Source organism: Vanessa cardui, chromosome 14 (assembly GCF_905220365.1).
Source record: "Vanessa cardui chromosome 14, ilVanCard2.1, whole genome shotgun sequence".
NCBI lineage: Eukaryota > Metazoa > Arthropoda > Insecta > Lepidoptera > Nymphalidae > Vanessa > Vanessa cardui.
In genome coordinates, this window is record NC_061136.1 from 4,678,640 (window position 1) to 4,822,818 (window position 144,179).

General features: G+C 32.2%; 5 protein-coding genes and 1 non-coding gene across 9 annotated transcripts; 1 reads left to right on the top strand and 5 right to left on the bottom strand.

Annotated features, from left to right (window-relative positions):
* Nucleotides 1-1,408: 1,408 nt before the first annotated feature.
* On the bottom strand, nt 1,409-90,136 carry LOC124535294. Its single transcript, XM_047111470.1, has 12 exons — nt 89,976-90,136; nt 72,566-72,708; nt 63,914-63,989; nt 31,924-32,071; nt 29,274-29,372; nt 20,808-20,984; nt 19,063-19,185; nt 4,892-5,000; nt 4,513-4,737; nt 4,188-4,398; nt 3,716-3,997; nt 1,409-3,303 (listed from the first exon to the last, which is right to left on the bottom strand). Exons 2-12 carry the CDS (start codon nt 72,607-72,609, stop codon nt 3,067-3,069), a joined length of 1,731 nt encoding a protein of 576 aa, XP_046967426.1. The 5' UTR covers nt 72,610-72,708; nt 89,976-90,136; the 3' UTR covers nt 1,409-3,066.
* A 7,309-nt stretch (nt 90,137-97,445) lies between these two features.
* On the bottom strand, nt 97,446-98,958 carry LOC124535167 (DNA-directed RNA polymerase I subunit RPA12). The gene is made up of 3 exons (XM_047111265.1): nt 98,659-98,958; nt 98,192-98,402; nt 97,446-97,522 (listed from the first exon to the last, which is right to left on the bottom strand). Exons 1-3 carry the CDS (start codon nt 98,783-98,785, stop codon nt 97,498-97,500), a joined length of 363 nt encoding a protein of 120 aa, XP_046967221.1. The 5' UTR covers nt 98,786-98,958; the 3' UTR covers nt 97,446-97,497.
* Nucleotides 98,959-99,877: 919 nt separating this feature from the next.
* LOC124535136 (chromobox protein homolog 1-like) lies at nt 99,878-103,993 on the top strand. 2 transcript variants are annotated; one of them, XM_047111218.1, is made up of 6 exons: nt 99,878-100,309; nt 101,430-101,610; nt 102,428-102,525; nt 103,003-103,144; nt 103,475-103,559; nt 103,755-103,993. In XM_047111218.1, exons 1-6 carry the CDS (start codon nt 100,074-100,076, stop codon nt 103,841-103,843), a joined length of 831 nt encoding a protein of 276 aa, XP_046967174.1. In that variant the 5' UTR covers nt 99,878-100,073; the 3' UTR covers nt 103,844-103,993. The 2 variants fall into 2 exon arrangements, with proteins under 2 accessions (XP_046967174.1, XP_046967175.1); XM_047111219.1 differs by having other exon boundaries at nt 99,882-100,309; nt 101,439-101,610; nt 103,755-103,990.
* A 1,139-nt stretch (nt 103,994-105,132) lies between these two features.
* On the bottom strand, nt 105,133-110,798 carry LOC124535442 (eclosion hormone-like). 3 transcript variants are annotated; one of them, XM_047111657.1, is made up of 3 exons: nt 110,583-110,798; nt 109,941-110,042; nt 105,133-105,616 (listed from the first exon to the last, which is right to left on the bottom strand). In XM_047111657.1, exons 2-3 carry the CDS (start codon nt 110,029-110,031, stop codon nt 105,441-105,443), a joined length of 267 nt encoding a protein of 88 aa, XP_046967613.1. In that variant the 5' UTR covers nt 110,032-110,042; nt 110,583-110,798; the 3' UTR covers nt 105,133-105,440. The 3 variants fall into 3 exon arrangements, with proteins under 3 accessions (XP_046967613.1, XP_046967612.1, XP_046967614.1); XM_047111656.1 differs by having other exon boundaries at nt 110,609-110,796; XM_047111658.1 differs by lacking the exon at nt 110,583-110,798 and adding an exon at nt 110,337-110,556.
* An 11,804-nt stretch (nt 110,799-122,602) lies between these two features.
* On the bottom strand, nt 122,603-136,527 carry LOC124535285 (tektin-2-like). Its single transcript, XM_047111457.1, has 7 exons — nt 136,390-136,527; nt 132,804-132,928; nt 130,139-130,355; nt 128,670-128,884; nt 127,991-128,213; nt 127,267-127,490; nt 122,603-122,826 (listed from the first exon to the last, which is right to left on the bottom strand). Exons 1-7 carry the CDS (start codon nt 136,468-136,470, stop codon nt 122,634-122,636), a joined length of 1,278 nt encoding a protein of 425 aa, XP_046967413.1. The 5' UTR covers nt 136,471-136,527; the 3' UTR covers nt 122,603-122,633.
* On the bottom strand, nt 128,521-128,593 carry Trnar-acg. The gene has a single exon. It is a non-coding gene; the product is annotated as a tRNA-Arg (tRNA).
* Nucleotides 136,528-144,179: the final 7,652 nt, after the last annotated feature.

Here is a 144,179-nt window from a genome sequence, read left to right on the forward strand (position 1 = left end):
CATGGTTTGTTTACTAAAATTCCAGATCGAATGTGGCTGGAGTATAGGTCCGTAGGTGTTCAATGTTTTTATACCAACAATCACTGTGAAGTTTACCTTCTTGCAGATGATTTGAAACTTATTAAGCCGATTAAAAGTCATATAGCCTTACAGGAGTGGTGCGAAACGAACAAAGTAATTAACATATTAGATCTAATAAAATAATGCAAAAATAAAACACGTCATCAAAAATAATGCTATACAATGTAAATGTATGAAGTATCATATCATGTCAGGTACATGCAATATGGTCTACAAAAGAGTGTTCATATTATAAAACGTTAACTGCATATACAAGTCAATAAATCCTTTAACTTTTAGATAAAATCATGAAATAAAATATTGTTGTTGTGAAGCCATTTTCTGCTGTAATTAAACTATGGTTTACTTTTCAACATTAAACACATTGAATTATAATATATTTGTTGTAAATTGTTAAAATAAATACATCAGATTTTTTAGTTTAGTTTCGAAAAAAAACCGATTATTATATATACATAGACATGAAAAGTAAAAAAGGCGCGGACATCTAAGGGCATTTTTTATGGATATAATAATGGATGAGTATATAGGCCACCTGATGGTAAGTGGTCACCATCACCCATAGACAATGACGCTGTAAGAAATATTAACTATTCCTTACATCGTCAATGTGCCACCAACCTTGGGAACTAAGATGTTATGGCCCTTGTGCCTGTAGTTACACTGGCTCACTCGCCCTTCAAACCGGAACACAACAATACTGAGTGCTGTTCTTTGGCAGTAGAATAACTGATGAGTGGGTGGTATCAATTCAGTCGGGCTTGCACAAGGCCCTGCCACCAAGAAAGTGTTTAATTTCAACGAAATTCTGCCAAATGTGCATTCCCCCAACCCACATCGGAAGGGCGTGGTGGAATATGTTCCAAACCTTCTCCTTAATGGAATAGGAGGCCTTATCCCAGCAGTGGGGAATTTACTGGCTGTTACTTTACTTTTTTTTACTTTACTGCTAGAATGAAGTTTAATAGATTAACGCGTTGCAGTTTATTTATCTGGCTAATCCAGTTTCCTTCAAGATGTTTTCCTTCACAGATTAATTATAAAAATATTATGTTAAATGAAAATTGGAACAACAGTTACTATAGCTTGCGCTTTTTAACATTATTAGGTTAAGATTCACTTGTTCTAACAACATGTCTATATCGGCTTGGCTTACTTCTTTCTACCTGGCTTATCTTATTACCTTCATAACCTAATAAAAAAAGAAAAAAATCAAATTGTATTTTCAACATAACTTTAATTTCATTAAATATTAACAAGTGCGTTCGTCACATTCATACATAAACAAATATAAACAAATTGTTTACAATAAATATATTCTTAACATCCCGTTATAAAAGTATAAATGAAATAATAAGTATAATATAGAAACCAAAACCATGTTGAAGATAATTAAAAGTAAACAAAGTTACACTGGATACAACGTACTTAAATATATGTTAAAATTGCACTTAGACGAATGTTTCTCACAAAACTATGTAACTAAGGAAATAATAGTTTTAATAAATGCAAGATTTTTGGGTGGCAATCGTATGATAACAAACTTTATCATATCTAATTTTACAATAACGATTGAAAGACCTGTCAAAATTATTAAACAATTATTATCAGAAAAATAATATAAACGCATATTTTTTTCTATTATAACAATGTTTCAATTTATACATTTCATTACGTATAAGCAGATACTTTCACTAGTCTCTTAAGCGTCTTTCAAAGTCTACGTGATTGATAAATTGATTATCAACGGCCTTTCAATCAATTAATTAAATAAAACTTATATAATTAATACAACTAAATTTGATCTTAAAATAAATCTAATAAAGATTAATAATTTTAAAGTTATTCTTGAGCAAAATCAATAAGGATACGATAACAGAAAATAATATGTTTCATAAATGCGGAATAAATGCAAAATCATTTAAAACGATGAGTATAATAATATAAATTATATAATTATTGTATTCATTGGTGTTTGATCGTATTTTACAATAATATTAGCTTCTTGAAACCTTAACTAAATTAATCTATTAATGTACAAACAACGTTAATAGTTGTCATAGAGAATTGGACGGAATAGTATTTGTGTATTGCGAAATAGCTACAATTGAAGAATTAAAAAAAAATTGTCAAAAGACAGTTGAAAGTTATAGAAGGGGTCGTAATACAAAGCCTTTGCTTTTATACGCTTCTGTTCCTCTTGTTAACCCCACTTTTTCGCGTAAACATAAAAAATAATATTTCAAATAAAACTAACGTAACAGCTAAATTAAATTCAATTTCAAAAATTTATTTATATTTACTTTCATCAATATCGAAACATCAAAATTGAAATAATTTCACTTTATTGACAAATTGAAAAAATCCATCCCGTTGAACTGTTTATAATTTACAACATGATATTTTATATAATAATTCAATTATTAAACAACATTCAAAGGGCATTGAAAATATACTTTATCTAAACTAATCCTAATGGCATGACTCGACGTTTATCCTTAATCGCTAAGTATGAAAGATACTGATATTATTATAAATAAGGACACGATAAGAAGGAATCTGTACAAAACTTAACGTATATATAATTATGTATAGTTTTCACAACATATTGAATATTATAGAGTTAAATAATATGCGTAGCACTTTTTAGCACCATCGGTTTTATCGAGGCATTCAGAATTAGAACCATTGATTTCATACAACTAGCTTATTCTTAATAATGACGTAATGAAGTTAAGTGTACGAAATAATAAATAACATTCAACTGACCGATATGATTTAAAATTCGAATCTAAAAGACCTTACTTTGTAAGTAATTTACATCGAAACAAAGTTTCATTCCAATTTTAAAATAAGTTAACAGAATTTTCGAATTCAGAAAATTGATTCAAATAAAAGAAATTTTATAGTTTTATGAAAATTACTGGACGGTTTGGCCTTATTTAAAATTAGAACACAAAACAGTCTTGAGATTCGTTCGTATTATCAACCTTCTCTCGAAAGGTGGGGATGAGGTGGGGATCCTAAAAGCCTTAAGGCCATCCAAGCGGCGAGTGAATGTGAAGCTGGCGCTGGTGACATAGGTGGTGCCTGTACGGCCATTCTGGAGCGAAGTTTTTGGAGTAATACCGCAGCAGCCAGAGCCGCTCCGGCAGCTGCGCCAGCCGCTGAGGCAAATAACGCTCCAAAGCTTATCGCACCCATACATATACCGTATACAACCTGAAAAATAAACAATTATTATGAAACACCACAACAACGTCATAACATAATTCAAGTTTACGAATCGCTAAAAGTTTTTAATAAATCTTGTAATAATCCAAAGCATATCCATTACAGATTTTTAAAAGTAACATTTATTCGTACAAGTTATGTCAGTTAAGCATATAAATCTGGCTGAGGCCGATGTTTTCGGATTTGTTGTTAATTAAATTTATAGTAAATGAGAAGGTATAAGCAAACGGCCGCATCCACATCATAATAAACTATTATTCCTTATTAGCAAAGATAATAAAAGAGAAGAAACAACATTGCAAATCGATTTATCGAGTGGCTTAATTAGCCAGTCAATAAATCGATAAGATAATTTTGTTTTCTTTAATACTAAAATGTTTATTACAACAAAAAATATTACCTCTTCACGTATCCTTCCACTAAAAACAGTGACAGGCTCTCTAGAAGGTCCAAATGCAAGATCAGCTTCGGAGACCACATCATAAATTCCAGAAACACCAACATCTGCGGATCTAGCATCCCGAACTGTGCGTCGTTTACGCAATGATCTGGGACCAGCGACCGCTGGACCTGGAAGTTTAGCGGGGACTACTCCATCTCCTGAAGGTTCTGGTTTGATTGGGCCAAGGTTGCGTGGACCGTGAGGGAAGCGTTCGCGGTCACTTAAATCAGTTGGGCGATCCTGAAACATATGATTTTTTTGTAACTATACTGAACAATTAGAATTACTTATCGTAAATAGACGTTTTGTATATCACGTGTTATATTAATTACAAATTAGTTGATTTATTTCTAAAATATGAAGAACAAAAGCAAAGAAACAATAAGATGATCTGATGATGATTCTTTTAAAACACTTATATAACACTCACAGTAAACGGTCGAGCCAAAGCCTCTACTAGTTCTTCCACGGCAGACATACGATCAGCATCGTCCTCTACTACCGGAGCTGGAGCACGTTGGGGCAGAGGAGCGGGAGCTGGTACTGCATCACCAGATACTTCATCGCCAAATGCTTCTTCTAATGAAAGGTGATGATGATCTTCAGCCAGACTTAAATCTGATTCTTCAACAGACGAGTCGCTGTAATTTATGAAAGTTTATTTAAATAAATTATGCTTCGAAAAGTATTTTTTCATTATTATTATTTTTTATAATGTGTGTACTTCATTTCAATTAATCACATATAATAATTACCCGATATCATTGTGATCTTGGTGTGTTCTATCATCCTTCCTATCCAGTGCCCCATGTCTTTGTGGTGCAATGCCAGCCAGCTGGCAATGGTCTAAGCAGCCATGACGACAGATTTCCACCTTACACCTGATGTGCACGCTCAGAGCGTCAGGAAATTTGAACGCATGGAAGAACGCATAAGTTATTACTGTTGCACGCTCATCAACCGCTTTCGCTTTGAGGAATCTGGAATTTTAATAGCAAGTATTGAGTTTATATTTATTTTATTTCATTTTATAGCATCGAATAAATTTTATACACACATTCAGGAAAGTATTCTAATGTTTCGTTAAATGTTCATTATAAATTTATTTGAAGGACTGAAATGATATAAACGAACCTCGATATCATTTTAGGTCGCAACACACAGCCGTACTCGTCAGACAGCTGTATTATGTGTCCGGAACCATCGGACGCGGCGCATGACTTCACTCGCATGTCAAATTCACCTAGAAGACAAAATACTTATTTGCAAAAAGTCAATTACAGCATTATTTTGATATGTCACTTATTACAAAAGGTTATGGAAATACAGATTCAGAGTAGAAAAAAAATATAATCGTAGTGTTATCGATAGAAGAAAACATAAATGTGTGTATGTGTTTGTGTGTGTGTGTGTCATACAGAGGGAGATAGATATGAACGATCAGAAGACGAATATTAGAAATAGAGGAAAGAAAAGACACTATGAAGATTACAAATAGATTGGAACACAGGCAGAGAAAAGTATCGTACTGATACTTTCACAAAATCCATACATTTAAATAAATATTCATAAGCTATAATTACAATAAAAAAAAAATAGTTTTGGAGTAAAAATTTCAAAAATGGAACGAACTTCTTATATGAGAAGAAAGAGACAGAACAATTTATTTTAAATTCCAGTACATAAACAAACGTCATATCTCTCGTAGAATTACGTTTTGCGGTAAAAACATTGTTTATATTTGAGTCACGTATTTCGTTACCACAACGGCGCTGAACTTAATGGGTATAACGCAAAACGCTCACTAAAACAGCCTAGTGCCTACCCAGTTGAGCGTTAAGTGAAATGTAATTAAAAGAAAATGCGCAAACCGCATCGTACCGTGAACACGGAAATGCATAAACAAATAATAATCTATTAAACAAGCCGGAATTGTTTTAACATTTACTTAAGAGAAACTTGGAAATATCATTTGTTGTACAAATAATAAAGGAACGAATATTTTTATTAACCAAACGAGTACCAAAGGTTGAAGCGAATATTATGCGAAGATAATCACAATGGCCTATTTAAGGAAATATGTGAGTCTTAAACGAAGATAAACAACAGATTAAAACCGGCTAAGCACTAAGAAGTTTTCAATTGTCTAATTTGTTCTTACAGACAAATCAATATTTACGTGTACACTGATGATGTATTATTTTTTATATTAATAAATTATTTAATACTTGTTGTCAGCCGCGGTTATGAGCGATGATTCCGCGGATTCGCTTGCGTTAAGTAAGCCAAAAAAGCAAGCAAAAAATTTTCATCAAATTCGCTTCGTTGGTTTAGTTGCGAAAGAGCGACACACAAACAGACAGACAAAGTTACTTTCACATTTATAATATTAGTATATATAAAAAATAGTTCAAATCGTAAATAATCTTTGAAGTATATGGAAACTACAGAACAATTTCTAATTAAAAGCATTGTAGCATGAAAAGTAAATAGGCGCCTACAATTAATCTTAATTCGCCTTTATGGCACACGTGAGAAATACGTCAGCTCGCTTTCGATCAATCGATTCGATCGTTTAATAATTTAATTGAGGTGTGGGAACAAATTTTTCTTTGTAAGTTCAATACTCTTTGTGATTTTATTAAGTTCATTAAACACTGTCAGAATTAAATTATGATTAATAATAATTTTATTTGTAAGTGATTAAATTATTTTTTATATATTTCACGTAACATTCACTCGTATTGTTGATATTTTTTATGTTAAATATATCATTAACTCGAAATAAAAAAAAAAACAGAACAAAAATCTCTTTGGATCGAGTGTATGGTAATCTTTTGTTTTTCTTTAAAAGTAATATAACGAAAAGCGACTTTTCAAAGTCTAAATAATTATGTTTATCAATGATTTAAAAAGTATTTGAATAGCTGCAATTTTATTTTGTTACAAAAAAAACTAAAATTTTATAAATATTTAAATTGATAACATCCCTTTTAACAAACGATATTATTACCTTAATTTATATATAAAATATTTAGGTTAATTTTAAAAATAAAAGACAATGTAAAAGTTTGTGGAGTATGGAATACAGAAACATTGATACATCACAAACGATATGACAAAACAGCTATTTAGGTATTTTGTTGCAGGCATTACAGTAGTGTAATACGTCATAATGACTACGTATTTTATTTGAGTATATTATTAACTATCATTCATTTCAAAACAGCCATTGTTACATTAAAAATTATTTTCATAATTTTAACTTTTTTTTATAATTATATAAAACGTCAAAAAAGTGTCAATTCGCTAAATTCCGTGCCATTGACCCATTTCCCACTTAATTTATGTCGGTGTTGCTAGTATAACGCTTCAACTTGGCTTTTTCTAAAATTTTACTTAATAAAATAAATTACATTTATTTTAAAGGTGCATTAAAACAATTATTAAAATAAGATTTTAATCATCTAATTCGTTTGTTGAATTTTATTAGAGGTCATTTCACATCGTTTCAGATTGATTTAATAGCTGTCTTCCAGTTTAAAGGTTAGTTCTTCGATGTAGGTGTCGGAGTCTAGTTATGATTAATTTACTTTGCCTCATATTTGGCTTTTCTTAATTTTAATAATTATTCCATAATTATTTCCTTGATTTAATTATGGATATAATTCCTTTTTCATTAAGGGTATTTTGGTAGTGATACTGGTCACACTCGCTAACCTTTCAAAGGTTCGTGAACTTTCGATTTCGTTCTTTTTGAATTTTGGAACTATCGGCTTCACACCGAATCCAAATTCTAATTCGATATACTGAATATATCGGTGAGTTTTCTTAATAATTGAGTTTCTTAATTTGTGGTTGTTTAGTATTCAGTGCTTTAATAGCAGTTATCTTTTCAGAATTTATATTAACAATGAAGTTTTGAAGTTTGACAGAACTTTGTATCATGTTTGCCGACTCGTAAAAAATTGTAAGTCTTTATTCTTGTTTTTGATTAAATACATTGGTTTACAATTCGAAAAGTCGTAGTCATGTGTAAATTGTGGTTTCCAGTGACCCTTTGAAATGGTTCTCCGGAGTTGAGATCGTCAATTTGTGTAAGCAGGACTTTGAACCTCCAGAAGGTAAATTCGTGCTTACATCTCTCGTTAAAGGTATTTATAATTTTCTTATTAGCTTATCTTATTGAACCTGTATATTTCGTATTACAGGAGGTTTTTTTTTTAATCGGATTTACCCACCACGTGGACTTCTTGAATGGAAATATTAAGAGTGAACGGCTCCAGGTTCCTGGTTGAGTGTGCCCAGATAGCGGCTGGTGCAACTCCAAGGACGGCAGGCCTGTTCCCTAAGCCGTTGTCGGTATCCACGTGTAGCTGGAAACTTTGGTGATGTACCCCCTTTTAATTATATCATAAATTTTGTTTACCCCGGTCTGGCGAACGGTGTATTCTTTCAAACCACAACAACTAATTTAATCGTCAGTGGCGCCTAATTTTCAACCTTAAATTTTAGATTAGTAACATTGAATTTTCAAGCTTGCCTTTTATCCCAAGTGACCCACGCTGAGTCTAGCTGGCATAATTTTATTTAATAGTCATTATAAGAAGTAACATAAGTAACTAGTAAATTAAGTAATTGGTTGTTTATAATACTATGTTACTGTGCATTAAAAATTTTATAACCTAATATTGTTTCTTTACACCCACACCACCAGAAAGGTAACAGTGGCGCCCAACGTGGGGCGTGACTTGGGATAGTCAGTATGTCTGTATTTGCTATATTGAAATAAGGCGTTTGAAAATCAATGTTTAATATTGTTATTGTATAAAAACTATTATAAAGATTTAACAAGTACTATTTTAATAATTATGTCCTTTATTATGTGTTTCAAATTAACTTTACAACATTTCATATTGCATTGGTAGTAAATTTTAAGTAAATTATCATACTGTGATATTACTTTAATTATATAATAATTATTACTTTAAGAGGATTAATTTAAATTATTGATGCAATTATGATTTAAACAGGTTTAGTATTAAGTGACTTACATATTATTATATTGTGAAGCCAGCTCGACTTAACTTTTTATTATCAGCATTTAATATGACAATTAATTTTACTTGCACTTTGGACTTTTGCACATTTAGTTTTATTTGAACTTTGATTTAAATTTATTTGTTTTTGAACTTTATTCATATCGTTTGTGTGGTTCTTTAGTATTACAACTTTTAGGGTTCTGCAAATTTTTATACTGGTTCAATACAATTTTTTTTACTGAACTTTTTTTTCAAATAGTTTTTTTAATTTTGTTTTATATCTATATAAAACCAGTTTTCACATTCATAACTTACACTTAGAATATTTTTTTTTGGGAAATATTTTTTTTTTACATCATGGAAAGGCCTATAGCTTATCACTTACTTAGGAAGGATGAACTTATTTATGAAGTTGAGATAAGGGATGCTAAACCTAAAGGTTCAGTTGAAGAGTTGAGGATTCAGATTCGGGACTTAGTGAATTCAATTCCTGCTGATGAGATTTTAGAAACATCTTTGGATCCAGCCAGCGAGTTTGAAATTATTGATTCTAAACTGGATGAAGTCTTACTCACCTTGTCATCTAAGCCTCAATTTAAAAGTTTTAACCGGTTAAGAGCTATAGCACATCACCTTTTCCATCGATTTAGTAGGATTGAAGTGGATGTTAATTTATTTTATAAAAAGGAAGAATTGAATGTGAAACTTAAGGATTGTCTTTCGAAAGTGGATAGTTTGTTTCAATCTTTTAGGAAAACTTTTAAAGAAGCTGCTAACGATCAATCTATTGATCATTCACCTGCTTTGATTAATCCTTTACCTATTTCTAAAATTTCTTGTTCGTCTGATAAGTCTATTGCTCGTTTAAATTTAAAATTTAATGGCAAATCATGTGTCCGTTTCTTTATTCTTAGGCTTGAAGAACTTTGTCTAGCTCGAGGTATTTCTGATGACATTTTATTTCAGTCAGCTGTTGAACTTTTTTCGGATGAAGTTTTAACATGGTACCGCAGTGTTCGTTCGGAAGTCGCAGACTGGCAGAGTTTAAAGAAGAGGCTGATTGAAGATTTTTCACCTTTGGACTATGATGAGCAGCTGTTATCTGAGATTCGTCGTCGAACGCAGGGTCAGTCAGAATCTTGTTTAATTTTTATTGCGGTCATGATTAATTATTTTTCGAGACTTTCATATTCACTGCCAGAAAGGGATAAATTAAAGATTATACGTAAAAACCTACGTCCGTGTTTTACGCAAGCGCTAGCGCTGGAGAATATTGAGAACTTGCAGCAACTTCGGGATAAATGTAAAATTTTAGAATTTACTTTTAAACGAGTAAAAGATTTTAAGGATCCACCAAAGATTGATGCTGATACTTTAGCTCCAGATTTATGTTTCAAATATAGTAAATCTTTTAAAGTCGAGATGGTTCGCGGCAAGAGTAAACCTGGTTTGTTTTGTTTTCGTTGTAGGGTTAAGGGACATGATTTGGGTACTTGTAAGTCTAAGGATATAGTCTGTTTTCGTTGTGGTACTAAGGGCATCACCGTTAAGTCCTGTCTTAGTTGTAAATCAGCTGATCCATAAAACGGATAAGCCTTCCGTCAAGTCGTTCCGCTAACTTTGATCCTGACGATTGGCGGAAGTATTTAAAACGAATCTCACTTTTCTTTACTCATAGTGTAGCGGCTATGCAACGTCCTCCGGATGACATTCGTCCTTATTTGTCGGTTTCTATTTTTGATGAACAGTTTTGTGGTTTATTAGATTCCGGTTCATCTATATCTATCGTAGGGTCAAATTTAGGTCAATATTTTGTCGGTCAGGGTGTTCAGCTGTATGACACATCTGATATTTCTACGGCTAATGATGCACGATCCCGTGTGTCAGGTTATTTATTTTTACCGATTACACTGAAGTCTAAGACTAAAGTAATCAAATTTTATGTTGTCCCTAGTGTGACAACACCCTTAATTTTTGGGGTTAATTTTGGTGTAGGTTTGGTTTAGCACCAAACTTATTTTTTTTGATGTAAGCTTTGATTCATCCGAAACGAATGTAGTTTCGGGAGTGAAGTTCTTACATCCCCTTACATCCCCTTGAGGATTTATCTTCTTCGCAAAGCGTAATTGCGAAGGAGGTGTTTGGTAAGTTTGAGGAGGTTTCCTTCGAAAGGAAGGACTTAAGTCGAACGGATGTTATAACACATTCGATCGATACGGGTGATACGGCACCCATTAAGCAACGTTATTATTGCTTGTCTCCTGAACGTCCGGACAGCAGAGAGGAGAGGGGTATGTAACATCAGTCCTGACAGTTGGTTTATTAAGGTATGATAGTGTCGTTAGGTATTGCTAAGTGTGAACGTCCGGACAGCAGAGAGCAGAGGGGTGTGAAACATCAGTCCTGACAGTTGGTTTATTAAGGTATGATAGTGTCGTTAGGTATTGCAAAGTGTGAACGTCCGGACAGCAGAGAGGAGAGGTATGAAACATCAGTCCTGACAGTTGGTTTATTATGGTATGGATAGCAGTGTCTTTAGGTTTCGTTTGTGTTCGTTAGGCATCCTTTTATCCCTTTTCCTCATCCTATTATCCTTATGGAGCGGTTGGTAACTCCTTAAATAAGCCTTAATACTCAGAGCGGATTGTAACTCTGTCAAAATAAGCCTCACGACTCAGAGCGGTTGGTGACTCTGTAAAAATAAGCCTTAAAACTATTCCTTCACGTTTGGTGACCGTCCAGTATCAACTTTATGATGGTGTTGTATCTGTTTGGCATCCTTTATTCCTTTTCCTCACCCTAAAATCCTTATGGAGCGGTTGGTAACTCCTTAAATAAGCCTAAATACTCAGAGCGGATTGTAACTCTGTAAAAATAAGCCTTACGACTCAGAGCGGATTGTAACTCTGTAAAAATAAGCCTTAAAACTATTCCTTCACGTTTGGTGACCGTCCAGTATCAACTTTGTGATAGTGTTGTATCTGTTTGGCATCCTTTTATTCCTTTTCCTCACCCTAAAATCCTTATGGAGCGGTTGGTAACTCCTTAAATAAGCCGTAATACTCAGAGCGGATTGTAACTCTGTAAAAAATAAGCCTTACGACTCGGAGCGGTTTGTGACTCTGTAAAAATAAGCCTTAAAACTATTCCTTCACGCTTGGTGACCGTCCAGTATCAACTTTGTAATGGTGTTGTATCTGTTTGGCATCCTTTTATTCCTTTTCCTCACCCTAAAATCCTTATGGAGCGGTTGGTAACTCCTTAAATAAGCCTTACGACTCAGAGCGGATTGTAACTCTGTAAAAATAAGCCTTACGACTCAGAGCGGATTGTAACTCTGTAAAAATAAGCCTTACGACTCAGAGCGGTTTGTGACTCTGTAAAAATAAGCCTTAATACTATTCCTTGACATTTTGTCACCTTCCAGTGTCCACTTCTGTGTTCGCGTGGTATCTGTTTGGTTTCCTAATATTCCTTTCCCATCCCATATTACCTAACAAGTGTTGTTGTTCGTCTGGTCAGTAGAGAGTCTTATGTGTGAGTACCATCAGTCCTGACGGTTGGTTTTATTAAGGTTTGTTATGTCTGTTGGTTTGTATATTTTTTGTGTAGTGTGTTAAGGTTAAGACTGTTAACTTCTCGTGGGTTCGAATAGTTAATTAGTTATATTGTTTTCGCGAATTTTGGTGTCGTGATACTATTTTATAGAGGTTAATTATATTCTCTATTTAGTGGCATAGACTACTAGTAAATTTTTTTAAGATTGCTTATGAGAAGCATTATTATTATATTATCTGTGTTGGGCAGATATTAGTTTTGTTCATGCGTCTGGTTATGCATGCAGCGAAGCTTTTGTTGAGCTTAAGCTTGGGTGGAGTTTGTCCTGCACATATTGTGGGAGCTCTGTTTGTTTTATTTGGTTGTAGCCGAATAAATGAGTTGTGGTGAGTCTACTACTCACTCACTTTTCTTAAGTTGGATTTTCCACTTTTTTTGTCATTTTATATTTCACATTTGAAATGTTATTTAAATTAATTATTTGTGTTGTTCGAGGTTCTGAGCTGGAGGGCCAGCTCGAATTTTTCTCGTTTATCCTCGCAAAATTCTTCCGGGAGGGGAGGTACTGTTACATTAAAAATTATTTTCATAATTTTAACTTTTTTTTATAATTATATAAAACGTCAAAAAAGTGTCAATTCGCTAAATTCCGTGCCATTGACCCATTTCCCACTTAATTTATGTCGGTGTTGCTAGTATAACGCTTCAACTTGGCTTTTTCTAAAATTTTACTTAATAAAATAAATTACATTTATTTTAAAGGTGCATTAAAACAATTATTAAAATAAGATTTTAATCATCTAATTCGTTTGTTGAATTTTATTAGAGGTCATTTCACATCGTTTCAGATTGATTTAATAGCTGTCTTCCAGTTTAAAGGTTAGTTCTTCGATGTAGGTGTCGGAGTCTAGTTATGATTAATTTACTTTGCCTCATATTTGGCTTTTCTTAATTTTAATAATTATTCCATAATTATTTCCTTGATTTAATTATGGATATAATTCCTTTTTCATTAAGGGTATTTTGGTAGTGATACTGGTCACACTCGCTAACCTTTCAAAGGTTCGTGAACTTTCGATTTCGTTCTTTTTGAATTTTGGAACTATCGGCTTCACACCGAATCCAAATTCTAATTCGATATACTGAATATATCGGTGAGTTTTCTTAATAATTGAGTTTCTTAATTTGTGGTTGTTTAGTATTCAGTGCTTTAATAGCAGTTATCTTTTCAGAATTTATATTAACAATGAAGTTTTGAAGTTTGACAGAACTTTGTATCATGTTTGCCGACTCGTAAAAAATTGTAAGTCTTTATTCTTGTTTTTGATTAAATACATTGGTTTACAATTCGAAAAGTCGTAGTCATGTGTAAATTGTGGTTTCCAGTGACCCTTTGAAATGGTTCTCCGGAGTTGAGATCGTCAATTTGTGTAAGCAGGACTTTGAACCTCCAGAAGGTAAATTCGTGCTTACATCTCTCGTTAAAGGTATTTATAATTTTCTTATTAGCTTATCTTATTGAACCTGTATATTTCGTATTACAGGAGGTTTTTTTTTTAATCGGATTTACCCACCACGTGGACTTCTTGAATGGAAATATTAAGAGTGAACGGCTCCAGGTTCCTGGTTGAGTGTGCCCAGATAGCGGCTGGTGCAACTCCAAGGACGGCAGGCCTGTTCCCTAAGCCGTTGTCGGTATCCACGTGTAGCTGGAAACTTTGGTGATGTACCCCCTTTTAATTATATCATAAATTTTGTTTACCCCGGTCTGGCGAACGGTGTATTCTTTCAAACCACAACAACTAATTTAATCGTCAGTGGCGCCTAATTTTCAACCTTAAATTTTAGATTAGTAACATTGAATTTTCAAGCTTGCCTTTTATCCCAAGTGACCCACGCTGAGTCTAGCTGGCATAATTTTATTTAATAGTCATTATAAGAAGTAACATAAGTAACTAGTAAATTAAGTAATTGGTTGTTTATAATACTATGTTACTGTGCATTAAAAATTTTATAACCTAATATTGTTTCTTTACACCCACACCACCAGAAAGGTAACACCATAGTTGAAACAGTTTCATGAATATAAAACAGCATAAGAATTAATGAAAGCATTTGAATTTGACTTAAAAAAAATTAAACGAAAAATAGAAATTAATTTAGCGAAACCATAATTAGCAACAATTACACGCAAGTGAACGGCCTTACCATTCGACACAATAATTCTGTATAAGGTTAATAAAACAATTGCCAACGCCCTATTAATTATGTCAGACTCTTCATAAAACTTCTTTCTTGTAAATATTGGATTAAAACTCGATTCTAGCTAGTTGCGATCCGCGTTTCCAGTCCTTCCACAGTCCCTAGGGTTGTCAAACCCAAAAACATAATCTTAAAATAGGTATTAACTGAAAATCGGAGGTAAAAATGCTAGTGTGAGTACTTTTTACATTGTATTTTTAATTTGCACTTATAAGTCATTTAGAACTCATAAAACATAATTCATCATTACATACGTTCAATAATAACTAAACACATCTAATCATCATTCAATTAACAAAAGTTGTTGTATTGTGGAAACGGGTCACTCCAATATCAAAGAAGAAAGGTAACGTCAATAAATAATTTAAATTATGCAGTTTAAAATACATAAATATATTTTGAATATTGCGAATATTTTATTGGTATATACTTCTATATAAAACACCGATTTTATTGTCAGTCGACAACCCTAGCCGAAGTCTCGACCCGTTAAGCAAACTCATTCGTACGTATTTGTCCAGTTTACTTTTTACCATTCTTTGTACCGTTAGCGTATGTTTGCACACTATTATTACCCTGTTAGAGACAGTTTTACGAGGTGTCACTGACGATTCGACGGCCGATCGCGTTTGCGTATCGAAATCTACATGATTGAATACAATTAATAACAAATTACATATGTAGTTTTAACAAAATAATTACATATTTATTCAATAACATTATATATATTTAATATTTCTTTTCCGCAGGCAGTGTTTATCACTTACAACAGAACTAAATACTGTAATTTTATTATCTATTACATGACTCTTTAATAGAGCTTATTTAGATGCTAAATGTGATTTGCATACAATCTACAGAAACCAATGTACTTACTATAAGATTTATTTTACTTCGAGACTTGACAATTATTTTTATAGACGTATTGTTTCTAAAGTCTAGGAAGTTATCTCATTAACACATTTCCAAGTTATAAACGTATAGTTAATACGTACAGTCAGAGTAAGAAAACCTAAGTCAGTTTTCAAATTAATTCTTTTATCAAGTCTCAAGCTTTTAGTAACTTTCGAATCTAAACATCAAATCATTGCAACGGAATATGTCATTCTCGATCGGTAAAGCAGATTATCGCTCATAATGAGCACACGAAATTAGATCTTAAGGTGACGAACCTTTTCTTACCACGACTGAACATATTACGTCAATTTTAAAATATAGAATTAGAAAAAGCGGTTCATGCCTCTTGAGAAGGTTTAAGAGCAAGGAGTATTTAAGCAAACTGGTATGGAATTAATAAATATTATTAACAAAATTTGACCGGTAGTTATCGCATATAAATGTGGACACTTGATAATAATTTGCCTTCTAATTATTCACACGAATATATCATTTTCTATCCACTAGATAATTTAAAGCAGTTATAAACTTAATGTTTTTAGCTTGATAACGAATCAATGTGAATTGAACTTTATTACCTGAGAATTAAAGAACATAATTTAATAACACGAAAGTAATAACAGATTATTAGCCGTTATGTTGTAAAAAAAAATTTTTTTGACTGCTCATCAGTCATGGTATTGTGAAAAGTTTATTATTGAGATTATTTTTTTTTAATTTATCCCATACATTCACAGATTTACTTCTTTTCTATCATACTATTATTAAATAAAGAAAAACTTTGTTTGTTAGATTGTGCTTTTATGTATTGATGCCAAAATTAATAATATTTAAGTTTATAGTTATTATTTTAGCAAGACAAAAGATTATACACACAAGCAATGAACTATGTTTTTTTTAAATATATATGTCATAATATCATGCTATTTGGAAAGAAAATTGACAGTTTCTAAGCCAAATAATAGTTGTGTTGTTTTTCTTGCATAGTTTTCTACTATTAATATTTAATAAAGTTATCCATATATCCTAATATCTTCGCTTATTTAATCATTATTAATAATCTCAATAACAATGAATGTTTCACATATAAGCTATTCTCCTTTCCACTAATTATCAGATATATAAAATAAGGGCGTTCAATGGCCATCGTTATTTTAATGTACGTGTAAATTAGACGTTTACTTTATCGTATATAGGAGAGTGCTAATGACTAATGACATTTGTATTATAGTAATATTAACCGCTCGAGAGCCGAGATGGCCCAGTGGTTAGAACGCGTGCAACTTAACCGATGATTGCGGGTTCAAACCCAGGCAAGCTCCACTGAATTTTCGTGTGCTATATTTGTGTTTATAATTCTCGAGCTCGGCGGTGAAGGAAAACATCTTGAGGAATTTTGCATGTATCTAATTTCAACGAAATTCTGCCACATTTGGATCCACTAATCCGCATTGGAGCAGCGTGGTGGAATATGCTCCTAACCTTCTCCTCAAAGGGAGAGGAGGCGTTTGACCAGCAGTGTGTAATTTACTGGCTGTTATAATTATTTGTTATAGTAGCTCGCTATAGTGGCAAGCTTGTGGACATTAATATCCTGGGATTAAACCCTGATAATAGTGTGCAAGATTCTAGAATTTTCTCTGCTAAACAGAAGGTATTTTGTTTTTTGTTATTGGGATAAATTTAACCCCTTTTTACTTTCATGAAAAGTATTACAATATATAACAGTAAAGTTTTATACAAGGTAAACATTTAATGTAATGCTAATATTCGTGAATTTAAAAAGTACATATATATAATGCAATAAATATATGTATATCTAAGCGTGGTGCTATAACCAATACACAGATGTACATTTTACACAGATATGTAGCTAAAGGAAAACAAGTTTTTAATTGGAGGTTCAGAATGGTTATCGAAACTTGATTGGTCAGTTTAATAAACGTATTCTTAAATTAGATCAATAAAATTTTAGAAATCTACAGTTTTTATATGACAAATTGCTAAGTTGTATGAGTGCAAAAAAGGCGTATCTATGTTTAATTAAATACGTTTGTATAACTAATAGAGCTGTCTTTGAAATATCTGAATGTTACAAATATTTTTAATGCGTTATTTATATGATCAAATTAATTTTTATAAAGTTTGGTATAGAAGATTATTAAGTCTTAGAATAGTCCGCAGACATTTTTTATTTAAAAAAAAACGGATTTTTTCATTTCACACATTGACGAAAAACTTTTAACTGTTACTCAACAAACATAAATAGCTGCAAAGGCTTTAAAGATAAAAGTATAGGTTATTTGACTGTTGAATGACAGCGCTTGAGCGCTACCAAGTCTATGACATCTTAGCTGATTATTAGCTTCAATTTGTAATAAAATACTAACTTGTAATTAATTCTGTGGACAAATCTCTATTGAGAACGAATGAATGATATGAATGAATCTTCAGTCAATTTAGTATCAGATATATATAATGCACCAACCACATCTATGCGACTACAAAGTACTTTGTTCTTTTTGAGTGTCATTATGTAGAATTTTATCAATTTATGTTGACGATGCTTTCGACGACTAATCTCTGCGGCAGCCACACACACGACATTGATACAATTATATAATTATTCTAATACGTATAAATTACAGTTCATCACAGACACATGTTTTTTTAAGAACTATCTCTAGTTTTCGTGTTAACAGTAAATAACTACGTATTTTCTGTTCTTAATTACGTACTATATCTTTGAAGCCATTATTTACTTAGGAATGGGTTGTTTAACGGGTTTACTTTCGATATGCATTGAAAATGCTTTAAGGTTATCAGAGAGGTTAGAGAAGAGCTCGCTTACATCTCCGTTTAAATACTTATAAATATCGTTCTTAATTGTATGCAAATAAGAGTCAATATCCTTAAGCAGACATTACTAGGTTAGGGTCATGATATATGACTTTTAAGATACGGTAATGGTGTTCATGTATTATTTGTGACATTAACAATAGAACTCTAAAATCTTTACGATTAAACATCGATAAATGAAACCTTATCTAAATAAACAGTTATCTAAGGCTCCTTGATTTCGTTTTCTTAATGTTCGGTTTTGACTCTCTATTTCGATGTTTCATTTACATTTATACATAAAGATATAAACTATTATCCTGTAAATATCTCATAAAGTAGTAAAAATGACGCTCCTTGGGTCATAATCCGGAATCATTATCACTATTATAGTGTGTATGTGACGTATTTGTATGTATGTGACATATTAAAACAAAAACGACTCCAATTTCAAACTAAGATTTAAATCGAAGCCGTTTATAAGTTTCCTTACCCAAGCCTTAGTACAATCGTTGAGCTCATTTATATTATGTATTATTTCTGTACTAACACCCAAAAACGTAAACTTACAAAGTTTTAATCAATACTACCTTTAAAAGCAGTTTAACTTCTAGATTTATTTACATACTGACGTTATTAGTTCCACATGAATTATGCTAGTATGCCTGACGAAATATTAGATACATAATGATATAAATAGGTACATACCTCGATAGTCGTTGATTGCAACCACCAGGGTGAGCGTTGATCCCAGGGGTACGATGCCGGACACTGGCGGCGCCCACGGACCCTTGCCAGCTTGTATTTCCATCCAGCAGTCAACGTTGTCCCCTATTGGACAATTGTTAATTAAAAAAAACATCTATGGCTAATCATAAAGACGTACAACTTAGCTTTATTGAACGGGTTGAATGAAGCTCTATATAAAACGTTCGTATGACAATGAAAGACAATATACAAAGAAAATATATTGCATTAAATAATTTATTACATTGAAACTATTGGATAAATTAAACTCACTGCAAGTCTCATACTCTAATCGGATTGCAATTTGACATGTAAGAGTACATTTTTAGTCACAAGACATTTTCGTACTTTTCTGAGGCACAGGAGTATACTGAGTACTGTTAACGTAGTAACTATTGCTAATGAAATTTTTTTGACTAAAACGCAATAACGATTTGACTGACCGTCTAGAGATCGTAGCTTTGAGATCTAAGTAACAAATCTGCATACTACACCATCGAGGTCAAGTTAAAAATACTTAATGTTTTGTATCATATGGCAAATCTTAAGGCAGACTACACAGCACTTATTATGGCCTATATACGGTCCGATATATAGGCCATAATAAGTGTATGTTATGTATGTGTATGTATATAATCCGATGAAACAGCAAAACCGATACGAGTGCATAGAGTTCAGGTGCAGAACCAACGACTTTATATAAATTTCAAGGCACGGGACTGCAAATTTACTCTTCCAGACTCCCAACTACCATAGAGAATGGTTTGACAGCAAAAACCAATAACTACCTATTTAGCAGACTGACTGATCTGACAGGTAACTAAGGTAGGAACTGCCTTTTGGCAGTCAAAATATTATGAGACTTAAATACTCATAAAAATACGAAAAGATTAATTACCGTTTTTTATTTATATTATAACGGCATAGCTACGTATTTAAAAATAAGTAGGTTTATATCACGTATGCAATCTATTTGAGTATTATTTTTATAGTTACAGTACCTCCTTCGTGTTTCTCATCAGCCTAAAGATTGAGAAGCAAAGACTGCTTTCCGTTATTATGTTCGTCTTTTATACGAATCGACATTTAATACAAGAAACATTTATGACTTAACTCTGAAGCTTACGTCAAATTTGTTTTTAAGATTACAATTATGTATTTTCAAGTTTAAATCGTGTACAGTTACTTTATACAAATATTATCTACGTTATTTAAGTATGATTGATGTGTGTGTGAATAAAATTATTATTTTCATAATTAGTTTCTTACTTAAATTTTATGTATGTTGTATTTTTTTTTCAGTTAAAGTATCACAAATACATCTCAAATAAGATTTTTTCTAGAGTTTTCTTTGAACACATCAACGATCGTTCAATTATTGTATCCTGCAATATTTGTGCATAAAAAATACTCTTATTACATATCACACAATATACGATAAAACAATTTTACTTCCCGCCGTTTGTAAGCTTCGGGATATTAAACTAATCAACCGTTAATAATGCGGTTTTCATTAATGAAAAAAAATGAATCAAAAGAACGGTCAAGGGTGTATTACGTATATTATAGGAAAGAAAAGTCGAAATTCTCAACTTCCCAAGATGGAAAAACGATAATTATTCTTTAATCTAAGTTGTCTATCAAACATTATTGTACTCGATCGAAGCAAGTAAGTTTATAACAAATCATAATATCCGATGTCTTACCTCTAAAATCTAGTTGCACAACGTCCAAATCAGCAATAACCATGGGCGGTTTGGACGCTGTCTTCTCGTAATCGTTAAACCATTCGCATCTCAGCCTTTTCGCTTCATCCCACACTTCAAGTAGGTCCTTATCATATTGCACTACCACCGTGTTCTCATAGAACTGCCCGTGGAGATCTGGAAAAGAAGAGTTACACAGTAAATAAAGGAAAACCGCACACACAATATATGTCTCTAATTTATCTAATACATATATCCTTTTTTATGGTATAGGTTGGCGGACGAACATACGGGCCACCTGATGGTAAGTGGTCACCATTACCCGTAGACAATGACGCTGTAAGAAATATTAATTATTCCTTAAATCGTCAATGCGCCACTAACCTTGGGAACTAAGATATTATGTCCGTTGCGCCTGTAGTTACACTGGCTCACTCACCCTTCAAACCTGAACATAACAATACTGAGTACTGTTGTTTAATGGTAGAATAACTGATGAGTGAGTGTTACCTACCCAGACGGGCTTTCATAAAGCCCGACCACCAAGTAACATATCCTTCAAAATATGGTGCTTATTAACGACTGGTTCACTTAAAATATAAACACACTACAAATTTACGATTATTTGTGTAAAAATTACGATTTTTTGTATTTATATAGGGTCACTCTCATTCTTCAATAGATCTTAAAAAACATGGTTTACAATTAACCGAAATATCGAGAAATATGAACTGACCATATGACAAATTAAATTACTATATTTATCACAATTTTGTTTTTAAATTAGGAATTGACAATCACGCCTACGCTTGTAATTTAAGTAATATAATCCATTGAACAAAAAATTAATATCATAATCGGATAAGCTTTCAGGGAATATTCGTTAAGACGTAATTAATAATCTTGGTAGCTAAAATTACCGGTACTTCGATATTTTTTTTAATCCGAAATATTTATATCACCTAAGTGATTTATTTAGATAGAAATATAAAAATGAATTACATGAAAAATGACAGCGTATTTCCCCACTAAATAATACACAGAATTTTTCTCAAATTTAAATGCTTGCACATTTTTCTATTTTAAGACACAATATTAATATTTTACATTTCGCCATAAAATATTATCTGTCAATATGAATGATATTAAACGGTAAAATTTATATTACGCGATAAAAGCTTTTTAAACACTATCAAGGCTTATTAAAACATATTAATAGCCCATAAAATATTAAATTAATCCTATACATCTACGTGGGACATAAAACGTATGTACTTCCACGGATCATATTAAATGTTCTTATGATGAAACAATATTTAAACTTTATCACCACTTACAGTGAAGGGTTTCAAAGAAGGTTTAATTTTTAAATCCTTATTATTGCTAGCGCTATACGCGGATGAACTCACGCAAAAAGTGGAAGTCGTCCAAAGAACGCGGATCGAGCCAGAAGGCATACCACTACTGGATCCGCGCAAGCCATTCTGATCCTTAAGCCCCGCAAACTACAACACATTTACACTTACAATTCATTAGGCGCTCAAAGTCGATACTTCACGCATAACCATCACAACTAAACTCTATACCCGAGGCCATAAAATTGAATTTACATTGTCGTCAATCGTTCAGATTCGCGAAATGTACTTAGAGTCGTAAATAGTTAGATATATCGGGAAGGAAATACGCTTGAAGTTAGTGGATTCAGGATAGGCGTCTCCATGCCGGGCTGTTACGGGAATATGGGCCCTGAGTGCTGTGCTATGCGGTGTGGCGGGTGGCGTTTCTTAGAAACAATGCTCACACCGCGTTCGAAGAAGGAGCGGGTCGCATGTCGTCCGTTACTCCACACTAACCATAGAGGACGCAACTAGGAATCGGAACGAGAAAAACGCTACTTTACTTTGTTAAAATGAGACCGACGTACCGTGGAACTTGATCAGGTGATTTATTGCAAAATGGTTACGAATGGACGATAATAACTGTCACTGTTAACAATTAAATAATTTAATTAATGCCTACATACAATTAAGTGAATATATTGCATCATTTATAATTAAATTCGAGGGAAACCTTTACGCTCGTCTTTTAATTTGTAACCTTGCGATGAAAGTATTAGAATTTATTTAACGCTGGGGAAAAGTAATAAAAAACATTAATAAAAATTTCGTTACTTGTTTTGTAACGTTAAAAATATTCACTAACAAAGATAATATGTTAACGAATTTTATAAGAGAAGTAACGTTATTCATAACATTAATTTATTTTCAAGATTTTATTAAATATTTTCCAATCACCCATTTTTTTGCATAAATAATCAATTTATTATAATAATTTTTTTCATACATAAATGGTATGTTATCTTGTCCCAAATGACAATTAAATATCGCGTACTCTATGACCATATATCACATAGGTATTTGCATAAATCATTAAATTGAATTTTTATTATCAACTGCGTTACATGTGAGATTATCAACACAATTAAATTGTAAATAAAAATGAATATAAACTAGGAAACATTCATTTAACTATCATATTAGACAATCGCAAGACATATAACTATAATGCACATGGAAATATGCTGATCCTCTTCTTATATTAGTCGATAAGTAAGTAGTAGATACATTGTAAGTGTGCTGTTAAATCTTTCTCAGCGAAAACTTCGTTGGCGGTATTCATGGCTATTATAACGACGTTAACGTCTATTAATTATTATCAATATAACTATTAAATGATACAAGTTGATATTGATATATTTTTTATTAGTTTTTCGGTTCCGTTCAATTTAAAAAAACGCATATTGATCGAAGAACGAACAATATGTCATCGTTTAAATTGACTTTAAAAAATATGTATACAAATGTGTTCGATAAACAAAATAAAAAAAAAAAGTTTAAAAAAATAATTTTGGTTGTAATTGTTTTAATTAATTTATCTCATTTTTTATTTTTTTTAATCTGTTATATTAAAAAAAAACAATGATTTGAATTTATAAATGTTCGAAGTTTAAATGAATAATATATGATCGGGGTATTTGTTACGGGCGTGTTAGAGTTCAACTCAACGAGTCATCCGTCGTAAGCGAGTTGCTAAAGGAAGAGTCTGACATATTGCCGGTATATTTATTATCAAGTGGCTTGTTACTCTGAAGCTTATATTAACTAGCTAACCGCCCTGACTTTACTATTAGTTAAGATTTTAGTATGGGATAGTGTTTCACGAACACAGACAAATATGTTAAGAATATTTTAGCTGAATTTAAAATGATGTAAAAATTACATTTTTTTTTTCTTTTCAAAAAATGTTGAATGACAGTGGAAGTATGGTCTAAGTACTAACGGATTATTCGATCGAAATTGTATTATACAGTTTTAAAAACATGGTTATTATTTTAAAAAGGTCCTCATGACGTTTAAAATGGAACTTACTACTAGTAATACTACTATTACTGGAACTCTTATAACGATGACGATGATTTTATAAAATCAGGGTGTAAATAATATCTTTTTTTTGTTAAATGTTCGATTACGATGTTTTCAAAATTGGGAATTAATTTTATTAATAGTAAATTTTAAAGTAATTGAGCATCTTAATTGTATTTGAACTGAATGAATACATAACGAAATAAATTAAATACATTTGTAAGATATATATGTATATGTATTTCCCAAAAGATAAATAGAAATAGGCTCAAGTCGATCGATTTTATTAATTTGTTCATTAATACGATGATTGTTGCTTATCAAAAGATTATTAAGTCAACTTATTTATAGACTAATTAAATTAAAATCATTGATTCAAAAATGTATTACGTTTGAGACAATTCGGTTACATATTATTCTTTTGTATAATTATATACAAATAACAATAAATATGATTGAAATTAATATTATCCGATTGTTACCATGTGTTTAGTTTCAAATGAACACAATAAAACATACGTTGAACCCTACAACGGAAACGGCGTTAGGGAATGCGGTCTTGCTTGCGACTTCTATACGTTTGTCTCGTAAATTATACAGACGGCTTGTATTCTTGTTACACACTACATAAAGTAACAGCCTGTAAGTCCTACTGTTAGGGAAAAGTGCACTTCTCTTTCGAATTAGTTCTGGAAGTGTGACGACATTAAATTTGAAAATAGCTTAACAATATTTTCCGTCAACAACAAGCGATAATTATGAAAACAAAATCAATACAAGAAAATTTTAAAACAAAGATACATCATACATCTATAGGTACATGGATATAAAAGCAAAATGCCACTCATTGTTTTATCAAGATATCTCAAAAACTATAACACCTATAAACTTTAATTTTATCAGGTAGGTTCCTTAAAGGGTTTAGACACCCGCTTTATTTTTTTATTTTTTTTTATTTTATGGTATAGATTGGCAGACGAGTATATGGGCCACGTGATGGTAAGTGGTCACCATAACCCATAGACAATGACGCTGTAAGAAATATTAACTATTCCTTACATCGTCAATGTGCCACCAACCTTGGGAACTAAGATGTTATGTCCCTTGTGCCTGTAGTTACACTGGCTCACTCACCCTTCAAACCGGAACACAACAATACTAAGTACTGTTATTTGGCGGTAGAATAACTGATGAGTGGGTGGTACCTACCCAGACGGGCTTGCACAAAGCCCTACCACCAAGAATATTAGAGCTTAGAACGATCCCATTTTTCGAAACACCACCCTTAAGGGAATAAAACGGGGTCTGGAAGTTTGTGTTTTATAAACGCACTGATAAAGCGGGAATTACATATTTATTAAATGTGTTGTCCTTTTCATTTAAATGTCAAATAACTGAAGATGGAAGGAGATCTTCGTTTACATATTCGTCCGCGATGAATAGTTTATTAGTAAAGTCGTTAAGTAAAGTGTAATATCATTAGGTTATATCTCATAACAATGTTTGTGGAGATGAGATTTGCTTTGAAAATATTCGTATCATATTTACACATTTCCACAAGTACCACAATTACAAATGTTAAACAATATATATCCAAACAAATTTGACAACAATGCTATTACCATAACGACTATATTTCCTTGAGACTTTTTATGATTTATTTACAGCAATCTGATGTAGTTATGATTACTGGTTGGTGCGGTAATTTGTCACTACGCCGGTGGAAAAAAATATTTGTTAATTTGAATTTACACGTCGTAATACATCATAGTCAAAACAAATTGAGATATCTATGTGTGCGTGGGTAATGTTCTTTTTTTGAATTAAGAATAATGAAGTGTGAAATATTTTCTCACTGCTCTTTGTAACACATTTTAATCATCGAAGAGCAATCTCTTCGGTGATTAAACGAGATGACGTGACGTTGATAGGCAAAGGTTGATGATGTGACGTTGATAAGCAAAGGTTGAATAGAAATTTACGAATGTGGGGGTGCTAGATGTTTCTTTGATTTGGCTATTTTACCTTTGTAGTGCTTTGGTAGTGCTTTGTATAAGTTTGAAGTCCTTCAGACATTCTACCGCCCAAACAGCAATATTTGTGTTTCGGATTGAAGAATGCGCCTGTATAACTGCAGATACAAGGGATCATCTTACATACAAACACACACATCGCAGCTATAAGGTTTGATAAGGAATGGTTAATATAATTTTTTATTAAGCTATCCGGTCCAATGGTCCACCTAACTATTACATGAAAAAACTATACGGTTAGTTCGCTAAAACAATATATATATATATATATAAAGTAGAGTTTTTAGACATTTTCTTAAAAATCTGAGTCCTGATACACAAGGTATGGTTCATGTCCTAATGTCCATGAATTATACTGTAAAGTATAGTAAAAACATGACGTACTGCTTTTTTTTTGTTTTTACATTTTTAAAATATTTCTTTCATATCTGTTTTGTTGTTAAAAATGCCAAAACAAATAACCCTTACTTTTGGTAATGAAGAAATGATAGTTTAAAATAACATATAATTTTGAGCGTAAACTTGTTGGTATTAATAATAATAGCATAACGTTAACCCTTTTAGTACCAAACCCAGTGGTCTGGTACTTGTAGGTACCAGCGGTTCAAGTTAGAATAAGAAAATTATAATAATATGACGGCTAAACCAAACAGCCAACAAATCATTAGTTCTCAAAGAATTAAAATAAATATCCTATTTACATAAAAAATATCAATACTATTAAAAAAACGTCGGAAGCATGACAGAAGAAAAACTTAGCGTATATTAATGTCAAGACTTAATATTGTCATAAAAAATAACTGTTAGTGAATTAAATAAACAGTCACATTAATTTTCGTACACAAAATTATGCGTCAAATTAGTTTGTAAATGTCTGGCTTGTTTACCTTTTCGGTATTCGTCGTAAAGAGCGTTCTATCGTGTTCATACATGAAAGATTGTTATTCAGCGCAAACTAGCAATATTTTCCTTTATCGCTGTGTTCGATATGAATTTTAATTCGATGTATATCATACATCACAACGTACATATAACATATTATATGTTTGAATGTCTAATTCTAATTTGCACTATAAATGTCAACAATTACGAAATTAATAGAAAATAACAAAATTTGTTATTGCTATTAATATAAATCATCGATTTTAAATATCGAATGTTATAAAATATTACCTTTAAAAATTGCATATAAAACCTTATTTAATAATAACGCACAAAAAACAATAATAAGATATTATTCATTGCGCGATTCAAAAATTAGCTCCATACAAGCGTGGAACACCCGCTGAGCGATGACAAATTAGTCCATTTATATGAAATACCTCATAATAAACGGGCAAATTGATGTTAGTCAGTGGTATTTACTTATATACATTATTGTATAGTATTATACAAATAAAATTTGTTAAATATCTTAATTCCAAAATTCGAAATTTAAAATAAAATGACGTCCTTAATTATTTTTTGGGTACAATTAGTACTTTTTCACAGTAACAGCCTGTAAATTTCTCACTACTGGGATAAGGTCTCTTTTTGAGGAGAAGGTTTTTGGAGCATATTCCAGCACTATACTCAAATGCGGTATAGTGCATACACCTACACATAATTTCGTTGAAATTAATCACGTGCAGTTTTTCTCATGATATTTTCCTTCCTCATCGAACGCAGGATGTATTATAAACACAAATTAGGCAAATAAAAATTCACTTATTTCATTCAAATTGTCGGTTACGATGCCCGCGTTCTAACCACTAGGCCATCTCATTTATTTTTTATGAATGAAAAATCCCTTTAACTTTAAATGATGTCTATAGTAAGCGAACTGATACTGACACCAAAGAAACATGCTTCTCGATTTATTTTGCTATTCAATGAGCGTAAAATTGCAGTCGTTTGAGTATTTACTATCCATTAATAGATCATCAAAGTTTGTTTGCTAACAGTATTTAGACATTATCGCATTGTTTATCCACACCCACACAAACATCAAACATACAACTAACACACGCACACACACATTTACACACACACATACACACACACACATAATTTGTTTAAGTTCTCATATGTATAATTTAGCTTTAAGAAGTAAATAATGGAAGAGTGGTTCGTTGTGGCACAGGATTTTGCTTATCACAAACATACAAATCGCTGCCAAATATTTATATTACCATCAAGTACCTATTAGATAAATGTTATATGGTTTCAGCCAGTTAAGAATAAAGCTATTATATATAGTAGCCCTGTACAATTATATATTTGATGTCGTGGGACCTGACAGATACGTTATTTTGTGCTAGGCAAATCTATTATGCCGGGAGCATCAGAATTTAGATGCGAAACTTAATCCTCTGCTATTATAAAGTCAAATATATTGCCAATTCTAATGCGTTCCAACTTCGATAGAACTGTGGGTGAATCGATTACGATTAGTTAGTAGAATTTGACCTGAGACACAAAAAAATTACAAAACTTCCTTCTTACAGTTAATAGAAAAAAAAACTATTTGGTGAACTATAAGGTGAAAAGATTATTGTAGCAAACATTTTTTCAAATATATATTAGTTATATTGCTTACGGTATAAAGATATCATAAATCAAATGAATAAATCGTGTCATATCTCAGCAGTATTTAATTTGGCACTTTATGGAAAACCTTTTTGGTAGCATTAAAGTTGTTAATTTTTTATACAGCTAAGATTACCGGACATGTAACATCGTAAAGATATTGCCGTATAGTAAGAAATATTAACCATTCTTTACATCGCTAATGCACTACCAACCTTGGAATATGTTCCAAACCTTCTCCTTAATGGGAGAAGAGGCCTTAGTCCAACAGTGGGAAATTTACAGGTTGTTGTTGTTGTTATTGATAGAATATCTCTTGATAGGATAACCTTCCCAGACAAGCCTCTATCTCATCTACCACTTAGTAAAGACAACTACACACATACATACATATACAAAGGACTCGCTTATTCAAAGATATAATAGTACAGAGTATAACTTACCAGGTTTTGTACCACATTTAGCGTATGCGATCCGGAATGAAAAGTAAGTTTGTCCAGTAGATGGAGGCACGTACACGCACCGAGGATCGCCGTGTTGACCTGTAAGGAAGAGTCCATTTTACATTTGTACTACTTCACAAAGACAAAACAAAGTGCTGTCAAACATGTCATTAAACCTGAATCCTAAACCTGAATACAGAATTTTTCATGATATTTTCTTACATCATAATATAGGAGATTTATAAACATCAATGCAAGCCTTAATAGCGCTATGGCTTAAAACCTAATGTCAAAAGTCATAGGATCAAACCTGACCTCTTAGACTATTGTCGTTCCTACTCTTAACACAAGTTTAACCTTAAATGGAGGGATCAAATCGGAATATTAGTAGCTGTAAGTAGGACATTGATAATATTTTTTAAAAACTAAACACATTTTGAACCCAAAATATTTACATCAAATTGTATCCGCTGTTTCAACGCGGTTCACTTGTAAAGACGCTAAGAATAAATGACTGTTTAAAATTAGAGCCCTAACACACTAACATAGTAAGTATAAATATATGTAGATACGATAAAATAGGAAAACTACACCAAAGTGACTATTCGGTCCATTTGTCTTGCAGGTGTGGCAGCTTTACAAATGATTACGCGCGAAGTCGCTTTCGTTTCGCTTGATCGCGTATGTGTGTACAATCCTTTAACGCATAGTTTTGCTAGAAACCTATATACAACTGTAAAAATATAGTTTTTATTGAATGTATCCCTAGTAATTGAATAATCTGTATCTACTTGAAACGATAGCTTAATAAGAGCTAGTAAAAAAATACGTATTAACAAGAAACATTAACATCGAAAAATCAAAAATATTGTGTTCAAATTTGACATTTCATCTACAAAATGATAATTAATATTTCGAGGCTAATATGAAAAGGAACTAACTAAAGAATTTACTTGATAGTTCCGTACATATAACCAAATACCAAACCAAACTACCCTTCGCTTGGAATGTCTCTATCATTCTATGGATTCTATTTCAAGACTTAAATGTAGTCTATACATATAACAAAATTGGAGTGACTGTTTGTCATATTAAAATAGCCCTTTTTTACTGCAATTTTTGCCTGTCTGTCTGTCTGTTTGTTCCGGCTAATCTCTGAAACGGCTGGACCGATTTTGACGGGCCTTTCAATGGCAAATAACTGATACAATAAGGAGTAACTTAAGCTACATTTTTTTGTTACATCAAAAGTGGCACGGTCACGATAGGTCGCGAGCACAGCTAGTTTTATTAATAAAATAAGAAAAATATAATTCGATTTTTTACTTTGAAAGTTTTTAAAGGTAAATTATTATATTATTTTTACATTACGATCTCAATGAAATGAAAACGTATCAAATCTAACTTAGATTAATAAATAAAAATAATCCGATTTATCGGTCCATATACAAATGAAAGTAAGTGATAGTTTGGACCGACATCCATGATGAACGATGCTTAGGAATTAATATTAATTTATAATCTTTGTATATTATATTATGATTTCATTTTATATTCAACGATTAGAAAAAAAGTAAAGCATTTTCCTATGATAACGACGAGGTTTGAGACTGAGAAGAGTTAAATAAACAGTAATTAAGGTAATTTTCCGGAATTTAAAACCTCCGTTTGAAGAGAATATTTACGGCTCATATAATGTAGCCTAATTTTAAATAAGGAAAACGTATTCTTACAAAATCGAATAATAAGAAACCGTAAAACTTTCAATTAATTAGAAATCACATACAGTTGGATTTACCGGTCCCTTATGATTTTTAATTTCTTATTAACGCCCCACATAGCTCGTTATATTCGCTCATTAATTACAACGTAATTACACTGCAATAAAACTGACCACACAAGATATATTTCGTCGGAGGACAAAGTTTTACAAAACCTCCTTGGTCGCATGTAAAATAAACATAATTTAAGAATAACACTTAATATAAAGAGTACTAAAAACACCTCGATAAGATTTATCGATTTAGAAAAAAGGATTCGTTATTTAACGCTGAATTTGCGTGTTAAAATCCATAAAAAACACTCATCAGATTAGTCTGTTCGAAATTCAAATTTTATTATTATTTAAAAAGTCTGAATAAAAAAAAAACTTTCACATGCACAAAAAGTTCCGTTAAATAGGCAATAAAATTATATACAATCTATTTGGATCTAAACTCAAACAAACAGTATGAACAGTTAGTGTGACCAAAACGTGGCCCATTTCAAGAGTCAACTAGGGCAGTATATTAATGATTCAGTTTTCCGTCATAATTGTGAGCGAAACTGCAATTAGAGGCAACAATTAGAGGCGCTCTGATTACGTGTGTGACGGCTCAGATGTGATTGTGTAGCGTATTGAATTTCTTTACGTACATTTTAAATTATAGGTGAGTTCTTAACACATATAATGCATACTATAATTTACATTAATATACAGTTGAAGTACTTCACAAATTGGAGAAAAAGCTTGCCAAATTATTGGTCGTTTAGCACGTATATAGTTTCTACAAGTTTAGTATTTTTGTTCTTTTCACAATAATTTGTTTAAAATATTGTAATAACTTTTAAAAATTTAAAGAAATATATTAAGATGTGGGTGAAGGCTCACCTTTTGAAGAAACAATGCCTTCGAAGGGATGCGAGAAGGTCAGGTGTACGTCCATATGATCCTTCCCACACATGACTTCCAACGACTGTATGACTGGCATTCCTTCCGGTCGCTCCATTGGCCACAGCTCGCCCGCTTTCACCCTCGTCTGGAAACGAGATTTTTAATCAAAAAAGGTTCAAACTAATCTTAAGCATTTTAATTAAAATATAATATACACATTATGAATATTAGACACAATGTTTAGAATGCGTTCGAATTAAAAAAAAAAGAAAAGATTTTTTTTAATTAATTATATCGACTTTGTATAATTGTATAGAATTTTTAAAATATACTACCAATATATTATCTCACATAAAGACACACGCACAAATAAAATTTTTAATACTTTCATAATTTCAATATTTCTTCATAGAATTTGATAACTAAGACATCAAGAAATCTTGTCGATTTTAACATAATAAAGTAAAGTAACAGCCTATAAATTTCTCACTGCTGGGCTAAGGCCTCCTCTCCCATTAAGGTGAGGGTTTGGTACATGTTCCACCACGCTGTTTTAATGCGGGCTGGTGGAATGCACATGGCAGAATATCGATGAAATTAGACAAATTCAGGTTCCCTCACGATGTTTTCCTTCACCACCGAGCACGAGATGAATCATAAACACAAATTAAGCACATATATATATATATATAGTGGTGCTTGCCTGGGTTTGAACCCGAAATCATCGGTTAAGATGCTCGCGTTCTAGCCACTGGGCCATCTCAGCTCTTTAACATAATAACTTTTATATTGCTAGAGTTGATATTAATTATAACAGTCTGTAGAGTCACTCTATTGTGAACGTATAGTTTTTATTCCTGAAAGCTTTGATATATAGACTATTAGAATAATTACTATTAATTTATGATTGGTAGATAGTATAATATTACAAAAATTGAAGATTTAAAGTGTTTAGTGCAAACAAATTTAAAATAATTTAAAAGATTTAAAAAAGGAATCGTTGGCATTTTAAAACATTATCGCAGTCATCATCACATAACATTACAGCACTATTTATTTAAGTCTAATTAAGCAAAAATGTTAACATAAGGTTGTAGATTAATTTAAACGGGCCTTCTCTTATCAGTGGATCTTTGTCTGAACGAAAGCGATTTGATAAATCGCAAGCGCACGTTCCAGGAAAAACGCGGGCGCATTTCGTTCCCACGAGCCTTCGATGCATAAGCCAGCGAGATGGATATAGAAAATTTGACGTAATAAAAAGAGACAGATATAATGCAATCCTTGTCCAGTCGGTCTTTTTATTTCAGAAAAGTATCTAAACATTTATCATACTTTCCTTAAATACGATTTATGTATTATTTGTATTATATCAAAAAAAATATTTAATATAGGTATGCTGATACTAGTTGTCGCCTGCGGATTCGCTTGAGTTTTAGGGGATCGTTATTATGTGTTAGGCAAAAAAAAGTAGCCAATATCCTTTGTTGGAGTGTATAACCGTGTATAAATACATATGCATTGAGTAAAAAAGGGCTATTTTAATATTACAAACAGACACAACAATTTTATTGTATGTAGAGCTTATTACTTCGTATCGTGATTTATTCAATAAATTACAGTAAACATTTTCCAAAAAAAATCTTGCATATAATATATTACAAAAGCTTGAATACAAAATAAATCATTGTGAACAATAACATAGCGCTATCGTTTATTGATTGAGTAAGGAATTACGATTACACGGTCGATATTACTTTACTTCAGTGGCAGCGAAAGTGGTAACGATATTACTCTAAGACACGAAATTGTACGAGTATGTATGACTAAAATGTCCATCAACGAAGGAAAGATCTTATATTATGTCCTCATGCCCACACAAGGTTTCTAAATTTTGTTGATTTATTATGCTTTTGTTTCATTACCTAATTAATCGAATGATATGTGTTTTATTTGTAACACACACACACACACACACACACACACACACACACACACACACACACACACACACACACACACACAATATAGTGTTTGTATGTTATTGGAATAGAAAAAGTATCCTTGGTAATTAAAAAAATCAAAACAACTGAATATATTTAAAAAAATAAACGAACATATGGCAGTTTAAAGTATTACCTTTTTTGATTAATCAGCACTAAAAAAAAACTATTGTATTATTTCTTTCATTTTTGAAATTAGAAAAGCATTAACAAGCAATTCTCTATTAATTATAAGTTCAGAAACTTTCTTTTTAAATAAGTATGTACTCGAACATATTACATTAAAAAAATAATACTTTCCTTAAAAACGAACATTTCAATTAATCGATATTTTTTTCAAACTTTCTAAATCATAAGAACTCACACATACATCCATAAATGATATTAGCAAACAAAAAAAGTGCGATTCCTAATTTGAATTCGAATCCAATTTAACGATCATGAATATTCGCGATCGAAATAATCGGTATGAAAGTTTATCGATTCAGATAGAAATCGCTCGATAATGTTCAGCGGTTAAGTTGTTAGCACGCAAGCGCGGTAGTGTTTGGAGAAACAATATTACAGTACTACAGAGCTAATAGGATAACGAGCTAATAAAGAATGTTGTTGTAACAATAAATACTAACAGCAATTGTTTTGCTATTATTTCTCGGGTTTTATAAGCCCCTATGGTGTATTCATACTGTTACAAGGATTTTAAAACATTATTTAATAATTTAAAGTTATTGTTACTTTTAACAACTCTTAAGGGCAAAATGGCCCAGTGGTTTGCGGTTTCAAATCCAGGCTAACACCACTGAATTTTCATGTGCGTTTATAATTAGTGTCCGACGGTGAAGAAAAACATCGTCACAAAACCTGCATGTGTCTAATTTCACGAAATTCATGTGTATCGAACAACCTGCAATGGAGCTTGGTGGAATATGATCCAAACCATTCCCTCAAAGGGCGTAACTTTAACCCATCAGTGGGAAACATCCAGGCTTTTAAACTTGTAATGTTGTTACTCTTAATACGTTTAGTAGACATTATTAGACATAGAAAACCTTGAATTAGTATAGAGATTAGTATAGAAAAAAAACGTTTTTTTTTTTTGTTTAATCGAATTTAATTATTAATATGATCAGTAGGGCACAAAAAATATACTATAAATGTGTATAGTTTTTACACAAAAACTAAAACATAATCATTAAATCAAATAAAAATATACCTAAATTTAAACTACAAATAAAATAATTTGGAACGAATTTCTAAACGCTACGTGGCTGTCTTGATCGCATAAAATTGCAGGCTCACTTGTTCATCTAGACTAACATTTGATGCATTCGTTTCGATTCGACTCTTAGAAACGCGTGTGATTTACAAACACAAATATGTATTTTATAAAACAGCCTGGTTTATAGCATAAACGTACTTTTAATAACCTATCATTGATATGCGCAACCAAGCAATTTTATACGGTAATTAAAAATGTGCATGATTAAGTATAGAGCCTTGCATTCAAGACTATTATTAAGGTTATATATTTGGTTTTATGATTGGAATATGCCCTAATTGTTGTATTTATTGACACAGAACTTATTTACTAAAAATACGTTCCATTTAAAGCAGTGCGTTTATAGGTACGTTCTAATTTTAAATTTATATATATTTTAAACCGACATAGGTAACATTTAAGTTTCATATAAATTTGTGTTATACTAAAATCTTACATTGCAAAATATGTTATATCAAATATGTCATTATTCTATTTTCAGTTATTAAATAAATATTATTACAAAAAACACAAAATAAAGCTCTTAAAATTTTAAGGTTGATTTGAACCCGTAATCACCGTTGACATTCTCGTGCCTCAACCACTGGGTAATCTCGGCATAAAAAGAAACTTTACTCAAACAAAAATTAGAGTAATTATAGTAATAAATTATTAAGTAAAGTTAAACAGTAAAACTAATGTTATAACACAGTTATTTAGTTTAGCAGCACTAACGAATCATTTCGTGCGCAGCGCGTGCCAGTGACTATTACCGTAATGACGCACTCCTCACTTCACTGTATAGAAAATATACAGTAATCAGCAACTGTTTCTATTATAAGCGGTTATTACCCGAGATCGCGAAACCGGGAGATGTGCGGCTTATTATATGATTTCTACCAGTTTCACATGTCACCTGGATTCTGTGGACGATTTCAGCGTTTCTTATTGGTTGCTTAATGTTTCAATTTAATAAATCGTAGGTTATATATACTAGGCCAAGTTATATCATTGTAATTATAGCTTGATGGAGAGCCGAATGTATGGGATAATTTCTTGAGTAATTCATGGTGTTTTGTAAAACAAAGCGTTGTGCGCGTGAACCAATCGTCGTGGACAGTATTCCAACCGTAACAGGAAAAAACCATATAAATAACATTTGACAGCAAAGTGAGTAGTGAAGATATAATTGATTGAGAGCATCATCTCTATCATCATCTGAATTTTGGAAGTAAAATTAAAGTGGAAATAATTAGTTAAGTGTATTATATATAAGTAAAGTTCTATTGATCATAAACTCTTAGTAACGCACAATATGGTCGAGTTGTAGCGCAAATCGCATAAAACATATAAATATATCTTCTTTCCTACTTTCATTGGAATAGGCTTAGGATGTGTACATAAGTTAGGGAATAATAAATAAAAACGTATTAGATTTAATAATATATAATCGTTATCAGACATGATGATATATTTCTTTCGATATTCTTTTAAATATGCCTTTTTTCGCTGTGATGTGTTCTACGTCACTCACGTCGCCAGTACGTGCGTTAAATAATAAATAAATCTTAATTAAACTTTTTGACGCTTCGACATACACATATATGTATTATAATAATAAACTTATAAATACAAATAAAATTAGAAATGACATTTGTGTGTGCGTATCGTGTATTGCAGTAGCAATTTTATTTTATTTTATTGTAACTATTTGAGCCGAGATGGTCCATTGATTACGCATCTTAAGTGATGATTGCGGGTTCAAAGTCATGCAAGCGCACCACTGAATTTTCATGTGCTTAATTTATGTTTATAATATTACTCGTGTTAGATGGTTTCGTTAGGAAACCTGCATATGCCTAATCATAATAAAGTTCTGCCACGTTATCCATTAAACTACCTTGGAGTAGCGAAATGGAAGATCCGAACCTCCTCCAAGTAGAGAAGGCCTTAAGCCCAGCAATAATACATTTACAGAGTGTGTTTTATTTGATTTTTACTTCTATATTAATTATGTATGTTGCGTATGTGTTATGAAGGAGATGTTATTTTCTATTGATTATATATATATATATATATCGGTATACATCTGGCTTTCGTAAGGAACACTTATAACACGTACCAGATTTTCTCAATATTTTCCTTTTATATATTTTGTATGACTTTCTATTTTCCCTTTAATTGTATCAAACTAATCTTATATCATTGAGATGATAAACATTGGCAGTGCGAGTTAACTATTCCTTACCCAACCAAGGCGCCGTCAACCATGAGACCAAAAATGTAGGTCATAAAATTGAAGCCGAGCCTGCATTTATTCAAGCCCACTGGCTATTCAAGCCAAAACAATACAAAATACTGTGGTTTGGTGGTCGAATTATGAAGGACTGGGTACTTTCAACGGTATGTTTAGGTTGACTGGCAAATGTGTCACCAGATGAGTAGATAAGTAGTCACCACCGCCTATAGAATTTACCATTGTTAGATATATTAACCATTCCTGATATAACCAATCCGCCACCAATCCTGGGAACTAAGATATTATGTCCCTTGTACGTGCGTATAAATAAGTATTCTAAATATCCATATCATTTAATTTTAGTCAAACTAAAACTAAGTGGTACCTCAAAATTATCCCTACAATGCTTCATGCTATACTTGACTATTTACATTTAAAATTTGTACACGATTTTATTAATATAAATATGGACTGATAAAGGAAACATAATTGCTGTGATTTTAGTAAAATATAGATAGGTAACCTCTATTCACTTCCTAAAATCCATACGATTAAATTTTATTTATCTGTAAAATTATGTAAGATATATAATATCGATCGGCTGTGAAATCAGCATTTGATTACCGAGACAGTTGTTATACAGAAAGTAGACGAAGTGACAAAAAATTGTATGCATACAATAAAAAATGTATAATTATGCGAATGCAAAACATCAATTAATAATCATTTTCCCACACACATGAACGTGTAGATCGGGGATTAAACAAATCTCAGTATTTGTGAGATAACGAAATACTTGCATTACATTACTTACATAGCAAAAATTGGACCGAACTTGCTTTATTCTGTGATAGGACTTTTTGGTAATTTATCAAATGTTCTAGTAATGTAGTTGTATATAGGTTGGTATTGTTGTTTTCCGCTTTATATGAAAACCAAGTGAGTGAAAACTTAAACGGTATAAGAAATGGTTAACATTTATGTCAGTGTCATAATTTATGGGTGACCTCTTGACGATGCAAAAGTGTTTTTCAAAGCCGACCCTGAATAAAGGAGATATATTTTAGGCACTAAAATTTTATTATTTATTTTTCCGTAAATAATCTCACTTACTATATTGTAACTATTTTTTAGAAAACCTATCGGAAAAAATTGCTACCAACCCACATCAGAGTAGCCAAACGAATTATTATTACAATTATCAAATATTGGATATTTACCATGTTTTTTTTTATTTTTATTCGGTGGTGCTCTATATTTCGATATTATTTACGAATATCTTGTACACGAGACAAGTGAATTATGCCCCAAATAAAAGAAGAAGCCTTAACCCTGCACTGAAACGTTTACAAGCTGGTATTTTACTATTTTTACATTTATAGTATATTAATATTTCACATCTAATCAAAACACGTAATATATTTATGATACCATCTACATCATTGCGAATTACCAGTACAAGTATAAAAGTACACTTCATGTCATGAAATCGACCTTATGTATCTATTAATAAATGTTTACAGGAATGCATATTTCATTTCGCTGGATAATACTTGACAGGGAGTTTATTACTTATGCAAATGCATCTTGATTTCCATATCTGCATTCTTAGTATAATGGGTTATAGGTTATTCTGAGAGGAAATAATGATTCAATGTAGAATTCTTATCATGTGCGCTTAAATCTTATTATATCGGTATGATTCGCTAAAGAATGTTTCTAAGACTTATACAGTTCCAGCGACCCGGCTGGCTTCTCACGGGTGGCCATAAGTAGATAGGCATAAAACGATTAAGATAGTTATTCAATAGTATTGAAGCCTTATCATCTCATAAATAAAGTAATATAAGGAGACAAAAACAAGTATAAAAAATAGGTCATGAAATTTTCATCAGAAATGTATTTTACCAACGCCAGATAAAAGGAACTGTTGGAGAAAAGAAATATTTACATTTCAATCTACAAATCTGACCAATGACACTTTGGTTCATTTGCACTAAATATTTATAAACTATCATTTGAATTTAACAAAATGTTATTGTTGTACCTTAGTTACCACGTTCCAGAGAATAGCCGGAACAAAGAGAAATACAGAAATAAATGTTATGTTGGTATATATGGCATATATACATAACGAAAATGTGTCCAATTATATGTACAGATTAAATGCCTTAACTTTACTCGTGACGTGAGCCTATAATATTACATGTGTATCCGAGAATGTCACTATCATATCGTTCGTGAGGTGTTAGGTGTAGAAAATAATGTATTCTTTGGAGTTTAAGCTTCCAAATCAAAATTGTTCATACAGAATACAGACATAGTTAATTTCACATTCATAAATTTATAGACCAGACGTAATATAAAAACATCACATACTATTCAACTATGAATGGTAAGAAGAACATATATTTTAAAACTTTATATGATAAATTACTCCATACTTTTAACAACTTCGATTCTCACTGGAGACTGCAGTACTATAAACCCAAATATTTACGCAAAAACATTCCTTTAACTCTAGTTAAATGGTACAGCTGACATTTCCAGGGAGAAATAGGATTTTATAAACATGCGATGGGTAAGATTGGTAGCACTATTGCCTTGGATCTTGGTTATGATGTAACAACAACCTGACAAGTCATGTGTCACGGAACAATAAATATTTTTAAATTCAAGGTCATATCTAAGTTCAGATATGATAAATAATTTCTAATCCGATCGTGCTTTTTACAGAATCGCATCGCTAACACAGAACAAATTGAACGAACGTACACTACTTCAATTCTATCTCTGAATAATGAAATTACGACGGTGAAGTTACAGCCTGTAAATTTCCCACAGCTGGGCTAAGGCATCTTTTCCCATTAAGGAGAGGGTTTGAAACATATTCGACCACACTGTTCCATTGTAGGTTGGTGAAATACACATGTGACAGAATTTCGATGAAATCTCGCGATGTTTTCCTTCACCGCCAAGCACGAGATAAATTATGAACACAAATTAATCACACATATATATAGTGGTACTTTCTTGGGTTTGAACTCGAAATCATCTGTTAAGATGCACGCGTTCTAACCACTGGGCCATCACAGCTCTTGGTGAGACAGTGAACTAAATAGCAAATATAATATATTTATGTAGATCGATCCATAGAAGTATGTAAATAGAACGCAATACTATCAAGTCTTTTGTTATAGTCAACCTTTAAGCAGATCAGATATCCGTGAAGGCGGTACCGGGACAATAAAAATAATGAAGTCACCGATGTAGATCGATTAAAGGTGTGGAATCCATTACAGCCGCGAGCACACTTAACACACGTCTAACCTTTATTGTAGAAACTAGCGACACGCCCCGGCTTCGCACGTTTGCTATACTGATACTAATTACACTACAGGATATGTTTATTTACGATGTCACATTACAAATTTCTTGGTGGTAGGGCTTTGTGCAAGCCCGTAACACCCACTCATTATTTCTTCTACCGCCAAATAACAGTACTCAGTATTGTTGTAATCCGGTTTGAAGGGTAAGTGAGCCAATGTAACTACAGACACAAGGGACATAACATCTTAGTTACCAAGGTTGGTGGCACATTGACGATGTAAGGAATAGTTATTATTTCTTACAGCGTCATTGTCTATGGGTGATGTTGACCACTTACTATCAGGTGGCCCATATGCTCGTCCGATAACCTATACCATAAAAAAAACCCAAGAAACTTCTAAAGTGATCGGTGTTTCTTTACTATATTGTCCGTTTCTTATACAAAAACCTTAGTCTCGAATCATTCTGTATATTAAAAAAAACCGCATCTAAATCTGTTGCGTGAATTTAAAGATCTAAACATACATTCATACAGACAGACAGACAGATAACTCATGAATGAATTCGATTATTTTGGAGTTATATTGTTAAAACCTTTCAAGCAATTATACTACTAATGATTCGGTAGAATTTTCTTTACATTGTAAATTACAATCCGTCAGGTCGTTCGATTGTGATTGACAAATATACAAACAGAAACCTTTATAATACTAAGTCTGATTAACTTAAGCCCTTTTTGTTTTTGTTTATAATTGAGTATAATCTATAAATTCCTTATCTTCATTCTCCTATAAAGTTACTTGTGTGGTCAAGACTTTATCCTCTGAGTAAAAGTAAAAACAATCGTGTCACTCGTCGTACCATCAATTTGTACCAGAAAAAATCAACTCTAATGAAGAAAAAACACACTTTCACCTCTCCGTTCGTATTAGCATTACTCGTAAAATACTATCGGAGCCTGCGCAGACAACCATCAATGTCAATCTATTGTTTTTACTGGCATATTTTTGATATCCAGCAAGCAAGTGAGCTTCCATAATGGATTAAGATATTCACAATGATTTTGACTTCTTAATCTTGATATAGTTAGTTAATTGAGTTGTGAAAATAGTCTTTTTTTTAAATTGTAATCGTTGATGCCTTTATTAAGGCACGCTTAACTTTGCACGGGAAACAGTGCTTTTAACATAGACTGTATTAATGAATAGTTCATTGATTTGGTCCACTTCATCACTACATAGTATAAAACAAAGTCGCTTTATGTTATGTATGCTTAAATCTTTAAAACTACGCAACGGATTTTGATGCGGTTTTTTTTAATAGATAGAATGACTCGACGGGAAGGTTTTTTGTATATAAAACATGGTCAATATAATAAAGCAACGCTGACAATTTTAGATGTTTGTGATGTCGTAAATAAACAACTTCTGTAGTATTTTTAACATCAGTATTGCACCCGTGCGAAGCCGGGGCGGGTCGCTTGTTTATATTCTAAATGCGAAAGTTCCTCTATCTGTCCATGATTATACTTTGTGTTATTCTTTAACACCTTGTTCTGAATTATATGATGAAATTTGGCAATAAGAAAACTAGAACATTTAATAACTAAAAATAATTAAGGCACAAGTGATAACTAGTTAACAATACATACAGTTAACAATACATACAGCACAAATAAAATCACAAAACCTATACTATTAAGACGGCGCGTGGGTCATAATTATTAAATTCATTTTTGAGGAGTACTTGACGTGTGATCATTAATGCATGACTTTCACATGTTTATTGAAAATAATAATAATCGAATAACTAAATTGGAACGTTTAATTTGAAAAACGAAAACTCTTGACATGAATTCGATCAAAATAAAATTCAACATTAAAGGATGAAAACATCGAACGAGCGTCGTCATAAAACCGTTTTAAACATTTCACTTTCGAATTCATTGAGTGACAAGTATTTTGTTTACGAAAATCCGCATCAATGTAAAGTGAAAAATAAAATTGCGTACGATATTATAAATGGAGGCTGATTCATTTAAAATATCGATAAAAAATAAGCCTATTACCATCTTTGCTAGGCAAAACAAAGCTCTAAATTAATATATCTTTACTTCATAATACGACACAATTTCAATAGATACTTATAAACTTAAATTTTACTATCAATTGATGACCACTTCGAGGAAAGTCAGATCATAATATAGCAAAGATTATTAAAGATATCACGTAAATTTACTCATTTCCATTTTTTGTGGTATAGGTTGGTGGACGAGCATATGGGCCACCTGATGGTAAGTGGTCACCATTACCCATAGACAATGACGCTGTAAGAAATATTAAATATTCATTACATCGTCAATGTGCCACCAACCTAAGGAACTAAGATATTATGTCCCTTATGCCTGTAGTTACACTGGCTCACTCACCCTTCAAACCGGAACACAACAATACTGAGTACTGTTGTTTGGTGGTAGAATAACTGATGAGTGGGTGGTACCTACCCAGACGGGCTTGCACAAAGCCCTACCGCCAAGAAAATTTTCTTCTCCTATTATATTTTATTCTTCCTGTGATAATCTAGATACATATTCCTAAGCGTTTAATACGTCACTGAAAGGTACCCAGAAAGGTACATACTGAGACAAGGTTACAAAAGCCATCTAATCTCTAATCGTATAGTCAATTTCGAAGCTACGATGATGTCGTTTCGACCGATTTTAACCACACCGGCCTCAAACGGTTTATGCACAGCTGTGTGCGTAAACTCAGGTGCAATCTCTATTCAACTCAACTCAACTAGAAAGAGTACAGACAAGAGTAGAGTACAGACATACTAATGACATTACATGCTTTTTCAGGCATGGGAATATAGGTACACACTAAAACAAAATCAGGAAATTTCAATAAGAGTACTGATTTTTTTTTCGGTAGGAAGACAATAACTTTTTATGACCTGGAGAAAGAAGCTATCAGAACTTTCGAAACTTTAATTATTGTCATATTATAATCCGTCAGATCACCTTTTGGGTTGTCTGGAAGAGATGGCTAATTAGCCATAAGTCCGCATGTTGTACAACAATTTTAATCTACTTTTTATATTCTATTTTACGTTTTTGTATGTTTTTAATTTTGTGTTACCTTCTTTTTTTGTTTTTGTGTATGGTGTCCAATAAAGTATAATTCATTCATTCATTCTTTATATAGGTTCGAAAAATAACTCGCTTTTTAATCAACTGACATAATTTAAGAAGTAATAATAAGCATTCTTGCCACCATTCCACGCTGTCAAGATTAAACAGTCACTATTTTTAATTCCTATTTGTATATATTTAAGCATTTAATGTTTTTAATTCTTATGTTATCAAATTGTGAAAAGTAATCATTAAATTTTTGATATAAATAAATAAATAATCTCATGATTTATAAACTTATCAACGCCATAATTTTTTTTATTGACAAATCGTAATATAAATAGACTTTGCCCATATAAATTCCTCAATTTATTTAATTACATGAAAATACCAGACAAATTGGCGAGACTAAACTTTTTGCCTGCATTATATGATGCCCAAAAAATACGAGTTATCAAATATTGAATTGGATAAGATTTAATTTGCTAATTTAATTAATGTGACCGTTTCATGGGATGAAATATATTTTTTAATTCATTTTATTACGTTAAGTACATAATTAAATACAGAGTGATTACAAAAAATTAACCTATATGCATATGTCTTCTGACACATGATGTATATTTAATTCAAAAAAAAAAAATTTACCGGTAGTGTTTTGTTTCTTATCAACATAACAAAGAGTGGGAGTTTTCGAATACTTTTAATTCAAGAGATATAGCGAACTTACTTATTATTGCTTTACTAGTATTTTATTGTTACTAGGAGCACATAACATTAGAGAAGCGCCTACATTTAATTTAATATTATATCTGCACAAATACTGATTACTAATTTATGAGCTTCTAAACACATACAAATTATTTCAAGTTACATGGATAGATTATTCCAATGATATTAATTAATGTTTCATAGAAACAAAACAAGCGCTCAAACTTTTATATAAAGAGCCCTTATTCTTTTAAATGTAATTTGCACATATAACACAGTCATGTATCTATTTTAGAATGTTAGAAAGCATTTCTTACGCATCAAGGAAGTGAAGAAGTGTGAAATTTCACAACTCTAATTATTAAACTCTACTCGATATGTCGCCCGTATACAGTGAAAGCGTTTTACGCAAACTACATTTGAATTAAAACTATTATTTCGTGTCTAAGAATATATCGTTACGTCATGTTAATAAGAAAAAAAAAGCGAAAATTTAAATGAAAAAAAAAATATAATGATTTTTAAATAATGTAAAAATATCTTACATTTGATTGCATATCCGATTGTTTTAAGGGCGAATACAAATATAATGATTTTTTGATTGATCCTAAAATTACCAAAGGTGTAATAACACCTTTATCCAAATAATTCCAAGGCAGAGGAAAATTATTAAAAAAAAAATCTTCCATTTTTAAAAACATTTAGGACAACTACAATTTACAGTTTAGCATTACTCACACATGACACACCTGTATGAATGGGTTTTAAGTGAAGTAATAAAGTATCGTAAAGTCGATAAAACTTTCGTTCGTTTGATGACTCATAAAACAAGTTTATATTCGTCAGACCATCTCAACGAGGTATAGGATAACACTTCTTTATTTGAAATAGGTACGTAAACTGGCAGTGTTGGTAACATATCATTAGGTTGATGGGCCTCCTAGTCCTTCAGTCCTTTTAAACTTTTAGTAATAATATGTTAATAATCATGTACCTGTTGTCAACCAATATCTATCAACATAACAATAGTTTCTATTACTGTTTAGCGGGGGGAAAACCTTTTTTTCGCTGGATGCATTTCGCCTGTCCCCCACTTGATGTGGGGCTTGCCTTTAGCTTGCCTTTCAAGGATAGTAATTCGTGTCAAAATTGTATTTACCATTGATAAGTAATTTCGTTGTTCAAATAGTCGTTATTAATTTTCATAATATTTATTATACTGTTCATATATACGTTATATTTATGTTCACGAAATAAAAAAAATTGTTTTAGGTTCACGCTTCACGAGTACGCTCGATTTTCCTTCTATCTAGGAAACATGGGAATATTTAGCCTTAAAAGTTTAATAGAATATATAATAGTAACAGCCTGTAAAGTTCCCACTGTTTCGCTAAGGGCTCTTTGAGGGGAAGGTTAGGAGCATATTCAACCACGCTGCTCTGATGCCGGTTGGTGGATTCAATGCGGCAGAATTTCGTGACACATGCAGGTTTCCTCACGATATTTTCCTTCGACACCGAAATTAGACACATATTTCCTAAAATTTTTAGCTTATTAAAAATGTAGTCTAACGCGATATAATAAAAAGCCAGTAGGTGACACACGCCTCAAAATATTCAACTTAGATTTAACGATCAACTGCCCTCGGGCCAAACGTATTTTAATTAATACATCAATTATAGTTTATTTTATGTAATACATTATTTAAAAAAACTTGATCTATATAGCCCTTGAGCAATGAATAGTTGGAATAATTAAATTAATCTCGTACTCAGCTAAGAAAAAAATCGTGAGAAATTTAAAGGCATGACCATGAATAGGATAAAAGTCTTTCATATATTATTTAATCCTTCAATATAAATAATCATATCTAAGTATCCGTACATCACATCCTGTTAGAATAAAGATTTTCAAAAAAAATATTGTTTTGCAAACGCTACAATCCGACTGAAGAACAGTTTCATAGATACATTTATATTCATTTGTAACAAATGAAAGTCAGCATAATTTATTTCGTGTACGATCTTAGCTTTCATAAAGGTGACTTTTTAAAGACGTTGATGTAAATCAAAGATATTATGTTTATAAATTGAATGCATTCATTTCATATTCTGAATAAGGTTTTATTAAAATTTATATTCCTTATTTTCTTTTACGACTTACCAGTATTACAGATAATAAATAATTTATAGAGGAAATTAAACAAATATGAAAATACCACTTGTGAAAGGAAAGTGAACAAAATTATAATTTATTTTCATTTTAAACTAAAGTCTTACTTGGTTTATATAATAAGATATATATTTAAGTTTTGTTTTAAGATAATTACCATTTAACACTGCGGTATGTATAATCAATTTTTAATTAGGTTTTGAGATAAGTTAAAATTATTAACATTTTTTACACAAAAGCGCGGAAACGAAACGCGAATGGTTCAAAGACCGCATTTTTTATAGCGAAATTGTATAATTATATTCTATGTTTAGTCTTTTTTAAATATCACATTACGGCTTGTCTTTTAAAACGTTTCGGTTCAAATAAAAAGTTTGTTGAGACGGTATCATTACATAGTATAAAAAGTCGCTTACCGCTGTCTGTCCCTATGTATGCTTAGATCTTAAAAATTACGCAACGAATTTGTACATAATATAAGGATGGTTTTGTACATAATATATGGACAATATAGTAAAGAATCACTGATACTTTTCTAATGTGATATCGTTAATATACATATTTTGTAGCATATTTGCTATCAATATTTTCTCGTGCGAAGCCGGGGCGGGTCGCTAGTTAAGAATAAAGAATGTAACACACCTACGCGATCAATCGGAGCAAACAAATATGACGCGATTTGATTTGTAAAACAACGGCCAGACCTGTGCTACGGCGAGAGAGTATTTATTCACCAGTTCATTTCGAATATCCGCTTGCAAATATTTCTAACGTGACACACGTTCGTGTCGTCAAACGGACGTTGGAGAAATTTTGGTAGTTGGAGAAAGCCTATCTTCTTGTATTATACTATAAATTAAATTGATCTTGACATGGTAGTGTACCGCCTCCTTTATCCTAACCCACGCCTATTAGAACTTAATTTGGTTCTTATTATAATGAGCATTACATGCGTTATTTCTTTGATTGAAGGTATTTTTCTTAAGATCTTCTAGTATGATTCAAAAAATTAATTTTGCATTACATAACTCATTAATTTAAAAGATATAAAAAACAACTATGACTTATGGGGAAATAATGTTTAATACGGATGAAAACGCACAAAACAGTGCATTATTATTTTTATAATAATAAAAATATATAATTATTATTATAAGCTTCAATTCCAATATGATAATTTAAATTTATTCCTATTTAGTTTGTAATAAAAAACTATGAGACTTATTTTTATCAAATCACGAGTTTTCAGCCGCGGTTTCGTGGTAAAAAGGGAGTTTCCTTCCTTAAATCTCAAGCTTATTTCATAAAAATTTTCATCAAATATAGTTTAGTGTACAATTCGAGATTACAAAAACAATAAAATCATAACCACCCACAACTAATAATTGTTCTAAACACGATCGAAAAAGTATGTATCCATAACACGAGCTAGTCGAACAATTTTTTTATATTGTTCAAGATTATACTAATGAATTGGTATTAAGAAAAAAAAATTATAGTCGTCGACACATTCAGATCAAGCATAAAGACTAAAATAAACATCAATATCCAAATTTCTTACTAAATATACGACAATGAGAAATTATTTGACGGTTTTTTTTTGTAAAAAGATCAGATGTAGACATTGGCGCTTTAAGAAATATAAACCGTTCTCCATATCGCCAATGCTTGGCCAACATTGGTAACTAAGATGTTATGTCCTTGTAATATTACGAGCTCACTTGCCCTCCAATACGTCACACAACAATACTAAGCATTGCTATTTGGCGATAGAATTTATTATAAGTGGTTACCAACCAAGAAAAAAACGTACATTAAACGAATATTTAAGCCATTATTGTATAAAACACATTTTATTACATAACAGTCTTATAAATAAGTTTTTTTTTTAATCATAATTTCTTACCTGCCAGTATTCTGACAAATACAATAATTAATCAGAAATTAACGGATCGATATACATAAAGAACCTAATAAAAAAATTGTATTTTTAGCCGTCGGTATCTTGTAATAATAAATAACCCACTTTTAAAGGATTATTTCGTTAATTAATGTATACCGTTTACATTACGGCCTTGATCACAATGGAAATAATTTTAGATTAAACTTTTTGCCTGATGTTTTCGGCAGGTTGTCCTTTGTACTACAATGACTTGTCGAGTTCAATGCCTTCTCGCCAGATGTTATGCGTCTATGATATATAGTTAATGGATGTGGCATTAAGATATAAATAATGGAATTTATTTCTAAATAAACCGTTTAATTAACACATCTGTTTATTTTACTAGATTGATCTTTCATTTAAGAACTGAAATTAAAATTATGTTATTATAGAAATAATTATGCAATAATTATTTCTATTAGTCCCGCCGAATTAACTAAAATATATACTTATACCATACTCTTTTACGATATACAAGCAAACGTCATAAACATAGAAAAATACATGAACATAGATATGAATACTTAATTATGCAATGAAACTAACGTCTTATTTAATTTCCATTGTACAAGTATTCTATTAAATATTATAGACAGTGCATACAAAGTACGTACTACCGATCACTTTCCGAACCATCGTTGGCCCAGTGGTTAGAACACGTGCAACTTAACCGATGACTGCGGGTTCAAACTGAATATTCATGTCCTTAATTTGTGTTTATAATTCACCTCGTGCTAGACGGTTAAGGAAAACATCGTGAGGAAACCTAATTTTATCGAAATTCTGCCACATATGTTTCCACCAACCCGCATTGGAACTAAGTGCTGGAATATGCTTCAAAAACCTACTCCTCAGAGTTAGACGAGGTCTTAGCCCAGCTGTAGGACATTTACGAACTGTTAACGTAACGTCTCACCCACGTCACTTCCAGTTAAGTACCTAATTCCGTACTTGACGATAATGATAGCTCAAACCGCTCGCGGCCTTACCAATAGACATGTCATATTCTCACCGCATTAATTGAAAACGAGCTTCATAATTAGCTAAGGCGAACAAAAAACGCCGTACCATCAAATATTACGTGACGTTTACACGTGCTCATATTAGTGGTAGGACATTTTTTTTGTAATCATAATAAATATACACAATGCTGTCGTACTTTAGGGAAATGAGTCTTAGTAGCTTAACTTTAAACCTCATTTTCCAAATGTACTATTGTGGCGCATAAGCTTTTCTTCTCTCTACGTTGTACTAACGGTAGCATCACCTATCGAATGTAAATGTCATTATTTCTTTATGCAGCAATATATAGTACGACACAAATTAGATGTAGCATCGGAAAATGCAATGAAATGAAATTAAAACCGATTACAGCCGATTTACTCGACCAATAGAAATAGCTCTCTGTCGCACCATTCGATGCTATTCGTCGCTATAGATTCTCGCGTCATTTCAACCCAAGAAAACCAGTGCATGTAAATCAAATAGACAATTATATTAGGTCATACGATATTACAAGTTATTGCGTTTGTGTAAAGATGATATTCACATAAGAAATAAATATTGATAATTTGCGATGGCGTACTCAATTCGGATGTGATCGGTTTTACGAATTTTTCCGATGCTACATCTAAGTTGTGTCGTACTATACCTATTTATTTTTGTTGAATCTCCAAACACTAAAGGACTATAACTGTGTTTAACATAATTGCTATATTACTTATTTATTTTTCTACAATCTATATTAATATTATAAATGTGAAAATAACTCTGTCTGTCAGTCGCTCTTTCACTACCAAATCTCTGAACTGAATTTGATGAAATTTGGTATGAGGTAAACTTAAATTCCAAGAAAAGACATAGGCTATGTTTCTTGCCTAACACATAACAACCAACACCATAAAACACCAGTGAAGCCGCTGACGCTTACTAGTATACTATATACTAGCATTCTTGTTACCATTCCACGCGGGCAACCTTTTTATTTTTTTATGTTATAGGTTGGCGGACGAGCATATGGGCCCTCTGATGGTAAGTGGTCATCATCACCCATAGACAATGACGGTGTAAAAAATATTAACTATTCATTACATCGACAATGTGCCACCAACCTTCGGAACTAAGATGTTATGTCCCTTGTGCCTGTAGTTACACTGGCTTACTCACCCTTCAAACCGGAACACAACAATACTGAGTACTGTTATTTGGCGGTAGAATAACTGATGAGTGGGTGGTACCTACCCAGATGAGCTTGCACAAAGCCCTACGACCAAGTTTATATCAGCAATATGTATTTTACATATAATACAAAATTGTTACCAACATAATAACCCCATGGTATATCCGCTTATCGGATTCTGGCTAAAATTATTGAGTAAACTTTGCCATACAAATAACCCTATATTGTGAATATAAGTTAAATTACTTTACAAATATAATAACTTAACAAATGTGTTATAACCTAACAATTGTGTTATGGAAAATCAGAAGTAACGACGGTACCACAAACACCGAGACCCAAAACAACAATAAAACTAAATGATCTTTTTCTACATCAACTCGGCCGGGAATCGATCCTGGGACTTTGGAAAGACATACCCATGAATACCGGCGTACACCCTACTCGACCACGGTTGTCAGATAATAATAAAATAACTACATAATTAAAGATCTGTAATGGTCGCTCTTTAAATTATTTCAATTATAAATAAAGGTAAGACGTTTAATAATAATAATCAACACCTAAACATATTACGTATCGCTCGATAATATATTTTAATTAATATAATTATGATTGTTCTAATTTACTATATAAATAACCCCGGGAACGCGAAATTTATTCAAATTACAATATACTACAAAACTAACTAAATTCAATATAAGTGATTTCACGCCTACCTTATTACGGTGCTTTAAAAAAAGCTATGTACATTCGTACATTGTTGATCTCCATCAAAATTTTTCCACAATGACTCATTGCTCTAGAGATGTCGAATATTAATAAATAGCATCGTATTATCTCATAGCCTTTCGTCTGTTACCTTTGGAATTATAGACCTCAACTATTTAAATGACATAAAAACTTTAATTATCTATCTCTATTATATGCCTTAGAACATCACGATCTAAATGAAAATGATATAAAACAACAATTTACAAATGGCGTGATCATTGCTCTCTCATTCTTCAAATCGCTTTTGAAAATTCTCAAGCATTGAAGTGTTATTATGATATTAGAATTTCATAGAATTTTAGTTATTTATATTGAACTTATAATTGACCTCTTACATTGAGAATATTGACTTGAATATTTATACTTACACATTATAATACAAAAAACAATAATTTCAATACAATACATTTTCAATATACTTGAATGTTTTTTTTTTTATATTTCTGCTAGCTAGGTTAAACCTAACTAACTAGGTTAAATAAATAAAAGTGTTGAGCACGCCTTTAATTGATATATTCTTACAGAATTATTTATAATAATATATACTTCTAAAAAAGAGACGGAATACATAATGCACTTATGTTATATAGCCTTAAGTAAACAATAATACAATTTATTAAATCCGTTTACGATAATTTGGTAACAAAACGAACATGTCACTTCCATTAATACCTGTTCTATGCCCGTGCCCTAAACACGCGATCCCGTCATATAATTTCGTGATTACCAACCAATACCATTTCTATTTATACCCGTTCGTATTATATTACGTGTAATAAATTACAGGTACTTCGGGCAACAGCTGTCTTATCGATTTCATAATAATAACCGAAATTGATGCAACGACTTCGGATTGAGGCTTTCAATAGATTTAATGTTCCCTACGATTGATACACGAAATTATAGGTTATTTGAATATTTTATCACTTATATCGGAATGCGGGATAAAATGCTATATGACTTTTTGTATAATAAAACTGTTTCTCTCATTAACAACAAGAATGCCTTTGAAACGAGCTGATTGGATGGTTTATCGTAAGCGGGTATAGTAATGATACATTATCATTCGACTTAATATGAAGTAAGCCGGAAATCTGGCCATTCAAGTGTTCAGTTTACTATTTTAAGCTATTTCTTTCAAATTTTTGTATAATGTGTGTGGTTGGAAATCAAAAGATCATATTTGTTGAATAAGTAAAGTTTACTTACATTGGCGCGATAAGGTGTGTAAAGAAAAATGTGACGAGTACCTCAATTTTCCAATCTTAAATTCTGTACTTGAATTAAAAAGATGGGCTTAATTATTCTATTCAGAGCAAGAAATATACAAACCGATTCAAATAATCGAATATATCGAGTAATATGCAAGGGACAACAGAAGACGAAATTTCTACGCCTATTACATTTTAAAAAATATTTTGAATTATCAAATAAATATGATGCGACTATTTAGTTAGCGACCCCTATACAAATATATTCGTCAATATCGTTTGCAAATCGAAATCAAAATAAACTTTATTCAAGTAGGCTTTTATAAGCACTTTTGAATCGTCATTTTACAATTAAGTGAAGCTACCACCGGTTCGGAAAGTAGATTCTACCGAGAAAAACCAGCAAGAAACTCATTAGTTACTCTTTTTCAAAATTTAAAAAATACAAAGTCATGTTAGTTCATACAATTATTTAAATTAATATATCCTGCTAAACGAAAACAAATAAAACATATGAAAACAAAGGAAGATTACACGAGAGTGACAGTCCTTTTTTAAATATTATCAACAATTTAAAATGGCTGACGTATGTATTCAAAAACAGAAGCAGTTCCACAAGGATTCTCGTGGATATTATTTTTACAACTATTTAATTACGCATTAATTTATCTATTACGATTAAAATTTAATTTACGTTAACATTAAAATCCGTCTCAGGACAAGATATTTAATTACCGTTGGATTCGCATCGATCGTTATTAATTAGAAATAAACACGTTTGTAAAGTGTAATTTAGTCGCATGCTTCTCAGAAGTAATGAGAGAAAGCATAATGAGATAGAGAATTCAGAAAGCGAAACCTTTAAAATTATAATTTTTTAAATTTAGAATATTCTCTATTCAAATTTATTTTAAGAGAAGTTTTGATTCGTCACTATACAAGTCTGTCATGTCAGTTAGTTATATGTAAATCTATTACCGGTTCGGAATGCGGATTCCTTAGAGAAACCCGGCTAGAAACTTCGTAATTGCTTTATGAAACTATGCATATAGATATTTGTTTCTATTGTACCATTAATCAGCTTTTGTTAGAGATTATTACTTCTACTGAAATATATTTCAGTAAATGGTATATAAATAAAATGTCTTTTAAATTGAATTTCGAACGTGAACGGAATCACATTTATCAGCGAAAGGGCTGTACCCAAAAAGTGCGCGAACATATGTAGATGCAATATTTTAGGGTTGTGTGCGATTAAATCGAAGAGAGATCAGGCAAGACGTTCAGCTTGCTTAACAGAAAATAAGAATAACTTTGTTGAATTGAGCTGGGATTAATCCGGAATCTACAACAAGCTATCTAATAAAAATACAAAACTGTATATTATATACGCACGAGTTTTGATCACTTCGAGTATTATTATTTTTTTCAAAACGGTAATGTGCTCTGAAAAATGTTAATATTTCCTTTAATATTATAGTTCTCTCCAAATAAGTAATAGTTAGTTAATTATAACAGTCGAGGATGACCTCTGGTAAAGAACATATGTTTAAGTCACCGCTGCCGGCGACCACAGTGAAGTAGGCAGTATGCTTGTCATACATTTCCAATGATAGATTCCTTAAAAATGGTTTTATCTTATTAAATTTAACAAGTCATTTTATATAGAAGATAATACAATAATAACTTAGTTGTAGAAAATCTTAGCACAGACTAGAAACATTAAAAATGTATAAAATATTCTCAATTACCACAATATTGTATACAGAACGTAGTCCGCTAGATAAGATCGTTAAAAAGGAAAGTTCGAAAAGTCACATAAACAATTAAGTTCACTATTATTTTACTTGACCACTCTCTCTCTATGAATGGGCATTTTAATGTCAAATTACGAAAAATTATTAGAGTGTAAAGAACACTCGAAACTAATTAGAAGTAATTAAACAATTCAATATATTAAAATACGCGGAATATTTTTTTAAGAAAAGGTAACAATGTATAAATACATAAATAAAAAAAAAACTGAATTAATGTATATTTGGAGTAAGAAAGCCTTCGCCAGTTTTCAATTTCATTTCTTTATCAAGTCGTAAACTGTTAGTAGTTACTTTTTGAAGCTAAATCACTAAACAGACGACCGCATATAAAGTTAAACTTATATGGTACTCTTTACTAGACGTGATTTATAATGACATTGCGACACAATATGTCACTCTGAATCAGTGAAGCAGATTATAGCCTATACTAAATACACGAAAACAGATCTTAAGGTGACAAAGCTTTTCTTACTCTGACTGTACACTCAGCTACGATTTCACATAACATAAAATCCGCTGCAACTTTCCGCTTTAATGCAAAAGTAAATTCGGCAAAATAATTTTTTATTAAAACAAATCACTTAAGGTTAACACGTAGCGAACGTTTATTGTATTTACGACCAATTAAATAAGCTGATGAAATTTGAAACCGGATCGTTATAACTTTCGTTGGCTGAAACCAAGCCGTTACGTTGAGGTTGCATTGTGAAGTATTTCAACCGTTAGCATTCCAAGACAGGGCGTCATCGTGAGATCTGCATATTCATCAGATTCTGGATAGAATCTCACCGTTATGGTTCCGTCATTCGCATCACGTAAGCATTGTTTACTATACCTATGTATAATTCATGAAATGCACAAGTTTACATGTTCAGTACAATCTATGAACTAGTGACCTCGTTTTTAAAGGGAAGTGCTCATATCTGCATGAAAAACAATAAATAATGCATATTACAAACAACAACAACAGCCTGTAAATTCCCATTGCTGGCCTAAAGGCCTCCTCTCAATTTGAGAAGAAGGTTTGGAACATATTCCACCACGCTGTTCCAATGCGGGTTGGTGGAATACACGTGTGGCAGAATTTCTATGAAATTTGTCACATGCAGGTTTCCTCACGATGTTATCTTTCACCGCTGAGCACGAGATGAATTATAAAGACAAATTAAGCACATGAAACAGCGGTGCTTGCCTGGGTTTGAACCCGCAATCATCGGTAAAGATGCACGCGTTCTAACCACTGGGCCATCTCGACTCTCCATTACATACAAGCTTATTATTATTAAATACCACAAAAAGTTTAGACTATTCGTTTATTTTCATACTGTATGGTATTTTTTTAATTTAGAAAGACGATGCTATTGCATTCGCTATATTAACAATATGAGAAAGTATTTTACATCTTGCAACGTTTTAGATCTAATGACGCTTTATAGAGAAACTAATCGCGTTCTCAGATGATTAAAATAAAATTATACATTTAACTTTTCATCTGCAATCTGTTATAATATGTCGTTAAGAGAAAGATATGAAATTTACATAAGGAATACATTATGTTTTTGCTTCATTTGTGTGGTTTTATTGTCACAGATAAAAAAATTAAGTAGGTTTTTTTTATGGTATAGGTTGGCGGACGAGCATATGGGCCACCTGATGGTAAGTGGTCACCATCACCCTTAGACAATAACGCTGTAAGAAATATTAACTATTCCTTCCATCGTTAATGTGCCATAAACCTTGGGAACTAAGATGTTATGTCCCTTGTGCCTGTAGTTACACTGACTCACTCACCCTTCAAACCGGAACACAACAATACTGAGTACTGTTATTTGGCGGTAGAATAACTGATCAGTGGGTTGTACCTACCCAGACGGGCTTGCACAAAGCCCTTACACCAAGTAAAATAATGTAACAAAAAAACGCAATAAAAAAATTACGTGATATGTAAGTATATTTCTATTAAAATTATTAAAACTTTATATATAGATAAATTATTGTATTGTTAAATTATAAGTTTGATAATTCTTTATATTTAAATATATTATAACTAGAACTTTGATCGAGGGCAACAAAATATTCGTTCTTTTTATAATTATATAATTGTTTTATCATCAGATAATAAGTGAAGCATAATGCTGATCAGCAAACGACCACCTAACGATAATGATATTATCTCTACGTTAAACTGATTTCTCTTTCAAACATCAACGGTCACTTTTCTTATGTTTAAACGAAGAGTGCAGTGCAGACTGCAGACTTGTCGCATTTAACAATTATTAAGAAAAAAAAAGATATTCTCAATATTGATCCATGATTACATATCCAATATAATCCAAGGGATGACGCCGTTTTAATGTTGCTAATAATATATACTAATTTTTTCTTTACACAGTATAAAACAAAGTCGCTTTCTTTGTCCCTATGTATGCTTGAATCTTTAAAACTACGCAACAGATTTTGATAAGGTTATTTTAATAGATAAAGTGATTCAAAAGAAAGATTTTTTGTACATAGAAAATATATTAAAAAAACACTGACAATTTTAGAAGTTTCTAATGTAATGTCGTAAAAAAACATTTTCATTTATATATTTAGTACCTATCAGCATTGTGAAGCTGGGGCGGTTCGTTAGTATTATAAGTGCAAAACTTTTCCTGCCTGTCGCTCTTTCACGGCCAATCTACTGAATCGAATTTGATGGAATTCGCTATGAAGCGAGCTTGAACTTATATATATAGGCCATTTTTTATGCCTAACATCTAGCGATCAACATTATAATTACCGTTCATCGCGGCGTGTAAATAGGCGTGCCCATTTTTAACTTTTTATGAATTCCAAAATGTAGATAAAATATTTATTCGACCATTATAAATTTCGATACACAAAGATTGTTTCATAAAAAAAAATTCAGTTAAATTTATTCAATGAAATAAAGCATTCTATTCTAGAATACTGTTTTGAAACTCACGACTGCATTTGGGTTAAAAAGCAGTTCATGACTAGACCGTCCATTTCCTCACAAATGATGACCAAGACTGTATAAACAACTTTAAGTTAACAAAGGCCCCTATTCAGAACGTACCACGTATAGAATGCAATGTTACTTAGAGGCCCTATTAGCCGAACAAACTTGCCCATCTCTATGTTAACAATGAACGTACGGAACCATTGTTACCTAATTACTACAAAGAGCAAAGATAAAGTGGACCACGTAAATGTAGTTTTTATTTCACTAATTGTGATATTATTATTTGTGTATAAAGTCACTGAATGATATTGTTTAAATAAGACATATGTATGTAGAGTACTAATAGTCGCCCGCGGTTTGTCTCACACTGTAGAGAATGGTCGTCAGGTTTGAGGAATTAAATGAGAATTATCCTATCAAAATATAAATCATACTGTTATAACAAACCGACTGGTTACTTTCGAATTTTTTGATATTAGTATCAAAGTTTATTATATAATGATATACATTAATAAATGAAATGAAACATATATTTCTTGAATGATATGTAATAGATTTTCGCAATCATATCAATCACTAAATTCAATCACATGTTATGCTTGTTATTTTAAGCGGTCATTATTTTATGATATAGGTTGGCGGAAGTAAATAAGCCGCCTCATGGTAAGTGATCATCACCGCTTATAAACAATGCAGCTGTAAGAAATAATAACCTTACGTTACATGGACAATGCGCCACCAATCTAGGGAACTAAGATATGTTCCTTGTGCCTTGTTACACTGGCTCAAACAGGAACACAACAATACTGAGTATTGGTGGTAGGCTATCTGAGGTGTTACCTACCCAGACAGGGTTTGCTCATAGACCTACCACCACGAATATTCATTTGTAAAAAATCCAATGTTTGTGAAGTTTATACGTGGATTTTGTGCAAACCCTTCTGAGTACATCTTATCACCACTAAGCAGCATTATTCAGTAGTGTTCAGTTACAGTATAATATAATAATATTTAGTGTAATGCTGGCACAAAGGGCATCAAATCCCAGTACTTAAGATTGATGGCGCATTAACAAAGTTGAAAATTCTTTCGGCCTCAAAGTCTATGGACAGTAAGAAACACTTACTCTCACGTCCCAAACTATACCAAAAAAACCCTAATAACTAGCCCTATTACTTTTTCCAATTCAAATACTATGCGAATATAGTTTGAGTAATTATAAATGACAGCAGCCATTCCACGTTTCCAGTTGAAATATCCGCTAGAACTTGATAATATTGAACGAATGCGACTAGAAAAAACTGCTCGAATTCCGTGCAGTAATTAGCTATAGATAATAATTGGTTGTACGCGACATCAACAATGGCTCCCACGGGAGTTCACATGGCTTTCACATCTCATTACACAGGACGTGTCGAACTTGTGTGACCGTGTGTGACCGCTGTTCTTAAGTATATGTATGAGACACAGACGCTTGTTGGAAAACGATGAACGTCAGGTATAGACTCCGTGACATATTTTCGTTTGTGTTTAATCGCTTCGTTTACATTTGGAGAGGTGAGGTGGCTCAGTGGTTAGAACAAGAGCATATTAACCGATGATTGCAGGTTCAAATATGACTGAATATTTATGAGCTTAATTTGTGTTTATAATTCATATTGTGCTTGGCGGTGAAAAAAAAACATCCTGAGGAAACCTGCATTTGTCTAAGTTTGTAGAAATTCTGCCATGTTCGAACCGTCTTCTCAAGAGGAGAGGAAGCCATAACCCAGCAATGGGAAATTAACAGGCTGTTATTATTGTTGTTAAAAATATATTTTATTTTTAAGAGGAACTTAATTGAACATTATAAGAAGAAAATTACTCGGTCAAATTCAAATATACCATTTCTATGTGTAACACTTATAAACTATTTATTTTCTAAGGATTTTTATTTTACTTTAGTTCCAAATTATGACATGAACTGATTAATTACGGTCAAGCAAATAATTATAGATTTCCCATTTCGCTTTAAGCTGGCGCGTCTGCGATGGCGTCCATCCGTATGTTTTTGCGGCACGGTCTCGTTCGCGTGCAATATGTCCGCAATGTGTGCCGGACGCGATCAAATAGAGCGGACGCCAGGGTTACGCGCGCCACACTATCGCAGTTAAAAGAAAATCACTTATAAGAAAAGCTTTTATCGCTTTTAATATTTCTTTTCAATTTGCTGTCATTTATAAATAAAAAAAAATGAAGGCAAAATTTACTTAAATTTTTAAAAATCGAATTTAATAAATTTCTACACGCAACGTGTTTGATTCGAGTAACGGAACGTAAATCAATAATATTTATTCGATGTCATTTATAATGGCTTTCGAAATTCGAATAACAGTATTATTTTAGTTATACATATTTTGACATTGTTAAATTTACGGAAAAAAAGTTAAGTAAAACTGCACGCATATATGTCAATATATTTGTAATCGATGTGACATCGGCTTAACCGTTAGAGCAGTTACATGAGCACAGAGTAAACGTTTGATCTGTCAGTTGGCATTCGGTCGACCCCAAGGACGGCGCGATTCCACTAACTCGATTCTAGGTCGATTTTTTTTAAACAAACGGAGATAAACGGCATTTCAGTTATGTTCCTATATAACAATGTTTACAATTCTTTTTTTAAATTAAAAGGTTTCTTTCCACATCTACTTAATGAAAACGTTATGCTTGTAACTCGATTGAAGTGTTCCAAATTTGAAATTGAATTGAATTCTCGAGCACTATTCTGTATAATTCACGTCGTATCTCACTCTTGGAATATTGAAATCCGATTTACGCTATTTCGAATTTATAAGTACTTATTACAGTCAATGACGCATAATACTTTCTGAAATTTGACAATTTGAAATTTTTTGGAACAACTGATTCACTCACGTATTCGATCAATTTTAACGATTTATTAATTTCATCCTTCATTCTCATCCATTCATCCTCATTTAAAATAAACAAGTCGCTTCGTTAGAATGTTCTTATATTTCGATTTTGTCATGTACTATTATATATGTATCAATTAATAAACAAAAATATATTAATGAACTCAATTTCACACTTAGATTATGAGTAAAAAAACACAAACTTGTACAAGCTTCACGTAAGATATAAAAATGTTATATTTTCCGTAGTTTTAGTACTTAATATATGTGATACAATGACCTCAATAATACTTGGGTTGTCTGGATAAGATGGCTAATTAGCCATAAGTCCGCCGTCCGATTGTATAAATCAACATTTATTTTTACTATCTGTTTTTGCGTTTTACTAATTATTTAATTATAATTTTATTCTGTGTTTAATCCAAAACTTTCTTCCTTTTTGGTGGTGTACAATAAAATATATTCATTTCATTTTATTTCAATACAAAGATTTGTTACATATGGATACAAAAATAGTACACATAAGTTTATACAGCTTCAAGTCTGTCACAGAATCTAGTTCAAAGCTAAGAAATACTAAAACTAGACTTGTAGACAAAGTAACGGATCAGATAATAAAAAACAAACGCTAAACGAATACGCAGTATCTGAATAAATATTTTCAACACAGGTTTTTCTACTTTTATTTGTACACTCATACTCAGAAGCGCTAAGTGTTTAACGGCATAATGTATAAAATACACGAATTGCATATGTACACTTAATTTTTAATATATATTTTGTTATAATAGAAATAAGAAGATTTCACAATTGATATAAATGATTTAAAAATTATTTATGTGCGTCATTGGGGCTCAATTTCCGAGCCACAAGTTAACTTATATGAAGCTGATTCCTCAAACATTATCTTTTAGAAACATGCTGGGATAAGGCCTGTCCCTTTTGAGGAGAATGTTTGGAACATATTCCACCACGCTGTTCCAATGCGAGTTAGTGGAATACACATGTGGCAGAGTTTCTATGAAATTTGACACATGTAATCTGCATGTATCAAATTGTCAACCCTCAAGATGTTTTTCTTCACAGACGAGAACGAGACGAATAATAAACTCAAATTAAGCACATGAATAATCAGCGGTGTTTGCCTGGATTTGAACCCGCAATCATCGGTTAACATTGCATTTAATTCGCATTTTTTTTACGCTCATCTACACAAAAATAATGTCTTCGATACAAACAATAAACACTTCGTTCAGACTTGAACAAATGAAAACATAAATTTACATACAAATATATGCAGACACACCCGGGCAAACTTGTAAGTGTCAAATTTAAATATTTGCCGTGTAACAGCTCTACAGTTGCTATACCCACTGATAATGCAAGCAAGCCGTATAATCGTCTATGTCTCATTGCATACGTATAATTGTTATTTGCAAATAAAATAATCAATATAAACTCAAACGAATAATCTCCTTGGTAAAGCTGTATATAAGCACATCTGCTTAGTCGCTCATCATATCTATAATAATATTATAAATGTGAAAGTCTGTCTCTCTGTCGCTCTTTTACAACCAAACCGCTGAATCGAATTTGATGAAATTTAGTATGAAGCAAATTTGAACTCCAAAGAAGGACATAGTCTACTTTTTTACCTAATACATGACAACCAAACCCCTAAAACGCAAGCGAAGCCGCGGGCGACAACTAATATTCAATAAGCAGTAATATTATGTATATGTTGTGTTCCAATTTGAAAGGTGAGTGAGTCAGTGTAACTAAAGGCTTAAGAGTATCTGCTTGGTATGTGGTTCCAAGTGGTACATTGTTGGTGTAAGGAATCATTGAAATTCTTATAGCACCAATGTTTGGTGGTGCCACTTACAATAAAGTGGCTCATTTATCAGTTCACCAAAAATATAAAAAAAATGATTTTCATACATATCATGACAACTGTAAATTGAGATTTAGCTGAAAAATTAATAAGGCTATGATAGACAAAGTCGTGACAAAAGATTGTCGCTATCACGACATAAATTACCTAATTATGATTATGATTAACTTCACATAGCTGTACAGTTGCGACAATAAATGACATTCGTATCAAAACATCATTAAAGCTTTAATTATAGTTAGCAACTTTTCCGTTAGACAGTACTCGCTATGTTAAGCTTTTGTTTTCAATACAGCTAACATTTCCTCACATTTGTTTAAGATCATTATCACTTTAAAACCTTACGTATTGATAATCTCAGCCGGTATAACTAGTATGCGTATGTGTGGGTAATTTCTTTGTGTGGAGACGATGAACACACGAGATTATGTCTCATTTCTCTTCGACGTTTGACGTAAAATAAATATGCATATTTATTATTCGTTTCTAACTTAGACATGTTAAGTTTTATATTATGTTAAGTATACGTTAATTTTAACAATTAATATGAACGTCTTTACGTTTTATTTATATTGATATTAATATATAATTTTGTAGAGCCGATATGGCCCAGTGGTTAGAACGCGTTCATCTTGACCGATGATTTCGGGTTCAAACCCAGGAAATCACCTATATATATATATATCGCGAGGAAACATACATTCGTCTAATTTCATCGAAATTCTACCACATGTGCATTCCACCAACTCGCATTGGAACAGCGTGGTGGAATATGTTCCAAAAGGTCTCCTTAATGGAACAGGAGGCCTAAGCCCAGCAATGTGTAATTTACAGGCTGTTACTTTATATAATTTTCTATCTGACATAACTAAAATATACTTTATCATAGTCTATTCAATTATTATGTATTAATTTTATTAGGGAGTTAAGTAAATTACAATGCAATGGACGCACGACCCTAGAAATTGCTTTGCGTATATTTATGTAGTTATACGGATGTATCTTCTTCAAACTCTATTCAATACATGTCTTTACAAAACTTAGAGGTTCCGAGTAAACTTTAAATAGCGAATTAATTTTTAATAATTGAATAAATATTGACGGGAATGCAATTTATCGATATTATATTATACGGCTCATGCATCACAATATAATGAAGCAGTATTGATACTTGATTGAATACTATTCTATAAGTCTCGACACACATACGAACAATAACTGGTCAAAAATTGTATACAATTCAGAACTATATCCGACCACATAACATATAGAACATAAATTTCTGTAACAGTGAATAATAAACAAACTATAAAATTGAAAAGTATATATATACATATATATAGCTTCACTTAATTGTTAAATGACGATTCAAAGGTGCTTGTAAAAGCCTACTTGAATAAAGTTTATCTTGATATAGGTAAATGTAATATCATATACTCACACTTATTAAAGCCATAAATAAACAGATGAACGAAGTCCGAGATATATGTGAAGCGACATTCGTCGCCATTTTGGACCTGTAAATAAAAAAAAAACAATTAAAACAAGCAAAAGAATAATCCATACATCCAAATATTCAAATAACGAATCATAGACAAATTAGGACCGGACACATAGCTCACAGGAATGCTGAAGCTCTGACAGTATTTACATAAGTGAAAATATCTGAATAACTGCTAAACTAGTTTTACGACGGCTTTCTCAGCGAAAACGATCACGGTCGCTGTCACCATCTGATCGCTTCTCGTGTTCACTTTTTTATTTCTATTTTTATTAAAGTCCACTGACTCTTGACCTTATGCATACATTAATGTTAATACTTTAATGATATTATAATATGTATTTTTAAATTATTATCTTAAAGCAAAGAACAGGACTTTTTTCTTCCAAATCATTACTTTTTCTCATTTGCTAGTTTTGGAACATCTTCCATTCTCACTCGACTCATGAAAGTTCGTTCACGAGATTTCAGTCCGAGCAACTGTGATATTCACGTGTATAATTTAAGATTATACATCATCAATTGTCTATAAATGCAACTAGAGGATAAAAGGTTGTGTCATCAGAAATTCTGATACATATAAGTCTACCAATATGCAATGAAGCAGCCGTTTAGTAAGGTCCTAAGCTGAGAAGGCCCAGTGGTTAGAACGCGTGCATCTTAACCGATGTTTACGGGTTCAAATCCAGGCCAGCACCACTGTATATATATATGTGTGCTTAATTTGTAATTATAATTCATCTCGTGCTCGGCGGTGAAGGAAAACATCGTGAGGAAACCTACTTGTGACTAATTTCATCGAAATTCTGTCACATATGCATTCCACCAACCCACATTGGAACAGCGTGGTGAAATATGTTCCAAACCCTCTCTTTAATGGAAGCGGAGGCCTTGTCCCAGCAGTGGGAAATTTACAAGCTGTTATTTTACTTTAATAAGGTCCTAAGTCTACTTGAGACGCAGGACAGAAGGTCTTTGCCCATTACAGAATTTTACAATATACTTCTTATGATATTTATGTAAAGTAATTTGTATTAACTCGTGTCACAACTACAGCATCCGATTACGAATCTATACGAAACCGGAGGTAATTTATCAGTTATTTGATAACATCAATATTATTCTGCATATATTTCTTGGAAAAGTCAATTATATTCATTTACAAGTACCTAGTGTATGTTTCGTATAAATGCATGCAAGTTTAAAATATTACTTATGACATTTATCTATAAATACGTTATTTATCTATGTAATTAGTTTGGAAGCAAATAAAACGAATATTTGATTCATACATTAATCTATAGTTTGATTTTCGTTGTGTGTATTTGTGGCCTCCGCTTGAATTTAGCTTTGGATTACTGGAGCACAGGTTTAAAAGGAACAAAATAAGAAGTTACATACACATCACCCTGTACGTATCAAAGTAGTTATGTATATCCTGTTAATATAAATTAGTATTTCAGAACATTATATAAAAATATACTAGGATGCATATTATATTTCTGATATAATACAGTAATACCCCGAACTTACGCGATAAGGTAGAACCGTGCACTATCCGTTAATGTCGAATTCGCAGAATAAGTCTAGGTAAAGACAAAGTGTGTTTAATTGGGACCGGAGACTAAATAAAGAAATAATTAAGAAAATAAATGTGTAACTAATGTTATTGTAGATAATATGACATTATATTATTATAAACTCTATAAACATTGATGTAGAAGGTTTCATAAAATCGCGTAAATCCGAATTCGCGTATATCGAAGTACCGTAAGTCAGGGTAGGACTTTGTGCTATCCCTCTGGGTAGGTACCACCCACTCATCAGTTATTCTTCCGCCAAATAACAGTACTCAGTATTGTTGTGTTCCGGTTTGAAGGTTGAGTAAGCCAGTGTAACTACAGGCACAAGGGACATAACATCTTAGTTCCCAAGGCTGGCACATTGACGATGTAAAAAGATGTAAAGATGTAAAGTCATTGTCTATGTCGGGTGATGGTGACCACTTACCATCGGGTGGCCCATATGCTCGTTCGCCAATCTAAACCATAAAAAAATATTACTGTATTGCCTACCACTGAAAAATAAACTTATCAATGTTTTATGATATGTGTTCATCTTGACTCATTACTATAATTATTGTTTATCCTATTAATTTTACAAGAAGATGCAATTATATCGACAGTTATTACTTCAGACACGCTAATATAATCAGTGAAGTGGAAATAACAAGGGAGATTATCGTAATATTATTATTGGTCACATTATAAGTAATTATTATATATATTTTATTGAACCTAAATATATTAGGGCTATATTTGATAGACACCTTTATTTAATTCTTGACGCTTTTTTTCGAAGCATACTGAAATACTGCTTCGTAATTTGATGTATTTTATACAAAGAATACAACCGAACACTTGAAATGTAAAAGAAAACTGATCTATCACTTTGAACCTTGCCACCTCTCATTACTATACATAAAAAAAAAAAAACAAAAAAGGTTTTATATTATGACTCTAATTTCCTAACGGAAATTACTAGATGTGAAGTTTTTATAGAAAGTTTTTAATAACTACATCAATATTGCCTTATCTGTTATCCAAGGTTGATACGAAGAGACCTTTCAGAATAGCAAGAAAGCGTAGTTATTTAGTTAAAAATATAATTAAACACAGAGAACAAACATAAGAAAACAGTCTTAAAAGATCAAGGACGTAGATATACCGTTAGTATAATATATTATTTCATTCTATGATTTCAATGTTAGCCATTAATTTGATAAATTAACAAAATTAATTTATTATCTATTGTAAACATTTTATTTTTCCTTAATTGTTCGTTTGAATTTAAACTGACATTTTTTTTTACTTAGATTGAACATTAACGAAGAAACTATTTTTATCATGGTATTATGTTATTTAATTAGTAGTGCAATTGACTTTTTACATATCATAACTATTGTGACTTCAATTAGGTGTTCTAAAAAAATAAATAATTTTACGACCAAAATATTTGTAACTTTGTGTGTAACATCTTTTGGAGCGCTTTAAGGTAAAGCAAGATTACGATCGAGTCTCTCTTATACCGAATATATATAATTTTTATATTATTATGAAATATACATTACTTTACTACGTATTTATTTAGTGCATTACATTCATTCTTACTTTAAAAATGTCATTTAAAAAATGGAACATGTGTCGTTCTTTTCTTTTTTTTAAATATTTATTCTTCTTTGTAGTTAAAACAGTGATTTTCTATTCTCAATCCGTCAATCATTCAATAAGTTACGGTTTGCATGATGAGTAAATCACTTAAACACGCCATATGAAGAAAACGCTATAGATGTTTAAATTGCACGTTCTGTCCGCCCGTGTGCTATGAGGCCTCTAATATTATGCACTGACTTTCTTAGCGTAGTGTTGTAAGTATTGGAATTAAAGTCGATCGGTAAACATGCGATTTCTTAACGGTAGAATCATTTTTTTTTCTTCTTTTACAAGAAAAGCTATGATTTATTTAATAGGCTCAAGTATTATTAAGTTTAAAGGAGCGTTTGATTTTCAATTAGAGCTGACTGGAAAGAAAATCACTAGCAACAATATGGCTGTTAACAAAGTAACACCTTGTTATACTTAAGTACGGGGTACTAGAGTTTGCTAAAGTACACGCTGATTACAGCGACTCTTGTATGCATTTATTCTCAAGATATGCAATTCAAAAGAAATGTTCAGTAATATTCATTTATAATTATTAGAAAGCTTTTGACTTTATTTCTACTTGACTATAAAGTATTTCGAAGCTCATATTTAGAACAAAGAGACTTTGGTAAAATTATCAACTACGTTTAACTCGAGTTATAATTGCAAAAAAATCAACAGTTTCATATCTAATGTACCTACTTAAATATATGTAATACAAAAATTAAAATATGGACTATGTATGAGACAAAATAAATAAATAGAAATATCTAATATACGTATAGAACTTTGCCTTGTTGATTAAATTAGGTACTTAAGCAAAGAGAGACTTCGAAACATCAGATCTATTACGAAAGCATTCATATTAGATTTATTTATAAATATTGATAATATCGTAATAAAATTGATCTAAAAATATTCCAAATAAATATTAAAAGAGAAAACAATTATCCAATTATGGTCGAAATTTTGTCTTATCATACATCGTTTCTGATGTATCCCTCTAAAACGTAAAGACACCGAGATGCGATCGTGCGATAAAAACGTTTTTTGCTCGAAACGAAAGTGCATTATTATGTCGAGGAATGCGTGAAAAGCATCGCTTGATCAGCTCGATTCATCCTTTGGTATAGAAATTTTTAAACACATCTTACAAGATATGAGTTACATTTATATTTTACTAAATATTTTTTATTTATTCCATACAAAAATAATCTTTATAAACAGTTACATGGTTGAACTACGACAAAAGTCTCAAAGTATTATAACACGGTCATCATAATTCATTTTTTTTTAATATAGATACGCAAATTACCTTTGACATTATACTGAAAAAAAAACTTATTACATCTATTTAATAAAGAAAATATTTTTTTTATGTTACAGCATTCTGGTAAACTTAATTTAATGGATTATTAAAAATATTTATTCCAGTTTTAAATATTGGTCGTATGATGAAATAATCTTATTGATATGCTTAAGAATCTGTTTTTATTGAATATTTTATGATAACAGGTGAAAAGGAAATATTAACGTAAATAATCCAGTATTATATTTTGGATACAGTATTACTGTGTAAATGATACCACTATACATTTTTAAAAATATCATTTAGTTGTTGTGTAGACTATAATTCTACATGACACTATTTATAAAAAAAATTATGTTAGAGTATAAAAATTTATAATTTCTAATATAAGAAAATTCAAATATCAGAAAGTTTATCGAATAACTAACTATATTTTATATCCTCTCATTATCTATTTAACTATTTTTCGTAAATTTAATCTTAAAAAGTCTATAATTAGAATAATTCAAAAAAATAATGCATACAATAAAAAAACTTAATTCATACAGAATTTCACATTCTTTATTTTTTCATATACCGCCAGTAATGAAAGGCCGCACAAGAATGCAAGTCGTTTTCATCAATCAAATTTACATGGTAACTGCCTTTCTGTTAGGCGATTATGCACAGAGCCGCGGCATGCGGTCAATGGAAGGTTATCTTTAAATTAGGAAATATATAGTCTGGGAACGCAGTGAACTGCAAATATTCGCCCGCTATTACCAGTTACATGTGAAAGTAGCCTTAGGCTGACGGCATGCATGCAAAAATGAATTTAATATTCTGTGGTGAATTTACAAATTTATGGCGGCAACTTGCCCGCCGGATTTTCGAACGTGATTCGATTTTTCGGTTTATTATTTCGCTTACATTAACACGTTCTTTTTTTAAAAGATTAATTATCTTCGTAAGTCTTGATTTTGTTTCGTCATAATTTTTAAACTGCGTACCTCATATAACGATATATTTTCAAATTTGGAATGTTTGTTTTAAAAAAAAAAAATAATTCGATTAATTCGAACAGTTTGTTTTCTCAGGAATTATAAGCCCTATTGGACAAATTCTTACTCTGTTAGCCGTTTATCACGGAAGGCTATATGCTATATATCATCACGCTACGATCTATAAGAGCATAGTATTAATGAAAAATATTACAAAACAACTATATAAAACAGTATCTGTCATATAACCGAGTAAAGTCGCAGCAAGCAACTAGATATTCAGATATAATAAACGCAAATCTACGATACGCATACTACGATTACAAGAGAGAGAGGCTTGAAATTGGAAGACATATTCGTTTCTTAGAAGCACCATTAACACTGAAATTTCCATAATTTGATTTTAGAAGAATAGCCTGTAATAATTTATTCAGTACATAAGAATTTATATTAGCTGACAAATCAAGAAAATACAGTCAATATTAGATTTGTAAATACATTGAGCATCATACAATAATACGAATAAACGCGCTGTAACATATCTGACGTATACAACAAGCGCATAGTTATTACAAGTTATATCAGTTGTAATTAAGCTCCAATAGCTGAAAGGTTTACAGGTCATCTAGCGGTGGGAAAATCGAAGATTTGATTCTAAATATACACTCTCGTACTGGTAGGCTTATTCTGTAATAAAAATATGCGTAGTAACAAATAACTCAATTTAGTATATATATATATATATTTATATATATACATTTTTAGTTTAAGTATAGTCACGTCGTCTACAAGGCAGAATAAATCTTTAGCATTTATACTTTAAAAATTGTTTAATTCTAAGGTATACATTGAGATACCGGAGGAAATGGTATTATCAAACTCATTCTTCAAAAGCAACAGCAACAGTAACAGCACGTAAATATCCCGCAGCTGGGCTAAGGCCTCATCCCTTTTGAGTAGAATATTTGGAACATATTCCACGCCGTTCCAATACGGATTGATGGAAAACACAAATAAGAGAAATGCTGGTTTCGGTTTCCTCGCGATATTTGCCTTTACCGCCGAGTACGAGACGAATTTTAAACACACGAATATTCAGTGGCACTTGACTGGCGTTGAACTGGGCCATCTCGTCTCACTCATCATTCATTACAAGATAATTAAAAAGTGCAAAAGCAAAACCAAAACATTTCAGTCACACATACAAAAAAACACAAGAAAAAAATAACTCAACCAAAAAAAAAAAATTTGTACATTTTACATAAGAACAAGTATCGTAAAGATCACGATGACATATTTATCGCTACGAATCGATTACAGTTAGTGATATAAACTCCTTTCGTAAAAAGCACCGCCGTGCTCCCAAGATACTGTGATTATCATTCAAAATGTTACCATCGTAATAATAGGTGTGCTGTGCATAAAGATCTCGCTAGCTGCGCTTTGTCATTTGAAATTATTCGAAATACTATCGAGATTACAGTGTGAAGCAGTCAAATTACATTGTGTAGTGGAATGTTCACGATAATAACTATTGTACAACAATACAAGTTATATTGTAACCTTTGGACTATAGTAATATAAGTGTTGCCATTTATGCAAATAAAGACATTATATAAAAAAGGTATTAAGTACAGCTATTGCATGACCTATCGTGTTTACATATAGCGTTTTATATTTTACTGGCAAACAGCAATACTTGGCATTATTGTGTTCAAATCCTTCAGGCAAATGAGCAAGTGTAACTACAGGCAAAAATGACGTATAGGAAACCTACATTAAGAACTAAGATGTTGTGACCCTTATCTCGCTCACTCGCTCTTCAAATCGGAACTCAACAATACTCTTGTGTTTCAGTAGAATATCTGATGAGTAATGACGGGCTTGCAAAAAGCACTACCACAGTAAGCATACAACAACAACAACAACAGCCTGTAAATTCCCACTGATGTGTTAAAGGCCTCCTCTTCCTTTGAGGAGAAGGTTTGGAATATATTCAACCACGCTGTTTCAATGCAGGTTGGTAGAATACACATGTGGCAGAATTTCCATGAAATTTGTCACATGCATATTTCCTCACGATGTTTTCCTTCACCGCTGAGCACGAGATGTATTATAAAGACAAATTAAGCACATGAATCAGCGGTGCTTGCCTGGGTTTGAACCCGCGATCATCGGTTAAGATGCACGCGTTCTAACCACTGGGCCATCTCGACTCGCAATAAGCATACGTTCTTTAAATACAAAACAAATTATATTCATTTTACTGAAAGTCGAATACTATATGTGCAAGTTAAATAACCACTTAACAAACATTGATACTATCTCATCTCACTGTCTTTTGTCTTGTATCCACCAAATTAAGCTCCAATATGCACAGCGAATTGACAACAAACGACATTTCAGAGATTCTTAACATTGTCAATCAATTGCTCGACATCAGAGGTCGCATGATGTCAGATGTATGTATAACATAACATAGCAAATCTGCTTACAAAATAATTGGTGACTGTAATATAGAACTTAATTAAAAGTAGATGGTTTTTCTAAAAGTCTTAAAAAGTCAGTAATGAAATAATGCGTCTATGTTATACTTGTTGAGCCCGCGACTTAATGAGCGATTGAATTTTACTAATGACTTATTATTCATAGTTTCAGTTTTTGTGACATAAATGTGACGGGGGATGGTGGCATGCGCGAAGTCTATGCACGGTACTGTAAAGTATTTGAACATTGCACCAAGTAACGTAACGCGTAAAGTAACGCGTTTTATTATTATTATTTTCTACAAAAATATAAAATAAAAGTAGCCTAAATTACTCGTTATTATCTCAGCTATCCGCCAGTAAAAGTCCCTTCAAAATCGATCCAACCGTTCCAGAGATTAGCCGGAACAAACCAACATATAGACAAAAGTTGTAAAAAAATGTTACTTTGATATGTGTACCGTGTATACATGCATATGCACTTCGCAAAAAGCGATTATTTTAATACAAATATCTACTGCAATTTTGTTATATGTCTAGATGGGTAATAAGGATAATAGCTTATATTTGCTTAGTATCAAGTCGTTAAATAAAAGTAACTCGAATGTTCTCACCAGTCAATTTTCCGCCGGTTCGTGTTCTTCCAACCGGTCATCATCCAGCGCTCACTGACATGTAACCACTATCACCTTCGTTGGGTCACGACGGCACTGAACATGTCACACTTCACTACACGTCCGGATTATATTCGAATTACCTGTAAAAAGGTTACATATGTATTATTAAATATTATTTACATCTTATATAAGGTACTAAGGATTTTTTTTTTTAGAATTTTATCATTAGTACTGGAAATAACCCCGGGACATACAAGAAAAAAAAACTTCTTTTTAAATATCGATTCGATTTCATTATACCTATGTATATCTTTAATTGTCACCCGCGTCTTTGCTTGCGTTTTACGAGTAGGGGTTTGATTGGCATGTGTTAAGTAACCTTATGTCCTTTCTTGGATATCAATTTCAAGGAGGTCAAACGGCGCAGCGATTTGGACAGACACTATCAAATTTATAATATTAGTATAAATTTTGTATTCAAAATAAATTAATAAAAAAAAAGATTCTGAACATGATGTTGAAAAATAAAATCATTTTTTACAAGACACACACAAGACAGTTACATTATTTCTCATCAAGTATAATATACAGTTTTATATGTTAACTTTCCGAGTCCCGAGAAATATTAGCAAATCGAATCAGTTGGGCGCCCGTTCAATAAACAATGGTACCCGAAAAAGGGGTAACGTTTTTTTTAAACATAAATAAACATGTAAAAGAAAATATATCGCTCCATTATACGAAAATTGTCTTTTGTACTTAAGAGATAATTCTTAAAATCGTTTACAAGATTTCGAGGAAACTTACGAACGAGCTCAAGGCAAGATGTTAAACTTCCAAACAATGAACCATTCGGATATTTTTGACTGCAAAGGTACAGTCGGGGTAGGAAAAGGTTCGTCACCTTAAGATCTATTTTCGTGTGCTCAGTATGAGCGATAATCTGCTTTACCGATCGAAAATGACATATTGCGTCGCAATTTAATGTTTAGATTCAAAACGTACAAAGTGTTTAAGACTTGATAAAGGAATTTGAAAACTGACGAAGGTTTTACTCTGACTACATTCGAAGACAACACGAGTGTACAAAATAATAATGGCATACAAGACTCTTTGCTCTTTTGCTAATAATAATGGAGACAAAATGTACCGAATTAATTTCTAATTTATTCAACTACTTCTTCCGCTGTATATTGTCATTATATTATCGAGCCACTACTATGATTCTGTGAGAATTCACTTCGTATCTCGATTGTGTAATATTGACTTGTAACTTACGGTGAAAATCTATTTTGATATACAATAAAAATAAGTCTTATGGCAAATGTCACATTTTAACATTTCACGTTCGTTTTCTGCGATGAGTTACGAATTTATTCCTACAGAACCTCTACAACAAACAATTACTTAACACTTTATTAATTGACAAAACTAATTTCTTTTGTATTAACCGTTTTAAAGGAAATTTACGACAATATGAGCATCAAATTATTTGAATACATTTCGATCCTCGTAATATATTTCTGAAAGTTCTTAAAACCATTATAAGCGAATATTACCACTATGTTTAGTAAATTTCTATTTTATACCAAATATGGGTTTTTTGATAACATTCTAAACTTGAACATCTTTCTCACGGATTAAGTAAATGTGTCTCCGGTGTGTAAGCGAAATCAAATAGTCACGCTCGGCCTGAATAACTATCGATGGAAAGTGAAGATGCATAGGATGGTGACGCTGAGAAAACTCCTAATTAATTATTATTCTCAACGCCATTCGCGAGCAAATATGCAAAACCATTCATTGCTAAATCTGAAAGATCTTCGTTTACACCTAAGCGAAGTTATGTTTTGAACCTTTTGCTATTATCGCGAAAGATAAACTGTGTTTCTACAAAAGGAAAATTGAGACTGTCTCCTGAGTTGACAACGCATATTTAAAGCTAAAGATCAGTAGAAATACACCTACGATACATTTGAAATAGATTGAATAATGTTTTGTTTATTTACGTTAAAAAATCCAAAAACAAATAATGTCCAATTTTTTAAGTATGTATGCATTACTAGCTTTATTAAATAAATACTTAAAAGGTGTAATTTTTTTTTAAACCAAAATTATTTGACTATGCCTAATCCAATTTATTCCTTGCATTATCGTTTGCAACAGATTAATCTACAATATCATATTAAATAAAGAATAAAGATTTCTCTTTCAACTTCAGTCTCCTATTAAGTTTAACCCCTGACAAATTTCTCACTTGATAATACTTTCTCTAGTACAAATAAAGTAATTCTATTCAACAATTGTACAATCACACACAAATATCTGAAGCTATAATGAGTTCAGTTATATAACTAAGATAAAAGCGAAAAAATTTACCGTACTTGTTCCGTTGTATTACTGGAAGCATACGTTGGCAAACGACCGTAGGATGTGTCGGTACCACTTTAACGGTAAACACGTGGACACTCGGACGCTATGCGACACAGAAAACTTGAACTTCTTTATAGCTCATTTTAAATGGTATTTCTTAATCTTTTTATGTGCTTATGTTATATGTCAAACATTGCCTTGTTACGATTTAGTTTGTTTTTTTTTTCAAGTACTTTCTTTACTAAATCAAATTGTTATTAAAATCATATTATTGTATTTATAAAAAAAAATTATTGATATTTCAAATTTTTTTTTTGTTTGAGTTTAAAATTATACCAATCCTTGTATACTTATAATTACTTTAACTATTTTATTTTTTTTAAATAATTCGCAAGCTTCAGATAATACGTTTAATAAGGTAAAATTATGTTGATTTTAAAATGATAGAAAATATTTAAAAATAACGATTTTTTTAAACACTTTGTATACAAGGTAACATTGGTATACAAGGTAAGGTCTGACACCGGCCAAAAACGCTGGTTAAACCGCGAACGAAAAATATAATAAAAATTAAAACGAATTTTTTACTAATGTCTATGGATTCCGTTTAAGATTATAAGACACTACCATTTTAAACTCCCTCCTATATATACGAAAAGTGATAGTCTATTTTATCTGAAAAATACATTCTTTAAATGTTATATAATTTTGTATGAAGCTAGAACCTCTTTGACTGAACAAACGACCTTCGTAGTCGAGTGGTATGTACACCGGTTTTCATGGGTACGCCACTCTGAGGTCCCGGGTTCGATTCCCGGCTGAGTCGATGTAGATTACCAATAGTTTTCTATGTTGTCTTGGGTCTGGGTGTTTACGGTACCGTCGTTACTTCTGATTTCCATAACAGAAATGCTTCAGCTACTTACATTGGGATCAGAGTAATGTATGTGATGTTGTCTCATATTTAAAAAAAAAAATAAAAAATAAAAACTCTTTTGACAAATGGATCTATCATATTAGTACGTTTTCTTTTGTGCCAATATGTTCAGGCGAAAATCTTCGCGTGCATAATTCCTATAAAAATATAAAAATCTACTCGTATAGATAACAAACCTGTACGAATCACCTTGAAATTAATTGCTGCATTTAAAAAACTATACACCTGTTAAATCAATTGCGTATGATTTCATTCGTGTCTTTTTATATTATTTTAAAAAGAAAATATATTGACTGACACAAAAAATTAATTCAATTTTGAACAAAACGTAAAATGGAACGTTTTTAAATAAAATAATAAAAGTCGGAACTGAGTACAAGAAAACTCTTACCGTTAAGCGTTTCGATAACGCCAAATTAAGCGTTACATTAGGAAACTTTAATCTATACATATAATAAAATTGCAGTGTCTGTTTGTAATATTAAAATAGCCCTTTTTACTAAATGCATAAATATGTACACGATACATATACCAAAATAACTTTTTTAACAATTTTTGTCTACTTTTTCCGGTTAATCTCTGGAACGGCTGGACCGATTTTGACGGAACTTTCACTGGCAGATAACTGATATAATAAGAAGTAACTTAGGCTACGATAAACTATATATACATATATATATATTTTGTTGCATTCAAACGCGTACAAGGTCGCGGCCACAGCTACTATATAATAAGTTTTAAATTACGAATTATGAGTTGCACGTAAGAGAAATCTATAACAATCGGCACTTAGATTAAACAGTGCACTTTTAAGACGCTATCTTCCGCTCGATCTAGTCTCATGTCTATCAAATTACGAACTTATAGATTCTTTTTTAGTTAATGACTAAATCTAAGTAGACAGGAAGTAAAAAAGTCGACAAAAACGTGGGATACATATTAAATTAATTGAATACAATATATATTTGTCGTTTGTTTCCTCTCGCAAATGTCACACAATAAAGCTACTCTGTACAGTAAACAGTAACAGTAACAGCCTGTAAATTCCCCACTACTGGGCTAAGGCCTCCCATTAAGGAGAGGGTTTGGAACATATTCCAACACGCTGTTCCAATGCGGGTTTGTGGAATGTCAGAATTTCGATGAAATAAGAAACATGCAGGTTTCCTAACGATGTTTTCCTTCACTGCCGAGCACGAGATGAATAATAAACACAAATTAAGTACACACATATAGTGGTTTGAACCCGAAATCGTCGGTTAAGATGCACGCGTTCTAACCACTGGCCCATCTCAGCTCGGCTACTCTGTAAGAATTTAAATCGTATCTCACTTTTAAAATGGTGAATTCCGATAAATAGTGATGTGCTTTTTTGTTTCTTTAATGTTATGCCAAGCTTGTGTACATAGCCTTATTACGCATTGTGTTAAAGTTAGCATACTATTACATTAAATATATTTAATAAAACTTATTTTTGCGTACCTCGCTATATATAAATTAAAGTCCACACAAGCTTACATACATATATAAACTTATATAATTTAAGGTAATTATGCATCAAAATTTTGATCTGAACATTGATAAACCTGATCGCAGGTGTACTTCACAAAAAAAAACATAGCGTGTGACTCAGTACTTCTTAAGTGAAGTGAAATTATACATTAGAAAAGTTTCATATAAGTAGATGAGTAAACTTAAATAACTGTGCAGTGTTATAAACTCAGAGACGTCTTTATTATATTTGATTATTATTTATTAAAAATCACTAGGTTATATATCCAAGGTTAGTTTTCGCTTGCAACAGAACTTTCTAACCAATCACATTCAAACGTTTCGAATATATTATCAGATATCTTAGTTGGACGTTAAACAACGAATTCCTTATTTTCGCCAATTCCTAACACATAATTGGACACGGTTTCCGCCGAGTTAAACCTCCATGTTTGATAGTATCTTCCCATCGGATAGATTCCTACAAGGCTTTCAGATAACTGACAACTTATCCGTACATTAACATTTTGGTTAATCAAAATATAATATTAAGTCTTGCGTCTAAGGTTGTTATATTAGTGTAAATTTTTTTTTATCTGCAATTTTATTTTGTTGGAATTTTATTTATTATCTGTGCCTGTTTTAGGTAATTTTATTTTTAAATCGAAATTAATTTTAAGAAATAGATTTCTCTATTCGTTAAATATTTTGGTAATGTTCCGATATAAAATTACGTGAGAAAAATAAAGCAATATCACGCTGTTTTGACTTTAACAAGTGCGAAACTCTTTTCGTCAATATTTTAAAAATATTTTTACAAACTTAAAAAATTGTTACCAAATTAATTTCACGTAATTCATTTAAAATGGTAATATTGCTTCTTTCGCATTATTTGTACTCATGTACTGGCAACAATTTTCATTTTCGATTGCAAAATATTTTATTAGTACACGCACATCGCAAGGAAACCTGCAATGTTGGATACGTATCACCCGCCCATTTACGAATTTATTTAAAAACTTCCAATTTTTTTACAAACAAGCCTTAGATGGCCTAATGAGCAAATCATTAAGACATTTATGGGTTGCCACTTATCAAAACGAATCAAAATCCTTTCTGTATAATCTGCTTATAAATATTTACTATTATGGAACGATCTCCGATTATACGATCGATTTTTTAAAACAAGTCTAAAAATATATTCGAGTTAAAGAAACGCAGTATCGTTTTAATTGCACGTAATTTATCATCTTTTTCAGTCTTTAGACGACCTAAAATTGACGTTTCGGAGACAGCACGATGGATTTCCCGATGACATTTTCCTGTTACGTCTCAAGACGAAACGTCATCGTTGAAATTAAGTTCTTATAGACTTTAATTTAAAATTTATAATGTATTTGTATATGTGATGATTATAAACAATGAATTACATTTCTTGGCTGATGGCTTTGTCACATACAAAGAAATTTTAAAATGTTATTTATATTTAAAAAAGCGAAATACCACTCACTTATTTATTACGAAATTTCAGAAACTAAAACATCTACAAACTTTAAATCTGGCAGTTAGACTTCTTAGGGTGTAGATATCAGCTAAGAAACCGCCCTTAAAGGGGAAAACGGGCGTTGAAATTTCACACGGGTAAAGCATCAGGTTCAGATAGTAGTTTTTGTAACATATTAAATAAACGTCGTATTCCGTTAAATTTATTTATTTAATAAGAACATATTATATAGATACTACATACTACTGCATTTTATACTTGCATTTGCTAATTGCCAACTTTCACGGTAACCTTTTACTTGGTAGTAGGGCTTTGTGCAAGCCCATCTGGGTAGGTACCACCTTCTCATCAGTTATTCTACCGCCTAATAACAGTACTCAGTATTGTTGTCTTCCGGTTTGAAGGGTGAGTGAGCCAGTGAAACTACAGGCACAAGGGACATATCGTCCGCCAACCTACACCATAAAAACAAATGTAACAGATTGCGTAACGGATTCACGGTAATCGAACACTGTTGTATTCTTTATTTCACAAACATTACTTTTAGTTGGAATTGACCTGATGGTAAGTGATCATCCCCATCCATAGACATTAGTACTGCAAATGCCAGTAGTCTCTCATTAAACTTAACCTCTTGAACTACGATATTATGTCTCTTGTGTAACTATAGCTACACTGACTCACCTTTTAACACGGAAGAGAACAATACGGTAGAATGTGTGGTACTTACCCCCCACCAAGTAAAATATATAGAGTATATATATGGCTTAAGGGAATCAATACATCACAATGTATGTTTATTGATCATATATATCAACAAGTCAATTAACTGTCTTGTCAATTGCAGAGATGTGGCTCACGTTTGAACTAAGAAGTATAAATTAAGATAATGGTTAAATTTAACTGAGCATCGGTAATTAATGAACCATTACGAGAATTAATAGACTTCTGCTCGAATCTATTTGAAATGAACACGATGAAGGAGCTTGTATATTTTTTATAAAACGTAACAATACAATTAGCAGAAAAAAAATATTAAATACAGATTAAAAAAATACAAAGATAATTAAACGTCACCTCGAGTTATTTGACACAGAATAAAAATTGACGATGTTTGTTTCTAGAACTCATATTGTATATATTTAAATACATACATACCTTGTATTTGTAAATAGGTATCAATATATCAATTCTTCGCTAACGCTATTCTTGATTATACAGCACAAAGAAGGTTTCACGAATACTTAAGATGATTAAAGCAAACTACAAGCGCACTAAATACAGTACGCCTACAACGAAACTCACATAAGCGTAAATACAGCACTTAAAGCGCTTCCACTTAATAATGAGAGCGATGTTGTATTAATTCAGAGGAAAATTAGAACAATTGTTTGTAAGCGGCCGTTACATTTTTAATTTCAAATGTAGCGGTCCGCTGGCTAGCCGCGCTTCTAGACTTCACTGATTTTACATTTCTTTCATCATATGAAAATGCATTTGGACATACGTCCGATAAACATATGAATTTAGCTCTCTCACTAGATATCATAGCTTTTAGAAAGGTTGTTAATAAACTGTCTAAATATTTATACCTACATACAGTTGATAGAATAAATGTATTTTTAGTATGCTAAAAAACATACTTAATTACATAAAACAAGAATTGTTGCGCTACTTGATCGGATTAGGACCCTTATTTTTAGTTAAGACTCATGCGCTCACCAATTTTTTTTTTTAATTGCTAGAAAAAGACTAAAAGCGTATGTGACTATCGCCGGTGGGTAACATATCTAGTGGATTCTAACATCGAAATACATAAAAAAACAAGCGGTAAATACCCAGTCCATCTCTTCGGAGGGTATCACGGGATCTCTACATAATTACTGCTTTCCCATCCCGGTTCTTTAAAATAAAGGGCATTAATATAATATGGCAGTAATTTGTCATCGTTATAATTATCCAATTATACAAATTATTACCTGTTTCTTACGTCAAAATATTTTTTTTTATTATACTACCTAATTATACACAAAAATGTCCAACACAAATAGGCTATTATGTTAAAATGGTCTATCATAAAACGTAAGCTAACTTATGGCTCCTACGGTATATTCATGTTTTTTTTTCTTAATTAACATAAATATTGTATTCAGTGACGTACCGTCTTTTATCAATAGAGAGTTTTACAGTTAACGAAAGTGTTTTAAATTAATTTCTTAGAATATATTCAGACTCCGTTACTATATGTTGTATAGCGGTTTTATAGTTATGAAATACTTTGTCTTCTTCATTCGAATGTCTCATCACTGATGACAGAAAGAGATAGCACTATATTGCTAAAAATTGTAAGTAATAGATTTAACTGTTTATTTTTATATTTCATAAAGAATAACTTACAGTGTATGAAAATGGGAAGGCACTATTAAATACTTGCCCACGAACTCTATAAGGTATATTTCGATTCTAGTAGTAGTTTTACTAAATGTGTTTAAATACAAATTATAGAACCATATAATATATGACATAGTTAAATTTTTATTATATTTCTGATAGTGAAATTGTAACGACGAAATTGTTGATTTCTTTTTACCGTAATCGCATGAATGTATTAATTAAAATTTTAAACATGGAATTAAAAAAAACTGTTTTAATTTTTCCATTAATCACGCGTAGTTTGCACAGATTATATTAGCATATTTGGTGGGATAGGATATTTAAAGAATATTCTATTTATTAAGCCTTAGTGTGAATTATGAATATAAAAAAAGATTCAAATCTAAGCAAGCGCCGCTGATTTCTCGTGTACTTACTTAATGTGTATTATAATATTCACCACATGCTCAACGGTGGAGAAAACTCCATTTATCTAATATATATGTATACATGATGTAGAAATAAAATCCAGCGATACTTCATAATATATAAGTGGCATTTGGGCAGAAATGAGACATTTACTCATGCGTTTTTATTTACTAATAGTTAGTTAGCTTTATTTCTCAAATAAAACACTTTCAAACAACTCTAACCCGAATGATAAAGGAACCATCACTAATAAATAGCAATCTTACTAATAATCCAACTAGCACCGGATTTATTGTATGAACCATAATAGCTAATTGAATCATCCGTTATAATGTTATGATGACGTATATAAGAGTAATTGTACGGATGTTTTTTTTTTATTCTAACAATGAAAGTAGGCAAATGAACCCACTTAGAGTGCCTTGATATTTATATTTTTTCTATGTTATTATTAAAAAATCCTCATGCATATGATATCATATAAAAATATAAAATAGATCTGTATTTATATATCTTGTCTGTTCGAAGTACTTTTACTGTAAACGCGAAAACAGTTGGATCCTCTTAACAGTGCATTTATTTCTAGTACAGACAGAGTAAGAAAACCTTCTTCAGTTTTCGAATTAATTCTTTTATCAAGTCTTAAACTCTTAGTCCTAGAATCTAAACATCAAATCATTGCGACGCAATATATCACCCTGAATATTGCGTCGTAATATTCAGGGTAAAAATAGATCTTAAGGTGACGAACCCTTTCTTACCCCGACTTTTTTTTTTACGCTGGAAAAACGCTTTACGCGCTTCCCCCACGTGATGGAAAGTGAGGGGGTGTGTGGGACTCCCCGGCTTCCTGAACGCCTAGTGCGCCCAGGTCCACCGGGTTTACCCACTAAAAAACCAGCGGTACCCTCTCCGTCTTTCGGTGGGCGCCACGGGATCGCTTACGCATGCTACCGTGACGCCCTTTTCTTACCCCGACTGTACAAGCAAACGACACAGATACGCAAAATGAAATACAGTACTGAATCTAAAATAATTCATAGGCACTATTGTAAAACTTAATAAATGTAATTTAATTTATGATTGTAATATTTAATTCAATATTTGTTTAAGTATTGGCGAATAGGCAGTGCGACCCGTATACCTTTTCTTTTCGATTTCTTTGCAATAAAACATACAAGAAAAACTTTAATAGATTACATATATATTACTAATAATGACTAATAAAACCGTAACCGGTTAATGTAATAATGATATAATTTATTATTATTTCAATGCGAACGAGTATAGCGCTTTGGCGTAAAGAGAAAACGCCTTTGATTAACTATTTACGAAATAATTACGGAGAATATATTACAAGTAATTTCATTCACCTATTATCTTAACAGTTATAACCGTACACGATATAACTTAAAAGGATCGTTGCAGTTTAGTACTTGGCAATTAAACTTATTTCATTCAAAAACATAAATTACGTTTCTTAGTAACTCATTACAATTTGATAAAGAGATTATGTGCATTTAGTTGATTAGAGTTATGGTGACATTTCAAAATTTATTTATTAGTAGAAGTATTTGTACTAACGGTATACAACAATAGTTGTTTTACAATTAACTAGTATAACTGACACATTTTAATATTTTTTTTACATCATATGAATTAATAGCCCCATAGTTTGGCAAAATTGTAACTAAGCTTATATTTGCCCTAAAATAGTAAAGGATTTTTTATCTATTTTCTCATACAAATAAGGAGTTATATCTGGTTTTAAATATATGTAAAAATATTAAATATCGACATGTTAATTTTGTTATCTAGATGGACGAATTATTATTAATAAATACCTTCTGTTAATTATTATTTTGTGTGTATTTATGTGACAATGCATCAATTTATACATTACATTATAGTAAAGGATCTATTATACAGGTATATATTTTAGAACAATTTTAAACCTTTTATATAAGACATAATACCGATATGTGTGTAAGGCAAGTAAATGGACAATTAACTATACGCAACACTTCACTTACAACTATGTTGTGTTTAAGCTGAAAAAATAAAATAAGGCTACCTACAGACGTAAACATTAGTGAGAAACGAATAGTTTAACTTGTTATTTATGTGTGACACTATTCCTATCATTGAAAATTGACGTGTTATTTATAGTCAACATTCTTACTCTAAACAAATTACCAAAATTAAAGCATTAATTTCACTCGTGTTTTGTATATCTTGTTTTCTCTTTTCATATTTAAATTAGTAAGACGAGAAGCTTACGCTTTGGGAAAAGCAAATGATTATTAATAGGCATATTAACTTGACATTTTCGATACAACACAAATAATGATAAATATCGTGACTAAAGTACACGTAAGAACGATAGATTCATATTATTTTAATAAGAATCCAGAACTGATTTAATAGCTATGCCTGTGATAAATTTTATTATTATTATTTAGGGGCTGAAATTCGTATAAAATGTTAATGTAATCTGCCGTATTGTTCTTCATAAAATATCCACTCAATCTTACGACGGAAAGGTGGAACCATTTTGAAATTGCATCGTATTCAAATAATCATCGAAAAGGGTAAGAACAACTGCACATCACTACATAATATAAAACAAAGTCGTTTTTTCTGTCCCTATTATTATATGTATTTTGATGCGGTTTTAATAGATAGAGTGATTCCAGAGGAATGTTTTTGTATATACTCGTATATAATACAAAGATTAAAGTAAAGACTTAATTATAAGTCTTTACATATAGTAAAGACTTATAATTTTAGAAGTTTGTTATGTGATGTCGTAAATAAACAAATTCTGTAGGATATTTAGTATCAGTATTGTATTGCGAAGCCGGAGCGGATAGCTAGTTATTTATAAATTGAATAAAGTAACATCGTGCGCGGGCGCAGTTAGTCTAGGATGCGAAGTACGCCACGCGTGTGCGCATCGAGGCGCTCTCCATAAAGCAGAGAGAGCGGTGCTCTGTATAAATTAATAAATTAATAATTTTATGGAATTCCGCTATACGAGCTCATCCGTACTTTACTAGAGTGAGAGTTGGGATTAATACATCTTAAGTTTACAGTCCGATTTTAAAATTTACAATATGATGAGCACATATCATTAATTTTACTGGCTCATTATATACCAAACGGTTTTCTATCGGAGACTAATACATAATTAACTTGTAACAAGTAATAGCTGAACTAAACTAATAAATATGTAAGTATATGTCAAGTGGAAAAAAGGATTAAATAATAGTAAAAAGTAAAGCAACAGCCTGCAAATTTCCCACTGCTGAGATAAAGCCTCCTCTTCCGTTAAGAAGAGGGCTTGGAACATATTCCACCACGCTGTTCGAATGCGGGTTGGTGGAATGCACATGTGGCAGAATTCCGATGAAATTAGACACATGCAGGTTTCCTCACGATGTTTTCCTTCACCACCGAGCATGAGATGAATTATAAACACAAATTAAGCACATATATATAGTGGTGCTTGCCTGGGTTTGAACCACTGGGCCATCACAGCTCTTTTTGTAAAAATTTTGATTATATAATGGTAAGAACTAATACGTCTAATGTGTTATACATATATAATTATTAATGTGTTAAGCTCTAAGTGGTCGCCCGCGGGTTAGGAATAGCGCATGAAGTGCTAAGTATAAAGAATGTGCCCGTGTCCTTCCTAGAGATTAAAAGTTGATTCACAATGTTTTTCATCAAATTCTGTTTAGCATTTCGGCCATAAAAGTGTCTCATAGAGAAGGAGAGACAAGCATTTATAATATTAGTATAGGTTGAAACATATGGAAGGCGATAAAAATATATAAATTTTATTGAATATCAAAACAAAATTATCAATGAATACAAATGATTTGTATAATTAAGTTGTTAATTGATCTCGGTATAATTTGGAGTCATCAAGGAAGTTATGGATTTGAAATCAATTAAAACATACATAGAGGAACGATTCGTCGTATACAATTTACATTTCAGTGTGGGAACTAAAACTTTATAACTTTATTCAATAAACCTGGAATACCACTTAGCTAAGCTAAGTCGTTAATAAATTTTAACTATTAATGAAACAATGTATTTCAATAAATAAATAAAAACTTAAAATAACTCACCATAGAAATAATTTATTAAATTACTAGCTGAATTTAACAAAAGTTATTACTGTAGCAAAAGTTACTTCTTATTATAGACGAGATTAGCCCGACAAACAGACAGACAAACCAAAAATGAAAAAAACATGTGTTTGTGGAGTATGTACCGCCTATATATGTATATACATATGCATTTAGTATAAAGTGTAAAGGTTGGAACAGGTAAGTTATTTTAATAAATCTATACATATAAGGTATTTTATTAAAGCTGTATAAATAAATTATAAAACAAAAAATGATCATGGACTAACAAATATATTTCAAGAATTATTTGAGTAAAATTTTGTTTAAAATCTTTCAACGCCTTTTTGTTCGATTTGACTACAACAGACACCATTTATTAGTTTCTCTCATCTGGCAGCGCGAGATAAAATCAAAGTACGTTTTTTACTCACATACCAACATCAGATGCTAGTTAACGATTAAAAAGATAGCAATCTAATCATATGTTAGTAACAATATCCAACGCACACTTTAGCCATTCACATGATTCAAGAAGAAAGCGCTGTAGCGCTTTAATTTTATTGATGAAGAAGAATTTTCTAGAAACACAGTTGTTAGGCATAATCTTAATAAATTTTTATATTGTAATAATAAATTGTGTTAAATTTTTATTCGCTTTCATTAAGGCTGAAAATGCTTGAAGTTACATGAACTCAAATATAAATGACATTAATGTGACGATTACTGTTTTGTATTCACTTGCAAAAGCTCCAAAGCAAACATTAGTAAAAAATTCAAAGTCCATCACGTAGTTGTGTTTGATAGAGACACCGCTCTACTTAGCTCATATATTCTCTTTCTCTTTCTAAAGTTCGATTTGTAATATTTACGAAATGTTAGTTAATGTTACGTTAAATCTTAAAATTGATTATTAATATATTTATTATTATAGGCCATATAAATATAAATGGTGTGTCTTATATTTTGATTTTCAATAATGTCTTCTATATTAACTAAAAAGTGAATAACAAAATTTTGAGAGATAGACAAACTCAAACTCAAACAACTTTATTCAATATAGAAGCATTACACTTTCTTATTGATGGTCAATTGAAACACTACCACGGAAAAGAAAATACCCTGACCTGAGAAGAACCGGCGAAAGAAACTTAACGGGTCTTTTTTTCTTTTTATTTTTAGACGTATCAAAACTCTTCGGACTCTGGACATAAAATCTTCGGTACTTATTAAATATTTTCAGCGATTGATAAGTGAAATAATTATTTGATAATAAGTAATAAAAAAGTTTCATAACATTATTAGAAGCTCTATAATAGTAATGTCATAGTGAAAGGTTCGAATATAACACGAAGATTTTCGAAGAAGCGCCCATAAATCTAAGCACACTATCACCGAACGAGACGTATTGGAATTTCTAGAAAGAGTTCCGAATAGGAATCGATACGTATCGCAAACAAACTGGCTAATCGATCGGGGCGTGCGTCACGACCGCTCTCGGTCGCTAAATTCATCAGCGGATTGTCGATGACACGGAGATAAAACAAATATTATGTTTCATGGCCTCCGTCGGACGATTTGTATTAATTATTGAGACAACGACGAAATCATTGAATCGGTTAAGTCATAATTAAACATGTAGATCGCAACGATTTAATCATTAATGTCATTCATGTCCACATAAATGACTTTATGAATCACTTTCTTAACGACTTTGTTCTTTCTTTCGTCGCGGTCACCATGAAGGTTTAAGGTCTACATCTTAAATACTTTAAAAACATTATTCAAAAGATCCAGGTGTTATAAGCTCTAACTAATTTATATACTCGTAATTTTACTTAACTAGATTCATTTGTTAAGAAAGTCAAGATGAAATTTTTGATCTAAATATTGTTATCGGAAACTAGAAGACGCAGATTTCACGTGGAAACGTCAAACAGAGGTTTTATCCTAATAATATAATAGTTTTCAAATTGAACAATACTGGTATATCTATCTATAGTAAAAAGTAAAGTAACAGCCTGTAAATTTTTCACTGCTGAGATAAGGCCTCCTCTTCAATTAAGGAAATTGGAAATTCCATAAGGGTTTGGAAAATATTCCACACACATTGCGGGTTGGTGGAATGCACTTGTGGCACAATTTAGATGAAATTAGACACATGCAAGTTTCCTCACGATGTTTTCCTTCACCGCTGAGCATGAGATGAATTATAAACACAAATTAAGCACATATATATAGTGGTGCTTGCCTGTGTTTGAACCCGCAATCATCGCTTAAGATGCACGCGTTGTAACCTTAGAGCCATATCAGCTCTATCTATATATAGTTACTATATACATATATCAATGTATCATATAAAGGAATTCATCAACGTTACGTGATGTCTTCAATGAACAAGATTGTCAGTGAAAAATGATATTGTTTCAAACATTTTCCACGGCACGATACGATATTGAGAGCACCAATCACATTTACTTTATATTGTAAACTTCCTATCCTTTAAACTATAACTCTACATGACTTATACAATTACATTATTATCATAGTATCAAGTTACATTAATCAACTGAATATAACTAAACAGCATGTGAATAGATCTTCTAAGGACACTTCGAAATATAAAATAATTTTACTTAGATTACAGTTTTTTTTTTTTGGTATAAGTTGGCGGACGAGCATATGGGCCACCTGATGGTTAGTGGTCACCATCACCCATAGACAATGATGCTGTAAGAAATATTAACTATTCTTTACATCGTCAATGTGCCACAAACCTTGGGAACTAAGATGTTATGTCCCTTGTCCCTGTAGTTACGCAGTACCTACTACAGTACATACATATTTTAAATAATATGAAGTAATTTGAAAAGTGTCATATAAATACACGACTTTTATATTAAATTTGATGTTCAAACTATTTTTAATTTCACATGAAATGAAAAAAATAACAATATTTCGCTTGAATGCAAAAATAAATTATATGTTATAACATTAACGCTGTATCAATATAAGGCTTATCAACGTGATACTTTACTAAATGTGACTGCTTGCCTTAAGTAGTGCCGGTGAAGAGTACTTCAACCAAATTTATCTTATTTTAAATTCCTTAACGTGTGCTTGACACGATAAAAAAAAGTCCAATTAAATTTTAAATTAAATACCCTTTGAAACTCTCCGTTAATAATGTTTTAACAAACGAGGTTTGTGAAACTAATTTACGTGAATAAATTAAAAAATATTCAGCGTAACCGTTAGCTGAATAAATAGAAAACTGGTTATAATGTTTATTCAAATTTTTAAGTTTTTTTTTTAATGTGGCAGTTAAAACCCTCAGTTTTCGAATCAAAATTACATCAATATGTAAAAGTTTTTGATCAAGGACGAAGCATCATCGTCCGCTTTCTCTCATTATAATATTTTATGGGAGGCTTTGATTTTTTCCGAACCTCATAGCGATAGACCGTTTTAGGATAATAAATTATCTTTTGTATTATTCAAATTCTTTATAACAGGTCAGAGTAAAGCACCTCTATAGATAACAACTTGACAAATGTTGATTTAAATCTATACTTCGTTAACTTATAGGAATAAATTAATAATTTCATTATAAAATACAAAAATGTTTCAAGAAAAAATGTTCAAATTCAAAGATTTATATTGGTTGTTTTTTTTTTGACAAAACCTTGTTTTCTATTCACATAGTTTGATTCATATACAAAACGAAACGTCAGATGACATTAGGTTTTAAAGTGTCATCGCAGTCGCAGTGCAATATTAGTATTGAAACAGCAAGTCACGTTAGTAATTCCCAAGTGAACGTTAAGAAAACGTAAAAAGCTTTCCGTACCACTATTGACACGGACGTAGCGTTGATGTCTTTTGTACGAAGATCAAGCGAGCCGCCTTTTGTAGTCGCTATCTTATCTCGTATCGAGTAAACGATATCTCTACTTCTCACAATATAAACAAATTATATGTACATAAACAATTCCATTAACCGTTGCACGAAACCGGGTAAGTTTGTAAAAAAGAACAATATTTAATAAGACATGCCACACTGACACAGTTAACAATATTTTCTCCGTAGCGAATATCGACTATGTGTAATTAACGATACTTGATTCGTACCGTCCGATAATCGATCGACTAACTTACCGATTATAAAGCATAAATAATCCCGAGCCACTTTGACAACACTTTGAAATTGGAACGTCAAAATAGGGTTGTGCCACGCACGTGTCGATAGATGTGGATGTGAGCGCGACGTGTGGTCGGAACGAGTGCCGCGGGAGACTGGCGCGCCGCCGCGTCTGCCTGCACCTGCCGCCCGGCCCCCGCGGTTAGTGACAGGTGATGCGGGTATCGGTATCGATAGTGCCAGGGTGGTGGTCATCATATGTCCATTACCTTGTATTGAAGTTTTGAAATGTGATAAGAACATATTATTTGACCACATGCGGTGTTTGCTGTTACAAAAGTAATAGATTATAGATAAGGAAACGATTAGTAATTATCGATGTTAAAAAATACATCATCGAGTGCGATGTATAATTCGTTACTGACTGAGGATTTTCAATAAAAAAATAAAATAATATTAATGTGCTCTATGTTTTTACACAAGTATAATATGAGCAGACATTTATTTTTATACAACTTGAATTAAATATAGTATATAAATGTTGAATGAAACATAATTGTACCTAATGTCGATATCTTATAATTTATCGATACTCAGATTTATCGACAAATACCTCAACTAAACACAACGTAAGCAAGAGATACTTACACCGACTGATCAAATTAATTACCGCCTCATCTCGACGCGCCACAATCACGTCGAAAACGTATCACTATCTCTATCTATCATATAGTAAAAATTAATATTAATAATTCCATCTCTTTCTTTGTGAAAAAAAACGCGTAGAATCCGGTGGTAGCGCGTGCCGAATGTGAAACGGGAAGTTTTCACCTGACTTGTGAATGAACATCGCCGGTGCCTTTGATCTGTACTAGCAATACAACTATCGAAGTTGTAGCACAAATACCGTAAATAATTTACGCGTTTATAGCAACGCAGTAGAGCAGAGAGTCGCATAATACGTTTAAAAAACGATACAATTTGACAATGTTACAGCTGATATAACAAACTAACAAACCTCGATTGATAGGCGTTGAAAATAAACATGATTTTTCGATGTAAATAACTTTCTCAGTTTCCACTGACAAAACGCCGAAATAATGTTGTCGAATTGTTTTTATGAGAAGTATTTTATAGATGAAGTGGTCTTAAGCTCTTTGTGTATTCATTTATAAGTAATTTGAAAATATCATCTATCATATCTTATAATAATTATTAATTTAATAAATTACTTAAAGTATAAAATCATCCATATCTATCCTCCATACCAGGTAATAAGCCAAGTTACGCCAATTCAACAAATATAGTTTCTCCATCTCCCTAGAGAGCCTCAGTGGAGGCTATCTTTCCACTTGAGTAGCGTGGTAGAACGAAGACACGGCACACTTTCAGTGAGGCTGACACAGGTGCTTATCGGGTCCAGCTGCTCCGATAGGTACCATTTCACTGGATAGCGAGGCGAGAGGTCACCCTTCTGTCACGAGTGCGACACGCTTCCAGCCACGAACTATCGCACCCTGATTGAGTGTGCCTCATGAAGGTCTAAGCGCCATTCCCTGGCCATTGTAGGCGGAAACCTCCTACAATGGCCAGGGAATGCCGAGTGTGATAAACGCTATGATCGACAGCGACAGTCGCTGGAAGAAATGGGCTCATTGTTTGAAAACGTTATGTCTCATCATTTTTCACTATTTAAATATACTTTGATAGTCAAAAAGGCCTTAATCATGTATTGAAAAAAGTATTTCGACAAGAACCATAACAACTTATCCATAAGTTGTACAAAAAAATTATATTTGGTATTTCTATACAAAGGTTAATCCAAAGGTCCGGCTTGACGCAAACATTTAAAAAAGAGACAGTCAATTCAAATAACGATGGGCAAATTCGACACGACCGGAGATAGGCACGGGACCAATGACTTTACGTGCTCTCCATAGCATAGCAGTGCACACACTACCAGCTTGCTAAGTACGGACAGCTACTGAGAAGTATTAGATGGAAAAACTCAATTACTTATGAGTCCTACCTGTTTTTGAACCCAAAACCTCCCTGTATATCTGATCTAAAAAAATCTTACGAAAGCAAATATTTTATGAATTGTCATTTAACAATTCAATATTTATTAAGTTAAGCGACTACCATTTCGGAATGTAAATTCTACGGAAAAGAAAAGAAAGAACCCGGTGAGAAACAGTAGTTAGTCTTTTTCAACATTTAAAAATACAAGTACCTACACATATTGAATACAGAGAGAGGAACTAAAGATATGTAGTTGTATATAAAATTGAGTGACAATAAGAGGGCTTGCACAAAATCTAGTACTAATTCAAACAAATTTTATAATTAAAATCTAAATTTTAAAGGAACTAAGATATCTATGAAATAATAACAATATTAATATTTTAGCTCCAAAAGGAAAAAGAAAATGATTCTGAGTTCAAATCCAGGATGAGAACCATTGTATTCATGCTTAATTTCTATATATACATTTCGTACATATATGGTATATTCATACATCTCGTATTTGGTGAAGGTAATTTTCAAGAGTCAAGTTTAAGTAGCGGATAAGAATTTGCCACGTATATCCCTTCCCTTATTCGAACAACGTGGTAAAGCAAAATCTTTCTCCTTAGTAGGGGGATTAGATCCAATTCTAACAACGGGTTATTAACAAGCTGTAAACTATCTACTTTTTATTGTTAAATAAACATATAACACTATGTGTAGCCGCTTAGATTATACTTTCAATTCCAAAATCAACTCTACTGCCACTCAAAAAGCTATTCCATAACGAATGTCATATCGACGACCAATGGTATTTTATCAATTCCATATCAAAGTTGTATCTATTATAATTTATCTGTTTTTACTCTTCTTATACTTGAAAAGATATACCTAAAAATATGTGTGTCTTTTTGATAATATAATATAATAATATTATATATTTTAATTAATATATTTTAATAATATTATATTTAATAAAATATTCAGTAAGCTGTGTTTAACACAATTAGTCAAGAAAATCTCTCTAAAGATTGAAAATTATGATAACAACTGAAAGTAGCTACTTCTTTACATTTTACATAACAATTTGTGATGAATTACAAATACATACTTTCTGTACTAAATGAGAATCAAATCTCGGCTTTGAAAGTTAGAGCATTTGCATAAAATTATCGTAAATACGAACACCTGAGTCATGAGTGAAAAAAAAAGTAGCAAAAAATTTAAACCGAGTATTTTTATCGACTAAATCTACGCCCGTACTATGTATTATGTCAACGTACAATATACATGAAATTGAGCGAAAGTGGACAAAAATATTTTAGTAGAAAGTTACAAAGGGGAAGATACGTCCAAGATTCGCGTTGCCTAGAAACCGATGCGTGAATTCAGCTTTGCTAAAATACACGTATAACTAATGCTACGTCATCGCTCGATTCATCACAATTTATTCATTGTATGTAGTTTATTTTATCGATTGAACCAGTAGGAAACTTGCAATAGAAAGTAAGAAAAACATGAAGACAAAGCACTTTGTAACGGGGTATTTCAATCTTCGCTTGTGCCCGGAGCAAAATATCAATAAACTGTGCCCTACCATGTTGAGAATGGAAATAGCTAAGGCATCGTACAAGCTGATCATTTTAAAATTCTATCAAATGCAATGAAAAAAACCGATGATTTTTTTTTATTTTGACAGGAAAATTATTTGAAAATTGATTTGATTTAAACGGTACCTATATGTTATTAGAATCAATCTAATAATAGATATAGGTACCGTTGCTAGGTTATCAGCTATGACATTATTACCACTACTCAGGGCCGCCGTAAGCGGGTGTGCAGCGCGTGCACAGCACGCGGGCGGCACGTCCAGGGGGCGGCAAATTGAGCAATACATCATGTACCTTATTCAAGTCATTATTATAATTCCCACAAATCCTTAAGTAGAATAAATTATTCAAAGCATCGAAAAATATCGCACTGAGTAAAGTTAAAAGTCCGTCGTCTGTTACCCTATGAAAAACTGTACTGTCGAAGTTAGGAGAATCCCCTTTATCAATTGGTAGATTAGGTATCCGTTACTTGTAGTAGGGTGTTGCTGTAGGGCGGCTTGAAGGGTATCGCGCCTTAAGGTATATTGATGCTCGAAATAGCAGGGCTACGGGCACCGTCAAGCCGGGCGCGGCCAGCGAACGTATGCCCATACGTTCGCTGTCGCAGGCGCAACGTGCTCAACGCAAACTTAGAGGAACAGCTGTAGGCCAAACATCGCCTGTTGAAAAAGGACTGAAAAGGCGTTAAATAAACTGAGAGCTAAGGGGCGCTCCTATGGTGGTTTGCGAGGGAAGCTCCGGACACACGGCCCTCCTGTTACCGAATAACTACCGACAGATCTCCTGCGACTGGTTGGGGAGCTATTTCCGGGAAACAGGGCGAGTCACTCAACCATCGATGCCCTAAAACATCCTGAAGACCCGGGCAATGGAGGCGGTGGTGCAAGGAAACGTAGTCCTAACGGTATCACCGGACGTGACGAACGACTTCAATAGTCTTCCTTTCTTTTATCTTATTTAATTTACGACATCCACGGGCTCATAGCTATGAGCACATATTCGCATATATGACCAGATATTCGCTTCGTTATCACGAGTTGCCTTCCTATCTCAGAAGCCGTTGGGGCATACCTCTAGGATCAGGTGATCCTTTGGGAGAGGGCGGTGGGCGACTTGTCCGGCGTCTGAAGTTGGTTTTGACTGGCTCCTGCGGGCACCGACCTTGCCCGGGATGGGTGTGTTATCCTACGCAGACGACGCCCTCATCACGGTGACGGGGCGAACCTTTCAGACGGCGGCCCTAAGGTCGGAGTGTCACTCACGGTGGATCGACTCGAGATGCTGGTCTTAAAGGTTTCTCTAACTAAAACGGAGGCCCTCCTAATACACGGTCGTCACTGAGGTCTCCTCGAGGAGCGTCTACCGCCCTCCAAGGGACGGTAATTAAGGCGCAGACACATATGAGGGATCAGGGCCTTATCCTGGATGGTAGATGGAGCTTCGGGAAACATTTTGTCCAACTCAGCTTGAAGCTCATCAATGCCAACGTAGGAGGACCTTAAACACCTTGCCTGCGTGCGCTCTATGGCATTGTATTTTTTTATTTATTGTAAATAAATAAATCCAATCCAATCCATCAGCCCATTTCCGTCCACTGCTGGACATAGGCCTCTCAAATTGCACGCCACTGAGATCGTTCTTGGGCTACTCGCACCCAGCTCCTGCCAGCCGCCTTGCGTAAGTCGTCACTCCACCGTGTCTTAGGAAGTCCTACACTACGTTTGCCGAGAAGCCGTCTCAACTCTAGAACACGTTTTCCCCAACGGTTATCGGTTCTGCGAGAAATATGGCCCGCCCACTGCCATTTCAGCTTATTAGTCTGGTGGGCTTTGTCGATGACTTTGGTTCTATGGGTGATCGCCTCATTTCTGATGCGATCCCGCAGAGAAATTCCGAGCATAGCTCTTTCCATAGCACGCTGAGCGACTTTAACTGTCCACGAGTCATGACGGGTAGGATGCACTGATTGAAGACTTTCGTCTTAAGGCACTGTGGGGTCGACGATGTAAAGATTCGACGTATTTTTCCAAACGCTGCCCAACCTAGCTGAATTATTCTATTCAACTCGTCCTCAAGGCTGTTTCCTACTACCTAATCGCAAAGTCTGCCAAAGGTACATATTTTTAAACAACTTCGAGGACGGTATCGTGTATCGCAATCGGTTCCGGTAGAACATGTTCATTGAACATGACCTTGGTTTTATTCAAGTTCATCGGTAGGCCGATGCGCACAGAAGAATGAGCCAACATCTGTTGTAGGTCCTGCAGCGTTTCTGCCATAATGACAATGTCGTCTGCAAATCTAAAGTGAGAGATGTATTCGCTATTGATGTTAATGCCACGTCCTTTCCAGTTCAGCGTCTTGAACATATCCTCCATTGCATTAGTGAACAATTTGGGGGAAATAAGGTCCCCTTGTCTCACTTCTCGATGCAATGGTATGGGATTTGTTTGCCGATTCTGTACTTGGACGGAAAATACACCTATTTGGTTGGACTCCCTTAATGCTCGTAACAAGGCTCTAATCTTATGGGACCGTGAGAAAAGTGCTGCTGACCCGCTTCGCCGTAAAAGACCATAGGAAGGGTTCTTCGCTATGGATGTCTTCTCCTCCCCCCATAACTGTCCCGGGGTTAAGGGTTTATGTACTCCGAGAACTCCCTAGGAAGTGGAGCCCCGCAGAGGTGAGCCTACCGTCAGAACTTCACGGTAGTATGTACAAACGATCTCGTGACATCCTCCGAAAAGACGGAGTGGGTGCTCACGTTGGGTTTTTAGTAGGTATTCACCCCACACTCCACCTCATGTGGAGGAAAAGTGGTATGTGTTTTTGCAGCGAAAGAAAGGGCGGCATAATAGGTATTGCACGCGGGAGACAGAACAGCTAGCGGCGGGCCTGCCACTACTGAAGAATTCGTGATATCTATCGATCTCTTTCTTTCATACCATCAGATCTCTGATCTTTCCTCTTCTCTTGCCTTCCCCGCGACTCGAAGTAGACGCTAGTTTTAACAAAATAAAGACTTTGCCGTAACGTTATGTATATTTTGTACGGCCTAACGATAAAAGTTTGAGAATATATTGTAAGAAACTTTATATTAATGTGTGCAATGGCCCTAAACGTAAAACAGTCAACAACAAGCTCCGTTGTAAGGTCGGGGTCGCGATCCTCATGAATGAGAGAGCAATTTCGTATGAGTTACCCGCGTGGTAGGAAATAAAATACGTTATTATGTAGACGATCATTTGAAGCATTGCATTCGATTTTATTCTTAAAGATATAAGTATTAAGACCGGTTTTTCAATGAGTTTACTTATATAAAGAATATAAAGGTAACTAGGGATGTGAAATTTCAAAAACTGTTTTTTGACACAAACTTATTTTGACTGTCAAAAAAAAACCGCTTAAAATCTACATTTTATTCAATATGTTTAAAATGTTATTAGGATGTATCAAACATAGAATAAAATATGATTTTCAAATAAATAAGATCTACCCAAAGATAAAACAAATCAAAATATGAAATGCCTATTTCATTCGTGGAAATTTTGTTCAAATCATTTGAGTAATTTTAACTATTGGTGCAATAAAGTATAAATAAATAAATAAACATTTTTGATAATGCTTTCCTTGGATTGAAAAATGATAGGCTATATAATAAAGTGTTACAATAGGACCATGTAGGATATAGTCAAGGAAAGAATAAAGAAATTTGAATATTCCATTTGATAATGGCTCTGCTATTTTGTACACTGATAATATATCTGCTATATCCCGCTACATCTACTATAGAGTCATAATAAATATATTTATGCAGACTATTTTAATAAGATAATTAAAACATTTTGTTAATTATGTTTATTTATATTTATTTTACAAAGATATAGTTATAATATGTACATTGTCTCCTAAGGTTGTTTCATGAATTCTCTGTTTCCTTGTACCTGAAACAACAAATCAATCGTAGAATTAAGTACTGTAAATCTAAATATCAAAACATACAGTGATATTTTTACTAGCTATTGTTTTTAACAATGGAAATAGATGAATACCAAAACACTGACAATGTTAAAGGAGGTTAAGTCTTGTTATGAGATAACAAAATGTATTGTATCAGAACATAGGTTCATAATATTCAAGAGGACTATCACATCACAAGTTGATCTTTATTCTGTTAAAAAGATCAAATTACACACTATTATTTTTTTATTTTTTTTAAGTTATAGGTTGGCAGACGAGCATATGGGCCACCTGATGGTAACCACACCATCAACAGACAATGATGCTGTAAGAAATATTAACTATTCCTTTCATCGTCAATGTGCCACCAACCTTCAAACCGGAACACAACAATACTGAGTGCTTATTTGGTGGAAGAATAACTGATGAGTGGGTGGTACCTACCCAGACAGGCTAGAACAAAGCCCTACCACCAAGTACATTTATTGCATATAAAGTAAAGTTATTGCATATATCACAAACCAATTTTGAGAACCGTTAAATTATATCTAGATAGACAACATAGAATATTCAGTTTACAAATCCTCATAAATCAATCTGACTCCATTTAATACAAGCTGATACAATTATACAGTAACAAGTATATTACTTACTTGCAATTAACACAGGTATAAAACACTGTTTGCCCTTCATCAGCTGATCTCAGCTGTAATGTAGCATAGGACATTCTATCGTTGCCACATTTAGGACACCTTCTTTCTACCACCGGGCCTTCTGGATTGTCCATATTTATAATGTTATCATTGTTTAAAGTTGATACAGTATTAAAATGTATTGTGTAATTGAACTTTATATTGCTGAAACCTAAAAAAATGTTGGTTTTAATAGAGTAACATAAATATATAAATAATACATATATTTTCACACCATGTGATTTACAATATTCAATCTTTGAGTTACGAAACTTAAGACACTATAATAGTACATCATTTTTAAATTATTGATTATTAATAAAAGCAAATAAAATACAGGTGATGAGGGTTATTAGTTTATGTTGTATACATGCAAGCTTTTAATAAACTTGTATGTAAATTTTCGTAAGATACAAATTAGAACTTACTTTCAGGGTCATAAATGGCTTTACATGCGTAACATTTTACAGATCCAAATTCTTGTAAAAGGGGCAATATAGATCCACATTTTGCACAAAATGCAGAAGTACTTGTAAATGGACCGGTTCCTTGCATTATAATACTTTGAATAACAATAAGATTATGATATATACTTCTTTTAAACAATAATGTTATGAAGTTATTGCTCAATTTTAGAAATCATTACATGAAATTGTATTTTGAGGTTATATATGTTGCAAACACAAAACATACATTAGTCCATTACAATAACATAAATGTTGCTATTAGTAGAGCTGTGAGCTGTCAGTATTTTAATATTGCCAATCTGAAAATTCAAATATCGTCAATTTAAACAAAACCAGATTAGATACAAACTAATTTAGCTGAGTATAACAAAAAATATTAATAGCAAAAATAATTGTAAGGTTGACAAAGGTTTAATTAAACAACAAATATATTGTTTTATATAATTATTAATGAGGAATTACGTATTATCTACATTAACACATCACTAATAATATCAACATCAAATAACTTAAAATACTAGGATATAAATCAAATTAAATTCTTTATTTAATGTCGTAGTTATTAAAATTATTTTACTGATTGATTGTCAAATTAAACACGACCACCGCCACCAGTTCCGTAAACAAAACACCCTGACCCCAAAAGAACTGGCGTGGTGCAAGAAACTCAACATTGCTTTTATTGACAATTTTGTTATTATTTACCAGGTGCTATCAACCATGAACTCACTAATTAAGATTTCACCCTTCGCAAATAAGAGTTCACTAACTTTGTTTTATTTGGCCACAGAAACAGTTTGAACGCTTTCTAAGATCCTGTTATAGAAGCGTACTAATAATATTGCCCCACGCAAGTTACTAACTCTGAGTCGAGTAACAGGAGTAACAAGTTTCTGTTTGTTCCATGTACCAATGCTAGAAGTATCACATTTTCTCATAAAACCATTATTATTTCTCAGTACATATATTTATGTATGTCTCAATGATACTTTGGCTCCTAAATAAACGAGTTAAAAGAAGTAACAGATAAATTATTAAGAATTCACAGTTGACACTTGACAAGTTGACACTTCACGATTCACATTTCACATCTTTATTTTTTTGTTGTGATGTTTGGGTCTGTGTAAAACTAAACCGATGTTGAAGCTTAAACATTAACCGTTCTTTGCATCCATAGTTAAAAATATACTTATTAACTATTATCTGAGTTAATTCTAATACCTGATTTAACACGAATTATAATATTGGCGTTAATTTCAAGGTTAGATAATGTTATTTGTAATATTTGCAATGTTTATATTTTAACCATAAAAATGTCACGATCGTGAATTCTGTAATACTTATATAGTGAGTGTACATTATAATTGGAAATTACAATGGAAGCTCTATCAGAATCCACCGATTTAACCTATCCACAAGCCGTGGATCCTACGATGCAAGTTGATCAGCCGATGGAAACTGACAAATTACCAATACAACCTCCAATACAGCCATCAGAAATAATTGGACCTCAAAGCGGTAAACACGAAGAGTTTTCGGTAGAGAAAGTATTAGATCGGAGAATAAAAAATGGCAAAGTGGAATACTTGCTCAAGTGGAAAGGTTATTCGAAGTAAGTATATACAAACTATAAGATAGTGAACTTACCGTGTTTTATTCCAAATATACTTCATTCAAGTGGGCTTTTACCACCATTTTTTAATCATCATTTAACTTAAGTCATATTTTATATTAAGTGAAGCTACCACTGGTTCGGTAAGTAGATTCTACCGAGATCCATCTGAACCTCTGTGATAATACAAGATACTTAAAAAACATTAGTAAATACAATTTGTCATTTCAAATTAATATTAAGAGAGGAAGATCTTTTGTAGCTTCTAAGTGCTCACTTAAGGCACTTAAGAAAGTCAGTCTATTTAGTAATATGTCATGAAAATTAATATATGGCAACTATTGAATGAGTTTCAGTCATGTCAAAAGAAGATATGTTTATTTACAGCTTTACAAGAATACATTTCCCAAAAAAGTTTGCTGTTGTAAATGGTGTTAGAAACCTAATGCCTGCAATAAAAATCTATCTAATTGCTTTTTCTCACGACAGAAACACTATTTAATTTTTGTTCTAAAACTCTCAGGTTTATGTAAGTACTAAGCTAGCAATAAAAGATATTGTGACTAAGATATATAGAGGAATAATGAATTTGGAAATTTATTATGAAATGAAAAACATTAGCCTTGTTAGTGCAGTAGGCATTACATTTCTTACTATGAAACGAGCTACTGTTACATTGTCTAGTCAGTTCTAAACATAATTGTCTACTTGAGAATTGATATACTACTGATGATGTATAAGCAGTAGCATAAATTTTATATTGTCATGTTGCCACTTTCAATATTTTGTAGCCACTCAGTAATTTGTCCACTTAGTTTATTGGTAAAACATATTATTATTTTTGACACCTTTAATTTGAATTTGAAAACTACCCTTTACTTTGTTGTACTATAAACAGTTTATGGCTTGGAGTTGATTTCATAATTTGTGAAATATAATCTTAATTGTGAAAGAATCACTTATAAAAAAACATACGCATATGAAATCATATGTACAATATATTATGTACCTAAAATAAAAGACATTAATTTTCGCTCTTTTAAACATGGGGATTTGAACTAATTATGTTCTTAAATTCCATGGATGAAGCTGTGCCAAGATTTGCTAATACAAGAACAAGTTTTTTCAGTGAGGATAACACATGGGAACCAGAAGATAATCTAGATTGCCCTGATTTAATATCAGCATATGAAGAAGCTCGCCTAAAGAGAGAAAGAGAGGTAGCTGCACCTCCTGAGGTTGAGGAGGGGCATTCAACGCGCAAACGAGCAAAGAGGGGAGATAAGAAAAAGAAAGTTGAGGTAATTGATTTAGTTCTACTATTTTCCACCTTGATGTCCGAAAGTCCACAACAGCGCGATTTCTCAGACATTTTCTGCCTCGCACAACTACTTTGTGGAACCAGCTTTCGCCGGCGGTTTTTCCGAACCGATACGACATGGGAACCTTCAAGAAAAGAGCGTACTCCTTTCTTAAAGGCTGGCAACGCACCTGCAAGCCCCCTGGTGTTGCAGATGTCCATGGGCGGTGGTAGTCACTTTCCATGAGGTGAGCCTCCTGCTCGTTTGCCACGTATGCCATAAAAAAAAAAAAAATTTTAAATTTAGTGTCTCATTTCAAATAAAAAAAAAGTAAAGTAACATCCTATAAATATGACACTGCTGGGCTCCTCTCCAATTAAGGAGAAGGTTTGGAACATATTCCACCACATTATTCCAATGCGGGTTGGTGGAATGCACATGTGGCAGAATTTCGATGAAATTAGACACATGCGGGTTGCCTCACAATCTTTTCCTTCACCGCTGAGCACGAGGTAAATTATAAACACAAATTAAGCACATATATATAGTGGTGATTGCCTGGGTTTGAACCCGAAATCCTCAGTCAGGATGCACGCATTCTAACCACTGGGCCATCTCGGCTTAATTTTCAAACTTTTTTGTCTTCACATTTCCTATAAACAAAAAGTTTTAAGTCTAGTGACCAATTGTTAAGTATTCATTGTAATTATAATATTACATTAAGTTTCTGATACAACATAAATACCATTTAAATTTCCATATTTTTGAAAGAAATTGTTTATTAAAATAAATAAATATGTATACATTTTAATTACAGGAGGTAGAGAAACCAAGAGGCTTGGCGAGAGGACTACAACCAGAGAAAATTCTGGCAGGGCAACTTTTCCATGGCACACTATACTTTTTAGTAAAATGGTAGGTTGTGGTGGTTTTTGGTTTAATATCTAAACGTTAAAGAAAGCAAGTTCCATTAGTTTGTATTCATCTTGAATATTGTTATGAAGTTTATGCTTTGTTTTGTATTTCTTTAAATGTTGGAAATAATAGCAAAGAATTACATGAAGAACCAAATACTAAATAAATATTTTGATAGGAAATGATGAATGATAAAAAAATTCAGTTAATTTCAGGTTTAAGAAATTTATTACTCATAAAGAACCTTACAGTTCACTTTACAATGAACACTACATATATCTTATATACAAAGTTTCTTTTTTGTGGTCAAAAATATAATTATTGCACTGCCTATGTGGTTCATGTGGCTATTGCCTGAAATTCATATTATCTTGCAATTATTTGGTACTTAGTAAGACATAGGCTTAATGTATATTTTTTTATAAATTGTAATCTTTTTTTATAAATATTTGTAAATAATTATGCTATTATCCCTAGGCAAGACTGTCAAGAAATGGATGTAGTCCCAGGACACGACTTAGGAGAGTCATTCCCAGACTTTGTGATAAACTACTATGAACAGTGTGCCCCGTTCAGTGTAAGACATGCTGTGGGAAGAGTGCCGAGGGCTGCCCCAGAAGTGAGTCCATCTTTATAACACTAACACTGTTAAATGACCTTATAACTAGAATGTTATATGTATTATGGATAAGACATTTTATGGCATTTATTTTTAATTCATTATTTACTCCAATGGCCCATCCACTAAATATGAGTGTTTTTGTGAGTTGATTCATTTTGGCATAAGACTGTCACCGTCAGATTGAAACAGTCAGAAACTCTGGATGAGTTGGATTTTAGAATAAAATCTTTACAAATACATTCTAAACTTGCTTGCAGCTTCCGATTGTTTATCAATTTTCTTGGTTAATATCTTTGTTTAATATTGTAACAAAATTAATTTTTTCAGCTTCCACCACTGGAAACTCCACAGACTGATACTGAAACCCCAATGGAAGTAAGCCAGGAAGATACTACCACTACCACACAGACAGGTAGCTGTACTAATTTTTTAATTATATTGCAGCACTTATGCATTAGTTTTTACAATTTTTCTAATTTTTTACTATTAATTTTGATCAGAGTAGACCTCTTTAATAATCAGCATGTAATACCTTCTTTATAATAAAAAAAAAAATTGTCCTAAATTTGAAAATCGAATTTTAATATTTTAAACCAAACTGTTACAGAAGAAGCTCCAGTTGAATTGCCCGCTCCAGAACCACAGCCACCGATATCAGAACCTGAAAGTCAATCCATAGAGGTGCCAGTCAACTGACTCGCGTTTTACAATGCCAATAGTAAAGACTATTGACGTCATTCAATAACTGAGTTAAAATTATATTTGTATTTGAGTATGTACCTTAAATTATTATTAAAGGTTACATTCTTAAGCTTCGAAGATACATCCTATATGCTATTTAAAAAGATTAGCTACTATTGAGTCCATTGATGATGATTGATTTGATGATCTGATGGTATGACTATAGACAGACACTAACGCAGATGGCGTTAGTGTATGTGTTAACTGAATAATATTTAGACTTCCTATTTTCCCACAAAATACTGCATTTTTATGTTTTGAACTGATATCATTAACTTGGTAGGGCTTTGTGCAAGCCCGTCTGGGTAGGTACCACCCACTCATCGGTTATTCTACAGCCAAGTAACAGTACTCAGTATTGTTGTGTTCCGGTTTGAAGGGTGAGCGAGCCAGTGTAACTACAGGCACAAGGGACATGACATCTTAATTCCCAAGGTTGGTGGCACATTGACGATGTAAAGTATAGTTAATATTTCTTACAGCGTCATTGTCTATGGGTGATGGTGACCACCTACCATCAGGTGGCCCATATGATCGTCCGCCAACCTATACCATAAAAAAAATTGGTATTTTTAATTGGGTCATTTGCTACATATGTTTGTCACTGATTAATTAATGGGTTGTATTCATATTTTTAAACTATTTTTATGATGAAGATACATAGATACAATGCATGCATTTTTTCATGATTGCTGAATAAAAGATATGTGATATTATAGTATCTAAACTAATATTTTAAATACTAAAGTGAGTCAGTCTCAGGCTTTAATTTATCCCCATTCTATTATACCTGATAATCAAGCCCAAAAATGAGCAATGTCATGGAGGACAACTAGTATAAAGACAGCGTCATCAGATTTTAAAATTTTTATCGCTATGTTCTAATATAAAGGAGAGAGAATCATAACATCTTAGTATCCAATTTCAAATACATAGTGGTAGCAGAGTATGTACGTTGGAGGATAATGAACAAATAACGTAATACCAATATATTAAAAGTGATTGAAATATTCAACAAACGTTTAATGAATGTTTGTAAATTAAGTCAAGCCTATTAGTGTGTAGGACCTCTAAATGCTTTTATTAGGTCTGGATATTATAAACTTTTTCTTAAGAAATACCCTGAACTTGATAAATGAAATGGATAAATTATAAATATAAAAATATTTACTCCAGGAAGATAGGATTTATTGCTTTCGTTTTCCATAGAGGTGCAAAATGAAGTATTTTTTTAATAGATGATAAAATGTGACCGTTGCTAATTTTTGATATTCCTAAAATTACTGTGTACGAATCGTTTTAAATAAAATTATGTCTAAGAAATAAATGATATTTAAAAATAACATATTTTATTTATTTACTCTAATATACAAAAATCTTATATCATACCACCCTGTACAAGTAACGACTTACATAATTAAAGTTTAAATGCTTTGGCATTACATTCGAAGTTCGCGACTAAACTTCAAAATAAAAAAAAATTATAAACTATTAAGTATTTGACAGGACCTTTAAATCGAAGCGAGTATTACATAGACAATCTAGAGGTTTTTTAAAGTTTGTTGAGAAAAGGCGCAATAGACGCGAAGTCTTCACACTCTGGAATCAGTTTCCCTTTGAACTTGATGCAGGATTCAGCGCAGAGGGATCCTTCGAACCAAGCGCCCAACATCTTCTTACACTGAGCGCAGTTCTCTATGCAGATTTCGAAAGGATCGTAGCCGGTTGCTGTGAAATAAATACATTTTGATAATTAAATTGTAATCTTTATAAATAAACCGTTGAGCAAAATGCAGACCAAAATATTTGATACTTTTACCTTATGCTTAAATCGCCTTATAATAATTTTTAATGTTTACTCGCAAAAAACAATATTAACAAAGAAGGGAAGTAAATATACATGTAAACAACCTTTTTCTGTTATTTTTGTATTCTCAGTGTTTACGATCTTAATGGAAAAAATGTTTGCCAAATAATAGCGTACGTTATTAAAATAATTAAAATGACCTACAGTCTGATTAATTCCTATGTCATATGAAATAAATATATATTTTCATTCGATACTATATTTAAGAATATATTGTGGCACAATAATTAATGCCAACGACGTTTTCCTTATAAAAAAGTATACTAACGTAGTAAGTACAACCCATGTAGATAAAAAAGAGATTACGCAGACGCGTAAAATAGATAAATTACTCGTACATTAGCGAAACTTTAAGCACAATATAAAAGCGCTTAACGCGATCTTAAAATCTTCGCGTCGTCGTCGCGACTCGTGTTACTATTTATCAAGTCGACAAAGTAAAAATAATACGCGAATAAATAATGTGACATCGGCGGTTTTACGACAATACGTAAATGTAATATTGGCTCTAATAACGATGAAATTAAAGACAAAGAATTAACGGAACAGATAAATCAAATATAACTGTCGTAAAATATAATAGACATTTTCAGTGTTATATTTGACTTTAATTTTTAATTGGAGTAATTACGACTGTAACGAGTAACGAATAGTGGTTCTTACATCTTTACCATCAGATGGTAAAGACGTAAAATGGACTGGTACAAAATGGTAAAATAACGCCAAGTTATACCATTAAAGTCGATTTAGAGAATTACCATAAAAACAAAAAATACTTTCAATTTATAATTTTAATGAATTCATCGGCCTGTCAGAACCGTATTTTATATTAAACTTTCTAAGGTCAATCTCCTTAAAGTGATTTCGTAATTCAAGTGCGTGCGTCCTTAAAATGTAATAATTGTCATATAATGTTCCTGTATCTTTTAATACTGCAAGAAAAATACTACTAAAACTTTATGAAACAATAAATTCAGCACTAAAAATGAGCAAGAAAACGAAAATTAAATTTGTTATTTGGTTATAAATTATAATTATAATCTGTAATTAATTTAACAACGATGATGTGGCAGATGACAAAATATGGTGTAATTCAACAACATCATTGGTGTAATTAAAATGGTGTAGGTGTTTTTTTGTAACTTTTTATATTGAATGTTAGATGAAATAGGTAATTATTTTTCTTTCTTTGAAACATGTATATGTCAGAAATAACGATTCGACTAGATGAAAGTAATTACTTCTAATTTCTGAAATGTCTAATATTTGCGAAATAGTGAACAACTTCAAGGTCAACTTAGGTATGTATTTTTGCATCAGTGGTGACAATGGTCAATGAGCACGAGCAATATTTTCGAATAAAAAAAAAACAGTAAAATGTAATTAAAGTTTTTCAATAATCTCAGATGGAAGCCGGTTATTTTAAACCACATTACGTTTATTTTAAACCACATAATTGTTGTTTTGGGTATGCATGAATGTGTATAGACCGTAGGTTATTGCAGATTACAACACCATTAATTCTTATAAATGTTGATTAAAAATAATTTTAAACAATTTTGTTTTTAGGTTTCTCTTTTTTCACACTTTAAAATCAAATATAAAATAAACTTTATTTATCCGATCTCCTACTATCATTGTCGAAGATTTTTCTTTGATATTTTATTTTAATTTATAAAATAAGCATAAAAATCAACTCTTTACATATTTATAAATACCCAGCCAAGATATTTTGACAACTTTTTCGTTTCGTTTAAAATCGAATATGGTTGAAATCGATTATTCGAATACAGGGTCCGAAAAACATTACTCTTTGACAGTCGGATAAAAAAAACGCGCTAATATTGTGTTAATGAAAACTATCGTATGAATTTTTATGAAGAAAAAATATATAGAAAAATAAATTCCTTAAAAATAAATGTGACAAAATTCCAACGTAACTAGTGAACCCTGAATTCTTATCTAGAACAAGGATTAACAAGTACGTTCTCTATTGCAAAGAAGAACACACAAGCTGACTAAAGATTACATCTATCGCCTGAAACGTGGTCTATCTTTGCAACTTTCCCCTATTCCTAATAGAAGTAACCCAGTTTTGCCTCATTGTTAGTTAATTTTGCAAGCCGAAAGGATAAAAAAGAAACAGAAGTGGAATTCAGCTCGATTTTTTTTACTAACATCGCGGTGGCCAGCCTTTTAATGTTCTATTTATATTTGTATCATAATTATATATTTTGTTAAATATTTTGAATGTTATGCTTAATTTAATTATTGTTATATTAATAAAGTTTAAAACTATTTTCAAATCTTACAGATTCATATTTGATTTTAGAATTTGTTCTTAGCTTTCAAATATATGCTGTAATCGATCTTTATTGGTTTACTCAAGTGTCAAATATTTTTATACATACATAATGTTTACATAATGTAAAAAGGTATGACTAAGGTTTGTAACGCAATCATGACTTAATCATTTTAGTCTTAGGTCTCGGTAAAATTACCTAAATCCAACGAATAAGCGTTACGCAAGTAATCTATTCTTTATTGCTTCACTGTTTTTCTCGTTAACTTCTTCACTCATTCAAAACGACACTGTTACGAGGTCAAGTGTAAGCGGGTAAGGTGAAATTGCGTAATAATAAGGCGAAAGTAAACCGGCTAAAACGCGGATTGGGGTCATTGCCTCGGTTCGCACGCGCGTCTTCACTTTATTTTTCACCTAAGACACGTTATTTTTATGCGAAACCGCAAAACGTAGAAAGTTGAGTCGTGTGAACATATTTCACAGCTATTTACAAAATACGCTGAAGTTTTGTTTACATAATAATTAAAAGATACGTGCTTAAAATCCTTTAGAATTTCTAAACATATCTCGCCTTATTTTCTTACCGTGTGTTATATTATGTCGTATGACGTTGAAGTTTATGTAAACAGATTAAAGAAACAAGAAGAATCTGTAAACTTTAGGATTGAATATACTCGACTTTTGAATTCTTATATTTGTAGTTCTTTAAATATATTTACATTGAAAGTATCTTTGATCGAGTTTTGACGTGTCCTATTAATGAGTTGATACATTCGAATTTAGATTCAAAATGACAGCTTCATTCTTAAAAGTATTTTAGAGTCACATTCATAAATTTTACTATTGAATAAAATCGTATTAGTTATAAAATAAATTATAATTTATTTTCATTGACAAGATTGTAAATTGACATTTTCATAGAAATTTATGATACTCAATATAAATAAATGTATAAGAAGTTCATTTTACTAAATTAAATCTTTGAATTGGAATTATTTTATCTAAACTAATTAAACTTAACAAACGAGGTTGAGTAATGTGAAATGTATAGTAACTATGAAGCCGTTTTAAAATTTTAAATTATTTGGAAAGATATTTTAATTGTCTTTATTAAATTAAGTTTATATTTTCTGTTTACGATAGTTATTATTATGATTTGTACAATCTTAACTTTTGTTCTGAAGGATATTTTACATAATTTTATTCGCTACGATTTCTTCTGCATTACCATATAGAAAATTCCACTTGTTGCTTCAGGAAGAACCTTATTTTCTCAGTCGGTAAGTGATAAATATCATAATACAATCGTGAATACGTATTAAAGATTTTCATACAAAATTAGCCGTAACTGACACTTAATATTATTATTAATTACTAAAGGTTTCAGTTATGTTAATTCACGTCGATCCTCAATGATGGCAATGTAGTCTCCCCGGAATACGAAATACGCAAAGCATTCCTTAATAAATAACTTTATTAAAACCGGAACATTCAATAATAATAACGGAATTATGAATAATGAACGACGGTAAATTAATTTACACAAAATGAAAACGTATTTGATTGAAATTTCGAAGGTATTATTTTTGTGTTTAGAATTATTTTTTTTAAATATTATATAAAAGATCTTTTTGTTGATTTAGGAAAGAAATAATATTATTTAATTCAACAAAACATAATTATAAAATGTAAACAATAATAGTTCCCGATATCACGTTGTACAAAATATATATTAATAAATTCAATAAAAAAGACAGACTTAGGGTTATAATAAATTAGTTAAAGTTGATTTTAAATATATTAAAAGAGAAAGGTAATATGTTATCACTCATAAATACATCATATTTAAATGAACGTAAATAAAGTTGATTTTTGCTTACCAATAGCTGGATTTGTCTTGATGTGATCCAAATAAGTGAGAAAGACGGCAACGGTGAACAGAGTATAGATGTTTGTGAGTTTTCCGACCATATTGGAGTTACCTGAAAAAAGACAATTTTACCAGGCGTATTTTGATTCTTATATTTATTAATTTTACCTATAAATAAATCTCTTTTACTTTAAAACGCTATGTTTTACAGTAACATTGAATAGAGACCAAACAAAAGCTCAAAGGATTAATTTTGACCAAAAAGACGATTTCTTTTTTTTTTTTAAATTTCATATATGCAGCATTACTGTACCTAATAATGTCCATCACAGTTAAATATAGAAATATAAATTAAAAATCTCAAATAAATAAAGCAATTCATATCGAACGAAGCTGTATACTTTACATCTACATATCGTTAACGAATTATGACACTTATTTAATGAGAGCGACACAAAAATTTCATCCGCGCGTAAACAATGTAAACTCAGTACTAAGGAAACTAGTAAACTTCGCGAAATCACTACGTCAACTATGCGACAGAAACACTTCCTATTTCACAACCAATTATATATTTACTTCCTCCATACATAATGGAACGTCGTAAATAAAAACACACACGATCCGGCAGATAATCACAAATCATACTCACCGAACGAGTTCTAAAACCAAACTCACCAATTTAAAATTCATAGAGGTATATACGAATAGTTCAAATCGGAGAATATGAGAAAACCACCCAAACACCGCACTCTGATCATGAATGATACGATGTTGGCTCGTTTCAATGTAAAGTTTCTTGTATTTGTATGAAAAATTCGTCTATCAGCGACCGCTCGAAAATGATTCGTGCTTAAATATGAAACGAGTTAACTATGCTCGTACGATCGCTATAGGGTGGGGCGCAGGCTGTACCTAGCACGCGTGAATAAGGACTAACCCAGGAAACGGTTCATGTACTTTGCGAAAGCCGAAAGTTCTATGTAGGAAGTTCGATCATCAAGACTAACGTGGACTTGGTTCTATTTAATTTCTTATCAATATTTTGACGTCACGCACTGTTATGTAATCATCGTAATGCATGCTGTCTTACATCACGGTGAATGGCTTGCAATATGTTAGCATAAAACCAGTTTTTCGCATAATAAACAGTTACGCTTGTGATATTAGTGAGTTCATTGATTGGACCTATTCAGTTATATTACTCTTTTTTAAATTCTATATTCGAATTTGAAAAGTGTAATTTATCATATTAATAAATGTATAAATATAATCATCGATAAATTAAAAGGTATAATAAAAAGAAATGATTGATAAATCGAATGAAAATAAAAATTAACCAATTAATAATCGATATGATTATCCACAGTATTCTTTAGTCTTAGACTTGGCCGGGTAGCCTTCGATGACTGCCCCAGGCCCCTGAATGCCTATGTTTGATGAGACTACGGGCTATTCGATAAACTAAAAAAATACTACCACAATATCGATTTGAATTCATTAAATAAATATCGAATATTTTCTCGATTTATATTTTTTAAATGTTGTTGATGTTTTGAAACGTAAATAAAAATAACGAGATCCATTTCGAGTCAAAGACAACAATAAAATAAAAATTTCCTATAAAAAAATAATAATACGAAAACCGGTCGCAGCATAACCCGATATTTAGGACTGAGGTGGTTTCAACTTCCGCAAGAACGAACAAAAAGTCAAATGTAAATAACCTGTAGATATAAACTTGTACTACGTTGCTCGACATCGACGATTAAACTAATTGTCATGTCACATTGCCGGCATTCTTCTAGACTCTTCAAGGCATGACTTGTTTTGAACAGCAATGGTTTCTGCCACGTTAAACGATATGTAATATGTTAAACAGCATTGTAATAGCATTTAGGAAGCGGTTTCTTATCACACAATCTATTTAAATCACAATAATTGTGATCCAAACACTTCCTAATGTAGAGATTCGTAATCCTGCCGGAAAACGAGAATTGCTATGATTGATTTTTAATTTTTAAAACATTTCCGCATATGAAATCACGCGGTCGATACTTATATCCAAAACGTTGTATTAATGGTAATTTCAAACTTGAAATGAGTTGATGTTATTACCGTATTCATATGTTGATTATGGCGCCGAATACTTTAAGTATGAGTACTGCTTACGGCCCTCAGTTTTAATTCGATCCTGGAAATCCTTCCTGATAAATTGCCTTAATAATTTAAGTTATCATAAAGCTTTCATCAAATTATTTTAAGCATTAATTACAATATCAAATTGCTTTAGCATTTGAATAAATTATCAAAATTACATCATTAGTAGAATTTAGGAAGTATAAGGAAATTTAAGAGGAATTTTCAATAATTCGTATTTATGAAAACTCGGATATACAAATATATATCGTTGTGTTAAAACTTTCCGCAAAATCCGATTAACGACAATAATCCTCAGAGTTATGAGATATCGAGAATCATCAGGCAAATTATTTATTTAAGGAAGATTTATATAGAAGCTTCAAATTGTCATAAGCAATATATTCAAGTCACGTTCAAATCTCAATGCTAACCCACAACTTTAAATTATAAAAACTTAGTCTATTCGGTCTTACCGAAGGTTTTCCATTGTGTTCAGAGAGGAAGACGAAGATGATTAGAGGCTCTGATATCTGGGAGGATCAGGAGTATTATTTACTGAAACCTAATAGTAAACCTTACGCAAGCTTGTCTAAGAACCACGGGAGATCACAAGCTCCCATTATACAAATGGAAGTGTGTTTTAATTAGATTGTGGAAATTATTACTGTTAAATTATTTTTATTGATATTATCATTATAATGAGGCTAAATCTATGTGTAGGGGGTTATCTCTGGAACGCAGAAAGCTTCATGATATCTACGTCGTATGTGGTATAAGTTATATTTGTATCATATCATTTTCTTTATTACAAATTGTAAACATGCAAAGCCGAGGCATGACGCTATTATTATAATAATACAATATAGTAAGCCTTTCTAATCGAAAATCAATGTAATCTATTACTTGATTCTCATATACTAGATAATAAGCATAAGGAGAAGACTAAATATTAAATACAATTCAGTGACGAAAAGTCTCAAAAGCGACGATTTATCATACACAGTTTAATTCCAAATAAAAGCTTCTTAAGCTGTTTTAAAAAAATAAAGTTGTAATAATATTCCTCTTCTAACCTTTGACTCATTAACGAAAACTTAAATATCGATGTCTTTATCAGAATTGGCTAATTTCCATTCCATCTTTCATCCCTCACTTAATCCTTTCACGAGGTAAATTTTCAAAAAGCCTATCTTAGTGTTAATTTATTTCCAAATCGAAGCCTTTTGTTAAATGTTATCCCGTTATACCATGTGGTTTAGACTGTCAGTCATATTAAAATTTTATAAACCAGATTACTTAATAATGAAGATATGTATGATACGACTTTTGGATGGAAATTGGTGTCTTTATTTTTGTATTATTTTTGTAGTAATTATTTAATGTTTTATTTGGAATATATATTTTTTATTATGCAATGTTTAATAATACAAACAAAAACATCGAGAAACATCTAGAATCTAGATACAAGAGAGTACTAGTTTATTATACAAATTGAGATTCAACTTGCTCTTGTTCAATGACACTCAGAAGCCGGATGGTGGAAATCAGCTCGAGATCTATTATTAGAAAATAAATATTATACATCGCACTTTTATATCTACACTTGTTATAACGTCAATGAAAGTTACCTTTCAATTATCTTACTCAGAGATATTACAAAGTTAACGTTCACATTTAACATTCAATAATATTAAATCTTATTTAAAAGAATCGTTAAAGAGCGTTGAGTGCTTAAGGATATTATATATATGTATATATATATACGAAACTAATAATTTGGGAATGAAATGCCTCCAGGCTGTTTCAAATGACGAATATATATTTTTGTAACAGAATGATAACAATAATTACAAAAAATTTACATTTAATTTTCTTTCGCCAGTTTCTTTTAGGTCCGAGGTTATTTCCAAACCGGAAGTGACAGATATTTGACTATCAATAAGTTAGTGTAACTATATTTTAAATTAAGATTTTTGATGTTGACTTTTGACTTCATCTAAAATATCGAATCGAAAATTGTATTCTGAGAAATTAGATTAGTTTGCGATGATTATATTGAAATTGATGACGTCATAACTTTATTTTTAAACTACCTTCCTAAAATAACTTATACAAAGTACTACATGCGAATAATATGATAAACATATTCAATACTTAATTAACAGCTAAGTAACACAAGCAAGCGTTGTCATGTTCCGGTACAAACAATAATATATATTAGTCAATATAATTACACTGGTTTCGAAGGGATATAACCGGATGATAGCGTATTGGCAATACAAGGCAATGTTAAAGCTTATATCTCGTTGTTCTAGTGATAATAAAGACGAGGTTCTGGCCCAGTGGTTAGAACGCGTGCATTTTAACCGATGATTGCGGGTTCAAACCCAGGCAGGCACCGCTGATTCATGTGCTTAATTTGTCTTTATAATTCATCTCTTGCTCAGTGGTGAAGGAAAACATCGTGAGGAAACCTGTAAGTGACAAATTTCATAGAAATTCTGCCACATGTGTATTCCACCAACCCGCATTGGAACAGCGTGGTGGAATATGTTCCAAACCTTCTCCTGAAAGGGAGAGGAGGCCTTTAGCCCAGCAGTGGGAATTTACAGGCTGTTGTTGTTGTTGTCTCGACGTCCTAGGTTCCAATTGCGGATCATGCTGATGAAATGGTTATTTTTCGATGTCTGCTTACAGTGCCTTGCTCTGTGAAATAGCGTAAAGGCTTTTACGTGAAATATCCTTATCAACCCATTGCTGTTGGTAATCTATGATAATATTATATTTATTAGTTCAAATTCAAAAGTTTTCACGTGCATGGCTGGACATACTTATATTATTACCAATAGGTTTATAAAATACACATATTTTTAATAATGTTATTTACCCCAAGCATTACATAAAATAAAATTAAAAAAAAATCTTAACGTGGTAAAAAACCTTCTAATTGTTCTTGGTAATACAATGTAATAATGAATAAGAAATTTGATAATATAAAACAGTGTTTGTTAATCTGCGTTCATCCTTTGAACGATACATTCATATTCATATAATTTTCCTTGAACTTATTCCGAGACTATTCTAGAGCCAGTATATTCTAGCGTCCATTCAATTCCACGTTGTTTTTCCTATCAGAACGAACTAATTATCTAACCCCGTTGCTATCAATAATTTGTTACTTATCAAATATATATATTAACAAATAAAATATCTTGTTAACTCCTTAAGACTATAGTTTTATTTATACGTAGGCTTAATACCACTGTACACACGAGATCCTTAGGCCCGATTAATTTGATTAACTTATACTTCTTTCGCTATGTAGACACTCACTAAGAATGGATTTTGGTACTTTAACTTCTGGGGTAAATAGTACGACCCTTAGAAAGCCGGGTCGGCGAGCTAGTTATATTTATAAACATAATTCTGAAGGTTTTGGATTATTAGAAAAGTCACAAGTTGATGAAAACATAAAGTAACCTCATAATATAATTAAAGTTCATGTAAATGGATACATCCACTGACGCATATCGCCTATTTTAACGATATTATACTAACAGAATATTTAAGTAAATTTACTTTTTAATGTTATAAATGATAAGGTTTTATGTGTTTTTGAACGCCAAACTAGATTTAGAATAGATATAGCTTACACCCTGTAAGGCCAGTTTATTGTACAAGTGTAAGTTATATAATTACAAAATTTAAAGCACATAAGGCAATCATTTTATAAAGGCATGCGAACACTCAGTACGTAATATAAATAAAACTGCGACATTATAATTGCTATAGATCTCTATTTCATAGAAATAACTAGAATACCATTGTTATTAGTGCTAAGAGAAGAATAACTCAAATCTCCTTCCTTATCTTTAAATACAATAACAATAAACCGGTTTTTGATTTAACTTAATATTATGGCATTCGAACTCTTTTCGATCGTGTCGGATTATTATCGCATCGGTTTATTATAATAGATAATTAGAAAATACACCTGTATTTTTCCACAGTAGGCCCTATTACGTTATAGTTTCTTTCCGCGAAACTATTATGTCGCAGGACAGGAACCGGAGCAGTAGCGTAAGAGTATTGCATCTGCTGTCCCGTTCTGACGAAGAAGACAAGGGAAAAGCCTTTTCCCCTCGCCGTAAATATAACCTGGGAATCCTAGGAAAATCAAACTTGGAGCCCCACATGTCATGAGCGTCAGGATACGCAAGCCATCAATGCCCTTTTCTAAAAATTGGTCATAGAGAGGAAATCATACCAGGAAATTATACCTATATGAGCTAAAAAAAGGAAAGGCAAAAATAAACAAGCAGAACTTACCTTGCACATTAGAATGTTTTATGTTTTATTGAAAGTGTATATGTTATTGACCCGTAGGCCTTGGCAGCGTCACCGATCGAGCGAGCGCTGAGACATGATGTTGATTACAGTAGGGCTGCGTCACACGGGAGTGACAACAACAACAACAGCCTGTAAATTTCCCACTGCTGGGCTAAGGCCTCCTCTCCCTTTGAGGAGAAGATTTGGAACATATTCCACCACGGAGTACACATGTGGCAAAATTTCTATGAAATTTGACACATGCAAGTTTCCTCACGATGTTTTCCTTCACCGAGAACGAGATAAATTATAAACAAAAATTAAGCACATGAATATTCAGTGGTGCTTGCTTATGTCTAAACCTGCAATCATCTTCATCGGTTAAGATGCACGCGTTCTAACCGCCGGGCCATCTCGCTTCTTTGACGAGAATTTTTCTCACGGGTGTGAGAATGATGGAAATCAATATGCTATATTGACTGTAGTAAAGATAATGATTTAAGTATCAAAATGGCGTATCGCTGTCAGTTAGTTGTCAAAATTTCACGATTGATATACGAAAGGTGACTGGCTATATAATCTGTGCCCTGCCGGCACAACTAAAACCCATTAAACTAAGAATTGAATTGAATTACGAAGTGAAAACTTACAGAATCATACTGCAGTTAAGCGCGCTCGGAATACGTACTTAATTTCTGAGGGTTGTTCCTATTAGGTATAGAACGTCGACATCCGGAAGATGGGATGATTTATGTAAAAACTGTCTTTTGCAGTCGAAACGCTTGGCCCTTGGAGTAGTGGTGCAAAAAGCTTCATCAAAAGTATAACACCTCGCCTCATTGCCTCCACTAGGTGACAGGAGGGCTGGTTCGTTTTTTGCCCAGAAGATCAGAATTGCGATTCAACGGGGAAATGCTGCTAGCATTCTTGCCACCATTCGACGCGGTCAAGACTTATACAGTAACTAGTTTTAGTTCACATTGTGTGTGTGCATTTAATGTTTTTAAATCTTATGTTAATAAATTATATTTAGTACTTTAAAAACTATTGTCTAATATTATTACTATAAATGGTGAAGATACTATTGAGAAATATAACATATATCTTTGTAAGATCAACAAAGAAACAAAAGAAGAAAATTTATTCGAATAAATAACGACATTGTATTTTCTCCAAATTTCTTTTTGACAAAAATCTATTAAGTACATACCAAATATTTTATTTTTACTTTACTTTTAGTATATTTGCCAGTTGTATTCAAATTGCTTTGCAATCTTTATTTTTTACAGTATTTTTATTGGTTTAGTTTACTTTGTGGTATGAGATTTTTTAGAGCAGAGATGGCCCAGTGGTTAGAACGCGTGCATCTTAACCGATGATTGCGGGTTCAAACCCAGGCAAGCACCACTATATATATGTGCTTAATTTGTGTTTATAATTCATCTCGTGCTCGGCGGTGAAGGAAAACATCGTGAGGAAACCTGCATGTGTCTCATTTCACCGAAATTCTGCCACATGTGCATTCCACCAACCCGCATTGGAACAGCGTGGTGGAATATGTTCCAAACCCTCTCCATAATGGAAGAGGAGGCCTTATCCCAGCAGTGGGAAATTTACAGGCTGTTACTATGATATTTTTATTTTATTCATTCAACAGAAGGTTACAAACATTCACATATATGTATACGTTTATACACCTATCAATTAAAAATTTATTAAATTTTAATCTGTGAACTTCCTAATATTAAAATAGTTTCTAAGTATAAAGTACGGGAAAAACTATAGAAAATAAATTCAAATTAATAAAGTTCAGTTGTTCATATATTTTTGAAATTTATTCATCGAAAAGTGATTGTTAAGTGTTGTCAAAAAACGTGGCTTTCTCTTTTCTTGAAGTTCAAGCTTGCTTAATACCAAATTTCATCAAATTCGGTTCATTGTTTTGTTCGTGAAAGAACGACAGACAGACAGTTACTTTCACATTTATAATATCCATACAGATTTCGAAAATGGTATTTGCGGTGTATTGGAGATTAATTTTTCGAGAAAATCTTTCGGCCGAGAAATTGTAATACTTATTATCTTATGTTAAGATTCTTGTGTTCTGGTTTGAAGGGTCAATGTAACAAGAAGCATAAAGGATAAACATGATCTTAGTACCAAAGTTTGCGGCGCATTGGCGAATTAAGGAATAGTTAATATTAATAAAACTCCAATATCTACGGGCAATGAAACAAACAAAGTTTTTTACTTGCAATTGCAGATTAATTTAGTAAGCGCCATCTAAGGCGTGCTGGTTAAAGTAATTTTTAAAAGTTTCTGTCAGTACGATACAGATGGCAGGATCAGTGGCGTTATTAATATAATTTTATAATGCACCTCTATACTGATAATATGAATGTGAAATTAATAATGTCTCTCTGTCGCTCTTTTCAACTTCGATGAAATTTATTATGAAGCAAGCTTGAACTTTAAGGACAACAATTACTGATGACGATCAATCCTTAAAACGGAAACGAAGCCTTTTTCCAATGTGTTATAAATTTTAATTTATTATTTATATGGATTTTTGTGGTAGGGCTTTGTGAAAACCCATCTAGATTTGTACTCATCAGATATTCACTGCCAAACAGAATCCTTAGTATTATTATTTCGGTTTGAAAAGTAAGCCAGTGTAATTACAAAAAAATTACCTGTTAATTTCAGAGGAAAAATATGCCAGGTAACCTGCATACAGTGACGGAAGTTATACAGCATCAAAATCAATATATTCTTTATTCAAGTAGGCTCATAAAAGGCGGTTTTGAATCATGTTACAGTATTGAATTAAATTTAATGCTACCACTAGTTCGAAAAGTAGATTTTAACAAAAAGATCGAGCAAAAAGCTCAGTAGTTACTCTTTTCCACCATTTGAATTACATATGAGTAAACAGTATCTGTCGTAGGACCGATGGCCGCTGGAGCAGGCGAGTCCTAGAGTGGAGACCGCGTCTCGGTAAGCGTAATGTAGGACGACCTCCGACCCGCTGGTCCAACGACATTCGCAGGATCGGCGGTGGAAGCTGGATGAGGGACGCAGAGGACAGAGCAACGTGGCGCCCTCTGAGGGAAGCCTATGTTCAATTAACAACAGAAACAACAATTATTATTTTATGTATCCTGGCTAGAAGACAATTTTAAGTCCTTGCTTTTTATTAGTAAGTACATATTGAAACAAACGCTGATTAAATTTTCTATGACGTAGTTCTCGTTGTTTCTTTCATCACAATACAATACACATACTCTTTATTGTACACCAATAAACTAAAAAAGATATAAAATACAGACAAGAGGCGGTCTTATCGTTACTTAAGGCTGGCAATGTTAAGGTAGAGACAAAATAAAAAGAAAGGCGTGTACATAATGTCAATAATAAACACATGATAAATACTTATTGAGCTGAGATGGCCCAGTGGTAAGAACGCGTGCATCTTAACCGATGATTACGGGTTGAAACCCAGGCAAGCACCACTATATATAAGTGCTTAATTTGTGTTTATAATTCATTCACGACATGGGGGAAAGGAAAACGTAGTGAGGAAACCTGCATGTGTCTAATTTCATCGAAATTCTGCCACATGTGCATTCCACCAACCCGCATTGGAACAGCGTGGTGGAATATGTTCCAAACCCTCTCCTTTATAGGGCCTTATCTCAGCAGTGGGAAATGTACAGGCTGTTACTTTACTTTACTTTAATAACTTATTTCCTAAACATATTTTTTTATTTAATATTAATTACAACAAACGAAATAATTGAATTTGTATCGTAGATTATATTGTAGTAGTGAATCGATCATTACACACATTGTTGAGTACCATCCAATAAATCCAAGGGCCGTATTCAGGGATACTCGTATACTTATTCGGAATAAAAAAAAAACTAACAGTATTCGTATTTAATATTTCTTAAAAAAAACATTTGAACGCGTTGAAGTCCAACTACGTCAAAATCTTTGCGTGTTTCTAAGGGGTACTTGTCGTCAAGGTCGTCATTATTTTTGACACTTATATTAAAATCCTGAACACCTTAAAACGAGTAAGAATTCAATACTCGTGAAGACAACAGACTCAGAACGCTGATACGCCATTTTGATTCTTATACATTATAATGATAATAGTCAATATAGTATATCATACTCTGACGTGATACGCTCGTGTTCTACGTATTATTGAATTTCTTCTCACAGAATTGCTCTTCAGTATGGTCGAAAAATTAAGGGCGCATTTACATAATTTCCAAGTATAAGCTATATATTTTTTGTCACTCCTACTTATGCCATCTGTATAGGTTGAAGAAGGTACCGGGAGCTGATTGAATACCGGACGTAGGATATTCAAGATTTTGGGGTCCTTGTGGTTGCATAAGTCTAGGAGTAGATTGTGAGCAGCTTATGGTAATGAACCAACCTATTTAATTTTAAATTTGTAATTCACCAATTTATGTTAAACAAAAATATTTTATATATTTCTAATATACAACCTCTTTCGTCGTGGTTTGAACAGTCTGAGATCGACTTTTCATGCCAAACCCAATAAGAAATTTATAGTCTCCTTAATTGGACGCTTCTCACTATCTCACTCATCTGCCTACTAGTGTCAAGCGTCCTCAGACTATTGGTAAATCCAAAACTGCTGAGAATACCTACGGTTATTAGACTGTCTACCCAAAATTAATTTAAATAATTGTATTTAACTAACATGACTTTGTATTTTTAAATGTTAAAAAAGAGTAACTACTGAGTTCCTTGCCGGTTCTTCTCGGTAGAATCTACTTTCCGAACCGGTGGTAGTTTCACTTAATTGTAAAATGACGATTCAAAAGTGCTTGTAAAAGCTTACTTGAATAAAGTTTATTTTTATTTGAATTCGCACCAAGGAGACAATACTAGGTACGTTTTAATTAAGATTAAGGTTGAAAATATAAGCAAGAGAATACATCCACTACACTTACACAAAATAGAGAAAAAAAATGTTACTAATTATAAGAAATCCAATTCTTTGTTATTTCATGAATATGCTTTAGTAGATCAGTAAACAATGAATCTGAGTTTTATAATTTCCAAATATAAAAATGGTGGCCATTTTTTTTAAATATAAGACAACATCACATACATTACCCTGATCCCAATGTGAGTAGCTAAAGCACTTTGTCATGGAAAATCAGAAGTAACGACGGTATCACAAACACCCAGACCCAAGACAAAATAGAAATTAAATGATAATCTACATATACTCGGCTGGATCAAACCCGGGACCTCGGAGTGGCTTACCCATGAAAACCGGCCTACTCATCACTCGACCACGGAGGTCGTCAATAACTATGAGTTTTCATGCATAACATAAAAATGTAATGCCAAAATAATTAAGTATTTTAATTTAATTTTTATTAAAGTAAAACTATTGAGTTAGTGTTCACGGCAAGATTTACTTAAAAGTAATTCGAAAGAGTAGAGATTAGGCTTTGAAGGAAAGAGCAGAGTTATACAAGTCACTAGAAAATAAACTTTTAAATATTAAATTCAAATTCAAATTCAAATTCAAATAACTTTATTCAATATGGAAGCATTACACTTTCTTATTGATGGTCAATTGAAACACTACCACCGGTTCGGAAAAGAAAATACCCTGACCTGAGAAGAACCGGCGAAAGAAACTCAGCGGGTTTTTTTTTTTTTATTTGTCTCATATATTATTTAAACAATTTAATATGAGATGAAATAGCCAGGAGGCGATCGTTTCATTCCCAAGGTGTGCTATCGATCATAAACTCATTAATTGTATAGTAACCTTTTGCACACAAGCGTTCCTTAATAATTTTCTTAAATTTGGCAACAGAGGCATTTTGAACGCTTTCTGGGATCCTGTTGTAAAACCGTATACATTGCCCCACAAAGGAGTTACTGACTCTACGTAGTCGAGTAACAGGAGTAACAAGTTTGTGTTTGTTCCTTGTACCAATGCTATGAGTATCACATTTTCTCATGAAATCATTAATATTTTTTCGTACATACATAATAAAAAACAACACCAAAATTTAAAGACATGTAGTTTAATATATCATCATGTAATTTTTGTACACAATCAAAATTCAATTGAAAGAATAACAAATAACAATTTCATTTGAAATAAAAATCTTGAAAAAAAAAAAAAAACGATCCAATAGAAAATATAGACATCAAAAAACTTCATTCAATTAACATCGACTGGAACTTCGTCCTTCATACTCGCCAGGATCAGATTCTTGTCAGTTCCTTGTGGTCGTTTGGGCTCCAAGGCCGCCCTCATTTCAAGGGCCTGCGTGTCCGTCTCAAGAGATTGTTCCTTATCATTGAGATCTATCGCTATCTTGATAGACGCTGCCTCCAGGGCGTTGTACGTTGCCCTGAATATAAAAATCGTATCTTAATATAATAGAGTCGATTACAAAGAGATATATTGTACTTTAATATTTTTCTCATGGAAACTCCAACGTAAAAATTATTACATCATTTTTATTTACGTAACTATTTGAATTTATAATACAAAATTACTTTAATGAATATTCGGCGAATTGAAATTTAGAACGTTTTCATGTAATCTAAATAATACAAATTAACAATAGATTTAATACAATTTACAAAATCATATCATCAATCATCAATAATCGCTGTATCGTACATATTATCAATCAATCAATCAGAAGGAAAAATAATTTAAAAAAAAAACAAACAACCTATAGCTAATTTTTTTGAACATAATCTTAATTTTAAACAATAATTCAAATTGTAATCAAATTTTGAGCAATCACAAACAACCTTTAATTTCAGATATGACAAACACATAAATAAACAGAGAACCACAATTATAAATAAACGATCTTACTGCTAAGTAGTGAAAGTACCGACACTCTTACCGACCGACGACTGATGACAAAGTGACTAGCAGTCTATCGAGCGGTCGTTTTTATACGAGTCGTAAGGTACGCCAACTACCCGCAATAAGTTCGATTTTAACGAAAATGAATAAAATAAAATAAAACAATTAATCCGCACTATCACCGCCCAGCGTCGATGGATACTTTCCATTGCTGTCCAGGTTTGAATTGTTGAGTGAACAATGTAACTAAAGGTGCAAGGGATAAACTATGTTATTCTACAACTTTGGTCCTGGTTTTGTGCGTGTTTGTATTTAATAAAAAAAAAATATAGTTGTATCTTAAATTAGTCCTTATTACATCAACAGTCTAACAGTGAAAGCCCCGTAAAAATTAGCAGCAAATCAGCCGTTCCAGAGATTAGCCGGAACAAACAGACAGACAGATACACAAAATTGAAAAACGATGTTCTTTGGCATATGTATAGATGACAACGTTATTAGCATTAAGTGGTTTATATATGTACGAATGTGATCGCTTAGAATTAGCTTGCACTTTTGCTCATCGAGAGACTGATGAATACCCAACAAAAATAAAAAATAAAACATCTCTATTTAGATATAATAAATATTTACCAACTATTACGTAAGAGTCGATCCCAATTTGCTCACAAACAAATATTTCAATCCACTATTCGTATAAAGAAATGTCAAAGCGCCTCAACATTTGTTGACACGGCTAGAAATTGCTATCTGATCTATAGACGTATTGGTTTTCGCGTCAACTCTTAGACCCCAGGAGCGTGGATCGTTTCTATAACTATAATATATACTATTTCACTCATAAAGAACTCGACAGTCTCAAAGGCGGGACCGGATTTATGAAAAATAAAATCACAAATCGGTTTTATTATAAGAAAAGGCAGGTACATGGTTCAACTGATAAGGTTTCTTTCCTTCAGATATTCGTCGCTCTTTCCAATGATCAGCAACATACCAACATAGGCAAGCACCGCTGATTCTTGTGCTTAATTTGTCTTTATAATTCATCTCGTGCTCAGCGGTGAAGGAAAACATCGTGAGGAAACCTGCATGTGACAAATTTCATAGAAATTCTGCCACATGTGTATTCCACCAACCCGCATTGGAACAGCGTGGTGGAATATGTTCCGAACCTTCTCCTTAAAGGGAGAGGAGGCCTTTAGCCCAGCAGTGGGAATTTACAGGCTGTTGTTTTTGTTGTATACCAACATAAAGTATTGCTCTTGGTCGGTAAAACAACTCAAACTACAAAACAGACAACTAATTATCCATCTATATTTACAAAACGATCACAGTTCTTTTTTTGATTGCGCTTCAGGCAAATTCGTTGTATATTTAGACTGTAAATATGTATCATTACATTCATCGTATTTTCGAGTTTTTTGACTACATATTATCCCACAACGTGTGGCGGGGTCTGCTAATAAGTTTACGAATATATACTTGTTTTCATCATATCTCAATATTTACTTATAATTCTATTTGGTGGTATTTTTTCGATTTTCTATCAACGAATACATAGTCGTCTGATGTGTTAGTAAATGTGGAATTATATTTTTACTGAAAGAACATAATGAGTTGACAGAAAAAAATATCCGGTCGAAATTTTATATCTATTCGGTCGTTGAATGTTATATATTATATTTATTAGATATATATATCACAAGGAAAAATGTTTATAACAATCAATACATGATTAACACAATATGAGTACCATAAGAATAAGAAAACCTTCGTCAGTTTTCAAATTCATTCCTTTATCAAGTCTTAAGCTCTTAGTACCTTTTGAATCTAAACATCAAATCATTGCGACGCAATATGTCATTCTCGATCGATAAAGCAGATTATCGCTCACACTGACCACACGAAAATAGATCTTAAGGTGACGAACCTTTTCTTACCCCGCTTGTACATTGAAACATATTTTTCTCGTCTTGTCGAATTAATTAAATATAAGCTCAGCCATTTTCCATTTTCACTATAAGGTAAAACTTACTAAGATCAATACATTCCAAACGTATGTACCACCGAACACATATACGTTAATCATAGTATTTCGGTGAAACGTAACGTTACGCCGCCAGGAGTGCAATTGTAAAACATTTTTTTAAATAATTATTATTTATACGTTACTAAGCTATATACAGCTAAGCTATATGAAATGAAACGTTCCAGAGATTAGCTGGAACAAACAGACAGACACACAAAAATTGAAAAAATACCTTATTTTGGTATACGAGTATATACCAAAATATATATATAATAGTATGAAGAGGTTATTTTAATATACAAGCAGACATTCTTATTTTATTATATATGCAGTTACAGACTACGAAATGTCGGAGCCGTCTGTACAAAAAACACAAATGGTTACATAAGAACAGTCAGCTTTAGCTTTACCATAGAGTTTTTTCGTGCTATACAAACTGCACCAGTCAAAGCAAAAACGCGCTCAAGAATCTGCAGTCGACAGATTCGTAAAAAATAGGTGCCATTTAAAACGCCGCAAAATTACATGAATACCGAAAAGACTTTTATTAAAGGTCATGAGATTTAGTTAATTGCTACAAACAACGAGTAAACTATGTGCAAATAAAAGTCGACTACACTTGAAACAGACTCCTTTGGCTCGAGGCTCTGGACATGTTCCAAAAAGGACAATACGAGCATTTCATTAGGAAAATAAGTGCAAAGCTCTCAGAATCTATGTTGCTACATAACTTTGTACCCTCGGGGCGAACATATATTAAACACAGGACTCATTGGTTAATTTTCTAGTCAGATTATCTACAATTGTAACATGCTTATACCAATGTAAATTTTAATACTTGAAAAAAAAAATGGATTTCAACGATATTTTGAATTTTCCTTTCTTGTAATACTTGTAAACTATTATTATATTCTTAGTATTTGCAATGATGTCTCAACGTACAAACTAAACATAATATTATTGGATCGACTATTGTAGATTCATGGTCTCATCCTCTAATACACAAACTAAGCCATTATCAACCCAACAAAGACTGAAGATAGAATATATTGTCAACTAAAAATCCATCAAATACCATATAAAGATATTCGCTTTTGTTCATTTAATTTGTAAATCTTAGTCAAATGTTCATCGATCAGATTATAAAAGCTTTTCTCAAATTAACGCTGAAAGCTTCACAAAGTCGGCAACTATTCACAAATTTAGATTGGAGACTACGTTAGTACGAAATTTCAGTTTTGGATTAACTAACCGGTGGTTGGTGGAACACTTAAGTGTTAAACAACAAATACAAGCGATCAGTTTTTAACAGTTATGACAGTTCCTTATTGAGTACAGGAATTTGACGCAAAAAAGATATTTAATCTTGAAACAGGTTAAGAATTAATTATAAATGTAAAAAAAAATCGTCAAAATTATAATTTTATATAAAAATGTTTTTTCCTCTATATGCAACATATTTACATCATACACTCTAAATGTTTCTATTCCGATCGATACTATTTTGAAATAAATGAAATGTTTGCTTTTAATAGCTACTATAGACGTTACAGTATATAGGTACAATTTGCTAAATTAATTTCATTTTTATCTCCTCAAATTTTGTACGTAAAAACATTTATCGATTATTGTAAACGTAACTATTAAATAATATATTCTTTTGGAAAATTATACCGCATCACTCCGCAGAGGAACAACGTTAGATTAAGTAATTAAGACTACCGTCAAATCAATTTCTTGTATCGTATTATTATCCCTCACCCCTATTATTTTAACCTACTCTTTAAAATAACAGCTCGAAAATCCACGGAAAATATTATCGATTCGGTTTATATATAGTTCGTGCAACTTGCAATTGGAATGTTACACGGAAAAAATGTGAAGCCTTGTTGTATTTAACGGGAAAAGACTTAGAATAGATACAATTTCTGAGCTTACTTGGCGCAATCCTGTTTCTCTTGTAGCTGGCGTATCGTCTCCCTCAAGTTTCGGACTTCTTCCTTCAATCCAACGTCCGCTTCATCGGATGCAAGTTCTATACCCGGTCGGTAACCTCGAGTCTCTAATCGGGTTTCGGCAACCTTTAATGCGTTAACTTTATCCGCAAACTGTTCGCCAATTGTTTTCAATTCGCTCGCAAGCTTGTCCATATTTTCTTCCATCTAGTGACATATTCCAATTTTTTGAATTGGTTTAACATACATCTATACAGTTCGTATTGTTTGAATTCAAATCTTAGAATAATAGAGTCGGTTCGACAAAAGGTATGAGAATGTATGGGGAATGTATATTTGGGGAATGCCATTCCATTTATGATTGTATTGTAAGCTACACCCAAATCAAGTAAAGGGTTTTCAATCGTCGATGGTAAATACAATTTAATGTAAGGATTTGTGATTCTACTATAAAAAGCAAAATGTTTACTTTTTACTTCAGAGTAAAATCATTTTACAATGAGAGCTATATCTGAATAAGGCTATAAATATCGATTCAAAAATCAGCATACAATTCACACGACTATCGTAGTAACAGAGCTCATCAATAATTTCAATTAGCGTTAAATCAATAATGGTTGTACATCAAATAGAATATAACAATATTCGATTTGACAATTTACCAACGTATTGTAATTTGAAATTGATCACTGATAACTATTTAATACCTTCATTTTCTGCCATTGTAATTCATTACGCGCCCTTTGCGTGTCGTATATGCGTCTTCGCATCATGTAGTTAGTTACGTCTGTCTGTGCACGTAACGCGTTCCTCGCTCGACCGCGGGCCACAAACAGCATCTCCCGTAGACGCAGCGTGTCTTGCAGTTCATCTATCGCCATCTTCTTTGTTGCTTCGCATTTGCTTAACCATTGATCGTATGTTATCATTCTGCAAATAGATTATTATCATTAATACTTCTAATTGAGATCATATATAAAATATACATATGTATGTTTGTTAAGTTGTAAAAGAAAGCTTAAATTAAAATTTGCATTGAAACATCATTAAATGAATATATGTTTATTTACCGATGTTCCATAAATACCCCTATATATAAATTTTGATATCCTGTAAGACTCAAATATTTTATGTAACTATATTTTGATACATTTGCTTGAGCCTAAACCAATAATTTAAAAAAAAATACTGGACAAGAATAATAATATATCACTGTTATTCACAAAATTTAATACTTCGACCCTGCCAGGATTCGAACCTGGAATCTTCTGATCCGTAGTCAGACGCGTTATCCATTGCGCCACAGGGCCATATGTACTAACGCTTCAAAATAGACATGCTAATCCACAAAATAATATCTTAACAAAATAAAATATAATATCATACCGACTCGGAGTTTTAAGCGAATCAGTTTTATAAGTAATGTTGGCGCAGTCCTTATCCAAGCTCAGCATATCTTTATCAATTAGTAAGGCTTCGTTTTTATCATTCAGATCTAGTTGTAGTTTGAACTTGACTACTTCTAATTTATTAATCTTCTCCCAAGCTGACTGACATCGATCGATGAGCATTTTTTTGTTGCTCTCCGTAACACATAGCTCCTACAAAGATATAATATGAGTAAGTGCATCACAAAATATTCATAAAATATTATACGTAGGTAGTCATACAAAATATAAGAAATATATATTTTTTATAAAAGCAATATGAACTATATCTAGTTTCATTATAGTACAAAATTGACTTGTGGAATGTAAAGTAAGTAAAGTAACAGCCTGTACATTTCCCACTGCTGAGATAAGGCCTCCTCTTCCATTAAGGAGAGGGTTTGGAACATATTCCACCACGCTGTTCCAATGCGGGTTGGTGGAATGCACATGTGGCAGAATTTCGATGAAATTAGACACATGCAGGTTTCCTCGTGATGTTTTCCTTCACCGCCGAGCACGAGATGAATTATAAACTCAAATTAAGCACATATATAATAGTGGTGCTTGCCTTGGATTGAACCCGCAATTATCGGTTTAGATGCACGCGTTCTAACTACTGGGCCATCTCAGCTCGTGGAATGGTTTGGTTTTATTCAATTTTTTTTAAGGTAGTATAGTCATCACTCCATATTAATTCAGGAACATATTGTACCTGAAGTTTTACTGGCCCACATACCCTTAAACTGGAACACAAAAATAGTGTAGCGATAGAATATCCGGTGATTGGAACATACCCATGTAGGCTTACATAAATCCGTATCACCAAGTTTATTTTATTACCAAGATATATGTAGTTCGTTTATTAATCAATGATATTAATACATATAATTACGTAATATAATATTACTAATTCCAGGGACGGCGTACGTGTCCCACTCTTTTTCTTTCTTATATAATAATTTTATCTTTTTTATATTCAATCCCACTTTTTCTTAACACGCTTAGGGCGATGATTTTTAACTAACTTCCTGATGAGTTAGGGACTTGGGAAATTTGATTGTAGCTCATAATTGAATGACGAGGCAAGACAATTTCGTTTGAATTTTATTTTTTTATTAAAATCCAAAGACTGCTCCATTGATGTAGTTCAACTTCTTATTGCTATAACTATTTGCTGTTTAAAACCGTGAGACAACTATTGGTGGTAGTGTATAGTCCAAGTCCGTCTGGGTAGGTACCGCCCATTCATCATATATTCCACTTAGTATCGTTATGTTTCACATTGAAAGGCGAGTGAGCCAGTGTAAATTGAGGCACAAGGGACATATCATTAGTTATGGTCGGTGGCGCAATGGATATATAAGGTATGGCTGATATTTCTTAGGTACTAATGTTTATGGCCCGTATATATATTACTAAACTTACCTTTTTCAATTCAGTATCAGCTAAGTCATATGTCAATTCGGAGCTCCTTCTCCCATCTCTATTGGACAGACATTCAGAACACACGAGCAGTGGCATGTTCAGTTGTTCTAGCTCCCTTTCGGTTGAAGCCTTCTCCTCTTTCAACGCACTCATTTCTCTATCTAAACGTTCCAGCAGCTCTTGAAGAGTTGATTTCCACTGTTCTATTTCGTAGACCCTGTATAAATTGTTTTATAACTTTAGGTTATGTATATTCTGAGATTTCTTTACAATAGCGTTCAAGCAAACGAAATTCGGAAATTCCATTAAAAAATGATACAAATCTTGATAAGCACAAAATACTATACCAAATTGGTCTTCGTTCTCAAGAGACGGTCATGAATAAGTACAATATATATATATTTAGGATTACCATTATGCCATGACAAACAAATGACTAAATAATACGATCTTAATAAAACGAATATAAAATTTATATCGCACATGCTCCTCCTTACACTTCGCATTACTTGATGAATACGGGTCTAACATAAAAACTTATATTAAAGGACAAGCATAAAACAACACTATTTCTCCTTATTAAAATGTATATATCACAAATAATAATTAATTTGAACAAAATACCAAATACGTAACTTTTTTAGTCAAATCATTTAGCCAAGATCATAAGTTATAACTATGATAGTTTCTCATAATATAATTGCAAATCTATATGTATAAATTGCCCCATTTTTGTCACTTGAGTTGTTTAATTATGAAATATATCGATGCTTTGTTTTTATTATTGTACATTTTTAACTCCAAATAGGAAGTTGCCATCATTGGCATAACTATAACCATACATATATTTTGCCAAGTGGTTATCGCCGCCTATATTGTTATTCAGAACGATCCACGTGTAAATCAGTACAAAAACAAGAATAAAATTGATACACATTTGAACACAAGAAGGCTTTTACAAGCACTTTTGTGTTGTCATTATACAAATCATATTAAGTGAAGTAATCACCGGTTCAGAATGTAGATTCTACCGAGAAAAACCGGCAAGAAATCCAATAGTATACACGTTTTAGTAGTATAGTAGGTATACTCTTTTTCAATAATTAAAATGCAAAGATATTATGTTAGTCAATTATATATATTGCATTTAATAAGACATATATACTTATAATATGATGAGATGGCGCAGTGGTAAGAACGCGTGCATCTTAACCGGTGACTTCGAGTTCAAACCCAGGCAAGCACCACAATATATATATATATATATGCTTAATTGTGTTTATAATTCATCTCGTGCTCGGCGGTGAAGGAAAACATCGTGAGAAAACCTGCATGTGCAATTTCATCAAAATTCTGCCACATGTGCATTCCACCAACCTGCTTTGGAACAGCGTGGAATATGTGCCAAGCCTTTTCCTCAAAAGGAGAGGAGGCCTTAGCCCAGCAGTGGGAAATTTACAGGATGTTACTTTACTTTTTACTTTTTTAATATAGAAACGGATTTCTTGCAATGGAATTATTTATTGACTTTAATGTTGAAAAATTTTATTAAATGAATATTTTTTCAGTCGTTAAATCAATTTCAGATTTCATAATAATAAAATTGATTTATATAAAAATAAATATTTATATATGAATTCGAATTGAATTTAAAACGAATTGAATGAAACGCTTAAATAAAACCACATATCACTATTTTATATGTCATTCCACTTGTAAGAAATTGCTCCCCTACAGCTGGGTAAAAGCTTTTTATACTTAGTAAAGGTTTAGTAGCATTTAGTGAAATCGTCCCCAGCGTACAATACGCTCGTTTAAGACAATTCCGTATCGTAATACCGACGGTAAACTCAGTACTATTTTCACTGTCAAAGATCACTTGATTCGATTTTCACTAAGAAAATATATTTTAATTAATATATCAATTACTTTAAAAGAAGAAATTACTTTAAGTATATTAAAGAATTAATATAATAATAATAATAATAATTAATTTAGAGAACAGGAATACAAGTTAATTTGAATTTATTTTTAATATTAATAAACATAAATATTCATAATCTATAGATTTTTGACGACAATTCTACAGAATCATTTATAATAGTTCCATAAATGGCACAGCATTTACAACAGAGGCCTTTGTAATATTATATTTAATCGGCTTTTCTCTTCTGGCAAAATAGATATTTTATTTTATTTACTTTATTTATTTTAAGGCAATCGAACAACATCAAAGTTCTAAAGCGGCTCATAAATGTCCCATCGTTGAAGAATCTCCTCTTTAAGTCGAGTAGCGTAGGAGTGAGTTCGAATCACTAGTAAACGCTCCAAAGTGTATTGGTGTAAAGATACTTGGCAAAATATCAAGAGATTCATGCAAATTTCCTTACGATGTTTTCGTTCACAGCTCAGAATGAGACCGATATCAAAGACATGAAACCTTATACGAAATACTATTTTATTAAACACATGATAGTTTACTTTTAATTCCAATTTATTTCTGCGATCTTAGCATGAAGATCCACGATTTACACTTGGGCATCAAGGCCCAAGTTTGTAGTATAAAATCTTATTTGAATTACTCAAGCAAGATCTGATCTAATAATAGATAAAAGAACAAAGAAAAGAAAAATAAAGCTTATCGTATTAAGTTTAGTTTAATTACCTTGCTCGAAGACGATTGTTGTTGTGGTAACTATCCCATTGCGTTTTAATCCTAGTTTCATTGCGGAGTTGATGAGCACTGTGGCGTAGATCAAAGGCGTCAGCTCGTCTAGTGTCCGCAGTAACCTATTTAACGGAAAAACTTTTTCAGATTGATGACCGAAGAACGGTTTGCTTTCTTTGTTTCTAGAAGTACACGGTTCGTTTTGTAAAACGTTCGAAATTTCAAAAAATGTATAGTGATGCGCTATTTGAATATATGAATACTCAAACACAAGTTCTCCAATCAATAAAAGCGTAATATGAATGCCAATAGGATCATTTCAACTTTTCATTGAAAACAAACTTCGTTCGAATGAATATTTACGACGAAGCGTCTAACTTTGAATAAAAATCACCGTTTCTTTTCAGAGACAAAAGTTTAAGAATTCGGAATGAGATACACTTAGAGCGATTTATAAGTAGTGCTTTGTCTAGACTCTAGACTGATACAGTATGGAGAAATAAAAAAACTGACTGTATATACCGACCAATAGCTAATAATTTTTAAGTCAATAAGTAGAATGAATAGTCCTGAATAGTCATGAATAAATGGAAAATACCACAAATATTAATATTATGGAAATTAAATTTAACACAGTAATATCGTAATTTTATTTTATGTCTTTATCGGAAGGTAACTGCCGTAACTGCCATAAAAATAAAATTTTACGTTACCTTCCTTAAATTGTAAAAAGCCGAAATAAACAAATTGATTCAAACACTTATGTAACGATCCTTAAAACAAAAGATGCTAAATCTGCTCAAATACTCCTCAACAAACAAAACCGTTACTCAAGGCCTCAAGATACGTCAAAAATTACCCAAGGACTTAAGAGCGATATTATACAAAGTGAAAATTGAGGAACTCGTGAATTCCTCGTCAAATCTTCCTCAAAAAGGCTTACTAGGCAATTTAGCATTACGGTGAACAGGTAAAACTTTTCTAATTTGCCAGCAAACCAGACCACCCTTAAAATTATTAAGGGAGAATCGACAAAATGTTACCTAAAGCATAATTGTGGTGTTATGTACTGAGATGTACCCTAATAAAGTTAACTTCGGTTCTTCAAAGGTAGACAGTAATTTGTTTCTCGCTTTGAAACCCAGCCACGCTTGTTAATAAAACATTAAGGTTTTATTATTAGGTTATATTATGAGATACGACCTGTTATAAAGGAGATTTGAATAAATACTCAAAGGTTTCTATTTAACTTTACTCGAAATGAAAAGTAGCCGTGGTTCAAGTAAAAATTTTATTTACTTAACGAAATAGGTACTCCATTTTAATATTATAAATTAATTTTCCTGTAGCTATTTATTGTAAGATTATCAAATGTGCCTGTATAGTACCATATGTAGGTTTATAAAGGTTGTGTGTCTAATTATTTTTACCTAAAACTTTAATATTCCCTATATTTTACGAGACAGATATAAAAAAAAAACATCTTACTAAAATTCATGTTTTGTCAAACCAGAGATATAGTGTACAGAATATATATCCAGGTCCAATTTTGTCACATTTTTGACCGTGTAAGCAAGCTTCTACATTGATCAATGATTCGACTTTAACTATCAACATATGTATATGAAGTTTAGTTCATTAGTCAACGTTAACGGTAAATGTAATTTTTATAATATAATATTAATTTGACCCCCTGATGATAATCTTTGGTAGTAATGGTTATCTTTGTACATAGATACTGGTCATACTGTAACACATCCAGGGGATATCTAAGATGACATGAGATATGACAGAAATACAAAGCATTGCTATTTGGGAACACATTAACCGGAATGTGGTAGAGAAATAACCCGTTAAGGACAACTGACATTTTTTTTAATGATAGAAGTCTTTGATAGGTCACATGATCGAAAATTGACAAAAGAAAGTCGCTATGAAATTGTTTAATTGGAAACCAAATGCCCTTTTTATTATGAATGTAATCTCACTGAACAATGTATCACCACTGTTAAAATTAACATTTGTCATTCTTTGTTTCTTAGAACAAAAGTGTTTGATTTAATACATTGAGTAAAACTATACTCTGTTTATATTTGCACCTTTTAAAGACTGCTCGTTTAAGAATACTTTTCCATTTTCTTTATTCAAAGGAATACAACAGTCAAAAATAAATCGCAAAAAGTCCGAGCATAGAAGTAAATATTACTTGGAAGCAACTATTTTTATCCTATCGGGGATGGTAGAAAGAGCCTCTCGTAAAAAAGAAGTTCTAACTCTCCGAACATTGCTTTTTGAGTACGATACAAGAGCTGTTTGTAGTTTCAAAGTGCATTTACGTCAGTATCTTTTCCCCTGCAACAGTAATAGTTGTACCGAAACTTGCGTACTTGTAAGCACTGTTATAGATTTTTCCAACAATTCCAAATACATCATCTACAAATACAACGCTTCTTATATTTTTAGAAAACAGACCAACATCACAAATTATTTTACGTATTGATCATTCAAAATATATTAATGACTATATTTTTATGCACGGAAAGTGAAAAAGACAGTGGTATTTTTATTTTAGGAGAGTAATATATTGCATACTTGTATAACAATATTATAATTTTGTTATATTATCAATATCGCCATTGGAAAGAAAAAAAGGCGAAAGCGCCAAAACGATGATTTTGGGAAAAAGGGTTTAATATTATTTAGCTAAAACTCATTTTCCTATGTATCCTCAAAATAAAAATATCTTCTTGAATAAATTTTAACAACATCGGTCAATTTCAAAGTCAATACTAAAAACTACGAGTTTACAGACGAACGGAAATGTATCACTACTAATTTTCCAACGCCGGGCTGCTATTGAGAATGTCTTGATACAAAACTCAATGAAATTACAAAAAGCGACGATAGGGAATTTTGCCAAGATTCAAGTCCCAGAGCGAATTAAAAATGGACATTTCCATTTCGTAATATTAGAATGGATTATATCTAAGTTAATATCAGATTAAAATGATAACGCTCCAGGCGTGAGCGTTGAACAACTGATTAGAATTTTTTAAGCGCATTTTAATTAATAATATTAGAACGATATAATCTGTTTTATATACAGTAACTAACCTATCAGTGAAGCGACTGGTAATTTATTTATTAATTATCAATATATAAATTTATTTTATTAATTTATTTTCGGGAACCAAACAGCACAATAGAACAGTAATATGAAAAAATAATACTTACACCAATCAATCCACTGATATCTATTACAAATCAGAAGCAATAAATCATAAAGACTAGAGTAGTCCATAAAGAATAAAACATTTTAGTGATTTAAAATTTAAGGCATGAAACTAGTTGAAAAAATGACTTGAAAATGGTGATGATGATGATTAAGAGATTCTTTTTAAATCAAAATCTATTTCATTCAATATAGTTTTACTTTTACTAAAAGCGAAGAGGCGAGACAAGGGTTTATGTGTATCCTTTGCTTCGACATTGTTAGTATAGTCATGCTAAACGATCGGTAACATAGAAAACTAACGTTCACGATGGCTTTAGTCTAAGCTGGCTATAAAATAAAGTAAATCACCTGCAAGCCGTATAGTCGAGCATCCCAATCCGGCAGACTTAAATGCGGTAATGGCTTCTCGAACGTTACTACGGACTGCATCCTGATAATTTATTATTATTCCAATATTTGGATAATTTCTATACTATTGGTAGCGATGTCAAATTGAAGTATGGGCTGGTAATGTTGACGCTTTGTAACGCGTGGTGTTCTTATTTCGATTTTCATACGTATGGCTGGTTCGTTTATTGCAAGGAGTTTTTAGTTTTGAATAATTGTTTTAACAAATATGTATTTTTTATATTTATGTATATTTAATTATATATTATTGTTATAAATGGTTTATAATACATCACGGTGTGTATTATAGGCGATGAACCATACCCTATGGAATAAATATATATATTTTTAAATGTAGTTAAATCAGGTAGATAGAGAACGTGAATTATTAACTAAAAATTCTGGATAACTGCCAAGCACAAATTATTCATTATTTGCTTATCGGTCAAGGAAAATATAGTCAAGGAATTTGTACCATGTATATTCACCAATCCGCATTAGGGTGTGGTAGACTCTAAACCCCTGGGAGACTTTAACTGGTTGTCACTTTTTACGAAACATTTAATATGCCTGGTAATATAAAATATTTTACGTGTACTTCCAAATTTAAAAAAAAAAGTGTTCGAAATATGTAATTCGCATCAGATGGAAATTTTGTACCTATCATTCGCGTACGTTGCTGCAAACTTTACATGTTTGTGTAAGAATTAACCGCATCGTACACGCCCTGTTTACCAAATACAAGAGCGAGGAAGTTAATCTAATTCCGGAATTATCTTAGATTGACCCACTTTCTGTATCAGTTCGGAACTTAACATTTTGCGGCCATACGATGTAAAAAAAAATCTATGTGTGTGTGATCATAAATATTCTTTCTTATATTTACTTGGATTCCTGCCAGTTGATCCACTTATTTATGAGTCGATGCCGATTGGGGATAACTAACGCTATTCCTATGCCATGTTACAAAACATGGAATAGCAGATGTTAGCATTACAGATAAGTAGAACTTCTGAAAAGTCAATTTGCTATTTAGCAACAAGGACGGGCCGCTGGGATATGGCAGCCGGCATTTAGACTTCGTTTCCAACTACAATCATATAATTTATACAAAACATGAAACGCAAATTTTTTGAACTAAAATAATCCTTATCTCATCCATCATTAGGACTAAAATCCAGGACCATAATAACGTTGATGGTTTAAGCACTGTGATGATAATTTTAATATGTAATTAGAAAGTTTTTGTCGTATAGAATCGGTTTTTAGTAGTCCATAATTTGTCAAACAAGAGACTTGTTTGGGGTAATCGTTTTGGGATTTTAGTGTGTGTGGTATCTCTATGTAGTGTGTCTTATATGGGTATATATGAACGTGCGTATATTCGGGATTATTTTATTCCTCCCTTTATTTTATTTTATAATGCTTATAGGCAGACGATCGATAATGGCTTTACTGAGGATAAATAGACATCGGATCTATAAGAAATAATTACCATTGCTTACGTCGCCAATGAGCCAACAACTCTAGGAACGAGATGTTACGTCTAGAATACAACAATACAATGAGTACTGTTATTTGGTAGTGTAGTGTGTAGTGGTATTTACCCTGACGGGCTTGCACCAAGCCTTATCACAAATAAAATAAATTATGACTTAATGACCAAACTCACTTCATACAATAAATAAATAATATATTAAGTTTATTCACGGAAAGGCGACATATGCCTTAACACAGTTATAGTTTTTTATCACTTACAAATTTCCCTGAATTGATTTGTCATGTTAAAGTGATAAAATTGTGCGAGTCAGTGTTACAAGCACATAATCTTATGACTGGTAGTGTTCTTAATGTCCTGACACTATGAAATACGAGCTATAAAGCTCAATCGGTCATCTTGGTCCGTATGAAAAAGTAACTCTATTATCTATACATTTAAAATTTCTTTAATGTTATGTCAATACGAGCTGAGATGGCCCAGTGGTTATAACACGTGCATCTTAACCGATGATTGCGGGTTCAAACCCAGGCAAGCACCGCTGTTTCATGTGCTTAATTTGTCTTTATAATTCATCTCGTGCTCAGCGGTGAAGGAAAACATCGTGAGGAAACTTGCATGTGGCAAATTTCATAGAAATTCTGCCACATGTTTATTGTACCAATCCACATTGGAACAGCGTGGTGGACTATGTTCCAAACCCTCTCCTTAATGGAAGAGGAGGCCTTATCTCTGCAGTGGGAAATGTACAGGCTGTTACTTTACTTTACTTTACTACTTTTATGTCAATACGTTTTATAAACAGCTATTCTTTATATAGATACCTAAAATAAATTTGCTTTTTTAAAATTGCAATTAAAAATATTTTTTCTTTTTTTCACACACACACACACATTCTCTCACACACACACACACACACACACACACACACACACACACACACACACACAGAGACGAGACACACGGCACGCGTTCTACCTTTAACTATTTTATATATGTATTTTTGTAATTCTTAGCTTGTTTCATCTTATAACTTTGAATTAAAGTATGAGTGTGTTAAGGAAGAGCGACTTCTTCTGGCGCGGGAGCTCACGGCACTCAAAAGAGGAAGTCAACCTTTGAGATGTCATTGTACTGTCTTGGTTATTGATGAAATAAACATTTATTATTTATTTTATTTATTATTTCTTTACATCATTGCCAATAAAAATATCATTAAACAGATTCAATATAAAACTTTAAAAACGAAGAAATACTTTTAAATTACTCTAAAGTCGAAACATTATTCTCCTGTTCAGGATTAAAAACTTCATTGAAACTGCAACATGCGACTTGATTCCTGAATGTTTGCTGTGTTACTGTTTTCGTTTACTGTTTGTTACAAGTTGAATTCTAAACAAAAATGTTGTTCTCGACGCTCCAACTGATTCTTCACAGTCTCTCTAATCTCGGCTTCTTGAAATGATTAAATTCTTCTCTAAGCTCTAGTCTTAATTTATTCCGATACCTAGTTCTAGGTCAGGCTTGTAGATGAGCTAGAATATATATTAGTCGCCCCTGTCGTTCGATGCTGGGATTTTATAGCGCTGTCATTACGTTTTATTGAAAAAAAAATGCAATTTATCGGAAACATTTTTATAAAATTTATTGAAGGGAATAAAAGTTACGTATGCCTACATTTTTGTGTGAGATTTATTTAATTTTAAAGATTGAATTGATAAAGCCTACAAAATATATCGAGATAAAATTATTTAGTAAAGATATGTTCATTTTATTTCAGAATCACTGTGTCTATAGGAATCTAACTAGTAAGTAACACTCTCAATTAACTATAATTAATGTTCCGAAGTATATTTAAGATTATCTGTTTTACTTGTTCATTCAAACCGAAACTGAAGACAAATTTCGTGATGAAGATGTGCCAAGACATCCATGCTCATTAAATCAGTAATAAGTATTGAAAATTTTTCATAAAACCGCAAGCTCTATTATATTTATTTTACATCTAATTTTAATATTGTTAGGTAAATCAGCCGACTATAACTGTGCGAAATAAAATTAATATTTAGAAAAACATATGGAACAAAATCATTTTACGTAGGGTACTAAGATCCCACAAAGAAGACTTTAAACACTCTCAATTAGGTGGCCAATTTGACCAAGGAAACTGTCATCCATCAAGTAGCATACATACTAGCAGTCATACTTAATTGTGTTCCAGTTAGAAGGGTGAGAGAACCAGTACAAATACAGGCATTTAGAATATGAACTCTAGCTCCTTAGTTTGCTAGCGTTTACATGATGTAATGAACGGTTAATATTTCTTACGGAGCCAATGTCTATGACCTTTGGTGACATGAAATAAAGAAATATAACGTGACATGAAATAAAGAAATGAATCAACTTAAAAAAAGAAATAACAACACAGTCGAACAAATTGTATAAACCTATTTCGAGTCTTTAAATAGATCGAGAGGAATTCCGAAAGGATTAAAGTTATGCGAAGGTAATACAATTCATCCGTATACTGGAGAAAAGGCACTCACTTCCACTTAAATGTTACTACTGTTTTCCATGGTTCCCTACCGTATTATTATGGCTGGGGCAAGTTAGGGAACATGGATGTAGATAAATGATGATAGTCTGGAAAATTTCCTTTTCAACTAACTGGGTATTTTTATTTAAGTTTGCCATATTCATGTATTGGATATATTAGTAATCATGAATTATACAACAACAAAAACAACAACCGCTGAGCATGAGATGAATTATAAAGACAAATTAAGCACATGAATCAGCGGTGCTTGCCTGGGTTTAGACCCGCAATCATCGGTTAAGATGCACGCGTTCTAACCACTGGGCCATCTCGACTCTTATCATGAATTATAATATACTTAAATTTTATAATGTGCAAAGTTTTTTTTTAAATGAAAATAAGTACAATTAAATAATAAATTTAACGTGAGTATCGCCTGCTAAATGATCAATAGCAATAACACAAAGTTAAATTTACGATTGTCGAGTCATAACTACTGTCGGTTTAGAACTTTATATGATAGTGTAAAAGTTCCATTTTTTTTATTATTGTTAATGGTAATATTAAATCCACGATTTGAGAACATTCCTATTACTGCTACAGTATACACATCGCCTAAAACTGTACAAGGTGCAAATACAGCCTCACATTGAACTGTTCTCAGCTTTGGGCTCACCTTCCACATAAGACAGCAAATCGGCTAAAATTTTCGACGATTAAGATCTTTCCTACCTGCTTGATCCTTTGGCGTTGCTCAGAGATGTTGGATCATTGAGCGTCTTCTACAGCATATTTCACGTGAAAAATTCTCAGGAACTAATTGAATTAATCCCAACAGCTGAATTTCACCTTCGGACATGGTATCAAATTGCAAGTTTAACCCACACCATCTAGTCTTTTATCTAGGTATAGGCATCTAGGTCTTTAGTGCATTTTCTGCCTCGAAAAACCAGTCATTGTAACCAACTTTTGCGGACGATCTTTACGGACTGACTTGGGCCCTACAAGAATAGAGTGTACACGTGTACATATCTTTAAGGCCGCTATGACACCTGTAAGACCCCCGGCGTCAAATATCCATGGGCGATAGTATTATCCATTGTTCGTACACTGTTTAATTAATTATATTCATTAAAATATATTAAATCATTTTTCTTTACCTTAGCATCGTTATATTAATAGAATTAGGTAAATCATTTTAATGTCATAATGAAAATTATTCGCGCGTAATGCAAGTAATTAAAAGTCAATGCGGCCTTTCTTATTTACGAAATTCTTAAGATGGTCATGACAGGACGATTTATAGTAATTTAATCCGTTGTTCTCTATGATCTTCTGCGCGCTCAGTCTGCCTTTTGCTTTATAATCCGAGCCATTTAATTAACAGAAGGGTGAAATCCGAAACCATAACAAATATAATATATTACGCACATAAGATTGCTAAGCTGTATCTGCTACAACGTAAGATTTCCTGGTAGTGTCCCAAACAAACCACAACAGCTTATATCCATGTGTTCCGAAGTCGTTTGTGTTGATTAATGCTGTGTTTGTGAGTTTGTGAGAATACGTGTAATATCGTAAAGTCTTGCATGTAGTGAAAACAAAAGAAGATATATAAGTCGATACTAATTTCATGTGACGAATATGTGATATACACACACAATCACTTAAACGTACCTTTCCGCGTTAAATGATCGGTGTTAATTAGTATTGAGTGACGCTCGTGTCTAAAATATACATATATATTATATATGTATGTGTGCGAGAGATAATTAAAATGAGAGTTAAGTAAACAATTCTAGAGTTATACGATAACTTTTGTTTTTAAGTTTTGCATTACTCGTGGAGTAACGCTCCTTCGTGGGTAAACAATTATATTAAAGCACAATGAATATAATGTGGTTTATTCGACATTTAACTCAATCAAAAGTAACTCATAATCTTTGTTAAATAATTAAGTCTAAATCTTTTGTTAGTACATAATATTAAAGCTTATTAATTTAATCTGAACACTTTATAAATTGTTGACAATACTTATTGTTATTAGAAGGTTCGGAAAAAATACCTCCGACCAAAGAGAAACCAATTCATAATGAAGTTAAAAATTATATTTTGTTGATATTGATATATTCCTTAATTTTAGGGCACGTTACTTAAATTTTAGTCAGGATCCCTAGTCTTATCTAGCAATAAATATAGCCTGAGGCTAAACGTAGCTTTCCAATGGTATTTTTTTTTTAAATCGACACAGTATTTTTTGAGTATATTCATTACCAAACGTACACACACATAAATACAAAATTTTCCTTTTGTAATAGTAATGTAGAACACAAAAATCAGACTGTGTGATATTTAATCACTTTTGTGTAGTTTAGGTCAATGAAATCTATTTATTTAGGTACTTGCTGTTAAGATTACCAAGTTTTAGACTTACAAGCTATTTCAACTAGTGTAGAAACTTACTTCATTTTGGTTAGATGTGTTTGGGCAGAGACACGAACTTCGAGTTAGAAATTTGCTTTGTCGTACAAGCCAGTCTTACTAACCAAATAACAAGAATACCAATATAAAGACACAACTCATAAAATGAGCTGAGCCAAGATAGCCCAGTGGTTAGAACGCGTGCATCTTAACCGATGATTGCCGATTCAAATCAGACAAACACTGCTGAATTTTAATGTGCGTCATTTGTGCTTATTACATGTGATTATTTTCAACAAAATTCTGTCACATGAGTATCCACTAAGCCCCATAGGAGCAGTGTGGTAAGCTTTAATATTCTCCTCAATGGGAGAAGATGCCTTAGCCCAGTAGTGGAAAGTTTACAGGCTATTATTGTACTGTGATAAAATAGTCAAAATGATTTTATAAGATGTTTGATAGTATTATAAATATCATGAATATATGAATAACATTTTAAATAATTGATCAATCAACAATTGATCTTATTTCAGTGTTATAGCTGATCTGAAAAATACCAGTGAAAAGACGTCCCAATGTTTTTGAAGATGCTTAAGATTAATCGCCAGTTCAAATATTCATCACAGTTTGGAAAAAAAATCGGATCCGTTTTTCAAAAATTTTACAAATTCCAACGCTCAAATTTTAAATTCCTCGTATAAAAGCTGGAAGATACTAATAAAATTTCACATGAATATCGTCTATTATATAGATTAGAAAGCATTAAATGCATCATCCGTACTACAAAGGTACTTGTATGAAACATATTTCATGTACAATAAAAAAGTAGATACATTTCCAAATTGCCAACCGAAAAAAACAACTGGCTAACTAGGAAAATTATATATATTTTATTGTATATATTTTTTGTATTTATTTATATATGGATTTATTATAGTATATATTATATATATTTATTGTTATTTGTGTATTGTGTGTACTATTGTTATATTATATATTGTGTGTATATTATGTATTTTTACTACATATACGTAAAATGATAAAGTTACTGTACCCTTCCCATTTATGTCAATATTAAGATCCTCTACCCAAAGGTTGCCTGGAAGAGATCGCTGCACAGCGATAAGGCCGCCTGTTGCACCTCATGCAACTTTTGTGTCACAAAAATGTTATTTTTAGTTTTAAGATTGGGTGCAATAAAGAATAGATAAATAAATAAATAAATAAATATATAAATATCCTACAAATTACTCTTTTAAGGTTATTTTCCGAAAATTTTACATACGACTGACTTCA

Bases quoted from the DNA above. Each gene is read 5' to 3' on its own strand.
- LOC124535294 (XM_047111470.1), bottom strand. From the start codon at position 72,609: ATGATGACCGGTTGGAAGAACACGAACCGGCGGAAAATTGACTG. The intron at 4,399-4,512 runs GTAATTATTATA...CATAAATTACAG, and splicing joins CAAGATCACAATGATATCGG to CGACTCGTCTGTTGAAGAAT. The intron at 3,998-4,187 runs GTGAGTGTTATA...CATATGTTTCAG, and splicing joins CTTTGGCTCGACCGTTTACT to GATCGCCCAACTGATTTAAG.
- LOC124535167 (XM_047111265.1), bottom strand. From the start codon at position 98,785: ATGCAAGGAACCGGTCCATTTACAAGTACTTCTGCATTTTGTGCAAAA. The intron at 98,403-98,658 runs GTAAGTTCTAAT...ACATTTTTTTAG, and splicing joins AGCCATTTATGACCCTGAAA to GTTTCAGCAATATAAAGTTC. The intron at 97,523-98,191 runs GTAAGTAATATA...TTGTTGTTTCAG, and splicing joins TATACCTGTGTTAATTGCAA to GTACAAGGAAACAGAGAATT.
- LOC124535136 (XM_047111218.1), top strand. From the start codon at position 100,074: ATGGAAGCTCTATCAGAATCCACCGATTTAACCTATCCACAAGCCGTG. The intron at 102,526-103,002 runs GTAGGTTGTGGT...TATTATCCCTAG, and splicing joins CTATACTTTTTAGTAAAATG to GCAAGACTGTCAAGAAATGG. The intron at 103,560-103,754 runs GTAGCTGTACTA...AAACTGTTACAG, and splicing joins TACCACTACCACACAGACAG to AAGAAGCTCCAGTTGAATTG.
- LOC124535442 (XM_047111657.1), bottom strand. From the start codon at position 110,031: ATGGTCGGAAAACTCACAAACATCTATACTCTGTTCACCGTTGCCGTC. The intron at 105,617-109,940 runs GTAAGCAAAAAT...TTTATTTCACAG, and splicing joins CAAGACAAATCCAGCTATTG to CAACCGGCTACGATCCTTTC.
- LOC124535285 (XM_047111457.1), bottom strand. From the start codon at position 136,470: ATGCAGTCCGTAGTAACGTTCGAGAAGCCATTACCGCATTTAAGTCTG. The intron at 130,356-132,803 runs GTAATTAAACTA...CAATTTATACAG, and splicing joins AACAATCGTCTTCGAGCAAG to GGTCTACGAAATAGAACAGT. The intron at 122,827-127,266 runs GTAAGCTCAGAA...TTTTATATTCAG, and splicing joins GAGAAACAGGATTGCGCCAA to GGCAACGTACAACGCCCTGG.